Below are 111851 nucleotides of genomic sequence, written 5' to 3'. Positions count from 1 at the left end.
CATTTCTTTCGTTACGGTCTGTTTCAGTGGGGTCCGGGTTGATGGGATCCGCCGGTCCAATTTGTCCCACAATGAACACCACTTCAAATTCAAACTAGTCAAGTTTGATTTTTTTTTTTTTATATTTCAAAAAATTTAGTGAATTGAGTTTTACAACGTATTAAAATCAAAATATGTCTTTAAACTCAAATAATACTTACAAAAATATATATGGATAAAGTTCTTACATCAACAGAAAAAATTAAATTTTTTATAGTTATAAAATCATAAATTAAAACTTATAATGTATTGTTAATTGAAATTCTAAGTCAATGTATTTCTCTATTTATTCATTGTTTTAGAGAGAATATCAATGAAGAATTTGTAAAAAATTTAATATCTGACAATGATTTTTATTTTTATTTTTTGGCCGAAGACAATTATCTTTAATAATCAAAAGTATTGTTTTAACAAGTATTATTCGTTTAGGGTTCTTAATAAATATTAATTTCTTATAGAAGTCTTTTAGTGATTTTCTCCCTTGTTTTTAACGTGAATAATGGACACAAGGTTTTAAATGGAACGTAATAAAAAGCCAAAATTAATTATCCAGTAGTGCTCCTATTGAATGTCAGTATTAGTCAAAAATTCCAAGTGAAAACACTTCTTTCATGCAAAGTATGGTACTTAGCTAAATAAAACAATGTGGATAATAATTTAAAAAACTCACGAGAAAAGCCAGAATAGGCAAGCAATAACATCAACTAGTTTAGTAAATAATTTTTTTAATATAAAAAATATTTTTTGTTTTTTTTTAAGTTCATGACTTTATTTGTGATGGTGGGTTTATGCTGGCCAATGATTAAAAAACAATACCAAATCAGACAACCAGATAGTCACTAGTCAGGATGATAGCTCGATCAAGTCAAAAAAATTATTTAGAAAGTTGGGCACATGAGGCCACTTTGGATTGGCAATCAAATCGGCATCAAACTAGAAATTGAATCTGGTTTTTAAAAGCTGGATTGCTAAGAAAATACGCTTTTATTTTTTATCAATTTTTTTAAAAAACGATCAAATTTTTTAATCATTTAATATTATGTTGCATTATATGATTTGTTAAATCATAATAAATTTAAAAAATATTTAACTTTATTTTTAAGTCAGGTAATAATTTTATATTTATTTTTTATATTTAAATTATTATATATATTATTATATTTATAATTCAATTATTAATCTAACTTGATTGAATTATATAAATTGTAAGCTACTGAGCTCTCAATTTAATATTCAATTTAATTTTAAAAACATTGGTTGGTTCTGACGTTTTTGTATGTAATAAGTTTGACTTTTTTACCCAGAAACTAAGGGGAGTACTCTTTGGGAGTAACTAATCAATTTAATCCACGAATCAGTGAATAAGTGAGTACAATTTTATGAGCGAACAGTTAAATCTAATACGATGAATCCCCCCCCCCACACACACACACACAAAGAAAGAATCCAAGTAAGCACTAGATCAATCCAGTGTTCGTCAACCGAAAAAATTATTTATCAATGTAATATAATTATAAATATTTAGAGGCAATTTGAATCTATTTCAGTTTGTCAATGAACAACTTTTTTAAGAGGTTAATATTATATAATAAAGGCATATACTACACTGTCTTAATTAATATAGAGGAGAGTATTTACGTCTAGTTGGTCAAAAATATACGACGACAAATATGTGATGCATTTAATGGTTCTTATTATTATTTTTTAATATTCACACTCAATTGGACACTTTATTGTCGCGCACCGTATCATAATATATGACATTTTTTAAAAATATTGTTTAATCTAAAATATGAAGTATTTAACAACTTTTATAATTATTTTTTAAGGTAATATATAATTTAGACCTTCAACTATAGGTTTAGGGACAACTTAAATCCTAAACTTTAAAAAAGTGTATTTTAAACCCTAAATGATTAAAATTTGAACAATTTTGCCCCTGTCATTAATTTTCAACAAACTTTCGTGAAACTCATTTTTTGAATTAATATGCAATTCAGACTCTAAACAATAGGTCTAAGGATGATTTAAACCTATAGGTCTAAGAGTGATTTGAATTCTAAACTTTTAAAAGGTACATTATAAACCCTAAATAATTAAAATTGAGGCAAATTTGCTTCTACCATTAACTTTCAACAAACTTTTATAAGGGTGAAATTAATTTAAAAATTAACGATGTGGGCAAAATTGTCTCAACTTTAATTGTTTAAGATTTATAATATACCTTTTAAAAGTTTAGAATTCAAATTACCTCTGGACCTATAGTTCAGGATTCAAATTGCATATTGATCTTTTTATATTTTGAAAAATGCACTTTGACTAATAATAATTCAACAATAACATAAAAAGGTGTATTGTACATATTATATCAATTTTTAAAAAGAATTTGAAGGAGTGTGTAAGTTTTTTGATTTAAATTGATCAATGAAAGCGAAAATTTATAAAATAGGTCTAAATACTTTTATGATAAATAAAGAAATGGAAAAAAAAGTGTATGAAGAGAAATATATTTTTTCCCTAACAAAAAATGATAATGTTTTTTTCACCGATATTGTCATGAAGTTCAATCACACTGAGGAACAAATGCGTAAAAATATGAAAGTGCGTTTATAGCGAAAGATTATGTTATGCTCCTATTGCTACCACTGATAGCCTATCAAAAATTCAAAACCCCACCTAGCAAGAACAAAAATAGTCAATTCGACATTGCCTCATTTATAACCATCATAATCTCCACAAAAGATTACTTTACTCATTATTACAATTTATAGCTTTCTTTTATGTAGTTTCATCATCATTATTTACCTTTTTTATTCCTTCTTCTCATGTCCTAAGAAATTTGTAATATTATTATGAGTTAATATACAATTTAAACTCTAAACTATAGCTTTGAGGGTCAAATCCTAAACTTTTATAAAAGTACATTCTAAACCCTGAATAATTAAATTTGGGATAATTTTCTTCCTATCGTTAACTTTCAACAAACGTCCATTAAATTAAGGTTTAAAGTACAATTTTCTTTAAATGATTTTGATGAATATTTGTCAAAAGTTAACGGTAGAGATGAAATTATCCCGACTTTAATTGTTTAGAGTTCAAATTGCCCCTGGACCTATATTTCAGGGTCTAAATTGCATATTAACCCTTATTTTTTCAACTATACTCTTACTTCATTTGTAACTTTTTAAAAAATGATGCACTAAAATTTTAATTTTCATTATCCAAGTACTTATACAAGACATTTAATTAGGGTAAAATTAAAAATATATAAATTTTTTTGAGTAATTAAAGTTTCAAGTGACTTTTTTTAAAAGTCATAAATTGATTACCAATGCCCTGTATTTTAATCTGGATGAGTATTAATTTCATTGAAGGGTAAAGTTGAAGACCACACATTTATTTACAGTTTAAGAATACAGTCTCTCACTCCTTAACAATCATAAAGTACATAATATTTTTTATGAATATTAGAATATTATGTGAATGTACATTATTTTAAATTTTTTAATATCTTTTGGTTATTATAACATTTTTCAATTACTACTATCTTGTCTATTTTATTTACTTTAATTAATATATTTGGGCCTGTAGAAGGCATCTCAGTTGTATTCTATATACTAAAATAAGAAATTTTTCTATTCTCTTATTCTTTCAGTATAGTTTTTTTCCTTCTCTCCTCCTTTCAATCTCTATGGTTATAACACGTTATTAGTACAATGGCTTTATTCTTGGCATAATCAGGTGAGTGTCCTTGTAATTATTGGATTAGAGATTAATGCTCATATCAATGAACATCTGTAATAGAGATGAAGGCACGATCTATTGAATATTGAGCAAATCTCTACCATCCATGCACTTTTGTTATTTATATTATTTATTGAATTTATTTTTTATTTAATTATTTTCTTCCTTCCTCAATTAATCAAATAATTACATATTGTGCATCACATCCAGAAGTATGAGGTACAAATTAATTTTGAAATAGTGGATCGAAAAGTTATTCATATATGATAGAAAGTGAATCTTAAAGTTATTCACATAGAAAATACTAGGTGGATTTCGAAGATATCCACATACAATATAAAGTATATGCGAAAGATTACTATATAGAATATAAAGTAAATCCTAAAATTATTTACTTATTATTTACTAATTTTATTCAAATAAAATATAAAGTAGATCCTGAAGATATCTATAGAACTTAAAAGTGAATTTTGAAGTTATATACCCACGTGATATAATGTAGATCCTGAAGATATCTATATTCAATTATGCATTTATCTTATATGCATTCAATTTCTTATTTTAATTTATTGTTTATATATATAATTTGTTTAGCTATCTACATGTATAATTTTTAGAAAAATGGATTGTTAAGTTATCCATCCATAATATAAAATGAATCATGAAGTTATATATATAAAATATAAAGTGGATTATAAAGTTATTTACATAAAAAAAATAAAGTGGATCTTGAAAATATCTATAAAATTTAAAATGGACTCCGAAGACACACAGGCACTCTCTCTAACTAACTAACTAACTATTTTGTTTTATTTGGTTCTTTTAGTACTCTTGCAATAAGAATTATTAATAGCCATATTATTTTGATTATGTCCTGCAACCATATCACTTTAAATTTATACTATTTTATAAATGAACAATTCATGGTCACGATAAATTATATGACTAAAAATTATATTTAATTTTGTTATTATATGGCTAGAAGCCATATTTAATTTTGTTATCATATAATCAAAAGTCACATTCAACTTTATTATTAAATGATCAGAAGTCATTTGTAATTTTGTTAATAGATTGCCAGAAGTTATATGTGATTTTATGATTAAATGGCCAGAAGCTACGTTTGTTTTATTTGTGATTATATTACCATAAGCAATAGATGATTTTGTTATCATATAGCCAAAAGTAATCTCAATTTTTATTATGACTATTATGTAAAAGGATAATCTTATAGTTCTAGTGAATTATATAAACCTTGTGAAATTTTAATGGAAATTTTGATTATTGATTCAATTGTTTTAACTACCATAGCCGAAAGCTAATAGTTCACAAAAAAATTGTCAAGTTTAAGAGATTATTTTTATAATCCTAAAGATTATAGTCAATGGAGAGTTTGTGTTAAAAAAAATGACCTATGGCCATGTAAACATATTGTCTATCATTCATTAAACTGAAGAAAAATGTCAAAGAATGATTATACTGGTTTAAAAAAATTTATTCACAAAGTATTATAATCAAATATTCAAAAATCATCATATTTTATATTGAAGCAAGTTTTGATTTGTAAAAACTCATAAGAATGAATAAGTTATTTTTCTCCTTTTATGCATATGCATATTTCAAATTTTAAAACATATTTGATATTAAAATTGTTTTTTTCATGGTAGAGGAAGATATATTTGATAACTCCTACATATACATATATGTTGAAGATATTATATATATGATGCATTTTGATTAATGATAAAGTTTCATATGAAACTATCTATACATGTGTTAATAGTTGATATATATATATATATATATATCATATTTATGATTGAAATAAAAGAACTTGTGAGAGGTATGCAAGTCATATAAGATGTAAAGCAATGAAAATTATGAACATATGGAAGTTATTATATGTGAATAATTTTTATATATTACTTTGTTGAGTGAGTTCCTTTTAAAAATTCTCTGAGATCAACCTTGGAGGAAACTTTGATGAAAATAATATTTTCTTAAAAGGATTTTCTAGGTATAGATACATATATTTTTCAAAGATTTTATAGTTAACTTATTGACTTCTAATTAGTGGTAATGTATGATAATCTTTATATCTAATTATTGTGAAATTTAGATCTGACTAGATGAATTATGATCAATATATAAGGAATAAAATTTTTGATATCATCTTAATTCTTGAAAATATCAATATTATAATGTTGATTGATTGTAAAGGCTAAAAAGAAATAGTAAGAGTTTTAAGATATTTACAGAAAATTATGAATTTATAACTACTTGCATTTTGTTTCCTTGAGAACTTAATGCAAAAAAAGAAGAAGAAGATATAATTTTTTATCCCTGCACTTTACTTGTACTTTGTTATAAGTTCTTATACTTTTTTCAGTATTTTAAGTCTCTCCAAGATCCCTACTCTTAATTCATTTATAAACCTAAAAAATGAAAGTGTAAGGACCTAGAATATAAAAAAAATGCTAGGATCTATAGCAAAATACGAGCAAAAAACAAAAATAAAAAATTATGTTTTCCCAAAAAAAGTCTCTACATAATATAAAAGGATAAATAATCCTTCATTTCAAAATAAATAGTGTTATTATTTGTGTATATTGGGTTGTACAAAATTAATAGTGTTTTTTAAAGATTTCTCTTCTCATACCTATAAAGCAAAATTTATTAGTGATACGTTATTTACATGAGGTTCAAACAAGTTATTAAGTTCTAAAGATTTTTATCATATTTAGTGTCATGTTAAGATTGTAACAAGAAGTTTACAATAATTAATAAATATGTTTTAGTAAACTAAAAGTTTATTGTTACTTTAATTTATTATGCTAGAAATATACTACCATTATTTGGCAAGACCAATTAGCTCGTTCCAAATCAATATTGATGCAAGAATTATTGAGAAATTACAATGGCATTCATGGAAAAATTATAAGATTCTTCCTAAATAGCTAACACATTACATGTTTCAAGAATCCTCATGTGTTGCTTAAGGAAAATTATAATATTATCACTAGCAACAATTGGGATTGGATCCCAGATATTGATAAAATATATTGAGTTAAAATGGGCCCGTTTATATGTCATGTGAATTATGCAAATATTTAATGAGATTGATAGATGCATCTATAATATGGTTATGCATGTGTATCAATTCAAAATCAAGAGTTTGTGGAAGAGAAAGAACTATTATGTACACAATTTTTAATATAGCGATAAAAATAAATCACTTGAAAATGTTGGTGGTTTCATACCTCAGGCTCTCAATAATTATGAAAAGAAGAAGGGCCTACTCATTAGAATGGTTTATCAAAATTATTCATGCCTCCAATAAAATGATTAGATTAAAATTCATGACGACAATATTTTCTATTGAAATATACAAGTTTATAATTATAGCACTTAAATGCATAAGGCCAATAAAATATTGTGAATACCCCCACTATAATTTGGCTTTATGCTAAGAGCCAAAGATTGAGATCTTGTGTGAAATATACTTTCAAAAGAAAGTTGGAAATAATGCCAAAATCTTTTATAGTTTACTAGAATTTGATTAAGTTATGATGTATGGCACAATTTATAGATTCAATTTGCGTTACAAGTGTTCAGCTTGTGAACACACAATAAGGTTGGAAATAAAGTTGGATTTTTCTTCTTCTTGTTTGTCTCTAAATAAAACAAAATGATGTTTATATAAGAAACAAATGTATCTAAAAGGGTTATACTGCATGGTTTGTAATCCCAAAAAAAGAGGGAGATGATGAAAAGCTAAAAATGAAAATACATGAATGTGTTAAAGATATATTGTATAGATCCTCATATATGAATAAAAAGTTTATATAATGGTGCATTCTTGAAATAAAATAACTGTGAGATATGTAAATATAGATAGAAAGAATAAATTTTAAATTCATACTCTAACTAATAATGCTCTAAATGTATATATAAAAATGAATCACACCTGAAGCATGAAAGGCTAATCAGTTGCGATGAAAAAAAAATCTTGTAAAAAGAAAAAGGAGCGGATAAGTAAGATGATTATATTAAGAAGGCTTGCATTCTAGGAAAAACCAAGACATAATTGATTTTAAATTCCCATAAAAAGATAAAATACCTAATAATAATAAAGAGATATTTAAAAGTTATGTCAACATGAGAAATGATGGAATCAAAAAGATGGGAGTTGTTGACAACATTTTCAAGATAAAAAAAATTGAAATAAAGATCTTGATAGAATGTAAATAAAAAGTTGGTCATGTTTAGAGAATAGGATGAAACACAAGTAGAACTACATTCATTTGTTTATGATATGAAAGTTGTGAATTTATAGTTTAAACACTTGAAGTGTGATATTATACATGGGCATTTATGTAAAAAAAATATAAAATGTCACGTGCAAAGCTTGACTTTCAATATAAGAATATCTTACAAAGATTCAAAATATGCATTAATATATTGTATAGTGGGCAATATGATTTTTGATATGTTATGAGCCTGGCAATACAGAAATATGATATGCATCTACTAAATAGTAGCTTATTTATATGGCTCTCTGTACAGTGGTATTTACTTGAAAATCCCAAAATGATTTAAGATGACAAAAGCTTATAAAGATTCTTGAAAATTCTTCTCGATCATTATATTTATTCATATGATTATATACATATTGATTTGCATCATAATTAATTGATTGAGCATTATTGAATATCCTAGAGAGTTTATATAAACACTTAATTGTTGGAGAAAGATGTCCAAAATTAGGTAGTTAAATGGGAATCAAGATTATTTTTCTTCAAACGGATAATGAAATATGGTCTTGAAGCACCACATATAAATGCTTTCATATCACAATTTATAATATTGCACTAATTTGCAATAAAATTATGCACTTGATATGGTATGTTTGAGGAAATATTATGTGTGGTTGATTTACTAAACTTGTTTAGGATCAAAATTACTTGATTATGCATGTGTTATGCATGTCTAGTTTGAACTTTATATTAGTTGAATTTTGAGGGATTATTTATTTCTGAAAATACATATATATCAAGAGTGTTTTTCTACTTTTACAAGATATATCACAAGTAAAAAATGTGTTCATATCCAAAAGACATGTTTAAAGAAGTTGTTTCAAAAAATTCATACATAATCTACCAGCAAGAGCATATCAACTTGCATACAAAGGCATCAACAACAACAGTATTCAAGAAATTGACACATAAGTCAAGATACAATGACTTAAGAAGACTCAAGAACAATAAGTGATATCATCATTAGGGGAAGTAAAAGTTATGACGTACTCTTTTTTTCTTAACCAATGATTTGTCCCATTAGATTTTTCTAATAAAGTTTTTAATGAGGCATCTTTAATAAATATGATGACATTGTGTACTCTCTTTTCTTCACTAAATTTTTGTTTCATTGGGTTTTTATTAGTAAGATTTTAACGAGTATAATATCTGGACATCTAAGGGAGAGCGTTAAAAACATTAAGATATGATGTGGATATTCATTATATCAGATTCTTCAATATCTTTCGATTACTATAATATCTTTCAGTTATTATTATCTTGTATATTTTATTTACTTTAATTGATATATTTTTTCTTATAAATAGAAGGCATCTCAATTGTATTTTACACACTGAAATAAGAAAGCTATATATTATCTTATTCTCTTTGTATAGTTCTCTCCCTTCCCTCCTCTCAATTTCTATTTTTTATAACAATATTCAAATATTTTGTCCCATTTTATGGGTTAAAGTTTATTTTTAACCAACAAAAATTAAAGAATTGATACTGCCTTAAAGTTCTAGGAGACAATTGATTTAAAATAAAACAATGTTTTTCAAAACAAAAAAGAAAACAATGCATGAAGTTATAATCCATCCAGTGCTAAATACAAGTCACATTTTATAACAAGGGTTCTATAATCCTAAATAATAATCTAATCTTATTTATAGAGGAGAGAAAGAAAATTAATTTTAATTGTACTTATAGTGTATTGCACTATTTTTATAGTTATTTTTACTTTTCATCATCATTATATGTTAGGAGAAATTTTTAAAATAATTTTTTTTGTCTTTCTTAGAGGATATAGGTCAAAATTTATTAAATTTTAAAACAGAATTAATGATGTTTAATTTTTTTTTAAATTTTGATGAAATATATTGGTAGTAATTCATAAATAGAATTAGAAAAAAATATGAATCATTTCATAAGAGTTCAAGTAACATTAATTACTTTATTTCCTACCATTCTTTCTAATCTCCAATGAGAAGATAGATAATGTTTATTTTTTAAATTTATTGCATTTATTTATCACATCTAATATGGCAACTTCATTGTTTTTATTTTAAATCTATCATACTTTTGATGATTGATTTATAAATCGTACAGCGCTTAGGATTCGTTATAGTTTTTATTATCATGGGCGCATTACTTGCAAGTAACCTACTCATCATAAAAACATGAGGGAGTACTTGTTTTGAATTGAATGAAATATATTGAAAGTATGTTATTGGGGTCAAGAAAATGGATGGTTACATTTTGTATTTATAAAGGGAAAAAAATAGAATCAAATGCAAGCATATTATTGGGGTCAAGAAAATGGGCCAACATCGTCTAAACTTGTTTAAATGGAGGGATAAGGAGCGACGGAGCTACATTGTGGTAAGGATGCGCAAATACACTCTCTCATTTTTAAAAAAAATTACAAATATGATATGTAAATTTTGCAACCCTACATCCTCTATTGTTCATACTTTGTACCATTTGAACAAAAAAAAAAAAAATCCAAGCTCACAAACTTATTAAATATATAATATTTTAATGATTGAGATAAAATATGAAAAGCATATTTATACAAAAGATAATATTAACATGTTCCGTATAATTTTTTAAAATAAAAATGATGATCAATCCACTTATATTATTATAATTTTAGTTCAAGTGTAATTATTTTTTAATTTTTTAAATTATTATTTTTTAAAAACTTATTAATTTTTAAATTAAATTATATTGCACACCTTAACTGAGAATCTTGACTCCACCACTGAAGACAGGCTTGAAGGTTTAACATGTTAACACTTAATCAGGCTTAAACATGCCTACTTTAACGACTTCAAACATGAAATGGCTTGCGCTAGAGAACTGAAGGCCAGTGTGTGTGTTTAATAAAAAAAAACCAATATTTAATAAATGAGAATGGAGATAATTCGAATAGGAAGAAAATAGTGAAGTGTTGAAAACAATAAAAAAAACTCTAGCCTAAATAAATATAAAAATATTATTAACATTGAATATGATTTACTAATCATCGTGGTGATAATGTTAACATTTTGGTATTATTGTTTTGTTGATATTAAAAAAAAAACTTATTTAATTTATTTAACTTTATGTCAGAGGGAGTGGCTGGAGCAGAGGAAAGCAAAAAGGAGAAGAAGATAGGCGCCGCATGAATGGCCCATGCGGTGCTTATTAGGGTTATATGATGTTAAGTTAAAGATGTTTTTTTCTCCCTTGAAAACTTAATTTTAAAATGGTTCTTTAACGGGATGATCATGAAATTTTTACTCCCTCAAATTTATTTTAATTATTAATTTAATTTTTAAATTTAATTTTTATTAATTTAATTTTTCAAATTTGTTTTAATTATCAATTTAGTTATTATTATTTGAATAGCAGGTAAAACTATTGAAATATACTAATACTGATAATGAAATATTAATGATAGCCACGTACTAGTAGATTAATAAAAGGAGAGTATAATTTTTTGGATAAGGGAAAAAATCAATAAAAAAAACAAAATAACAAAATTGAGTTGAGAGTTAATTATGTTAGTAAAAATTGAATTGAATTGAGAGTTAATTTTTTATTATCTAACTATACATGCATGTTAAATCATCACTATACTTTATACATTACATTAATTTTAAAGTTAATTAGTATTTTAAAGCTTAATCTTATAAGAAAAAGTGTTTCAAAACTTAAAAAGACTATTGGTCTACCATGATACTTTAAGGAAAACTTTATATACTTAACTTTATATAGTTATTATGCTTGTTTAATTAAATTAAGATATATGGATCTTTTATAGACTTTTTACACTATAATAAATGATTTTTATTAATTTAGTTAATATATTAAGATCAATTTGTCATGATTTGATTGAATGTAAGTATATTAAGTATATAAGATTAAGTACATAAATCTCATCCAATTTAAGAAAACATAAAGAGTCAAATCAATAATGTAACATATTAAAGATTTAAACTTGATTAGATAAGCATAATTAAAGAGCAATTAAGTAAATTTGTATGGTGTGTGACTAGAAAGAACTAACAAGTGTATTTGATTGTGATTCCAACCTTAAATTCAAATTCAAAAATGAAGTCTGAAAAAGTAAGAAGAATAAGAGGAAGGGTTCTGTGCCACATGCTACAGCACATGTGAGCCATTTCACAAGCCTGGGTTTCTTTGTGGCGCATGGTAAAAACTTTTGCAAAAATAAACCTGCATCAGAGTTTGAAATCAAAAGGAAATGAAGGAGAAAACAAAGAGCACACCAATCCTTCTACTAGGGCTTGCTTCATTGGAGGTTTGGGAGTATATTGAAACTAGAAAATATCCAAAGTAAATGTATTAAGCTTCCTCTTCTCTTTCTCTTCTATTTTCTTGAAGAGTTTAAGAGGGGTTGCTATATGCAAAAGAAAAAAAAAACCTCCAAAATTACCAATATATATTTATATATATATATCAAACAAATTCAAGTTGATCTAATCCTAAATTATATAAATATCAACAAAGTTCATGGGGACAATGAGGATGGAGCCAATTATGATTTCCATACTAGCACAAACAGAGGCTTTTTATGAGGATTAGATCAAAGCTAACTATGAGGGCAGAGACACTATCCTTGAAAGAGAGCTTGGCACACAAGGTTGTCTAGATAAGTGTCACTAGACTTACAAAATGTGATAGCAGTGATCTCAGAACAAATTATGAGGATGCGAGCTTCTTTATGTTTTTTTGACAGTAGGTGTTGCAAGTGAGACCTACACCTTCCATGAGTTCCCTTATTTTGGTTTTGAACTTTAAGATGTGAATGAAAGGAAGGATGAAGAATGATATTTTGGAAAATTAAACAATGATATTTAGGTAAATTGAATTTTGTTCATATAATCCTCCTTAAGGATCTTGAGATTTTATTGAGATTAGATGCTTGTCTTGAGACCTACTTGTCATTCTCCCTATATAAAGATCAAACTTTTTTCACCTATCAATTGTAATCGTTCGAATCCATAAATTCAAGATAAATAATTAATCACAGCCCTTTATTGCATAAACACTCACCCATGTGCTCCGTTGAAGAAATGGGAGGAAAGGAGTCTCTTCATTTCTTTACTCTGCCTTTCTTTTCATTTCCCGATCACAACTACGATTAAAACAAATTCATTTAATGAAGTTAATTATATCAATGGTCTTAATTGAGAAGTGTAGAAAAAAAGAGAATAAGAACAATGGAGAGATCCTTCTCCCAAAAATAGGACATGTATCTACTCATTGATTTCTGAACTTTATACTTTTATTTCTCCCATGTATTCAATACTAAATTAACAACAATAAAAGTTGCGCTGTTCACATTTCCCCCATGTATCAATTAACAAGACTAACTATACTTAAATGCCGTACAGTTCATGAGGTCGAATTATGACTATAACTAAGCACATTTTTTGTCCACCGTTGTACTCGTATGAAACTAGAAAAAAAATTATAAACAATAATCTCAAAATATGGTAAATGATAGATAACTCGACATCGTGTTGATGGCCTATAAAAATGACCACTTTCAAAGTTCACATGTGGTGCTTATCGCGCTCACGGGGGCAAATTAATCTGACCCTTTCATTTTTTATTTAAAATGAATCGTACCATTCATTTCAAATAAGTTTTTAGGTATTTTTAAAATTATATTTATTAAAATAAAAATTATAAAATATTTAATATTAAATTTGAACTGTTTTTGTTGCTCATCATTCCTGGTGAGGTTTGGATCGTTGAAATTTAAAATTTTTTATTTTTATTTTATATTTATCAAAATAAAAATTTGTTAAAATTATAATAAATATGCATATCGCCAACCAAATTTAATTTACTATTAATTTTTATAAATGGACTATTCAAATTTACTTTTGACACTCTCTGTTTAACATTTAAATTTTTATAATTTTTTTATTTAGGAAAATATAATATTAAAAGTACGTAAAAATTAATTTAAAATGAACGGCTGGTATATTTTGAATCAAAATGAAAGGCTCGGATTAATTACCCCCTTAGGAACACGAGCGCTGTAGCCTGTAAGGACCGAATGGGTTCCCACCACTTTCCTCCCCAAATGCATCTACGCGGAGTTAACTGGAACCTCTGATTTTTGGAAGATAAAAAAAAAAGAAAAAGAAAAAAGTATGTATAGGTATAGGTAACAGGTCTCGTAAATAAACTTACTTATAAATCAGTTTTATAAAATTTAAAAATATAATTAAATATTTTAAAATTTAAGTATAATTTAAAATTAAGCTATGAATATAATAATATCCTTATTAAACATATATTATATTAATTAAATAATTAATTCATGATTATTTTATCAATATTTTACAATAATAATGTTAAGTTTTTCAATTTTATATGAAGTTATAATTATAAAAAAAATTAAAATTATAGTTATAAATTATTAATAAAATAATCATAAATTATATAATTGATGTAATGTATATATATTTAATAAGAGTATTATTTTTTTATTTTAAATTATGTTTAAATTTTATAAAATTTAGTTGTAGTTTTAAAATTTTATAAGATTTATTTATCAACAAAACTGTTTTATCAGATTTATGTGTAATTTAAAAAAATCTTGCCCGGCTTATTTAATTAATTGCCCAGTCGGTTACCTTTTCAGAAATAAAAAGAATCTCAATTGATCATTTCTGGTGTCAGTGCTCAGTACTCGATTAGTGTCTTATTACCTTCACTGTTTATATTTTCATGAATCAGGAACCCCCTGCTGGCATGTATTTTTCAAATAATTTTATAAAAAAAGATTGATGCACTTTTCTGATTCAAAGAATAAATACATTGTATTATATTTAACGATCCATTTTTTCTTGATCTATCACGTTATATTAGTTGAACACTTGGCACTAGATCAGATGAGAATGTATACAAAAAATGAAATTATTTTAGGAACTCTAAAATTCAAATTAAACTATTGTTTGTTTTTGAACTTAAAAATTCTTTTTCAGATTTTAAAACAGAAAATATATTTGGGCTCGCACAATAGGAGGAAACATAAATTAGGACGTAAACATTAAAACGTAGAGAGAGCTGTGATTTTCTGTAACAAATTACGATATATCTTAAATAGTGACATAAATAAAAACACATTAGTGTTTTGCCAGCAATAAAAAACATGATTTATTTCTATTTATTATTTTTAAAAAATTACATTGACGTATGCAAGCTAAGTGAAAAAGTCACAGTACATTGAATTGTTTGTAAATTATTATGATTATTGTGATTCATTCCCCACACTACTTTGTTTAATACGGAACAAAATACAAATGTGTGAGCAGATTAACGGATCTTTAAAGGTGTATGAACAGATAGATTAATATATATACTAGAGTTGAAGTTTGGCCTACATATAAAACACGCACATAGTTGACGATATTCCAGTAAGTTATACGCAATTCTAGATTCCTTTCTTCTGCATAAGCAAGCGAACCCATTTTTCATACTTTAATTTGATACTCCTTCTATTTAAAAATGTAAGACATTTTTTGAGAAGTTGGATGTTAAAAAATAAAAGATATTTTTAATCTTTTGAGATATAATCATTGCCTTTATTTTTAAAAGTGTTCCTATTAATAATGACTTTATATTAATCGTAGAGTATTTAATATGAATAAATATAAAAAGTTAAGGTAAGTTTGAAAGTAGGCAAGTGCTTTATTGAAGGTAAAATTTAATTAAAAATACCTTATATTATTGAACGGAGGGAGTATATATATTATATAAAGGATATCCATATAAAAATGCTTGTTTTTCAAAATTTTTTTGGGTAAGCTTTAATTATGTTTGTTTAATTTTTGAAAATAATTACAGTTAAAAAAATCAAATTATTGACTATTTTAATAAATTATTTTGGATAGCTTCTGGTTTCTAAAAATAATCTGATATGCTAGATAAGAATGAATGTTTTAAAAATGAGGATAGACAAAAATATAATAAAATTTTAAAATAATTAAATAATAAATTATTTTTGTAAAACAAAAATCAAAGAAGACATCATAAAATTTAAGAACAACTAATTAATAATTAGTTTTTATCATTGTAATTAAACATAAAATAATACATGCTTTTTGTAAAATCTCAATAAAATAAGTCTCTTTTTATAAAATCTTTAAACCATTTAAAAAGTAGTTATTTTTTAATCTGAAGCAAATGGCCCAATATTCTGACCGTTTCGTAACAAACGTCACAATTTTTTTTCAAATGCTTCATAAAAGCTGTCATTTTCAAATTTCAAAAGGGTATTTAATAGTAAATACATTATTTTATGTTTTACTACCATTTATTAATGCACCCATTAGCTAGTGATGATCAACTAGTAGTATTTTATTTACTAAAACAGCATCGGCAATTTAACAAAGTATTGTTATATTGATTTTATAATAATAATTTAGATTATTTGATGATTTTTTTTTTCTGTTTGAAAATTGTTTTTGTGACTTACTACAACCAAAAAAGAAAAAGAAAAAAATATATATATAAAACGCAACGGAAGGAGTACAAACATCTATCAATCTTTTGGCAAGTGCGTACGAAATGACACACCAAGTCCAAATCCAAAAAAACAAGTTGCGAGAACCTGAAACTTCCAGGAAATCAAGCTCCGGTAAAATTTACCACTTCAAATTAATTTCAACACACGGGTTAAAGACGATAAAGCCAATCTGTATGGAATGAAACGTAACATTCACCATAAACAGGAGGAGTATTTAAGAAATATCTACAATATATATAATGGCAGCTTATTTCTTCATACTCCATAAAACTTGTCCATTATCGATATTTTTTGAAAGTATAAAATCCACGACCTCTTATGAGTGAGGGATTTGTCTTATTGACGTTCAGATCAGAGGAAAGCAATTTATGGACTTACGCAGGCGAGAGGTCGCGACATGCATAGACACGTAGAGCTACGTCATTTGATAGCCCTTCGGCGCGATTGCAATTCTTGGCCTTACGCAATCAAACTGGGTCCCCTTTTTCTCCAGAAAAAAAGATATTAGTATAAATCATTATATATTGTCGACTTATATATATAATAGCAGTTCATAATTACTGTGATAGCTTTGCAGGGAATCGTGTATCCTTGGATGGGTCCCAGATGATTCTGCATGAGACGTGGCTTGTCTTTGCCTTTGCCATCCTAACTGCATCCTGTTACCGCATTCACACCTCTACATACGTCAATGCCTTTCCCTTTCAATTCCATGCTCTCATCACTTCCTTCCATTTCAATGCTTTTCTCCTCTAATTGCATTCCCTTTTTTTTTTTTCATTGTCTTTTATATAACATCATCAAATCCAGGTCATTCCGTCAACCAATTGAATCAATAAATTATTAAACAAGCGTATTGATTCATTTAATTAAATGATTTAATTTGATCATAATTCTAGTACAATTCTAATTATCAATCCTTAAATCAGTGTTTAATATAAAAATTGTGTTGGGGAAGTCATGTATGAGTTTGTTTAAATTAATATTGCTAAAAATAGAAAAGTGCATTAAATGGAACAATCCATATATCCATTGTTTTGAGATATATATGGTGCGTTCTGGTCCCTCTACATGCAGTGCTTTGTTAAATAAATTGGTCTGCCATATTGGTTAGTTGTTGTTCACCCAAAACCTCTCACTTCTTATTAGGTTGATTTACTAATTCAATTTCACACCCTAATATTTATATATTAGGTGCTGCTCTCATTTGAATGATACGAGACTTATTTATTTGACAAACAAAACTGCGGTATATGTTCGGGTTCAGTCATATACATACAAACACACACTGTGCATATATATATATATATATATATAATTCCCTAATGATGCACTCAAACCTCACAAGTGAATGCAAATTGGGTAAAACACACAAGTTTCTCACAAAATGCTTCGGTGATTCTCTGGACATAGCAAGCTGCAAGGTGGAAATGGAAATGATGAGACAAATAACTTTGCTTGTAGTAGTTAATTTATCGCCCCCCAAAAAAGCCCCCCATGTGACATCACACGTGCTCTTCCCAGACAAAAAGAATGTGCAAACTGCTCCTAACTAATTTATTCTATTATTCTATGCTCCTCCTCGCATTATTTTAAAACCCACCTCCCCACCCCCGACCCCTTTTAAGAAAAAAAAAAATAATGCTTTCATTTCAAATCCTTGCCATAAATATCTACACTCCACGTCGCCCATCTTGCTGGCACATAATCTCAACCAAATCTAGTAAAGTATCTCAATTTTCCCTCTTCTCCACGATTTGATCACATACACGCGGGCACACGCACGTCGGGAAGCGACTAGTTAAATAATAAAGGTTACGGACTTCTATTACGCGTGGCAGAATTATTGTAGGGATGGTGATGGGGAGGTGATTGAAATTGTTGGACGGTGATGATGGAGGGAGTGAGATTCGTGGGATGGGACGAAAGGCAGGAAATCATGAGTACCGGGGCTTGTGTGGAAAGCTAGCAAAGGGCTATGCCAATGAATGAGTGACTCGGTTAGTGATGCTTTTGACCATTGACCAGGAGGCACGTGCAACGCATCCTCTTTTCTTTCAAGTTGCAGCGACGATGATTTCGGCGACGCACGTGCGCTCCCTCCCCCCGACATGTTCTAGCATAATGATCCCTTCTGTGTTCTCTTCCCCATTATTATTATTTTATATTAATTCCTATATCTTCTGCTCCCTATTTTTTTTTACTCTCCTCAGTAAATCCTTAGGGTTAAATTATGTAATTATTTTTTATAATTTAAAATTTTTTCTTTTTCTGAGGAATTATTTTCTTAAAAATTAATTTTAATGGAATTTCTAAATATTTTCACATAATATTTTGTCAATAAAAATAGCAGGCTAACTGATGGTTAGTTGATATTACTGATATTAATTAAAAAATTTAGGAAAAATTATTGTTATTTTTCCCCAAATATTCTGACTTAAGTTCTAGGGGACTTGCTTGCACTTTGCAATTTAGCCTATATGCAATATAAAAAATCCTATGCTTCTAGTTTAATCCTATAACCTGTAATATAAAAGCATTTTATGATATTTAATAATATTCAGAACACGACAAAAGGAAAAAAAAATGAAATTGAGCACATTGAATGAAATAATGGTTAATTAAGTGGAAAATGAACGAGTTATGTTATAAGTACGTGTGAAGGGTCCCCACTCAGCACGTGACATTCGGAAACTATAATGTGAATCCAATGCTTTTTTACCGCCGCGAGTGAAAAAGGTCTGGTGGGTTAGGTATCCCATAGTTGAAAGTTGATTAAATTATTACCACCGTCATTAGCGTCGCTTCCGTGAAGAAATTATACCTAGTCAATTGAAAATTCCTGTTTGGTGCCCACAAATTCTCAATTGAATATCATATCCCCTTAAAAAAAAATAAAAAAGAATTCTTGGTGAGAATGTGTGCTCTTGCCTGGGTTTCTTCTGAAGCCCAAGCCCGGGCATGTGTAAGTGAAATTAGCATGCCATCTCTACCAAATTTAAAAACATCTCTACAAATTTTTTTTTTTGGGCCTGCGTTTGTTCATGGAGCTAAGCCTAAACCCAGCCCATTAGAATGTGAAATGGGGATTGGAACCTGGATAGCAAAGGAGCTTGCAGGATTGGGAATGAGTCGAATGTCCTTTAAAGAGTGAGCCCAACTTACCACAGAGCATCGCAATTTCTTAATTTCGGTGAACTTTAATCAGCAGGCTTTCATCCCGCATCGTACATAATCTGACCATGCACTAAAATATCATGTGTAAATGAAAAAAAAATATTTAAATAGCTTATAGTTTATCACGTTATAATACAAGCTTACTTATCAGATATTTGTGCAAGTCTTTCCATCTAACGGGATACGACATGTTTAACGTCATGTCCGCGAGTTATTGAATGGTTGAGAATCGATAACTGCAACGATGTACTAATTGTTATGGATTAAAAATGTACAAGAACAATGGTTTTATAAATAATTTCCTTTTGAAATGACAAGTTGAGTTATGCGAAAGCAGCTTTTGTAATTTTACAGGCTATATTACTAATTAATGCAGGTGTACTCAGTACCTATGAATCATCTTCCCTTTCTTCATCAGGTGCCATATCTTCTAAAGCTCCTATCTCTGGCTTCTTCTACATGCTCTCCTTCCAAACAGGAACAACGTGGTCGATCAAAGAGAAGAAAATTTAATAGACAGATCCAAGGGATATTTTCCGAAGGAATGTTATCAAAGAAAAACAATGCAGAGAGAACCAAGGATTCAAACTCCCAAACATTTTGCGCGGCAACAGCACCAGCCAACTTTTCTTGGAAGCGAATATTCAGATGGAGAGGATGGATCGGCAGATAAGTCTTCAGCTCGGGACCATACATAGACACCTCGTTCTTGTCGACTTCCGGGGACAGTGTTGTCCAGTATGAATGCCACCAAGAGAGTAACCACCATGTTCATAGACAAGAGAGCATTGACTGCAAAATCCACCTGAGACATTTTGGACCCCAGACATATGTCAAGCTCATCTTTATCACAAGAAAAAAACAGGCCATAGTTTTATGTGCAAGAAAATTTAGGGAATTTGTACATCAGTTTTGGGGGCCATAGATATTTGATATTGGCTTTAATCAGGAGGACACCAGCACAGATACCAGAGATATTTCCACCAATATTTGAAGCATGATTTGAATCCGACATGTTCACATGTTCTAGTCATTATCAAATAGGCTTACAAACTTTCTTTCGATCAAGTCTACCTAACTAAGAATCTCTCTGAACAAAAAGGTGACTTGCCTGTTTAAGGTCAGTGTTGAATGGACCACTTGATGCTGCAGAGTAAGGAATCAGATAACTTGGCAGTATTAGAGCGTTAGCAGGCTGGTATTGTTGAAAGTAAGCAGGAACAGATAGGCCAAGGAACAATGAAACCCCAACTATTGTTATGTTCCTGAAGCTACTTGATTGACCATACTGTAAAGTGGAGAGGCCCAATGCTGCAGTAAGGGCCCACATGAAGCACAGTACAGAGGCAGCCAAGGCCAGTGGAATGGAAGCAAGAAGAGCACCCACTTTTCCTACAAAGTACATGAAAGGAACATATAACACTTCATATTTACAAATCGGAAAACTTCAACTGTATATGAAAAATATCTACACTTCAAACAAGGCGTCAGGTGAAGTTAGCTATTGTAATGCTCGAAACAATCTTGAACAACATTAGAAGATCAGTTACTGATTGAGATCATAATATAACAATCATTGAGCCTTCACAACTTAGAATTTTAGAGATGAAATAGTCAACTATAAGGTATCAGTGCGCATGATCAAGGGGTCTGGAATTTTATCAATTTGAACCTTGCTGATCCCCCTTCCCCTTCATTTATTTTGATAATGAAGGGGCCATGTTTTGTGTGAAGAGGCAAGTTAAAGATAATTCAAGAGCTTACAATCAATATTTAAGGTTAAAATGGTCTTTTGAAGTTATAGACTAAAAATCCAGTTTAAATTCATGAAAGTTCCCAGAGATCCATCTTAATCAGTATGCAGCACGGAAGAGTAATGAAACCTATTAATATAGAGTTGATTAAGAATTTCAATATCAATTTAGGTCAGTCACCAAACTTTGAGGCCTTACCTAAAAATGAGAATAGGATCAATAAAGCTGCTCCAAGCTCCAGAACCTTCCGATTTGCCACCTTTGTTATATCAATTGTGTGCATGTTTTCTGTCAAAGTTGTTGACCCTGTACCTGAACCCCAAATGCCAGCCAATATGCTGCAGAAACCCTCCACTGCAATTCCTCGGCTCACAACTCCTGGAGTTGGAGCCCTGGAATTAACTCTCAAAGATGCAGTATGATAGGTTCCAACCTGGAATATGAACTCACCAATTCATTTCCAGTTCACATTTTGTCCTCGTTTCTTCATGTAGACATATTATTCAAATTTTAAAAAAGAAAGGGTTTTTGTAGCCTTGATTATGATAACTTCTTACAATATGCCCTTACACGCATTTCGAGAAAGTCTGTTATATTAAGAGGGTGATTGAATTTGCTCAATCCCATCATATAAATGAGAAAGTTCTCTCTAGAGATAAAGAAGAAAACAAGTTGAACATTTATAAAGGTGTAGCTACCTCATAATGATTTTTTTTTTTTAATTCCAAAGCAGATTATAAGTTGCACTTGGAAGGAATGATTTAATTAAAATACTTACTGAATCCACAGAGGCAACCAGTGACACTATGATCATGATTATGGAAGTCCTAAAATGGAAAATAGGGATACCCCACTGTAAAGGGTAAGGGAATCTGACCCATGCGGCAGTTGACAAGGCATTGGAAACATCAGTCCTGCAGTACTTCATTGTATAAGCATGCCTTCTACATGCATCACTCAGAATGTTAGAACTTGGTATATTAGGACTACATCCTTTGTAATTATATGCGCCCCCAGCTGTTAAAAATGATGCATATATCCAAATTATTGCAACACTAAGAGGAACCTGCAAATATTCAACGCATGTAAACATAACCCTGCAGGTCAACTAAATAATTTTCAAAAATATATTGTAATTTAGGATACTTACAGCATAAATTCGAAATAGGTGACGACCGAAGATAGATATTCCTCGAAGATACTACAAAGTAAAAAAAAAAAAAAAAAACACACACACACACACACACACAAAATAATAAGAGTTTCTGAATACTACTGAAGCAAATTCATAATAAATTAAAAACGGCCAGTTTACAAAAGACAATCTCTAACTAGTGGTGATCCATGGGCCGAGACAGGTTCTGTTCAGCTCAATTATAGTCTAATACCAGGTCAGGTTGGCTGGGCCATCTTTTTAAAAAAATTTTGATTAAAATTATAAAATGACTTCCAAAGTTTTCGTGTCTCGTAAGAATTACAATCTGCCCTGGAAAAAAAATCTTCATATAATCTTTATAAAAATAATTTAGAAAAATAACAGCAATGGATTGAATTGTGTCAAATTGGACAACATGACCAGCTGGCTGAGCATGCCTCTTTTCTTGGCCCAGTCCAACCTGGCCTGTCTGACCAACACTGTTCCACCAAGTTGAACGATCACCCTTACTGATGGGTCTGCCTAAAATGCTTGGGAAGGACTCACCAGAGTGAAGATTAGAACCAATGCTATCAGCGGAATGCTGATTTCCATGCAAGTACCAGCTTGAGGAAAGCCGTAGCTGAAGAATGCTAAACCTACAGCAGCAACAGTTGGGGCAACAACAATGGGGTTGATTATCCTACAAAAAATTGTTGTGAAATTTCAAGAAATTAGCACATTAGATTTCTTGAGCCACTTGGAAATTTATTTCAACAAAGGAATAAAAGTTCGATATATATATTATGGACTTCATCAAAATGTGTTCCTCATGGAATATGAGCTTTGCCCATTTTCTTTTCCTAATTTATTCAATTTTTCTTTTGGATGTGCAAACCATGTTTCTTGACTTTCAGAGTCATGTAAGAGACAACGAACACAGGAAGGGTAAATTGTATGACTAGGTAGCTTATTTCAAACTTAAAAAGCAGCTTCAGCACTGCCTTGCATTATGTTATTTTAGTGCCTTTTCTCATCCTGGACGCAGTAAATCTACTGGACAACATATATTTCGGTATGCTCTTCTGTTGTTGCTCATTTTTATTTGTGAATGATTTGACGCAAAGATTGGACATAGAAAAAGTGATAAATATTTACATGATTTAACAAAATTGATGCAGTGTAAATTTGGTAAAGCCAAAGCACATGCAACTTCTATTATCTGAATTTCAGTTCACTACGCCCTGGTAAATTTGAAGGAAAAAAGAAACGAAGATACCAAACTAGAGAAGCTTAGTGACTTAAACATGGAAGCCGACATATACTTCTTTCCCACGAGAGATTTATTGAGCTCTAATGAACACAGCAAAAATATCACTTAAAATTTGCAAAGCATCCTTACCTGAGCAAAAGAGACATTAAACCACTAAATCCCAGGATGCATTGGAATATTGAACCAACAATTATAGCTCCTTGGAGTTCCCTCATTATATGCCTAAATTTCTGTTGTTAGATCAAGCATTCATTAAAATGGAAAGAGTGAATAACTCAAAACCAGAAGGGGCGAAAAAGCAAGGGTTAAATGAGATTCGAAGACAATTTCTTGTATTCTGTTATCAAAAAACCAACAAAGCAGAACTCTATTGCAAAGAATCCACAAAAGATGCATAGATACAGATAGAATAAAGAAGGGCAATTTATTTGGTTGCTCCGAAGATATATAAGTTTGAGTATTGACCCCACCTAGTGGGATAAAGTTGGTTGTTTTTGTACTAAGATATCTAAGTTTGGGCATCAAGTATATACAAAGGAAATCTTTGAGTTCTAACAATTGCCTCTGAAGTAAGAATTAGCATTTTGCAGCCACAGAACTTACATGTTCAGTGAGATTTCGATATTCTTGAGCATTTATGATCACTAATGCTGGTGCCAGATATACAAATGAACTCCCTTGCACTAAAGGCAGTCGAGTACCAAAGTAGGAATGCAGTATTGTTGTGATGCCAGAAAGAAACAACATGGTAGAAATTACAGTAGCAGTATCCTTCTGTCACCATTGAGTTAAAAGAGAATGCATAAGAACACAGAGAACCATCAAGTTCCTTAGAGAACACTAAACATCAAACATTTTATAACACTGAATGCTTACATCTGTTCCCCCCATAGCTGGCACCATGATTAGTGGGAGAAATATAAGTGACCCTGCCAATGACAAATAGTGCTGCAAGCCGTAATAGATAAGGAGAACTACAAACAAAGATGCAAAATGTTAGTGAACAAGAGGGACTATATTTTAGCAAGTGAAAACAGCAGGACTCAGCTGATTAGTTTTGATAACTGTGAGACAATAATTAAAATAAACAAATATTTGTTCAAAAAAGGTTGCCTTCACAAGGCCCGTCTTTAAACAATATGAATGACCAGATATGTGTTTTCTTTCTTTTTGCCTTTTTTTTTCTTTCACCCTGAATTTTTTTTAGCCAAGCTGAAGGATTCTGAACAGTTGTCATTTGACACTACTTGAATGGGATATAGTGTAATGAGAACGCATGAAATTTAGCTTTTAAAAGGAAAAAAATTCTAAAGTGCAGACATTTCTCTGTATTCCTCCAATTAATTTTGGTACATCTTGAATTCAAAACGGTCCAAAGGAGTTCATCTTGTTACGAATGGAATTAAAAAGTCTATTTCACAAAAAGGATCATGCTGAAAAGGGCAGACACTTTCTTAAGTCTTTTGTTAAGGGTAAACAGTTTGCTTTATACTGTTAAGACTTTCTCTTCGGTAACATTTAAAGGAGCTAAGCGGAAAAGTTGAGTTACTATCTAGGGCTTGATTCATTTGGTGGCATTCACGATGTCATCCATGTGCACTCTTAAAGTAGATGCTATACATCATTCAATCACAATTCATTATCATATAAGTGAAACATGATTAACAGAGATATAATGGCTCATTATTCTAGTCATATAAGCATAGACACAAATATAAGGATCAAACTTTAGCATATAAATGAACAGACAGGATATGCATTTCAACATCCCAACAAAGGGGAAACAGCTATCCAAGTGTACAAAGATCGAGCAGGTTGCTGAAGATGTAGACTCATGCAGTTAAAAATTACAATAAAAATTGAAAGAAAAATGATAAGATAACAAGATCTTACATAGAACCTACATACTAGACCATACATAAGACATTAACTTCTACATATCCATTCAACTTTAATCAACTTCGGATAGAACTAATCCAAAATTAACATTCAACTTAATTGGTAATAACGGATAAGAACCAAGTGAAGTGAGACGGCATTCAATATTCGAAATGGATAATAACGGATGAGTTTTTAACAAACCAAAGCCCGGATTTTCTCTTAGCCCGCATTTCAAGCCCGCTGGTCGCTGCCGGCCTCCTCCTTCACCAGGTCCCTCCCCCTCCGGATACATGTTGACTTTAACATCTCCTTCAGCCATATCTTCCTCCTCCTTCTTCACCTCCGGTACTGGAGCAACAGTAGACGTTCCATGACCATTGCTCTCTCCATCCATAGGTCCATTCGCATTACCATTCCCTCTAAAAGCATATTTCTTCTGGTTTTCAATTCCCAAATTGAGAGCTCTCTCATTATCCTTTCTTGTTGTCGCTTCACGCGTAGACCCATTTTCTGGTTGGATCTCATTCCCACGATCTCGCCTCGTCCTTCCCAGAATTGGATCTATCTCTATCTTCGGAGAAGACCCTCCGTTTTTCTGCTCATGATTCCTCCCCAAATTCAACCCAACACCACCGAACTTTTCACTGACACTAGTACCTGCTTCCCCCGAGTAATCGGAGACAAATCCGGTCCTCTTCGCCCAAGAACGCAGCTCTTTCGGATTGTGGTCTTTTTTTGGCACAAAGGGCTCCACTCTCGCAGGAACAGGGTTATGTCCCTTGCCATTCCTTAGAGTCACGCGCTCGTCAAACTCTGAGCTCGATCCAGTTTCCATTCCTTACAATACAGTGGAAAGAAGAAAGATGAAATCGTACAAAAAGTAGGGAGCCAGAGGATTCACATTACAGTAAGTGCAGAACAAGAGAGAAGAAGCTGAGCTAAGCTACGCTGAAGTGGCAAATAATGCGAGGACAGGAAATTGAATAAAAGGTTTCGAGCATTGATTAACAGTGAGCGTAAGGAGGAAGAGTGGCACGGAAGTTTCACTTCCACTCGCGAGTTGCTATCAACTGGAGCTTTCAAGAGGTGACTGCAAAATTACCGTAACATCCCTCTCGGCCGTTGGTGAGGCTGTGCCAATCCCTGTTTCAGTTCAGTATTGTCATTTTTTTAGGAATCAAGCAACTCATTTTCGACTTATTGGATTTGATTTGTCTCGTTTTTCTTTTCCATTGCTTTATAGTGGGAAACCACCACTTTGCTTCTCTTTTCTTCACTATCAAGTTTCATCTTTTCCACGAAGAAGATTTCAAAATGACCCGAGCTGGGAGTTGCAGTGAAATTATGGAGATGCTTTGATGACGAAGAATTTGACATACATTGCGGGCTATTTCGGCTTTTTTTTAATTTCATAAAACATTTATAATGCAGGAACCTCTAACAAAAAAAATTCAGAATTCAGATCCTTCGAATTTATGTTAATTTTAGAAAAAATAATTATTAAATTTCGAAGGCGCGTTTGAACGGTAATTCTCCTCTTAAAGTCTTAATATTGTATTTATAGAGAGTGGGGGAGAGAGAGAGAGTGAGTGTGTATTTATTTCCTTTTTCTCCTCCTTTTTGGACAAAAAAGCGTGCCAGGGAGGCCATTTCTGAAAACTACATTAATAAAATCTTAAGAAAACTATAGTTGCTGTGTGGGAAAAATATTGGACTCGGTGAAAATATTTATTGGATTAATGACTGATCCATACACTACATGGAGTCTTTTCTATTTTTGACTGACCACTAAAAAATAATCACACTAGTGATAATAGAATAGTATGATATGATTTGTTATAAATTTTATATTAAACATAAAAATATTTAAATGTTCTATGTTTAATATAAATAACTCCACCGAATATGCTAAAAAGTTTTAAAAAAAAATTTAAGAAAACTATTCCATATATGCTCTTGCTTTTTAGATGCTTCTTTCTCATATTCTCTATGTTCAAAAATATAAAACATTTTTTAAAGAGTTTGATGTTTAAAAATGTGAGACATTTTTAGTTTTTAGAAGTGTAATCATTATTTTTTTTTAAAGTATTTCTATTGATGGTAACTTTATATTTATTATAAGACAGTTAATAGAGATAATTATAAAAAAAATAAGATTAGTTTGAAAGTAGGTAAAAACTTTATTGAGGTTAAGATTCAGTTAAAAATACATTATATTTTTAAATAGATGAAGTATATGATAAGGCATCTGTTTTTTGGTTCACAATAAAACTTTGAGTGAGTTGAGTTATAGAACTCACAAAATCAGGATATGCTTTTAAGTTTAGGTTTAAAGTGTGTTTATGGGTATACTTATAATAATAATAAGGCATTCTTGTTAGTTAGATAAGAATGATTATTCTGTAGACCCGGCGTTTAAGATAAGATTGTTCTCTGTAAAGTGATCTTCCATCAGAAAAGCCATCATTTTCTTCCAAGCATGTATTTATTTATTTATTCATTTTTACTTGCACAATTTCAAGCATCAACCAACAGGAGGGAAATTTAATTCAACCAACTTATTATTTATTGTATCATGCTATTTTTTTCCATATTAACCATTCGTGCTAGGAAGTAATTGTTCAATTGATCCTTTACAATAATTTTACGTGTCGGGCATCTTCTCACTCTCCGTGACCAGACAAGTGATTCATTATATTATTAATCTTTTGCCCAAATTTTCAAAGCTTGTTTAATTCACAGAATATAGAAAAGTGACAAGAAAGATTAGGAAGAGAAAGAATGAATGCACACACACAAGAGAAGAGTTAGATACTGCATCTTATATACTTAACATATTCTTATCAATTAAATTAAGATAAGTTGATTTGATTTGATTTTTTAATAATATTAATATTAATAATAAGTGTTTGTTATAGAATAAATAATCCATAATATGTTTACTTGTCTTGATTTAATTGAAAATAATTAACTCAAGTATATAAAGCTAAGGCCAGTTTAGATGAACAAATAATGACCCAATCCAAAATTTATCCCAAATTATATACATTGATTTTTATATAAAAAATACTTTGATTTATTTTTTTACATAAAATGATTTTATCAATATTACATAATAAAAATGAATGTCATTTATCATAATTTTCATATTCAAAATCAATTCTAAAAATATCATTTAAACATTTTTTATTTTATTAAAATTAATTTTTAAAATATCATTCAAACATCGTCTCATCTGTCAATCAATTTTTTTATAATAAATTTTATCAATCAAAATCCAAATACACCCTAAATATTTTTTTCTCACATGTGTGCGTGTGTTTATATATTTGAAGACTATGACCTGATTAGCGGATTGCATGAATATGTGGAGTGTAAAGTGGTATTGGCAATGAAAACATTTTTCCCCGTCGTGATTTAGTGCCAAAACCTGGCAAACGCCCCAAAAAAATGATGGAATTGATATATATTAATTTTAATGAGCAAATTTCCTTCACAACTGATTAAAAAACGATTGTGCTTTTCTCTCCTTCATGTCACCCCCCTCCTCTCTCTCTCTCTCTCTCTCTCTCTATCATAGTAATGCATTACTGATCTATTGATTAAATTAAACTTGTAACCAATGTACTCCTCTGATTTTTTTTATAAATTATTTTTACTAACTTTATCAATACTAATGCAAAAAAAAATATAAAGAATAAAAGTATGTAAAATTTTAAATATGTCCTCATTTAACAAATTCAAAAAGTAATATCATATTACTTTTTCTTTTTTATAAAGAGTAATTTTAAAAATATCTTTTAAATATTGCCTATCATGATTTATAAATGAGATCATATAAATTTTTTAAGATATGATTTATAAATGAGATTGGAGGAGTATAGAAAAAAAAAAAAAAAACGTGTATGTTGTAACCACTGTATGCGCCAACATGGCATCATCTATAGCATTTTTAATAACTTTTTACCATGGTTGCCTTTAATTTATCAATCAGAAAAAGTTTCAGCATTTACGTGATGGAATATGGATAAAATTCAATTAGTTTTATTTTAAATATTTAAGATTATTTTATTAGTCTTGTTTGAATAAGAATATTGAATCTCCATTACATTATTTAGGGTTTAATTAGATTTTATCATCAGTAACTTTCTCATGATTATTTTGAATTTTCTTTTTTTTTCAAAAAATAGGATACCTAGATATGTAAATTTAGATTATCCTTATTATCTTTTAGGATTATGTTAAGATTTGATTTATGATTATTTTTAATGTTTTTATGACTATATAAATAGTCTAAGCATTTTATTTAGGGAAAATGATAATAAAATCTCTTTGGAATATATAAATGACAATTTGGTATCTTGAAATGCTATAATTTTTTTGAAATTTTTAGGGACTTTTCTATCATTAATAAATTTATATAAATTGTCAAATTGCTCTTGTTAAAAATAAATAATTCATAACTTTCTTTCTTATATTCACAATTTTTATTTTTAAATTTACAACAATACAACAGTAAATTATAACTTCGCATGTTAAATTTATTATTTATTGTTGTATTATTATGAATATAAGAAGAAAAACTGTGAATCATTAATTTTCAACGAAGGCAATTTGATAATTTATATAAATTTATTAATGACAGAAAAGTTCATAAGGACCTTAGAAAAATTATGATATTTCGAGAGGTCAAATTATCATTTACATATTTTAAAAGAATTTTATTATCATTTTTACTTTTATTCAATTTAATTTTAAATAAATTGAGTTGAATATTAAATTTTCTCCTTTATATGAGTCTCTCATTTTATTCGAAACTAATTTGAATAAAACTAAAAAACCTTAAGACTGTTTATAGAATCCTATAAATATTAAAAACAGTAATAAATCAAATCTTAACCTAATCCTACAAGATAACAAGGATAATCTATATTTATATCTAAATATCCTATTTATTAAAAATAAAGAAAATATAAAATGATCATAAAAATATATTTATAAAAAAATCTAATTAAATCATAAATAATCTAATAAATATTCAGTATTCTTATTCAAATAATCCTGATAAAATTATCCTAAATATCCAGAATAAAACTAATTGAATCTCATAATATATTCCATCATTTCTCCCTTGTTTGAAGAATTCTCATCTAGAGAGTTAAACTAGAGAAATAAATTTGGGGTATAGCATGAAATTTCAATATAAATGATATATTAACTTAGAGCTTTTGGCACATGCAGAGCTTGTAGTGCATGGAGCTCACACACGAATGAGAATTTCATGTGCAGCTTTTGTATTGTGCGTGGAGATGGTGGCATGTGAAGGCAGTAAACAATGATAACTTTGTGGTTTAGGCAAATTCAAGGAGTTGAAAGGAATTGTGATGAAGGTGGTGGTGCAACGACCAGCATCTAGAACAGATTATGGCAAAGGGTTGTAAACAGATTATAACAATGATGTTGGAGGGTGGAGTTTCTTTATCCCTTGTTTGGTTTTGAAATTTCAATAAATCTCAAACATTGATTCTAATGTTAAATTAACGTAAAACAAAAAGGGAAAAAGAAAAAAGAAGAAAAAAGGAACAGAAAATTAGTAAAAAAAAAAATTAATATCCTATTTAATTCAAGAAAAGCGGAGGGAGAAAGGCATCCCCCAAATTAAAAGAAAAGTTTTTGGAGGAGAGAAAAATTTTTTTAAAAAAAATTCCTTCCCACCACCTTACCAAACAAGGGGAGGGAAGTCCCTCCCTTTGTTTGGATGGAACAAGGGGTTCCCTTATTTGGTAAGGTGGAGGAGAGGTATCTCCTCCAATTAAATATTACCTAAGAGAAATTTAAAGAAAGAAGATGATTCAATATTTAACTCAATTTATTTAAAATTAATTTAAATATAATTAAGAAATTTTAGGACTATTTATAGAGTCCTATAAATATTAAAAGTAATAATAAATGAAATTTAATCTAAATTTATATGTATAGATATCCTATTTATTGAAAATAAAGAAAATCTAAAATGATCAAGAGAAAGATATTGATAAAAAAATCTAATTAAACCCTAAATAATTTAATAAATATTCAATATTTTTATTTAAATAATCCAAATAAAATAACTCTAAATATTTAAAATAAAACTAATTAAATCTCATCCATATTCTATCATTATTACTGTGCTTTTTCAATTTTTTTTAAATCATGCTCTAATAGATGTCCATCTCAAACACGAGAGCATCACAATATCATTGAAATATAAATTGTCGGACATAATCTTTTCAGAGAAGTTGAAATTTGATGGTTTTGTTTTCAAATAAAAAAATAAAAAAAGAAAATCTTGTATAACAATTTTTTTTTTTGTAAAATGGTATTTGAAGTGAAAAAATTAAATGTAAAATTGTCCGAGTCAAACTCAGATGATTTTTTAAACCCCATTTCAAGAATAAGCATGACGTACTAATCTTCAAAACGAGGAAAAGATTTTTTAAAAAAAAATTCTTCTAAATGATATCTAAACAACGCTGATACCATTTGAAGGGTGATTGCCACCGCATTGATCTTATGATGATTATAAGACATAAACTGCAATGAATTAAAAATCTAAATTGCTTAGAAGAACAAAAATATAAACAAAGTCTAGTTTTTTTATTTCCTTTTCATCAGCATCTACATACACACATATTAACTTAAAAAATATAAAAATGCAAACACACTCTTATAAACTCTCGTTACAATATTGTAGTAATTTTTTTAACCGATAAAATAAGCATCGCTATTTGCTTCAACCAGCAAACCTAAATGGAGTAATTGTTGATGTTCATGACTCCATCATGCAACTAACCAATTAAAAATTGTCGGTTGTCGACTTTTCGGCTTTTGTTTTTTATTTATACTACTACTCCCTCTTTATACATGTTTTAGAAAAATAAAACATTTTCTTTAGCAAAAGAAAAAAAGAAAAATAAAACTTTTTTTTCCCCTAACAAACACATGATAGTGGTGTTATCTTTTTGGTTTATAGAGAGTGGCAATTTAACATAAACGTCTTCATCGTCGTTTTTTTTTTTTTTTGAAAAAGTCTTCATGGGTGATCATTGCTTCTCCATCCAGTTTGAAGCGAATTTTACGAATCGTATAAAATATAATGATAAAAAGTAATGACACGCACTAAGAGAGGCATCATCACTCTTCAATGAATATTGACAAATCGTCGTCATTTTGCCTACCTCTCCGTCCCGACAATCTAATTGATGAGTTTTAGTATAAAATATGAAAAAGGATACTAAAATTTCACTTATAATTTCTCTGAAATCCTCAAATACTTTGTTGACATTAACAATTTTATATTAAATAATTAAATTATTTTTTTAAAATAAAAATGGCCAATTCAAGTGAAAATTATAATTTTTATTTAATTTTTGTGATTCACAAAATAAAAATTTTAATTTTTTAAATAAAAATTGTAAATGATTATTTTCAGAACTTGAAATTTATTGAAAAAAATTCATGTGATAAATTATAATTTATTATTCAATTTTTATAATTTATAAAATAGAAATTGTGATTGTTGAAATAAAAATTGTGATTAATTATTTTTAAAACTTGAATTTTAATGATAAAAAAATTTCACATGAAAATTTTTATAATTATAAAAATTAAAATTATAATTATTTAAATAAAAATTGTGATTGAAATTAGTCATTTTCAAAACTAATTTATTAATCATAAAATAAATTTCATGTTAGAAGTTATATTTTCTTATTTAATTTTCGCAATTCATAAAACAAAAATTATGATTATTTAAACAAAAATTATAATTAAGAAAATAAAACCAAACATGTTATTTTTATTTTAAATAAGGGATAATTTAATCATTTAACTTGAAATTCCAAAGATTTCATAAGAATCATTGTATTTTAAAAAACCTGATTGTTATTTATATATTTTGGTAAAATTTTATTATCATTTTTCCTGTAAAAAAGCCCAACTAAATTATTAGCCCTACCACTAATCTTTCAAAAACTCTTACCTCACCCTCAAACCATCCTGAGAATGAAAGAAATGTAATCAAATTATCATGTTCAGGCCAAAAAAAAAAAAGGTCATGTTCTAAAATTAATGAAAATGAAAGAAGTGTAATAAAAGTAAAAGAATTGGGGAAAAAATAGAAAATAATCTTGATCCAATGATCCTGGAGTTTCTTTATTTATTTATTTTTTGTTGGATATTGGAGTTAAATCTAAATTAAAAAGTCCATTCACCTCTAATAAAATACCATGGAAGTTGTTCATACCCTTCTCAGTATTTGATTTGATTTCCTAATTACCTGCTCCAAAAGCTAATTTCACCATATTAAAGCAAACCATACTAACGGAAGAATCCAAAAGGTATTTCACCTCTCAGTTAACCGGGGAAAATACTAAAATATTGGCAATACCATCGTCAAAAGCATCGCCTTGCAAATGCATAAATCACAACAGGGCATGTCATTTGGCAATACCATAGACAAACATAAAGTGAAGCATGTATGGGATAGAATGAAATGTTTCTGCTCATTTCACGTGAGATCCAAGCTGGTCTGCCAACTAAGTTATCCAGTAACCATCTCATATAAAAAATTTAAACCCATTATTCTCAAAAATACTTGCAACACTTCATCCAGTACCATGAAATTATTCAAAAGGCAGCAAACTGTTGGTTCTTGTTCACATGTTGCATACATACTGGATAGGATAAACTCATCCCTGACAGAAATCTTCTAAGAATATTCATGATACCAGACCAAGCATTTATAATAAGGTGCCAGCTGATCTAACATTTGCCTACCCCCCCCCCCCAAAATGTATACCCCACAAATATGGCAATGAACAACAAACAGTAACATTTTTTTTTTCACGTATCCAGGACAACAACAATCAGATTGATACCAGGTGAATTTGAACTAAAACTTATATTATAATTGGTGAGTACCGATTCTACTTAGAATACCGAAATTGTGGATTCAAGATTATGCTTAATTGCAAATCCACTGGAGGGGTACATAAATATAATTTGGCATTTCGCTTAAAAGGGAATACAGATTAAGGATACTTGCTGAGGCATAACTTGCTGGCATGCTAGCCGCAATAATTACGAACCATGAGACAATTTCCTGGAGTGAGTACTTTCGTCACTGTAAAATTCAGGATAAGAACAGATATATGGTGACGTTGCAAGTGGAAGTGGGAGATGTTGGATTGTGTAGAAGTCCCTCCTTGATGGATATACAAAGAGACCCAATCTCATAAAGCAATTTATTTAAAATAAATTAATTTAAATAAAATATAAAATTGTTATTATTATCCTGAGACTTTTAGATAACAACAAACTCCTAGTTCTCTAGAAATAATAGTCCAAAATCCCATAGGACAACACCTGAATAGGTTTCTTAGCAATCACAAACATGGAGATCTTTTATGGCTCCGCCCATTATCCTGGCAGCAAACTACAGCAATTAATCCAAAAAAATCATTCCGGGGTCACAGTTGCACCTGTTCCAGGCTCGTTTATGCCTTGCATATCACTGTTCCCTGCTACTACCAGATATAACCGCGTATTTTATTATGAAATTTGTTAAAAAGCCATTACTATGGTCTCGTATCAAAGAACACTAAACTTGAAGAAAAATATAACATGCACTAGATCCATCACAAATTGCAATTCTCTCTGTAGATGATCAAAATCTTTTGGCATGCACCCACTCAATGGGAGGGAGAAAAGAGATCCCAAAGGATAGGACGATAATTCACCTCAATCTGGTAAAAGGAATAGCAACGGAATTGAAAATGTCACAAATTATTGGAGCATCAGACACCATGTTCTCCCTTCTGTAAGGGAATTGCAGAACTAAAAAAGCAGCTTGACAAATATATTAGATAAAACTTCCTTGCTTCCTATTTTCTTTCATGTGTCAGTTCTCCCTCCTTACCTTTAGTAGAGAGCAGCAATACAACGTCGACAAAACAAGTTGCATGTTCGGCATATGCACGCTCCAGCACTGGGGGTTTCTTTCCTTCTTTGTTCTTTTTTTGGGATACTGACAACTAAGGGTAGACAAATCCATACGTTTGGCAGGACCTAGAAGACCCTATGGTAGCTTAATGAAGAGAGTTAGAAACTGCATGAAAGGATCAGAAATGTTACATAGTTGCCAATTAAACTTATTTATACGTACTGGAATGAATTAATAATAACACATTAGTCGTCCAAACGAAAGTACTACCGTTGAAGCTCCTCCCGTTGAGGAATTGAAAAACCAGCGTCGTTGGCAACAAAGCCAAAAGGACCATTAAAATCTGCACTGCATTTTCAACAATCACAGAATTGAGAAGTCATTTCACATGGAAATGAATTTTGAAAGTTATTCAAACCTTCTTCAGCTCCTTTCACTAGTCGAGTTACAAACTTCAAAATTCAATCTACCAAAATAATAGCAATATCAACGTAATTGAACCCAAAAAAATGAGAAGCACTTCACTACAATTTCAATTTTATCAGCATCTGTCAATGAACTTCGGAATCAACCTTCACGTAAAACACGACCCCGGGATAATGAATTTCAAAGGATGAAAAAGGAACAACGAAATTTGAAGATCTATGAGATTGATAGAAGTAACCTTAATTATCATAAACAACACCACAACCAGCATTTACATTGCAATAGACAAAAGCAGGAAGAGAGAACATGAAAATGGGAAATCATAGTATAGGCATGATTGACAAGCGAAATTCTTCTATGTTCGCGATGAAGAAGACAAGAGGCGTGCCACCTGCCCCTGTGTCTCCCGGAACCGGCGTTTGAGGTAGTCCTCGAGGATCTCCATGACGGAGACTAATCGCTTCATTTCCTCGAGGCGGCAGCTGAGCTCGGCCTCACGAGCTCTGGCACGCGCAAGACGCGCCTCCGTCTCCGCAAGCCGATTCCGGAGGTTTTCAACGACGGAGAAGTTGCGGGCGGGCAACCTGCCGGTGGTAGGGGTGTTGGTGTTGTCTCTAGATAAGGATCGCTGGTGGCCGTAACACATGCTGACGGACCTTGGCGATCGATCGATCGATCAGATCGGAGGCACCTTCGGAGGGAAGAAACGGAAAGACGATTGCTCCTTTCTCACACCATAAACGGCCTACCGATGAATCTGGACCGTTGACTCCCAGACAGACACAAGTCTAGTCACTTAAAACAAAACTACCACGAGTAGGTGTAAAAAATCCTCTTTGCTAAAAAAAAAAAAAGGTGTAAAAAATGCTCTCCACGAATAAATTGTATTTTTTAATCTTAAACCATGCGATTAATTTCTGAAACTCTATCCCATACTCGACTCACCTGACATCTATATATTCCTTAAATCATGCAATTGATTTACTATAAATTATATAGTTCAATAGTTATGATATAACTTGTCATTTTTTTAATAAGAAGAAGAATGGAATGAGTTATGCGATTGATTTATTACTTAAATTTCATGCATAAAATATAAAAAATGCATCAAGTAAAATATAAGTATAAAATTTTCTTTGCCAAAAATAGAAAAAGTAAAATATAAAGTTTTGGTGTTCCTCACATTCCAAGCAAAAATGTAGCCAATTAAAGTAAATTTGATTAGTGAATGTATATCCAGTTCGAAATTGGATCCCACAAGTCCAATTTCTAGGCCCAACATTGCAATGCCACCTTTTGCGTGCTGAATGCGAACAACACTATCCACCCAACAATCAGGCCTACTTCCGCTGTTCCTGTCAAGTTTCAACATTGGGTTTAGGCCTTGTTGTATTGATTTTGTTTTTTGGTTTAAAAGCACAGCCTAACTTCAATCACTTATTTTTCAGCCTATCTTCATTCATTACTCTATTCCATTCTAACTATGTCATGGGCACCACAAAATTTGTTCCATGGTACATGTTTTTTTTACTGTTTTTAAGAATTTTAAAACAGTATTTAATAACATTTTTTTATTTCATTTTTGAAGTAATTTACTACTTTTTTTACATTAATGGTTTTTTTAGTATTGAGAGATAAATATAATAAAATATATCATATTTTTATAAATTTATTGCTTATTGTATTTTTTTTAATCTATATATAATGATGTTGGCACAAAAAAAAAACAATCTATATATAATAATCTTAAAAAAAATAAGCATAATTTACTATTTTTCTATCGCCGTCAGCCCGTCACGGTCGACAAGGTTTTAGTGGACATTTTTGGCTTGGGCTGGGCAGATACGAGCGTTTTCTTGGCATTTCTCGCTTTGCGTTAGTGTTGACTGGGATTTCGGTTGATTCTTCCTGTTCCTTGACTTACCTTCTTCTGACAATTCGATAGTAATATATGACAGAGAGCGCGTGGAAAAACTGAACCAAAGCGAATGCTCGGCCAGTAAAATATTAGTCCCTGTTCGTCAATCCGGCAACACTGTCTCGATTTGGATTCTTCCAGGTTTCATTTGTATTTCCTATTTTTATTTTCACGGAAAGAGAGAAGAGGGAGAATGGTTTCTCAGACGATTGATTTGTTAAAGGAGGAACTCCCGGTGGATCAACAACCTCTTATTTTGTCTGGCGATATCAAAACAGGTCTCGTCCTCGTTGATGTTGTCAATGGCTTCTGCACCGTTGGAGCTGGGAATCTGGTAAGCTGACCTCCATAAACTGTTTTCGGTGCTCCTTGCGGTTTACTTTCATATGATTCACTCGATCGTTTTTTTTTTTAATCTAATTGCGTACTTGAATTTAGCTTGTTTCATGTTTGTTAATTGGACTGAGACACGAATTCATTATTTTGTCAATGACTGAAATGCTCTTTCCTATTTTGGCATTCTATAGGCCCCAAGGCAACCAAACAGACAAATTTCTAGGATGGTAGATGAATCAGTGAGGCTCTCAAGAGTATTCGCTGAAAAGAAATGGCCTATTTTTGCCTTTCTTGATACCCATCACCGGGATATTCCTGAGCCTCCTTATCCTCCTCACTGTATTGCCGGAACAGAGGAAGCAAAATTGGTTCCTGGTATTGTTCGTCACTCGGACTGATGATATATACATGTGAATTTCTCCTTTATCAATTTTATTTTCCCTCAATTGCAGAACTGCTGTGGTTGGAAAATGAACCAAATGCAACAGTCAGGTGCAAAGATTGCGTCGATGGATTCCTTGGTTCAATTGAGGAAGATGGCCGTAACGTTTTCATTGATTGGGTGAAAAATCATCAGATAAAACAAGTAAACATTTCCATCAACAATTAACATGGTTGTGAGTCTGTCTTGACTTGATTTCATTTCAATTCCAAGATTGTTGGCCTGATTTGTTGTTTTGCATTGTTTGTCCTTCACAGATTTTGGTCGTTGGGATATGTACGGATATATGTGTACTGGATTTTGCCTGTTCAGCTCTGTCTGCTAGAAATCGGCGTCTTCTTTCTCCTCTGGACGATGTGATTGTCTATTCCCATGCTTGTGCTACATATGATATTCCAGTTCATATGGCCAGAATTAACAACGATGTGATAGCTCATCCGCAGGTCGTTGAGTTGAAGTTTGGTTGTGATAAATTACATAGTTATCATAAATACAACTTTGACTGAAACAATGCCTTGATTACTTTGAGCCTCTAAACACACAATTATGCTCTGCCCTTCTGATGCTGGTTATTTAAATTTACCATTTAGGACTTAGCGACTTCAATGTTGCTTAGTTGAGTTATCTGAAATAAAAACTGGTGCTGGACCGGAGTAAGAAGTATAAATGGGTTACCAAGAAGAAGCACAGGATATAGACTATTTAAATGGCTGGAGGTCTTGAATATACTATTCTAGATTTCTAGCTTAGAAAATCCCCCTGCAATGAACTAGTTCCATTTTTTCCCCTGACCCTTCCTCTCCTATGAAGGAACAGCCCGGTAGATTAAGCTCTATGCGCGGGGTTCAGAGAGGATCAGACCCACTTTGGGCCTGTAAATTTCACCTTATATTATTTACAAGTTAATGCTGCCATCGATGTTTTTTTATGGGCCCCTTGTTTGTATGATATTTTAACCTGTCTATTCTTAATTTTTTTTTCCTTTTTGACAGGAGCTGCTGCATCATATTGGCCTTTACATGGCCAGGGGAAGGGGAGCCAAGATAGTATCAGATGTATCGTTCAAGTGAGCTTAAGGAGAATTAATCTCATCACATCGAATGGTCTTTCGTGGGCATACTTAAGGCTTCAAAATTGTGGCTGTTTCTTGTTGTCGAGTACTATTAGGGGCGCTTGTCAAGTTAATCAGACTTTTATCTGTCCACTTTTATTGTCCTAATGCTAAGTTTCAACTGCCAGCTGCTATAATGCTTCACATGGTATTGCCCTATTTTTTTTTTTATCTCACATATATATTTTACACGGATTGGAATTATAGTTGTCTGCAAAGTTTTTCTCGTAGCTTTAGAAAAGTCTCATTTTTCTTCTTCCTCGGAAAAAATTAACCACTTTAAAATCATGAAATGATTTGTTATTTTATAAAAAATTGAAATGATAGCAAAACTTCAGGAAGATTTCTCATCCCTGTCAACTTTTTTATCTTCCTTGCCTCTTGTTTGTTTGCCCCAACTTTTTGTTTATGCTCAAGGCAAGGTTATGATCACCTATGCATGTCAGAAGGAACCAGGTCCAACAAACCGGATATGCACTTATATAAAATGAGGGATGATCCGTCAGATTTTGCCTTTAAACGCCTCTAACTTTTCAGTTAAAAAAAAAAAATGCCTCTAACTTGCCAATGCTCTTGCAGCCTTCAAACTCCAGGACATTTTCATGCTGTGTGTTAACTGTTAAGTAGGAGCTGAGTCTTGATTCAGCTTTAGTGTCATAACATATCGTTCACGGGCAGTTTGCTTTTCAGGAGACAACATTTGAAAACAATGAATCATCGATACATGTGAAAATAAAATGATCAAAATACAAAGTAAAATCCCGACACCCATATTTTAGTGCGTGTAACTGCAAGCTCAAACCAATGTATAGCTGGCAAGTAAGGTTTAGCGGGGCACTCTAACTCACATTCGCTGCCTAACGAAACATTTAAAAAAAATTACGAGCGAGGAAAAGACAACGAAAAGAGAAAAAGAAACAATCAGGGCTAGTTTACATGGGGGTCTTTGGTCTTGAACGATACTTCCTATGCATTCCAAGGGCCATGAAGGAAAAGATTGATGGTTTTTGTTTCTTCGGATTATCACCAAAGATGAATGACCTTAGAGGAACCCGGGTCCGAGAATTCAGACTTCTCAAATGGGAAGCTTGGGGTCCATTTGTGGTCGAGAGCCCAAACTGTTCATTCAATTTCGCAAGCACCTTCTCAACTTCAAGTTGGAGAGTCGTTACATGGTCTCGACCTGCTTGAAGCTCATCTGCAACCCTGTTGTTTTCTTGTTTCATGTTCAAAATCTCACCTTGGAACTTGGCCGCTTGAAAGCTCGTAAACTTGAATTCGTCATCTTCAGCACTGGCTTTCAGTGCCACTGTTATCTCTTCTTGGATGTCACACAAGGATGAGAACCTGTATTTCAGTTCCTCCTTCAGTAATGCGCTTTTTCCCAACCAGACTGTTAGTTCCGTCCGGATTTCTTCAAGGTGTTTGTAAATTGGTCGTGCATCTGATTTTAGAGAATATTTTGCGTTAGTACTGCCCTCTGAAGCCTTCAATATTTCGCCAAGTTTTGATGCTTCGGTTGCTAGATCTTTGATGGTGGTATCGAATTTCTGTATCTCGGTGAAAATAGTGCTAAATTTTAACCAGAATTCTAAGTTCTCCTCTAGAAGTTTATCAATGCTCATCCGGAACTTCTCTTCTATGGCTGAGGTACCGTCAGATGCCTCAATTTTTAAGATTTCATCAATGTTTTCTGCTGGCATTGGTAAATTTAGCTTCATCAATTCCTCATTTCCTTTCAAGCTTTTCTGCAGGAGATCCAGTTTCTGACGCAGATATCTAATTTCTTCATCTTTTGAAGCAATAGCACGCTTTAGTTCCTGCAACTGCAAGGATGTATCAAAGTCACTGTCTTGATTTTTCTTCCCCAGCTCAGTGAGCTTCTTTTTCACATCTTTGAAATTCCGAAGAGTATTTGTATATTCTGCTAGTAAAACTCTCTCTTTATCCTGTAGTCCATCCATAAATAGTTTCTGCCAGTTTGGTTCATCTTCTTGTGCTGTTGCCTGTTCCTGGGCTTCAAATTTGAGAGAATTATGTGTATCCAATGACTCTGGTTTAGCATCAATCTCTTGCTGTTTTTTTAAGCTGTCAGGAGAGCTTTCTGCTATTGTTCCAGCACTAGTGCTCAGAGTATCTCTAGCTTTTTCATCACCGTTGTCAAGATTAACAGTTCCCTCCTGCTCTTTCAGCTCGCTTGGCAATCTGTTTTCCTCTTGATGCACCTCTTCTGTTATATTTGTTATTGTAACCTTAAGCCCCTGATCTGACTTTGCATCAATCTCCTGCTGGTTTACAAAGCTGTCTGAAGAACTTTCTGCCATCTTTTCAGTATCATCGCTCAGAGTATCTCTAGCTTTTTCTTCACCATTGTTGAGATTAACATTTCCATCCTGCTCTTTCATCTCACTTGGCATTTTGTTTACCACTGGATGTGCCTCGTCCATTATATGTGTAATTGTAACCTTAAGCTCCTTATCTGATTTGACATCACCATTGAATGAACCAGCTGCCATAAGCCTGTTTTCTGTCTTCACACCATCCTCTATAGAACCATTGAGTGACTTCACTTCATCTTCTTCTAAATCGGTGACTTCATGCTTCTTATCCAAATTTACATCTTGCAATAAGACATTGTCTTGATTCAGTGCATCTTCTCCTTTAACCTCATGCGTTGGTTCGGCATCACCTAATGATTTCCTTTCTCTCTCAGAACAATCTGTGTCCTCTGCATCATTTGATTGAAAATTTTGGACTTTCTCTGAGAGATGATCAAGATTACAATGTGCTTCAGTAAAATGGGTTTGGAGATTCATATGCTGGCTTTCGACAATTTGGTTTAGATCATGTACTCCATGCATCTTTTCTTCCATTTTTCTCAGCTGGTTGTTCAAGTTATTTTTGTCATCGATTAAATTTGCCTTGTCATTTTCCAAAGCTTGAATCTGTGATTGAAGTTCATCAGCTTCTGTTCTTAATCTCGTCACCAGAGCAGTCTGGGATGAAACTGCAGTTTCTAAGCTTACTACTTTATTCACAAGCTCATCGATCTTCTGTGCCATTTCTGTCACACTGAGAGATGAATGGGACCCAGCCTCGAAGTGTTCTTTTATCTTCCCTTGTAAAATCCGCAGGTCCTGTCTCTGCTGTGTCATTCTCCCTTCGTCATCCAAGCCTTTTGTTTCTTCTACTTCTTTTTCATCTCTTTTGGTCCTTGGCTCTGTCTGATTAATCGGACTATATTGAAAGTCATCCTTGAGTGACTCGAACTTCTTCTTGATTTCCTGTATTTTTTTGGACTCTATCCTGGTTTCATTAATTGCTTTTTCCTGCTTCTCTTGCAGCTGTGACAATGTCTCTTGGCATGATTTAAGAGCTGCTTCTGCCATCAAACGACGAGCTTCATTGTCATCAATAACAGTAACTTCACCAAGCTCATCTTGTAAACTGAAAACTCTCTCTTGTAACTCATTGATCTGCTCCTCAGTTTCCCAGTACGTTGCAATGGCATTATCATAAGAGCTCTTTACAAACTCTTTCACAGTTTGCAGTCCCAGAATCTGTTTCTGAAGCTTGTCAACCTCTTCAAGTGCCTCCTTTTTGCTCAGTCCAGATTTAGGAGCTCTGGCATTAGCTTCTGCAGTGGATGTCTTCTTGGAATACAACTTCTTCGGTGCTGCTACATTTGCACTTTTAAAATCTTTAACCGGAGGCTTTGGGATGCTTGGTGGTTTGAAACCTTCTGGTAGTTTTCTGGGGACCCTTGGTGACATTGGTGATGCTTCATCATCATCATCCTCCATGAAGGTGACTTGATCTGGGCAGACAGAAGCAATGGTGGTGTTTGCATTTTGCAACTCAGTTGATATGTGATCATATCGTTCAGCTAAAGCTCGGTAAGCTCGATATGATTCTTCCACAAAGTATATCAGTTCTGGCCTCTTTTTGTAATACATTTCTGCTCTCCTTGCAAAGGAATCCCCATCTTCTTCTATAAGTTTCAGAACATTCTGCACTTTTTCCTCCATATCTGCATGTTTATCGAACTCTTGTCAGTTTCCTCAAGCTATTTGTGTCACTTCTAGATTGGAATGAAGGCCATTGGTGAAGTGGGTGTGAATTGTGATTTTCTAATTAAGACGCCATCTCTATTCTAAATTGCATTAAAAAACCATTACATTACACCAAGCTTATGTTAAATATCTCAGAAAATTCACTAGCTGACTGTACAAGAAGCTAATGAAAAATCACCCAAGCAGGTATTTCGTACAAAAGTATCTTGACACTAACACACCCATTCTTTTAATGATTTTTTTGTTAACTTGTTACTCTGGCTGGCTACAAGAAGTATATCTCAGGATTTCTCAAATATCTCTTAAAAAATCCTCTAGCATTGCAAGAAACCTCTCTATCAACTTTAAGGAAGTGAAAACTTCTTATATCAATACCAAGCAGAAGTGAAAGTTTTTGTGCCCAGTTATGTTACATGTGAAGCAAAAATAGGTGAAAGTTTCATTAAATAAATAGTCCATTACTCCATTTAGAGCTTATTCAATGTTCAAATAGTTAGCCATGCATTTCTTAAATGAATTTAGACAGAAGGTCAATACTCTTGGTTATTGCAATAGAGAATGCTTTATGGATCAAACAAACCAGAAAAGATAGATGTCAGAAAGTTGAAGGCGTCCTTTTTCTTTCAGAGAAAGAAACACAGAAAAATCCTGACCTTGAAGGTTTTGCTCCAGCCATTTTGATTGCTTTGTTCTGATGTGGCTGGCCCACCACCATGAATATGCATTGTTTGCTGCTCTATGCAACATATTGGTTTCTCCTTCTTCTTCTTCCTCCTCCCCTTATATTTGCTGCAACAGGGATCTTGTTGAGCGAAGCAAGAACAAGGAAGCTCTGTTCCTGTTAATCTGCCTAATTAAAGAAGACGACGTGGATTCCATGACATGACTGAAAGATTGGAAAGAGATTAAATCAAACAGAGAAGAGACAGAGAGAGGGAGAGGGAGAGAGAGAGAACGTGCAAGTAAGAAACTTGGTGCAAATTATGAGGATGATGGAGGGGAGCAAATCTCGGCCGAATTTATTGTGCGAACCTTCCTTTCTGAAAAAAGCGTTGCAGCCAAAACAACAACAAAAAAGCTTCGCGTATATTGTTATTGTATTACACATATAAGCCTTTTCTGTTCATACATTGTTTGTTATCCCAATGGTGGGAATGGTTGAGTTGTCAAGTCCTATTATATCATTATATATCAACCTCTCATGCAAACCAAAAATTGACTGCATCGTTATGAGTTTGCGAATATGTCTAATGCAAAAGAAAAAGTGATGTGATGAGTGTTGAATTACAAATTTCGCACGCAAAATAAACATGATGACCCACGTGCCAGCGACAGCAAACTCCTTCCAGATCAACCGGCAAAGCAGAAAGCACCTTTCCCTTCTGTTGCTTTTACAAACCGACCCTGCAGGCCGTGGCCGCGGCCACGCTTTATCTAATATTCTAGTCTTTCAAAAAATATAATTAAGTATATACTTAAATCTTACTCATTAATTGATCATAATATCATACATCAATTTCATTTTAGGCTCCCACACCACCATACCTTTATTGTTTTCGTTTTATTCTAAAATTCCAATGAACCTTCTTTGCTCCTCCTCCTTCCTTTTCATTAAAATCCAGTTTAATTTTACGTATCTCAAAGGTTTAGCCATCTCTTATTTCTAAAAGATTATGAGTTTATACCTGTTCATGATTTAGCATGCAATGTTTAGTTGGAGGGTCAAATAATATCGATTTCTTCCTCCTATTTTTTTTTAACTAAAACATGTGCATTATATTTAGATGCTAACCATTACTATAGGTTGAGAAATTTTGTTATCGATAACCGTCTGGTTAACAAGTCTCTGTGTGTGTGTGTGTGTGTGTAAAATTTGTGACAACATTACCAGTTGATTATTAGTTCAAGTTGTACGTGACACTTTATACACAATATCAAATGTTTTGATGTTAAAAAGAAGTAAATGCGCCAATTTCTCCAGTTGATATTGTAATAGTTTTTTATACTTGATAGGCAACATTGCTCTAATAAATAGTTTAAGATAATTAGTGCTCTTGTAAAATAGTTTTAAAAAGTAAATGTCATTTAACCTTAGAAATATTGACCTGTTAGATAACATGTTTCAGTACTTTAAAAAAAAAAAAAAGCCAAAAAAAATAGTGTGACAATATGTTTTCTGATATCCATTTTTAAAAAAATAAAAAATTCAAAATAAAAACTAAAAAAATCAAAACATCTTTCTTGATATTTTGTTACTTTGATATTTACAAAACTAAAGAAAACACATGAAATATCATGTTTTTTATAAATGATAATTATGTTAATAAAATAAATAATTTTTTCACCATTTATTTCACCACTTAAGATATGTTTTTCAGAATAATGATTCAAACATATTTTTTTCACCTTTTATTTTTCAAAACTTGTTTTAAAAAACTACCTTACAGAATTGTTTTAAAAATATAAAAACAAAAAACGGAATCAAGCATTGTTTGCCAAGGGACCACCTTCTCTAGATCGACATTTATTAACGATATTAGATTATTGGAATTGGAAATGAATTATTTTTAATTTATCTTTTTATGTTTATCTAAAATTTTTAGTAATTTGAAATTAACTAAATCCCATAATCCAGCTAGTGGACAGTCACTTTGGACTTTAATACCACAATTGCATATTCCCAGGTGCCGACATTTCATAGAATGTAATATTCCCAGTATCATATTCTCCCAGTTTGAACCAACGAGGCTTTTTTCCAAATGTTGTGTTTGTATTGTTAGAAATAATTTTCTAATAAAAAGTTGAATTGAAAATTTTTATATTATGGTTCTTTTTTTCACTCCATAATACAAAACAACCCACAGAGTTGGTTTCATCGGAAAAATCCAGCTTGCACCAGCCAGGGAGTGACACCTGGCGAAAACCATATACGCTAAATTCCGAAAAACCCCCCACACTGCCACATATAATTGATATTTACTCAAGCATATTGAATTTTGTTTTTTTTATTTGAGGAAACCATCATTGATACTAGTAATTATTAATTTGTGTTATTAAAAACACACAGAAGTACTTGCATGCTAATTCAATATAATTTTAAGATTTAAAATATTTCTTTACAAAACATGCGAAACTTGGTATTTTTTTACCCTCTAAGACTATGATGGCTGATTAAGAAAAGACCACCGTAATAAATAGGGTCAAAACATGCCTCGAACAATAAGGTGTGCGGTTGGCGTATTAATTAGTGGTTGACGGACATTTTCAAAGCTCTTTATTGTAAAATCCTAATAAATCAAACGTCCAAAGAATAAGATTAGATTACTCTAATAATAAGAAGCTTCCAAACCAACATAACTTCATCGTACTGTCTTTAAAGTCAAAGTTTATATGCCTATAACCTAACCATCATCCCATCGTCGTTGCTTTATATGGACTTCTTTTATATTTTTCAAAAAATACGACGCGCATAAGAACAAGAAAGCAAGACAAACAGAAAAAGGTGGGAAGCGAAACTTAAGGATTCACATAAGATGCTAAACATATTTGAGAAATTTGGAATTTAAATACTTGTAAAAAAATTAATTTACCACATGTGCTTCAAAAAATTTTATTGATTATTATTAAAAAAAATATCACCCATTCTTTGTGGGCTGGGCTCAGCTTGACATTCTTTTTGTTGTCCTGAACTCGAATCCACACTTGTTCTTTTAAAAAACAGTGTTCACCCAATCCCAATTCATTTGCAGGCGGTTTTTGCTGTTATCGCATCAAATTTCCCTTCTTCCTTTTTTTCGCATTCCCTTAGTAGTTAATATTTGAGACTAATAAATAAATATATTTACTTTCACTCGCATCTTAAAAGTAATAATTTTTCGATGATCAAGGTTAAACATTTTAGAAAAACTAAAAGATACTTTTTCAAAGCAATCTCTTTCAAACTTCACGATTTTTATCTCTGCAAACTACTCAACCAAATAAATGCTTAATTATTATTAGAATATTTAAGTGTGTGTGAACTTAAATTAATATAAAAAAATCTACATTAAATAAAATTAAGTTGGATTTAATTCAATTAAACTTAATAAATAATATATGATAAAATAGAAAGACTCATGAATTTGATTTTCGAGATTTTAAGTTAAAACATACATATTTTCATTGCTCTTGTCATTTCTAATATTAGGTTTTGTCCAGGACTTAAAAGCCTGCAACTGTGCATATATTTATGGTCTTATTTTATTACTAGAAAGGAATGTAATACTCACTTTATTTTAAATTATAAGACACTTTTGAAGTAAATTTGCTGTATCAAATTATAAGACACTTTGAGAAGTTTAATATTTTATTAAGTAAATTTATTCTAATATTACTCTTTCTCTCTCTATTTAATACTAATTAAATATAAGTTTAAAGTTATTAAATGAAGGATAATTTTAAAAGTTTATATTTTTATTTTAAAAAAATAAAGTTAAGTTTAATTAATAAAATTTATTAGTATATAAGAATTTATTTAAAAGTATCTTGTAATTTACACTAGAGGAAATATAATGGATTAAAAAAATCAAATAAAAATAAATTAAATTACCTTTTTCCCTCATAATAAATATAATAAAAATTTTTAATATATATTAAAAATGTGAAAATTATTGTACTCTTCAAAAACCTCATGATTCATAATTTCCAACTGCACAAACTAATTACCCCCTTTTCTTATTAACGTAGTTTACATATTTCTTTTGATAATATTAATTTTATCTTTATTTTTTCTTTCAATCAATTTCATTCATAATTCTCAGCACTTTTTAGTAACCAAAAGGACCTAGGTCTTGAAATGAGAATGAACCTCAATGAATGAGGGACTTGTGTGTGACTTTTCATGACAAGGGGTAAGAGGGAAGGCGTCAATTTCTTATCGAATTGAGGAATAAATTCGTTGGTGAGTGGCTTCTTCGGTTGATGATCGTGAAGATGCCGTCTCAGAAAGCGAGAGAACCAAACCCACATGAAGAAGAGGCCGAGATAAGGAGTCACAGTAATCTAATGGCTCTTGGCTCGCATTTCACTCTCGATCTGGCAAAGTGCAAACAATACCCACCAACCTTTACGTGATCTGCTTACCAACCGGCATCGATGTGGTCCTTCCTGCTTCACCCCACATGCCCAACCTTTCCTCATTTGTGGTGCAGACTTCAACTTGACAATCCCCTGCAATCATTACATTGCCTGTATACTGCGTGTTCAGATCCAAAGTAAAGGAAAGACCAGTGCAGATGGATTCTGCAGAATAATGGAACCAAACAGTTCCATAGTCTTCTAATTACAGTAGACACACACACACACACACACACACACACACACACACACACACACACACACAGAATGATTTGAGCTTCATTAGGGCTGAAAAATGGGCGGTCATTTTACACGAGAGACTGAAACACTACTAAAAGCATGTAGATTAGGCCTATTTATCTCCCTCATTTTGCTTCCATTTACTCTATTTACATATTCACAATAAAATATGGTATCTACAATGACAGCTAACATGCCCCAGCAGCAAAATGGCCACAGGTTTGAATCTTCTCAAAACATGCTAAATCCTAGGAAGGAGAGGCAATAGTTCTCATCAATGTTCATTACTTGTGGTAGTTCTTGTCAGAAAGGTCCACTTGTCATTAGTACTAAGCTTCAAAATTTTCAAGAGAAGCCAGCCAATGTTCCAGATAGTTCTTGCCTGCATTATTCAAATCCACATTCAAAACCATATCTTAAAAAGACAGATGGATCATTACAAGCCAAAATTTGCATACTTCGTGAATAACTGATAGATGTGTCCAACATAATCATGGAGCAAAACGCATCAGCCTCGTTTATTGCAGGAAGAGGTTTCAAAAAAAGGGCCATCAGTTTCCATTTTTCACAAGTTTTCTTTTTGAAAAGTCCAAGCCTTTATATGGATCATGCTCATGCACGATCAGTGGCGTGATAAATTGTTCACGCTGTGTTATATTACAATACAAGTTCAAGCAGCCGGGAAACAAGTGCTCATTCTTCAACACAGACTTGACAGTCCTAAAAGTTTAGGTTGACATCACTTCCCATGGTCAAATAACTCAAGCATCCAATTCAAGCCACGAATCCAAAAAGAAGCAATTATTTGACTCTGCTTGAATGATGTGGAATTGAGGAATCAGAATAATTGAGTTATTGCAATGGATTACCTTTCTCTATCGTGTATAAGCATCTTCGTAAAATATAAAAATAGATAGGTAATGAAGTTTTTTTATCGCCACATCTAAAACAGTTAAAGGGAAAAGAATCTTTTATCTTGTGCAATAGTTTTGATAAAAAAAAAACAACCCATTTACTATGGCTGCTTCAAGCTACTAACCAAGCAAGAAAGACCTATTTCGTTTTTCTCACTATGGAAAGCAAAAAGTCCCAGATCCAACAATTATCTTGGTAATCACAACAGAATTGTTCATCAGAATCATACAAAAGCATGGTCAAACCAACTTACAGATCCACAAAAATAATAAAATCATAAAAATTTTAAAGAAGAAAGAAAAACCACCAGAACAAAACAAAAGCTGTTTTAGCTTCGAAAGAAAAAACAAACAGTTAATCACAAGAAATGAGACTTCAAATTACTGTTTCCAAGAAGCAAGCTTGGCTCTTACCAGAAGAGAATTCATCTGGGAAATTCTTGATCGCACTCAAAAGCTCGTTTTTTGAACTCTCCACCTCCTTGCAGCCAGGTCTATAGCAGGGAACCAACACCGCAAAACTATTATCCGACTCATCATCGCTCTGAAACTCCGAGCCGTGAGGCTCCAGCCAACCGATAGACCAGTCCGAGTCATCAGATTCTGATCCCGACAAACACACGCCACCGTCAGATGGCACCAATACGACGTCGTACTCCCTGTCGACCCTCCTCTGCTCCCTGCTCTGCCATTTTCGTTTAACCTTCCTGTGAGATGCTGTGATCTTCGTTCCCTTCACCGAAGGAAATTTCACAGTCTCTCGTTCCTTAAGAGAGAAACCCCAATCAGAAGATGAATTCAGAGTAGAACTATTGGACACAGGCTCTTTCTCCTTGCTACCCCATAGCCAACAGGAGAAACGGGTTAAAGAGACGGCCATGGTTCGATTCCGAGCTGAAAGGTTCCGATGAGTAAGCTCTTTCGGAGGCCAAAGATTGCAAAAGGATTATGAGGGGAATGCAAGACGCAAATTAGGAGGCGGAATTGGGAATCGTTACTGGAAGAGCATCCATGATCAATTGAAACAGAGGCTTATAAAATTGAAGGTCAAATCTTCAAAAAATCTCAAGCACGAATGACTGGATGCAGCAGATTTGACAACGTTTCCTCAGATATGAAAGAATTCAATGATTTCTTCAACCAAAACCAAGTCAGTTATCTAAACTAAGCCTAGATTCAGTGGTTTACTTACCTTTTTTTCCCCCAAAACCTAATGATTTTCAACCAAACAGAATTCAATCATCCGCCAATACAATCTAACCTAACTGCAAATATATATATATATATATTTGGTGAACTCAAATGACTAAAATTTGTTTTCATACAAGAGATTCCTTGACATGGTAACCATTCTCATTACCAGAAAGCTAAAAAATATTTTCTTTATACACTTCCTTCAAAGAATAACAGCCATGGGCTCAAAAATTAAATTAATGACCTCAAAAATATGATCAGGATCAAAACCCAGCGTTAAAAGAAGACTTCGGATAAAAACCATCAACGCCCAGGCTTAAATGATCAGAGACCTGAAGTATTCTTTCATGTCACTGAAATCTCCAAACTTCCCTCCCAAAAACCTGAACTTTTCTGTTCTCTCAAATAGATATGATATAACGGAGGATTAAAAGGGCAAAAAAATAAGCAACTAGACAAGCAGAGCTTCTTTCTGGCAAAACCAAAAACCGGTGACAACGTAATGACTAAATTGAGGAAATCGAAACCCTAACCATCTACCCTCATCATCTGCATCACGCCCCTCAAGTTATCAACCCTCCTCACCAAAGAAAATCCTGTCAAGCTGACACTACCTTCCTCCAGCATTTAAAGACAGGCAGAGGCTTTTTTCCCATACTCTTCATCGAACGGTTGAGATGGCACTGGTAACTTCGGCCTGGGGGATAAAGTGGTTCTTACTGTGCACCCTCAAACATATTATAACAATAATTATCAAGCATTTTGATCCAACAATATTGAACGTTCGATTGGGGATGACGACATCCGAATTAGCTGACGTGGCAGCATACAACCCAATCATACCGTGCACGTGAAGTTTGTCTTGTGGGCACGTGTACAGTAGGGTAGCCTGTGGAATTTGAGGATAAGAAGCGATGTTCAAACAAATCCCATTATTAATTAATAAAAAATTACATTAATTATTGATTAAGGGACAAATGGAATGATTGAATGGATTAATTAAAGGTAATTGATGGCTAAGGCAAATTTTATCTCCACTAAACTTCTTGTTGAAGTCGGGCACTTGTTAGCGGTGCCAATAACATGGGATATTTCGGATTTTCTGTTTAAAATAAGCTAACTGTGTTTTACAGATTTCATAAGGAAAAAAAAAAATCCTAAAATTCATGTTATTTTGTTTATTATGTAACTTGTAACCCATAAGTAAATCATTTCAATGAAAGAAAACGTAACTAACTCATGAAGGGAGTATGCGAGAATTATGATATGAATGAGTTAAAATTCGTGATAGAGTACTGTAGAATAATTCACTGCAACTAAATTGGATCATATATAAAAATTGAGATTCAAGACATTAACCACTTATTTAAGTAACAATAACCTATCTCATGCATGCCAATTTGGGAATTTTAATTAGTAAACTATGACAATCTTCATTTAAGGGGAAATGGGGGGAAAAAGAAGAAGAAAAGAGCGAGTAGTCAATTGCTATATTACTTACTAAATTTGATAGATTTCACAAGTTGCCAGAAGGGGATGTATATGTAGTCAATTATTACTTACCTGGAAATCCTATTTGTTGAAAATTGAATGGATGGAAATAAAGACTTGATTCCTTTTCTGATTTGCATGAGGATAAGCTGGAATCCGCAAATTGCCACTCTCCCTCTAAATATCCAACTTTGACATTTTTTCTATCTCATTAGTTAATCCCCTGAAATTGACTTTTTTGGCTTAATACTCAATCAAATTACATCACTGTCTTTTTTTTTTTTGACATATCATATGGATTTCAATGAGCACAAGCATTGCAAAAATTTTAGTAAATGAGGTGTACTAATTATAGCCTATAGATAATATAACTTGCTATTACATTTACATTTCTAAAAATGATCCCTACATTCACTTGAGAAAATGAAACAATAATAGTGAAGGTGGGGTCATAAAAATGCCGACAATTTTTTCCTTATGGAAAATTTTGCCGTCTCTCCTTAATAAATACCATAATTATTATTTTTTTCCATTTACTCTTCATGAATTGCAAATTTAACATCTTTATAAATTAACTCTTTTTAATTCAAGCTTTTCTTTATTTCCATCAGTTTTTGGGGAGGAAGTCTTGTACATTGTTATTACTAGATTTTTTTTTTAACTGCGGTTATGGAGAGATTCATGCTCTTGTGATCATCAACAGTGTTTTAAAGTGTGTTTGGGTTTCAATTGAAAAAAATAAATTACTAGAACGGGACGATGTTTGAATAAATTTTTAAAATTTGATTTTAATAAATTGAAGATGCTTAGATGATTTCTTAAGAATTAATTTTAAATGTGTAAATAAGTAATACAAAGAAAAGGAGCAAAATAGAGTTTTGTAAATAGAAAAAATTTCAGCTTTTTCTAAAAGAAAATTTCACAAGCCAAATAGAGTTTAGCAGGATGTTTGGATAATTTTTTACAAAATCATAATCTTGGTCTCAAAATCAATTCCAAACAAGCCCATAAAAATTGGACCTGATGATAAATTAAAAAGGTCAGCGAGTTGTGATTTTTATAGCTCAACCGATAATTGAATAGATGATAAAATAATTAAATAAAAATATTATTTACATACATATATGTATATTAAAAATATGTCAAAATACTCCAACCATTTGGAGTCTCAAGTTTTCTCTAGTCTTCAAAACCTCCCAGGCTAAAGTAGGCTAACCTAAGTTGACAATCAAGACAGGTTAAATGGTCTAACCATGCCCTTTTTTAATTCAAACTGTTGTGATTATCAATGTGCATAACTTGTAAATATTTTGTGTACCACGCATATTTATCTATTGCATGGAAAATATAATATATTTTAATAATTATATAATTTATTATGTTAAAAAGTATAAAATAAACAATAACCATTCTAATATAATAAATAAGCATTGAAACCGGAATTCAAAATTTGCATAAATATGTTATATCCTCTCAATTGCAAGATATTTTTAATTAAATTATAACTTTCAATAAATTAGTAAATTATTTTTAAATTAATATAATTTTTTTATACTTTTCTTTATCTAATATGATATTTTAGTCAAGGATTGAGTAATTTATTCGTTGAGAATGTTTTAAAAAACTCATTAATTACGTGTTAAAAATTGAAAGTATCTTATATTTTTAACATCTGAACAAAAGAAAATAACTTGGATTTTTTTAAGAAAGGGCGCAAATCATTGATTTACCCCTTGACTGGGTATCTTCTAAATGCTGCTTTGTATAATATCGTCAGCGTGGAAGCCAATAACATAACGATTCACATCATAGTTTATAATAGCATAAGTATTTAAAAATATTACCAAAAAAAGAATAAATATTTAAAAAAGGGTAGATTCATGTACATTTAAATGATTAAAAATCACAACCAGTTAAATTGAAGAGGTATTTAAAAAAATTATCACAAATTACTATCGACATATTAATTAGAAATAATTAATTTAATTTTTTAAATTCGTGTGATTTGGGTTAAAAAACCTCTTACATTTGAAATCAAGGATAATATAAATAAATAAAACACATGGCTCCAACCAAGTCATATTTACAAAATGTTTGTTTTATACTCCATGTCCTATTTTCTATATTTGTGAACGTGCAGTGAGCTCCATGAATTTTTACGTGATTTTTAGAAATGCACCAAAAAAAAAAAAAAAGCCAAGACGTAACCTTGATCATCATTGCGTTCTCTCTCTCTCTCTCTCTCTCTCTCTCTCTCTCTCTCTCTCTCTCTCTCTCTCTCTCTCTCTCTCTCTCTCTCTCTGTGTGTGTGTGGAGGGAGGGGGTGGTGGGGAGCAACTTTACCTATCCACACAAATTAACAAAGCAATTGATGTGTTTTTGAGATTGTTGTCATTTCAATTGGGCTATTTATATTGTTGATTTCTATTTTTGAATCCCGAGGCTCTGATTAATTTTGGGTGGTGTTCTTTTTTTAAATAAAAATTCAGGTAGTGTTTAGATTGATAAATTTAAATTTAAATTTTAAATTAAAAATATGATATTTTAAATTTGAAATTTAAAATTCATTTATTTAAAATCTCTTATTTAAAAAGTTTAAACAGTTTCAAATGAGAAGAGAAATGAGTTAAAATTTAAAAGAACAATAAAAAATTAAAAATAGTAAATTAATTTATATTTTTCAATTGATCAGAAAAGATAATAGAAGATGAAAAAAAGATATGAGAATTTTAAAGGCATTATAATAACAATACGAAGATAATAAGATATTTAAAATGATAAAAATTTTATATGACTATAATGTTAAAGGAATTTAAAATGTAAAAAAGGGCATTTGATTCAATATAAATTTCTACAACTCCTGACACCCGTTAGAATATTACCAGCCACTCATTTTGAATTCCACGGAGATTAAGGTGAAGTTAGGACCCACAGGGAGGATTATATGGTCATCATTGCATACAAACGACGAATCACATCTATAATATATAATTAGGTGATATCAATACAACTTCAAAGCCTCTGTTAAATGAAAGTAAAATTTTAGGCGTTTGTCTGATGACAGAAAGTAAAATTTCTCTCTCTCCCCCACACACACGCGCACACACGCGAGCATGATTGCAAGTTTTGTTTTGTTTTTTTGTTTGCCATGCATGCAACTTGCGAATCGTGAGGTTGGATAAATTAAAATATCTTTTTCATTTTAAATTATAAAATATTTTTTTAAAAAAATTAATGTCTAAAATATAAAACACTATAATAAAAATAAAATTTTATTAATGATATTTTTTTAAAATTATTTTTTTCATATATTTTTTTTACTATTTTTTTATCAGTGAACTATTAAATGAATATTTTTTTAAATTTTAAATTTTTATTTTAAAAAAATAAAATTATAAAATATATTTAATAAATTTTATTGATACGTAAAATTTTATTTAAAAATATTTTATAATTTTAGATGATGAGAGTATTTTTAAAACTGAAGACATTTATTATTCCTTAAACACTGCCGTGGTATTACTAGCACCGCTTACATCAACCTTGCTTGTCTTTTACCCACTGAATTGAACATTTGAACTTCATATTTATCTCTTTTGTCATGAGATGTGCCTGACACAAGGACGAGGCTTATATAATTAACTTTATATATTTAATGTATTTTTATTTAATTAAATTAAGATATGTAAATTTTAATATATTAATAATATTAATAATAAAAATTTGTTATGGATAAAAATGTCTCAATTTAATTGAAAACAAGTACTTTAAATATATAAGATTAAATATATAAATTTTTCTCTTTATACAAATCAGTAGCTTATAATGTGCAATAATGTACGTCCCAATTCGATTTTAATTATAAACTAATAATACTTTATGTAGTGCTTCATCTCGAAGGAAGTTCCTATCGGAGCCTCTTATTACAAGTTTAATCAATTCTAATTTTTTTTTTTGAAATGATGATTGTTCCCTTTTTATGTTAATATAATGTTCATTGCTTTTTATTTGCCACTTTAATTTTAAAGCATCCTATGCGTTGATTTTTGATGTATTCATTACATTTGTATGTAAAGCCTTTACCTTAAACAAAAAGACAAACATAACCATCACTAAATCTTAAAAACAAATCATATGGTGCACACTATAACGTGCATTTGTGGGGTCAGTGAGTTTTTTTTTAATTATTATTATTATTATCCCTGGCTATACATAAGAGGCAGTAAAGTAAATCTTTTAAATCACGGAGGATAAAAATAAAATAAAATAAAAATAAAACACATATTCAAATCTAAGTGCCAGCTCTTTCATCACTTAATTATCTGAATTAAAGATAAAAAAAATTATCCCTTGGTCCCTTTATCTTTGGTGGGGTCTGAGTCTTTGAGGTTTTGAGCCCCGTTGTGTAGTTCACTTCATTATAAGAGTATATCCTCGTTAGCTTTTTTATTTATATAGGACTACTTAATTGTTTGGAAAACAAAAGCGCCTACGTTAATTAATTCCAACTTTAATGATGCATTCCCCAACGTCAATCACTTTGATCGGTTCTTGTCGCAGGAGACTTTTTTTTTTTCAGTATGAACCGAAACATGTAAATATTCATTATCTTTTTTGTGTCGTCGTCTAAAGATAAATAAATAAATATGCTTACTATTTATTTTTATTCAAAATCATAAAAAATAATTTTTAAATATTAAAAAAATATTTTTAAATATTAACATATTAAGTTTAAATTTTAAAAAATAATAATAATTGATGTAAAAAATAATCATCTAAAACTAATAATTGTAGGGTTCAAAGGACTAAAAAATATTTTATAAAATTAAAATACCTAACTAAAATTTTATATAAAGTTAGAAAAATAAAAATACACTTTATCCTTTCAATGTTATCGAGTTCAATTAATCCCGGTGTAATTTTTGTATGCATAATTTGAACCCACTATAATAAACTTGTCTAAAGTGAACACTAGATTCAATTATCTTATTTAAATATTATATATATATTATCGCTTTATAATTAATATTTTGATTATAAAACCTAACTCATGATTGCTTTAAATTAAAGTCAAACTTTTAGCTAAAACTTTAAAAATCAATTGAAGTTAGTGGATTTTTTAAAATAGAAAGAAGTATCATTATGAATCTATATCTATATAAATTTAGAATGTCTGATAAACAGTAAATGAACAGTTATTTTTTAGGACTGTCCCCAATTTTTTCTCTTTTTATCTAGTATCAACAAAACACCGTCGGATGGTATTGTCGTTCTACAATATCATTCAACTTTTTCTTTTTTTCTTTTTTTTTTTAAATTATTATCGTTGGCATCCAACTTTTTTATTTTTTTAAATTCATTATGAATTTAACTTTTTTTTTTCAGATGAGTATGGTACATACGAAACTTATGCTTGAAAATTGAAAGAATATTTTATCTATTTTTATCTCAATTATTGATGCCTCTCTTCTATTTTTTAAAATCTATATGAATATTTTTTAACATGGATAGTTATAAATACAAGTTCTTCCTTTATTTTTAAGATTTTATTTTCATCCACCTAACTATTAAATCACGTATGTTAGACTAAAATACTCCTATTTAAATATAATTGTTGTCCAAAAATTATTTAAATTATCAAAAATTAATTTGTTATTACTTAAATGTATTTATTTTGTAACTTTTTTTAAAAAATAAATATATAAATCGGTCAAAAAAATATTCAAAGATGCAGTGTGAAGACTCAATAAAGAAAAAGATAAAATAAAATATTTTTTAATAATTTAGGATAGTTAAACTAACCTAAATAAATTCGAAAGTTAAAAGTGTTAAGAGTCATATTTAACTATAAAATTTTATATATTCAGATATTTTAAACTTGGTATGAATTGAAATTTTAAAATTAATAGAAGGAATGTAATATTTTAATAAACTTGATTTTTAAAAAATTTAAGTAATGTGGTTTCAAAAAAAGTGGTCTGTAGAACCCACCATTAAAAAAATATGAGTAGAGACTACATTTATAAATTTTAAAAATTTAAATAAGTTGTAAAAAAAATAAGATCTTTATATTTTGAAAGATAATGTAGGATTTTATACTAAAAATTGATGGTGGATACAAATTTTTAGTAAAATAATAGGTGTTAGATATACAAAAAAATTTTATATACTCCCTCTATTAAAAAAATGTAATACATTTTTTGAAGGGGTTGGATAATAAAAAATGCAAGTCTTTTAAAATATAATTATTACTTTTTTTTTCAAAAACTAAAATATTCTCGTGCATCCACAGGGCATAAATTTAGTTTTATAATTAACATTTTGGTTATAAAACCTAACTCATGATTGCTTTAAAGTAAACTCAAAATTTTAGCCAAAACTTTAAAAATCAATTGAAGTTAGCGGGTTTTTTTTTGAACAGAAAGAAGTATTTTTATGAGCCAGAAACCTAAAGTCAGTACAAACAAATAATTAAAAGGAACTAACAGGGAAAAAAACAAACAGAACAAGAAGACAACATAATTACAGAAATTAAAAACCACAAAAAATCAGCCCACACCAATTCTACCAAATGAACAAGCAACATAATTATAAGGCTTGGAACCAAAAGCATCAACCGCACCCTTGGCAAGAATATAGTAGCGAGAGAATGAATTAAATTATATCTCCATAACCAGCCCTTTGCTAATTAACCAATAATTTTGTTTGTCTTGTAGCTGAGAGAGAGAGAGAGAGAGAGAGAGAGAGAGAGAGAGACGAAAGAATTTGATTAGCTGGGAGAACCGCGTCATGTTTAGTAGAAAAAATGACAAGTGGGGGTGATTCATAGTCCATACGTTAGACCTACTCAAATTGATCAATCACTAAAACCTATTTCAATTTTTTATTAATTAGAAAGCCGCATCCACCCTCAATTTGATTGCTTCTTTGTCACGACCAAACTGATTTATATATTCTGATCCTTATTGTTATATGGCCTTTGTGCATGGAACCTAGCGAGGCAATCATGAATCAAGGCTGGAATCTCCATGTATATAAATGTCTAACGTCACTGAGCAAGACATATTTTGTGAACGGTGCATATATCTATTATAAGATTGGATGGTTTTAGTTTAATTTGTAGAAAGTGATATTAGAGAACAATGTCAAGTCTCACACCCAAATTTAAAAAGATTATTGAAAAAGATGAGAGGTATATAATATTTGTTATGAATCTAATTAACCAAAAAAAAATTGAGCTTTTGGTTAATGGATATCTAGAAATACAATGACTTTCAACAAAGCCAGATCAAACCCTACCAATGATTGGCCTTCAATATTGCATGGCACCCTAGAAAATTACAATTATAATATTAGCATTAACTGGAATTGTATTATGATTAATCATGATTCCTCTTTATTGTCTTATCTTCCTTGGAATGAAGGCAATATAGCTGAGTACAGTGAATTACTGTGTGCTTCATTTCGGCGAAGAGGTTTTAACATCGTTTCGTCCAGCAATCAAGTTAGTGACAAATATCTTGGTGGTGTGTTTTAAGACTGCCTTAACGAATCAAAATTAAGGAAATTATTCCACCAGTCTATATATGCATTTTGAATTTTGAATGGATGTGTGTGTGTGTGTGTAGATTACCATGAATTATCTGAGTTAATTTTATTTGAAGTAATATATTATGTGCTTGTAGTATCATACACTAAATTCAAACAACCTTTGAATCTGGGGGAAAAAAAATACATACATTGTCGTCTTATCCATAAAAAGAACTTGCTAGCTGGAGAACACAAAACGACAGTTAAATGCCACTAGTCCATTACCACCATTCAAAGTCGACAGCAAAATGGTGGTGATTGATGATCTCACAGTCACAGACCGAATTAAAAGTCTGATATACATTTAATTTTTCCGATAGAAAAGTAGATACAAAAATGTATTGAATATAACTTAATAACACATCAGATGTGATATTTATTTCCCATTTTATTGAAGTAATATCATTTTGGTCCTTTAAAATTTGATTTCATTCAGAGTTTGATGTCTATCATAAATGATAAAAGGATCTCTTCTATTTTGTTTTTTTTTAATTATAAGAGGAAAAAATGCGGATCGGACAGAGATTGGAGATGGAGAAGGATAGAAGGAGTGTGTGGTGTCCAAGGCTCAGACAGTTCAGGCAAAATAAATAAATAAAAATAAATCAATTTCTCATACAGTTTCATGCATGTCAACATGTCAATTTGCAAGGCACGACAAAAAATGCGTATCCAGGCAGAGAGTAGATAAAAACAAGGGAAATTTTTCAATAAAATAAAAATACATTTTTTTTAATCGTGAACAACTGTATGTATTTTTTTTATTAAAGACAATTATGTTTAAGATAAGGTGGATATTAAAAGCATGCCTCTCTTTCAATGAGAATTTGAACTTTAATTCATTATATTATAGGGATCAATTCCTTCTATTAAACTAATCCTGGTTGATAAATAAAATTACTTATTGTAGCTTTATTTAAAATGAATTAGAAGCTGTGATATTTAAATCATTATAATAATAGTATAAACTTTATATAACACATTCTTTTTTTCGATGAAAATATAAAACATTCTTGTGTATGCTAAAAACCAATGTCACTATCCAATTAAATTTTGTTATCAACGATTAATACTGATTTTGAAAAGAATTTGGAATTATAAAATGTAAATTCGCAATATTATCTACATAATTACTAATATAGATAATTGATATCAATATCATAAAATATAAAATTCATAGAAAATATGTACTTATGAGTCATAAAATACTTGGGCTATATGATATTAATATAGGCGTGCCACCTAATTTTGTACTTAAGAACTTGTTCAAGAGAAATATTTAGGTGGACTAAGTGCACCACGTTATTTATAGTATGTTCAATAAAAACATGACATTTAGATGTCATTAAATATAAATTAATTATGATATTAAAATGTTCTATTATAAAAATAAAATTAATTTAAAAAATATCATACAAGATTTTATTTAAATTACTTGAAACATTTTAATTGAATAGATTACAAATAACATGGTACATCCAGTCTACCTAAATATTTTTCCTTGTTCAATGGTGTAATTTGAGTTGTTGGACAATAAAAATAAACGATGTAAATTTTTTTTTTTGGCAATTTAGGGCTATATTTGTGGGGAAGGCCTGGTAGTTACTACTTTCCCCTTTCTCCTTAATTAAAGAAAAAACATAATTTTTTATTTCTATAATTTTATCAAATTTTATTTTTAATTCATATAATTTTTTTAATATTTTCAGTCTTTATAGAGATTAAAAATATTAAAAAAAATAAAAAATATGAATTGAAAAAAAAATATATCACCTAATCTTTTGGTAAGGACAAAAGTTATGTCTGTATTTCGAAATATTGCAAACTAGGACATTATTTTGATTCTCTTATTTATTTTATTAATGTTGTCGAACAGAAGGCTTAATAGTTACTACTTTCTTTCTTTTTCTTCTTTATTTTCAATTAAATAGCTGGCATGAATTTCCCTAATTCCCTGACTCCTACATCCCAAAAATTGCCACTCATCATAAAAATAGGGAATATCTCTCTTAATATGATTTTTTTTTCATTTGGTAGCATAATAATTGTAATTTACCCAGACTTTTTATTTTTATCAACGAGTCTTCCCAACTTGTGGGCTTCGCATTTCCTACGCCGACAGGGCTTGAGCAGAGCTTTCATGGCCCAACTGTTACACTGAGTGGGCCTTGTTATGGAATTGAATCAGCCCAACCCAAAGAAATCACGTTTTAGTATTCCACTATTTTTTTCCCCACTTCATCGTTCGATTACGTAAGGTCCGTTTGGTTTTGTTATTTTCAACATCTGGAAGGTATTTTTTTACTTTTCAAAAGTCAGTTATTTTTAGATTTTCAATCTTTTTTAAAATTTTTACTTAAAAAGTCTTTTTTGGATATTGTTGAATGTGCTTTGGGTCAACTTAAAATAATAAAACTTTTAAAAAGTGGATTTAAAAAATAGGATATTGTTTGACCATACTATTTCAAATTTAATCTCTTATTCCTTCATTCAAAAAATAATTAATTTATTAAAAATAAAAATATCATTTCACTAATAATAATTAAATATCAAGTTTTTAGCATTATAAATTAAATAATTAATCATGTTAATTTTTAGCATTAATGTATAATACAAATTACAAATCTTTATCACATTTTTTAAAATTACAAATTAAAAAGGTAAAAATGACTAGAGATCAAATTTTTAATATTATAGATCAAATGTTATGTTTTTTAAAATTTTTATCACATTTTTTAAATATTTTAAATATATTACATTTGTAAAATAAAAATTATAAATTATTATAAATTAATATCCTTTTTAATAATTGTACATTCAAAAATACATTTTACCATCATATTTCAAACAACTTTTAGTATATAAAAATGACTTAAAAAAATATATCCAAACACAAATTTTATTACAATAATTGACTTTCACTAAATTAATTTTTATCAAGTGAACTTTCATCAAATGGATTTTTGGCAAACTGAAAACCAAACACACATAACTCTTTGTAGTGTTTTTTTTTTTTTGTTATGCTTTCCTTATTGGGAGAATCACATATAAGAATCTCAGAAGATAATTATTTATAAATAAATATTAATACAAAATGTATTGTTATTAAAATGAAAAATTATACTTGTTTTTCTTGAATATGACTTATTATTAATCCTTATCTAGAAATAATTTTCTTCTCAAGTTCTCATGATTCTCTCTTCCTTATTTTATCTATGGCTTGAATCAATCTCGCTGATCCTTTCATAACATAAAAAAATATTTATTGTGACATGATTCATATTTTATTTTAGAGATAATAAAGCTTTTAATCCATCACATTTACTTTCATTATTGATTTAGTCTTTTAAGTTTAATTTTGCATCAATTTGAAATCTTATGTTTTTTAAAATTATTATATGAGTCTTTCAAGTTTTAAAATACAAATTAACTCTCAAAATAATCTAATATATAAAAGATATTAATAACTTGACATGTATATATAGTTAAATGAGAACAACTTAACCCTCAAATTAGTTTTTTTTTTTATAAATCTCATTCCTCACATTGTGTGTTTTTTTAAAAAGTTAGTTTATTTTTTCTATTTAAAAATTATATTTTTTTTATTAATCTACATAGCTATCATCAATATTTTATTATTTAAGTTATAAATTTTAACAATGTAACCTAAACAATAAGGACCAAATTGATAATCAAAGTAAATTTAAAAGATTAAATTGATAAACATTAAACTTAATAAAATAAATCAATAATTGAGGCAAACTTGAGAAACTAAAAATTATATCATCTTTTTAATTTTATTATATACTGAAGTTGAATATTTTTACTGGAAAAAATAAGATGTAAATCAAAGAAACTCTTTTAATTGCACATTACAAAAAATAATGATTTAAAACAAAGTTAGACAATTTGAATATGAGAAGTTTCTCTATTGTTCAAACCTTTTGTTTTCGTTTCACTCTCTATTTTGATTATTGATATCAGTTTTTGTCAGTTAGATAGTATGATTTTACTATACAGTAATTACTACCGAATATAAGTATTTCATTATATTATTTTCCTAATTATGGAAGATTCATTGACATTCCTAGTCTTTAGGAATTTCCTCCATTGTAAAACCGTTAATTCTCCTTATAGAAGCTGGTCAACTACTTTGAACCTTAAAGGGCTATCTTTTTCCATATTTTTTGAATCAAATGAAGCAAAATGTGTGTACGTTTCTAACGTCCCTATAATATTGGCATGTTTTCCTCAAGATAACAACATATACAGTGTGTTCAATAACGTGATTTAATTTTATTTTTTGAAAAAGTCATTACCTGGTGTTGCAATAACAACAAATGATGTATCTGGAAGACAATTCTGAAAGTTGATCATTTAATTTTGTTCAACTATTGATTTTAAGTTATCATCTTTTCAGACGACCACCTGAGTTAGCTTGAAAACTCAGGTGGCCTCTTAGTACTGGCATATATATATACACATATACTTCTTTTTTGCATGTTATATGCAACCAAAGGTTTATACATATACTTCTTTTTTGCATGTTATATGCAACCAAAGGTTTCATTTCGAAGATCATTTGGAAGATCTATCATGACCACCAAAGTTTATGTATCCGAGGTTGAAAAGCTTAAAGCAGAATTAAGAGAAAAAACAGAGTCTTTTAAGGATCTTAAAAAATCCCATGATGCTCAAGTGGATGAGATTAATGAGGCAAAGCTCATGCATGAAGACCTCAGGAGGGATTTGGAGAACAAGGAATCTATGATCAAACACATTAGTTCTGCAAATGATAAACTACGAGAGACTTATGAAGAGAGGCTGAGAACATTAGAAGATGAGAAAAGATCATTGGTTTCAGCATTAGAAGAGGCAAAGGAGGCGGCTTGTTTATCCATTCATAGAAAAAAGAGTTTGGAAGCCGAGAAAAGTTTAAGAGCAGCAAATGAAGATGAGAAGTTCAAGAAATTGCTGGTGCAAGAGAACAGAATGAAGGAAGAACAAGTAACATGGAAGAAAGAACAGCTTGAGAATCTGGAAGAAGCACATGTGGAGCAACAAGCGGAGATTAGTCCAAATGAAGATCCAGAGTTAGAAACTTACACATTGCTTGATGATATCTCTTCCCTACAAATGAAGCTGCATTTTCAAACAAAAACTTTAGAGCGATTGGAACATGAGTTCCGCATGTCTAAACAAGCCCTTACCCATGAGGAAAGCATCAAAAAGCAACTGGAAAATCAACTTTCAGAAAGTCTTGATTCTTCAATCATTGAGTTGAAGTTGGAGAATGAGGAGCTATCAGTGACGCTTCTAGTATTACAGCAGGCGATTTCTGAGGCTCAAGCCATGGACAAGGATGATAGTAATAATGAAGAGATCGAGCTTGAAATGTATAAGGAAAAACTCGAGGAAGCTTGTGATGCTCTGGATAAAGCAGTCATTGAATTGGATGAGCTGATTTATGAAGGGAATGAATTGGAATGTGAAGTGGAGACATGGAAGTTAGCTTGTGAACGATTAAAGAATGATTTGGAAGAGAGCCACGCAAAACGTAAGGAACTTGAAGCTTCACTTCTTGCACAGGTAGTTTTCGGAGAAAGCCTCAAGCAAGAGAGGAGAATAGATGTGCAAAAAGTAAAGGAAGCTGAGAGTGAGAAAGTGAAAATTCTGGAGATCATAAAAGAGAAGGACAAGATTCTAAAGGTACTGCAGAAGGAGATAAAATGGCTAGAACAAGAAGCATTCAGACGAGAATTTGAAAGTGCAGTGATGGTAAAAGGCCTTACAGAGAGAACAAACAACCATGTGAAAGACAAGCTCATGTAGCTAATGAATGAGAGGAAGATGAGAATGGATGAAATTATGCAGCAAATGGCATCACTTAAAGAGCATTTCTCCAGCTCCTTGACAACTTTTTCTTCAGTGCATGAAGATGATGAAGATGAAGTTCTTGATAGTGAAGTAGAGGCCAATCTTCAGAAATTGAAGAACGAAAACAAAAGATTGACTAAGAAAGCTCAGAGATTGTCATCAGAAAGGGAGAATTTGCTGGATTACTTTCTAGGGTTGGGTGATAAGATCTGTGAATTCTCTGCTGTGGATACTAAGCTACTGGATATGGTGGGAAGCATGGTGGAATCTTTTGAGAGCAAGGACAATGGTGATGATGAGTCCCTGGTGAATGAGAGAATGATTGAGCATCCTACTACTAAGGTTAAGAACCTTGAGGCCATTTTGATTTGAGGAACTCAACAATTAGTTTGAAGCATGATTAATTTTTCTTTAGATTACATGATATTCAATTGTACACTACGCTTATACATAAGGGATCAAGCTGTCATTTCATTTGCTTTGCGACATTTGACATCATTATTCAGTTCATTCAAAGCATTATCATCTTTGTTCTGTGGGTTGCTATATTGAAAGGAGGTGATCCATATATGTAACAAATTGAGTCATCATGCCAACTTCATTATGATAAAGGAACTGAGATATTTTTACAATACTACATTATTATGAGAATCTTAAACGAGTATTTTAAAGATAATGTAAATATAGTATTTGTAACAAAAGAATCATTAAAAAATTAAGGGCTAAAGTATATTTCTAATCTTGTAACGTTATATAAGGTGTCAATTTAGTCCTTTAATTTTGTAAAATATCTTTTTAGTTCTTTAACCTTAATATCTTTTGTAATATCTATCTTATCTAGTCATAATTAGTTAACAATTCAAGGTAATCCAGAGTTTAACCCAAGGAAGATTACCAATTTTGTAATTTAAAGAAATAAGATCCCAAGTTTTTATGGTTTGTAATAAATCAAAATAATTTATTATACCTTTAATTAGAGTAAAAATATTATTTTGAAAGCATGAGATACATTAGAAAAGTGAAAATATTCGAAAACAGTTGAAAAATGTCACAAGCTGAAAAACAGAGCAGTGTGTTGTGGCTTGTGCATAATGTGTTGCTGCTCCTCACTCTCTATGCGACGCGCCACAGTGTGTTGCACGCATTTAATAGCAAATGGGGGCAACTTTTGGCTTGCTCTATTTCTTCATCCAATGTTCAAATGAGATGATTTAAGTATCTACAGAAAGTTCTTTTCATAAACAAACTAATGACACTGCTTTTGCTTCCAAATTAAGTCACATAATAGGGCTGGACACTCAAATATATTTTCACAACTTTCACAACCAAAAGGGTGTTTAAAACCCCATACTTGTACCAAAAGATTTACCTAACACCTAGAACATACTTATAGGACCTAAAACTTCCTGTACAACACACCACACGCACATAATTCCAATCATATCAAAATTTTACTCCTCAACCTCTTAATACTTAAAACATAAGAGGGACGTTTTAGCATTGTATTTCATAATAAATCATCAATATCATGATTAAAGCAACCTTACTACACTTGCACTAGTATTTTACAAAATAATTGAAGGTAAAAGGCTTTACAGCAGGAACCTTAGATTAGTAAACCTTTTGAAGTTTTTCCCTTTCCATACTGGAGCTAGAACCTGTAAAATGTTGAAATAGAGGGGTGAGTCTAGCCACTTAATAAACGAAGTACGCTTACCCTATGTAATTGTATATCAATTGAACAAACACACATAAAAGGGGTTGATTTTCTCAAAATATTCATATTATCACGTGCAATATAAGCTACCATTTTCCTAATTTAACTCATTCTCATAAATTTTCATCTCAAATCATATGGTACCTTGCCATAAGACATATAAATATGTGACAATGAACCAAATTATTATCACAACTTGCCACAAATTTTAAACAATCATGTGACACATTAAATAAACACATATGCATGATTAAACCATCCTTACACCCTCCTAATTTTCTTCGACTGAAACCTTAGGCTATAATATCAAACAAGGCTCCGTCTGTGTAATTGAACTATCTAAGCTCACCAATTATAAGTTATGAACTGGCCAAAAATCACAAGACTCACTTTCGGACCATGATTTCTCCCATTCTCGAATCTCTGAGGTATTGTATATTCTAAACTATTCTCCTCAATAAACTAGTGGAGATAGTTAAGTTCTAGTTCTTCGACAAATAATGAGAGTCATTTAATAAATTATGGGACAAAGTTATACCCTCGTTCACTGAAAAGCAGTTAAAAATACCATATGAATTTTTAACAACTCCTCTTCCTAAGCGAATTCCCACCAATTGATCATTTCATGTACGATACTCGCTCACTTCACAATTTCATTTCTTCATTATTATCATATTTGGCTTACGATAATACACTACCCATACGAGCATCTATAATGTTTTCATAATTGTTCTTCACTTTACTAGATCATCAATTTCTTCATCAATAGAACAATAATCACATCACATACATCACATTTCGCATCCCAAGATATATACATATTCATAGTTTTGAAAATCATTTTGACTTCAATTTCACATTTTAAGTCAAAATAAAACATTATGCGTATTGACAATTCAAACAATTATCAAAGCTAATGAGACTTTTTCACATTCAAAAGTCAAATAACACATGTCAATATGCACATTTCACAATTAACATTCAATTAACACACAATTACTCAAAGTATGGTTCCTCGAGTTATCTTAAATTTTTAAGGAGTCAAAAGTTACCCTGCAATAATTAGTTTTCAAGCTTGATTTCCAAGCTAACTATAGTGCCCCAATACTTAAATCTACAATTAATAAATTCTAAACTCATCAACATTATCAAAAATATGTTTCAACTTTCACATTTTTCACTTCTAAAATTTCCAACATCCTATTTCTCACTTTTAAGCTTACTTATTAAGTTTATTAACTCTCTTTAGCTCTTAATAACTCCATTAAACTCCCATGTTGTCATTTATAGCTTCCCAACCAATTTTAACTACCCTAATAAATGGCATTTTTGGTCATTAATGAACCTACAACTACCAAGACATGCAAGCTCATTATTATTAAATTTAAATACATCAAACAACTTTGATTAACTCTATTTAAGCCAATGGATTGAGACCCATAATCTATATGGATCAAAAATCATCTCCCATTATCAAATTCTAACAAAAAACTTCAAGAAAATAGAAGAAAAAGGGAAATTAGGGCTTAGGGAACTTACCTCAAGTGATTACTATCTCCAAAATGCTCTAAATACCTTTCAAATGTGAACCTTAGTAGAGTTTTGCATCTTGCTCTTTGTTCTCTCCTTTTTTCTCATTCTAATTTTCAGTTTGTTCACTAGTTTCTTATTTGTGGCGTGTGGCACGAAGAGATTCTCTGTCCCTTTGCCATCTATACACTATAGTGATCGTATTGTATACCGCAGTATGTGACACAGAGACTATTCATTCATGTTTTTTTCCTTCTTTTGATACTCGGGTGGCCTAACTTTACTTCAAACCCATAATTAGAGCCAAAAATACAACCAAATTTATTTATTAAACTTCTCTGACCACACACCACAACAAATCACTTAGTCACCATAATTAAACTTGACTAATTCCTTAATAATTTAAGGATTAAAATTTGGGATGTTATATCATTAGTTTCACATAATTTTTTTTATATCAATCATTGTTATTTTTTAAAAAATAAAATTAATATGTTAATATTTGATAATATTTTATCAATATTTGAAAGTTCAATGTAAAAATTTGTTAAAAAAAATTATGATTAAAAGATTAAAGAGACACTTTATAAATTTAAGAAATTATAATAAAACATTATGTAAAATTAAAGAATTAAATATATATTTTAATTAATAAAAAGTATTTAAGTTCTTGAGTCCTTTTGGAGCTTTTAAAAGGAATAATACAAATGCTAAAATATTTGCCGTTTATCGGAAGGTAGAATATGCTTCGGATCAAATATTCATTCAATTTGAAAACGTTTACCTTTTTGTATTTTTATTTTGTACAGATAACACCAAAGTGTTGTTTATGGCCAAAATTAAAAATTTAAAAAGAAGAAAATGATCAGAAGCGCACATCTGGCCAGAAAATTGTGATCTTTGATGGCTGTGTGAAGAAGACGAAAGGCAAGGAGTACACGTGGAGAACATAACTGGGGCTGAAAGTGAAAGCATAGAATTTCTTGCGCGCGTGTCTAGGCCACGACGCAATCGGCCCCATAATAATTTCATGCGCCAAAAATTCCTGTCACTTCGGATTCGCGATTACTGTGAAGTTCTTCTGAGCCAGCTTCTTCGTCTTTATCAGGTAAGTGGTAATCCAATTCGCCACAAATTTCGAATCTTGAAATTTATATAATTCTAAATTCTGATAACAACCCATTTTATCACATTCATGACAATTTTCAACAGGGTAGATAGTTTGATAGCATCCCTGCAAGTGCCTATTTTTCGTGAATGATGATCTCGATGAATTAGATTCTGTTTTATTGGGAATAAATTCCTGACCGAATTGAAATTTGTCGGTGCGATGAGTGATGATAAGCAAAGTTGGTGCTAAAACAATGACAAGAAAATTCCAGCGTTGAATATCTTGAATCGTGAGTAATAACATGATGGTTTTAGCCGTTGCGTGCAATTATAGTTAGAAACCAACCTTCCAACGTAGTTTTGAGGACGTCCTTGTACCATAACTTTCTAGACTTTTAGTCTTCCCCAATGCATCTGCCCGATGATGTGATGCTTTCTTTCCAAAACCGTTTTTTGTCATCCATGGGAGTTGGTTAAATGAAGTTTTTCTTTTATGAGGAATCATGGTCAAATTGTCTTCCCCTGCCCCCAAAACAACCATTCTAATCCTCACATAAAGTTGGTTTCACTTCAGGTTTCTAACTTCGAAGATTGACGAGTTTTATTTTCGCTGCTTCAGCTGCATTGAGTTGGAGTGAAGTCTACTGTGCTTCTGATTTATTTTTCTGTCTTCTTCAGCTGCCAGCGAAACCTTCTTTGATAATCATTTTGATCTAGGGATGGCTCTTCCCGGTTCTCTGCAGCTGTCCCATGATTTCGGACATTGCAAGAACCTGGGCTGCTATAACCAACATACAGTACCGGTACTAATATTATCTCCTTTTTTCTTTTTTAATAATTTTTGTTCATGGTTTATTACACTTGCCTTCAGTGCTTACTTTAATTTTACTTCATAATTTGCAGAGGATAATGTATAGAACCAAGTTACATTTATCAAGTGCAGCTCCCTTGTATCATGTTTCGGTATGCTCATGTTTCTAGTGTTATTACATTGTCATTTCTTTTGTAAAGGCCCTTCTAGAACTTGCATGCCTGTTTCTTCTCATGCATGTTTTGAAAAGGCTCTTCTAGAACTTGCATGCCCGTTCCTTCTAGTGTTATTATATTCTCATTTCTTTCATTGCAGTTTCTGAAGCAGGATTGCTGGAGAACTCAACTCTTTTGCAATATAAATAGCCCAGTACATTCCTTATTTTCCAAATCCCATGCTTTTAAGTGTCATTCTTTTCTAGGACAAGGCCCACGAAGTGAGCTACCTATTTTTAAGGGGGCAGCCACAGCACTGGCAAGGTAATTCTGTGATTTCACAGTTATCAATTGCAGAGGTTTAAGTGTTTTATCATTCTTGTTGGCATGAACCATTTACTCTCTGTCCTTATCACATTTGTATTTTGTAGCTATGGTGTTCGAATATATTATGCATTCTCTTTTACTATATTTTTGCTCGATGGTTTAAACTGTCTTCCTGGAAATATTAATGCCTGTAAGCTATATCATAAAGGAGACGGTTGGTTTATCCACAATTGAAAATAGATTTCTATATGCTTTAAGGGAATTTCTTCATGCTGTTATGCTTACACAACCTCTTTTATTTAAAAGATAGAAATGCGTCAGGAAATAATGAGCTGTTTTTCCTTTCTTTGCTCTGTGTCCTTGTTAAGGAGAATTTATTAGGACAAAAAAAAGTTGTGTGTCAATATCTTGATTTCTTTGTCTTGCTTTTTAGTAATTTTGCCAATTTGCACATACTTCCTATTTTCCATCAGCATGATGGTTCCCTAACGTATATTTGCTGCCAGCAATATTGATACTAGTTGATAAATTAGAATATTATGCAATGTATTCCAGTGGTGTATTTTTGAGTGCACGATTTTATCCTTAGTCAAAATATTCATTTCTGTACAGCATCTGTGTCGCTTCAATTTAATTAGATGTTCCTGGAGCTCCCAAGAGGCATCGTTTAGCTTCTAGAGTTATTAAATCATTATTTACTCTCTTCCTTGTTGACCTGTTAGTGCATCTTTGTTGTCAAAAGGCTTCACCAAGATGGTTGGTTAAGAAAATTCATTTTCACCTTTTTAGGGCTACATTTTTTAATATTACTATTGTCTTTGTGGTAATGTTTTTTCATATTATTTTAATGCAGGTCTTATAATCTATTACAATGTAGTCCTGTCACAGTAAAGTTGATTCCAGCCATTGGCACGATCATTTTTGCATTGTGGGGTGTGGCCCCATTAATTTACCACACAAGAAAACGGCTTCTTCAGGTAAGTTGTAGTAAATAGTACTTTCATTTCTGTATTACTGTGTCCATGAGAATTGTATGACATGGTTTTCCTCACATCATCTATTACCTAATAATATAATATTGGACTCTTTTTCTTGCAGAGGAGCGACAGTAGTTGGAAGAAAAGTAGCACACATTATGTAGTAACTTCTTACATTCAGCCATTACTGTTATGGACGGGAGCTATACTTATTTGCAGGTTTAACTGTCATGGCATAATAACTATATCAAACTTTTCCTGCGATATATTTTTTCCAATGTACCTAACTACCTATTCTCCACTCACTCAATTACCATGCTAATTGCAGAGCCTTAGACCCATTAAATTTGCCTTCAGAAGCAGCTCAGGTTGTCAAGGAACGGCTTTTGAGTTTTGTACGGTCATTGTCAACTGTACTTGCCTTTGCCTATTGTTTATCATGGTTTGTCTATTTTCTTGTCTTCAGCATGACCTATTGAAACTGTTGAATGGTTTGGTGATTTGAATTAATGTTGCAACTAGTCATTTCTGGTTAAAATGATTTGCACTGAAGCTCTTCAAGCCTTTCTTTTTCTTCTTGGAGAGATATTGTCTTGCTTTCTATTGTTATGACATATTGTGATGCTTTACTTGTTTACCATTATGCTTTTTTGTTGCTGCTGTGTTGCTAACTTGGGCTGTCCAATCTGATATCTATTTGTAATATGTGTTGCTGCCACAGAACTTATTTTATAGTTTTAAAATAAAGGACTTATTCTATAATAATCTTCTGCAGTGTGATTCAACAAGCACAGAAATTCTTCATGGAGAGTGCAGCTAATGCCTGTGAGACAAGAAATGTATGTATCTATGCTTTATGAAAAAGAAGCTGGCTTTATAATCCAGAAACTTAAATCAGTATATTATCAATTCCATTTTACAATCCGTCTTGGATGCAATGATCATTGATATTGTTTGTTAAAACATGATTTCCCGATCGTTGAGTTGTGTGATATTTTTGAATGTTGGTATTCAGCTTTTAGATTGACCATTTACCTTTATTTTACTCTCATATAATTAGCAATCCACTAGATTTATTTTTAGAACAAAAACATACAACTTGGAGCACTTGAATCTATTAGGGTAACTTTCCTTTTGCTATGTTCAGGGGTAAAAATAATTTAGCATGGCTGTGTGTTTTGGAGATGATTTACCGTACATGGAAAACTAATGACTTGGTAACTTTGTTGCTGATAAGAACCATGTGTATACACGGTATTAGCTATTAGGATTTAATATTTTTCAGTTTTGATTCTTTGAGATTATATATTTTAATGATGTATTCCTAGATTCTAGAATGAGATTGTTTAGTTAGGATGAGATATGGTATCTCTAGACTGAAGCTTCTCTATTTAATGTGTTTGATCTATCATTAATAAAACAACAGAACTAGTCGAGTGCATGATAGCTCAATGGAATTCATGATCACTATTCACTTACCTACAAAATGTGATCTGCTGTAGAAAATATTTGTAAAAACCTGGAGTTTGGGACATGTATCTTATAGAAGCATACAACAACAACAACAACAACAAGCCTTTATCTCACTAGGTGGGGTCGGCTACATGGATTGCAAGATGCCATTGTGCTCTATCATTTATCAAGCTTTTAGGAATATTATTAATTAAGAGATCACGTTCAATAACTTCCAAAAGTGTTCTCTTAGGCCTTCCTCTACCTCTCTTAATCGGACTCAAAGTTATATGTTCCACTCTTCTCACTGGTACCTCCCTTGTTCTTCTTTGTACATGCCCAAACCATCTCAACCGATTTTCTACCATTTTTTCCTCAATAGGTGCCACCCTCACTTTTTTCGCGTACGTGCTCATTTCGAATTTTATCTTTACGTGTATGTCCGCACATCCATCGTAACATTCTCATCTCTACTACTTTAACTTTATGCTCTTGCTATCCCGTTAGAGCCCAGCATTCACTACTATATAACATTGCCGGTCTGATAGCAGTACGATAAAACTTTCCTTTAAGTTTATTAGGCACCTTACGGTCGCAAATAACTCCTTTAGCTTTCCTCCAATTAAACCACCCAGCTTGAATTCTATGTGAAATATCTCCACTGATTTCGCCATCATTTTGAATAATGGCTTCCAAATATCTAAACTTTTTCACTTGAGGTATAATTTGGTCTCCCAATTTCACTTCCAAATTATTGTCGAATAGTCCTTTACCAAATTTACAATATAAATATTCCGTCTTACTTCTACTCAGACGAAAACCTTTCGACTCCAATGTCCTCCTCCATAACTCAAGTTTGCAATTAACCTCTTCTCTTGTCTCTGCTATAAGAACTATATCATCCGCGAAGAGCATACATTTTGAAATTTCCCCTTGAATATGTTCTGTCAAAACATTTAAGATCAAGTTGAACAAATAAGGACTCAGAGATGATCCCTGATGTAGTCCGATCTTTATAGGAAAATCTTTTGTTTGACCACTAGGCGTTCTTATACTAGTTTTTACCCCCTCGTATATATCTTGTATGGCTTTAATATAAGCAATCCTTACTCCCTTTTTTTCTAACGCTTTCCAAAGCACTTCTCTTGGTATACGTTCATGAGCTTTTTCCAAATCAATAAAAACCATATGTAGATCTTTATCTTTACAACGATACTTTTCCATTAATCCCCTTAGTAGATAAATTGCCTCTGTAGTTTATCTACCTGGCATAAAACCAAACTGATTCTCAGAAATACTTGTCTCCAATCTCAACCTGTGCTCAATTACTTTCTCCCACAATTTCATTGTGTGGCTCATGAGTTTAATCCCTCTATAGTTAGTACAATTCTAAATATCTCCTTTATTTTTATAAATAGGAATTAATGTACTTCTCCTCCACTCATTAAGCATTTTCTTGGACCGTAAAATCACAATAAATAACTTAGTTAACCATCTCACCCCTTCTTCACCTAAACATTTCCACGCTTCGATAGATATACAATCAGGTCCGTTGGCTCTACCATTTGCCATTTTCTTAAGAGCTTCCTTTACCTCCTTATCACGTATTATTCGATAGAATGACAAATTTTGTTCTCCTTCACCAGTTACTAAATCCTCCAAGTTACTAGATGAACCCTCTCCATCATTGAAAAGTTTAGAAAAGTAAGTCTCCCATCTATTTTTAATTTCATCATCTGTAACTAAAGTTCTTCCCTCTTCATCCTTAATACACCTTACCTGTTCTAGATCTCTTGATTTTCTTTCCCTACTCTTGGCAATCTTATAAATATTTCGCTCTCCTTCCTTCGTTTTAAGGCTCTTATAAAATTCTTCAAAAGCTTTAGAACGAGCTTCACCCACAGCTCTCTTAGCTTCCTTCTTAGCCATACGGTATTTCTCCCAATTTTCCTCATTGTTACACAAATGTATGGCTTTAAAACAGTTTTTCTTATACTTGATTTTGTCCTGTACACTATTATTCCACCACCAAGACTCCTTATCTCTCGGACCAAAACCTTTTGATTCTCCCAAAGCCACTTTTGCAACCTCCCATATCTTATAGAAGCATAACTAGCATTATTCAATTTTAAAAACACAATGATGATTTATGCTTGTCTGCCTTGTCAGATGGGATTCCAATTTGCAGGCAAAGCTGTTTATTCTGCAGTATGGATTGCTGCCTTCTCTTTGTTCATGGAGTTGCTGGGCTTTTCTACTCAGAGGTGGGTTACTGCAGGAGGTCTCGGGACTGTTTTGCTGACTCTTGCTGGTCGTGAGGTGTGGGATTTATTGTTGTCTCATTTCTGCCTTGTTCATAGTTGTGATGTTATCATGAAGCAAAGTTTGATAATAAATTCATCTGTCTAGATATTTACAAACTTCCTTTCAAGTGCAATAATTCATGCAACTCGGCCTTTTGTGGTGAATGAATGGATTCAAACTAAGGTCGAAGGATATGAAGTTTCTGGTACTGTGGAGGTATGTGTTAGGTGGTCAAATCGCACCTTTTATATTCTGTATACAAGGCAAACATGCCGGGACCAACGTTGCAATTGCATCGTATATGGTGCTTCTGAGGCCGCTTAATTTGTTGCACATCTTCAGTGATGTTTGTTCTTTCATGCAGCATGTTGGCTGGTGGTCACCGACAATTGTACGTGGTGAAAATCGTGAAGCTGTTTACATTCCAAATCACAAGTTCACAATGAACGTTGTGCGAAACCTCAGTCAGAAAACACATTGGCGCTTCAAGACCCACCTGGCTATTAGCCATATGGATGTTAATAAGATAAATGTGAGCGGCACTTTCATCACTTATTTAGCTTTTGTTACCATCAAGTTCTTTATGATGATTCTTCAGTGACGTGGTAAAGTACTTATGCAGAACATTGTTGCTGACATGAGAAAAGTCTTGGCCAAAAGTCCTCAAGTTGAGCAGCAGAAGCTGCACAGGAGAGTGTTTCTGGACAATATAGATCCTGAAAACCAGGCTCTTTTGGTCAGTATGAACTATGAAGCGCTTACAATATCTTACATATAAATTCTGTGCCTTGGTTGTCAAAGATCCTAAATAAATAAAATTTTGTTATTTTGCATGAACCAGATAGTGAAACAAACCTCTTTGTCCAAATTGTTTTATTGGATTGATGTAACTTCCAGAAAAACAAAATCAATTGTATTTTAATTTGTTTTGAAAAATGAGTGCTTTCTTGAAATTTTATTTAATGCTGCTACCTCTGGATTTCATTGGTAATCAATTGGTTTAAAAGAATGACCTGAGAATACTGACGTGTTGCTCAGAAGCTTTTGGTTTTTTTATTGGATGTTTTGCTTCATGTAGTGATTAATATAACTTTAGTTAGATGTTATGTTATATATTTCATGATAAAAAGATTTTGATTTTTCCTCATAATTGTAATCCAAAGAGAGCCTTTGAATCACTTGTATTTGGTGTGAAAGATATAATTTCCTTCTCTCAGTCAGAAGAGAGAGACAAAAAAAAGCAAAAGTCATCTCGTGTTTGAGAGACCAGGTGCTCTCCTATCAATGAGAATTCCCCTGAACTTCCCCTTGGCGTTATCTCTCCGGGCATCATTTTGTTTGATCTTTTGCCATCTCTTGCACAGATATTGGTGTCCTGTTTTGTCAAGACCTCACACCACGAAGAATTTTTGTGTGTTAAGGTAAGATCAATTATTTCTCCCAACCATATTAAAAACTGCCATCGTGTGGCAATCGCATGTATATAGCATGTCATGTTCATGCTGTCCTCTTAGATTTAGTGTTAATTACAATTTAATCTGTTATTATTTGTTTCTTTTTTAATTTACGTTGGTATGGCCTTTAGTTTCAATTTGTAAATAGATTAGTCTATCCATTCGGTCCCTTGTTATAAGGCAGTATAGTAGAACCAAATAAATGGGATTTTTTTTTAAGGGTGATTAAAGAATTGGGAAGATTAGTTGCACAATATTTGTATAGCTCTTTCCATGTGCTGTGAATAAAAGCATCATCAGGGCATTTTAATCTACCCTTACAATTAAAACAATAGCTCTTTCCAAGTTTGAAATGTCCAAGCAAATAGAATTGAAGAGAAACTCTTGAATATTAGGCTAAAATATCCCCCATTAATCTAAATATATATATTTGTTAAACTGAAATACTCTCTTACACACTTTTTATGGAGGGTGTTCAAGTGAACAAATTTTTAAAATCATACTGAAGTGTATATTTCAAAATATATTAGGCTAAAGTATCCTTTACTAATTTCTGCTCATTTTTCTTCTTTGCTGTAACTCATCAGTTTATAATTTCGGAGAAACTTGCTTCTGGGATAATAGGCCTATCCATCAAACAGTTTTGTGAAGATATATTTTTTATTAAGAAATATATTTTTTAGAACTGCAGATAAATATTTTATTAAAGTGTTCCCGGGACTATAGCATGTCATCTTTATTCAAATAATGTTCCTTTGCACTTGGGCTGATTTTCAATTTGCCTTTGAAACGTTAGGAAGCTTTACTATTGGATCTTCTTAGGGTTATTGGCCATCACCGTGCCCGACTTGCAACACCAGTTCGTACACTGCAGAAAATTTACAGTGATGCTGACTTGGAGAACATACCTTATGTGGGATCTGTATTTGGTGGTACTGGAACAGTATCAAACCGTCCAATAATTATAGAACCACCTTACAAAATCAAAGCAGATGATACGGCAAAAGGCCGATCAGCACGCCCATCCAACGAAGGAGATAACAAGACAGCTGCGCAAACCAAGGTTGGACCAACGGCGCCAGATTCTAAGGTCAGAGAAGCTCATTCTGACTCCAAGGTAGACGTTGAAGCTGTGATATCTAATTCTGATGCAACCGGAAACTCGAAGGTTGCCTTCACATCCAAACCTGATCCCCAAGTGGGTGAAAATGAGCCAATTAAAATGGAGCCTGATAGCTTCTTAAAGGAAAACCTGGAGGCGCCACATATGTCTGCATCCAACTCCAAAGCAACTGGAGCTGCAGTAAATAACATGACCGAGAGGAATCCTGATGTCATACCATCAAAGAATTCTGTCAAAGGAGGTGGACGTCCTAAGAGCATGCCAACAAAACAGCAAGATGAAATGAAATCAACTGGCCAGTCTCATACATCTAGGCCTGCCCTTGAAGAGAATATAGTACTTGGGGTAGCATTGGAGGGATCAAAGAGAACCCTTCCGATTGAGGAGGGAATGAATTCATCTACTGCACGAGAGGTAAAAGAAATGGCTGCCCAGGGTGGAAATAGATCCCTGGCAGCTGAGAATGGGAAAGATAAGTGAGATTTTATTTGCTTCAGGTGAAAGACCTGGTATAATGATGAAACCAATTTACAGTTTCTAGGCTCATAGTTTTTGGTTCTGTTCGCAACTTTGATTCAAAACCCCACTGGAAGCTGTATATATTCACCTACTATGTATATAAAGGGACCAAGCTACAGTCACGTGATTCATTTACCTTCGCTTCTACTAGCAAGGTATGAATTTAATGATATAATTCTCCTGATACTTGAATGTGTTGGCATCATTTGGTTATTGATTTCCTGTTAATTCAGCACGCAGCAACAACAAACATGAGGATATATTTACTGTAAATTCTCTCTAATTTTTTTAATTTTATGTCCCTGTATTTTTACAATAAGTTGATCTGCTGAATTTTTTTAAAACTGAATGTTTTAAAATTGACCTTCATGTCCAAATACTTGGTGTTTCCACTTCACGATGCTTGCTTGTTACATTGGTCTTGACTCTTGATGTCGCCATTCACGTTAGAAAGCTTATTACGGAGTTTATTGGAATCATGACACCCACCAAATATCTCACGAGTCATCATGACTCCCACGCCGAAGAATTATATCATCTGGACTAGATTATCCTCCACCTTCTTCAACCCCACACGCTCTTCCTTCAAGCTCTCTTATCTCAATCCTACCCCCTTTTTCCGCGTTGCTCCCCTCCGATAGCCCGCATGCCAAAGAGGTTTAGGGTAATCAGCATTCCTATCCATTCCATTCCAATGCCTTAGATTCTAACCACCACACGGGTCCTCACTCCTCCACCTTCATCAACCCCCGCACACCCCTCTTTCAAGCTATCTATCCCAATTCCACCCCACTTTTCTGTTGTCGCTTCCCTCTGATCACCCACATACCAAACAAGTTCAGGGTAATCATTATTCCTATCCAATTGAATCCATTACCTTTGTTACAACCAAACCGGTCCTAAATACCAATCAATGTTACTCGTGGTAAGTACATGAATGAGATCCAAAATACAAACTACAAGCCCCATTTATCAACATATAGAAAACCATATGATAATGAGTGGAAATGCATTTATTCACCAGTCACAAATGTCAAATAATCAAGACACTCGACTATAAATATAAAATACATAGACTACATCCGTGGAAAATTAAATATACTATGCTTGGCACATGCAATCAGGAGCAGGATAAGTATATATGGACTGTTTTGGCCTTCTCAACCTGAGTTCACCTCGTCTATTTTGGTGCCCTTCAACCACTGCTTGCTGGAACTCTGACCAATCAATGCTCTTATTCAGGAAGAGTTGGCCCATTAATGCCATGTTTGGCCTTATAGTCTTCAAGTTCAAGTAAGTTCGGTGTCCAACCTGTCAAACATTACAGCATTAATATCAATATCAGCTTATTCCACAAGCAACCCATCAACATCAATGTCAATAATATACACATGTATAAAATCTATAGAAATGTGTACTATTTATATACTATGAAGTGCATCTAATCTCAAACTTCATATCCATTGGACCCCCATATAATAATAGTAATTTATGGGAGTTTCAGGGATGTTAGTGCCCCGTGTGTTGGAACAACCACACCATGCTATAATTGATTAGAAATTGATTATATTAAATTACAGGAAAATTACATTTTCTGCTATTAAAGGCTAGTTATAAAACTGATACTAAGACCAAAGGCAATAACTGCCTCATATCAAAATTAAGATAGAAATACTGATATAGGGCCCTCGGCATGCAGTTAATTTTAAGAGATTTTACGTTCCCATTAGTGGGGTATTATGTTACATTTTAAAGCTTATGTATCAAGGGGCACATGGGGAGAAGGGGTTAAAATGTGATTTCTCCTAAAAGTCACAAGCTTTATAACATAAATTTTATTCATGTATTCAGAAGCCCAAGATGCATGTGTCAAAGGAAGTGTAAAAATGACAGTTAAGTACATTATTGCGATGGGTTCTTTACTGTCACTTGTTTCCAGTGAGTCTTAAAGTTTTGCACGGGGTCAAAGACAATTAAATATGAATATGAACCTTCCGAATATATTGGATCCAAGATTAACTTGTGGACAAGGAGTTTCAATCGTCCATAACTACACCAGGCTAGAACTGTGAGAAGCAATATTGCAGCGCCATAGATTCAAGTTCTTAGGTAGAAAATGCATTGAAGAAAAGTCATCTTATGTAAAAAGCATCTAGCACTACTCACCATTGCATTATGCATATTTCCAGGGGAAGCAGAGATGAAGATGTTACTATGCATGCCAACATAGTAATCAACAGCTGCTAATAGAGAAGCTTTTCCTTTTATCAGTGATCGCTCATCTGCTGAAGCAAGGCTCCTTTTGCTTTCCATCAGAGGAAATAATTCTCTCAAAGTTGAAATTCGTGCTTCTCCGCCATATACCTTGGAAGAGACAGTAAATGTGCTTTAAAACTCGGTAAACATGAACATTCCACTTTCTAATTTTTAGCAAGGGGTGAGGAGGAATTCAAATCAGGGACTAAATTAAGGGGGGCCAGCACTGTGTTACAAAAATTCTTTTGAAATCAAAATTAGTTTGTTTTTTATTTGTAAAAAATGTTTAAACTAATTTTAGCCTCCCACTATCATGTAGTTTTGCATCCCCCTCCCCCCAATAGATTTGCTTCTAGATCCACCCCCGACTCAAATGGTTGAGTCTTGATAGCATAAAACAAAAGCAACATTACAAACCTTGTGAGAGGCAAGATACAAACGGGTGCTGTTATCAAATCCCAAAGCTGCCAGCAGCAACCCAATCTCTTCTGGAGTCATTGGGCAACGGCCCCGGCTCCTCAACTCCTCGTCAGTGAATTGGGAATTAAGAACCCTTCCTTGCCAGATCCGCTGTCGATACTTTGCAAGAGCCAATTTCTCAATTTTACCCCCACCAAAATCACAGGCTGAATGGGCTGCCATATCCTGTGATACACCAAAGGGTTTTACAAACCTAGGCTCCAAATTTACAACTAAAACATGAAACAGTGAAGAAAGTAACAGCATGAATCCCAAAGTTCCAAGGTTGTGAATGGAGAAGGAATAAAGCAATTCCTCGACCCTGGTCTTTGGTGTAGCTTCCTTACTAACACTGTACATTTAATGGTAGACTGCAGATATTTCTCAACCACAACTATTAACAATTTGATAATCACATCTTTTTGACGTCTTTCAGCTGCACTTTAATGCCACAAAAAAATGGAAGGGGGAATTTTGACTTATCCAGTATCAGAAGATCTATATGGTGCCAAATGGTGCCCCCAGCCCCAAACAAAAAAAGAAAATCCCTCCTTCCTCCCTGACCCCCCTCTCACGCACACATTCGCAATTAGAAGGACCATCAGATACTGTGGGCATGCAAAATAACAATTCCTCCCGCATGCCCTCCATTAATTGTACATTTAAGTGAGAGTATCTAGGTTTTAGTCAACAACTCATATTGGGTAAATTACTCTTCCCTCATCTGACACTGTTTAGATTAGCAGCATCCCCTCTATCATAAAAATATATACAAAAACCTCATTTGTAGCCAAAACATTACTGAAATACCCTAAAGGATAACATTCATTTCCTTTATTAAAACATAACCTCTTAGAAAATGCACTTTTAAAACTACTTTTAGTATTAATTAAAGAAAATATAACTTGAGTCCCTAAACTTTCTTTTAATTATTGATTTAATCTCTAAACTTTGACTTAGAATAATTCAATCCTTACAGTTTATTGAATGAAAGAGTTAGAGGGTTTGAGTTGTTCCAAGCAAAGAAATGAGAGGGATTGAGTTTTTTCGAGTCAAGAAACTATAGGGACTGAATTATTCCAAATAAAGTTTAGGGATTGAACTCATAATTGAGACAAAGTTCAAGGACCAAAAGTTATATTTTTCCTATTAATTATCATGTTAAAAACCATCAATCTAAGTTATTCTAAATTGGAAAAACATGGTTATTTTGTATTGATAGAACACATATTTAATACTTGTTATATAGTACATATAATGAATATAAAGATATTTTGGTCAAAATAGGTGTGATTATAGCTTGTCTTTCCGTCGCATAAGAGGTAACCATATTGCATCATTAGTTTAGGGGAAGAGATTTTATATTTTATGTAACTTGCGCGTCTCTCATGAAAAGAAAAGGTAATTTGCCTCATCTTGATCATTGCAATGTTGCTGCTTTTATCAAGAATGCAAACCATCTCTATGCTTCGAAAATTCCTTTACTTCCTGTAACATTTTCCATTTTCCTGATTGACTAACTAATTATTGAATTAAAAGTACGGGGCAGATGCAACCTAAACAAACAGAAAATTTGCTAAAATTTGCAGCGCCAAAATAAAAGAAGCAAGAGAAGCATTGCAACTCCATTTATAATATATGGATCAGAGCAATACCTTATCAAAGCGAAGGTGTAAAACAACAAACTTTCTTGCACTCCCGCTGTTACTAGCTTCAGTGCTCTCTTGAAGGTAGGTTCTGCCCATTTCTCCAGCAGAATATTGAGGGTAGCGAAGGCGGCTTATGAGAGCATCTCCAAGTGTTCTGATGTGAGGAACAAAGACTAATGCTTGAAAGTTGACTTTGCAGCGTAGCCGCTGAATATCCATTGGTAGATTGTCATAAGTGAGGCGGTGTGAAAATGGAGCAATTGCAGCAATGCCATAACTGCAATGAAACCAGGAATCAGGGTCCATAGTTCTAAGTGATGACAAAGTGATTACATCATCTCATTGTGCAATATACACATTAAATTCAGTCATGTCATTATAAGATATCACACTATACTCAAAAGCAGCAAGGATTGTCATCATATTCTGATAATACAACCATGAAGACATTCTTTCCAATATCCTTGTATACTTGGAATCTGCAACTAATAACAATAACAAATAAAGGGTGCATTGACAATGCTTGGACTCACTATGTCAGAAATATTTGATGATTGCTTGGGTCCTTGGCAAGGAAAGAGCCAATCTCTAAATTTTAATAGCCATAATATAAGCAGTATGCGGCTTGCTTTACACATTAATGAGGCCCTCACTGCCAGCGGCAGTAATGCTAAAGGTCTCAGCCCATTAATTTAAGCAATGATTCATAAAAGAGCTCTGCTGCATCAGAAAATGCCTTCAAAATGAATGTAAACCTCTTAAAAATATATTTTTCAATTTGGAATCCCATACTGTTTTCAAATATTAATTTGAAACACCATGAAAAGTGGTTATAGTTACTTTACAATGCAGGATTCTGCCATGTGCTTAAAAAGAACAGCTTAGAAGTAATAGTCAACAGAGCAGTCAGTATGCTCCACACACACTTCTAAGCTTGACGATTCTACATAGCAAATGCTCAATGATGATAACCATGCACAAAACATTCATCTTTAACATGAAAAAAAGACTAAGCCTAAAACACTTCATATCCACATATATAGTAACAGCCAAACAGGCGTGAGTAACCACAAACCTTTGTAGGACAGGCAAAACATTGTCCAGATACCATTGGGCTGTTGCATGGACAGGAGCAGCCTTGATTCTCGTTTCGCGTATAGCAGCAGCATAATACTCCCTTGTGCTCCAGGAAAATTCTTCAGGAAGCTCTTTAACTATAGAAATATCATCCTTCAATACATCAATGAAGTGATCCACATCAAATATATCCATGAAGGAGCTGCAGATAAAAATATGCAACCTCAGAATATTCAAATCACTAACAATCCATGATATATATTTAATAAAACAAATATGGATTGCTGACCCCTGCAAGTACCTTGAATCACGCCAAACAGGATTTACTTCAAGGTATGGGATTACAAGAGTTGCATTCAGTATCTTTGCAACGGCAACTGCATCACATATCTAAACCCGAAAACAAACGCAGCATAAAATATACATCTTTGGAGTAGAGATATAGAAGATTTAGGGCTTTCAATACCTACCCCCATCCTTTGCTGGTTCAACCCTCCATCAAGAAATACCTGGATAAATCCCTCAGACTTCTCTGGTAATGCTGCTCACATTTAAATGTTCAGCCACAGAAAGATAAGGAACCATCTTAAGTACCAAAACAATCAGTGATCTCAAAGAAACAACTTAACCTGAAGTAAAAAGTATTAACGTCACTCACATGGAACATTGCTAGGTTTAACGCAAGTTTTCCATCCTTGACTTTCTAGAGGACTCCAAAGATTAGAAAGTTGTGGCGCTGACTAGACAAGAAAATTAAGAAGAAATTAAATAAAAATATATAAAATGAACAGATATTGATAAGTAGAAATCAGTGAATAATTTGAAATTGTTTATACTGCACAATCAGCTCTTACAGTTTCACGTTGTACCGCACTCCTGAGAAGACGTGAATGCCTAGGTTTTATAGCACCCAATTCCTATATAAAGCAAGTTGCGATTCTAAATTACTGGAGGCCAAAATCAATGGCATGTGCAGTCAATAGAAAACAAAGCATGACAAGTCTCTGAGGACCGGCTCACCTCTGATATGATGATCATTTTAGTAGCATGGCTGTATATAAAGCGAAGAATTACTTTAAAAGGTAAAGATATTTAAAATATAATCTTCCCCATAGTCTAATGACATGTTAGGTTTGGGGAGCACTGTGAAATATAATATCTTGGAATAAACTAGAATAAGTTTTCCTTAGTGACGTGATGTCATATTTTCATACAAAAGTCTTATGATCTTGAATGGTACCAAATGCTTATTTTGTATTTAGCAGATTAAATATTCCACGTTCAATAAGGATAAAGTTGGTCTGTGAATTTCAGAATAATAAAAAGCTTAGCTACTTTTGTTGTCCCCCTTTTTTTTTGGGGGGCTGCTATAAATAGGTGGTGGTTAAACTACTTTTCGAAATAAGGATTACAACAGTTTCGTTCATTGCTGCAGATTTACAGCGTCATCATCTAGAACGGTCTAATGGCCTGACAATATGAAACAATCAAAACAGACAAATGCATAGGACAGAAAGCATATCCAGATTTTCGGTTTAATAGTAAAAGGAAAATCTGCTTGTGTTGAGGGACGGAAAGATTTCTAGGCAAAAACAAATGAAACTTTCTTTTAGTTGAAACAACATTTTTTATGAATATTTTATCAATACAATTTTGCTCAGAATTTCGACATCCAACAATCCTCACCGGAAGCCATAACAACTCATCTCCACAATTCATGATCTAGCAAAAGTTCACTATACCAGTTTAACCAGGATTAAAACAATCTGAGCATTTTTAATCCTTTAATCAGTAGAGAAAGACTTCAAGTCGCCGCTACCAAGCCGATGTCGTGTTCATCCTATGAACGAACGAACAATTTTTCTTTCATTTCCTTTCATTTTCACTTGAATGACTACTAAAAAGAAACCAAAGCCATCAAATTTCTCAAGTATCTCTACTATTACCCACATGAAAAGGTGATTGAAAATCAAATTTCAATTCCCATACTAAACATTTTTGCGCAGCTCAGACTATAACAACCACTGAACGAGAAACGCATAAAATATCAGTCCATAGAATCCAACAGTTTCTATGAACACCAAGCGTTCAGTTGCAAAAACAAATACTTGGGGTTAAAAAAGAAGCAACTGGAGAGGCCGCCCAACAGAATATTTCATATGTCACTAAAACTACAACTAGATAAAAATAACTAAAATTCTGGAGCAGAAAAATAAGCTAGGAAGGAGAGGAAACTGAACGTACCTGGTTTAAGGAAGGCGAAGCACATGCCAAAGAAAAGAACAAAGTAAGAAGGAATGCAGAGAAAGGCAGTTGTAGACAGAGGCTAGCCTGTGACGCCAGTCTGTGAGGCTGATATTGTTTCTGGTGCTTGAGCTCCATGATCGTCCAGAAATGGACCTTGGATCTGGAAAGTGACAAGTTCCCCCGCTAGAGACAATCAATGCAGGGATAAGAGGGAAGAAGAAAGAACAAGGCCAAAGCCAGACTCGTTATGCGAACAACGAATACTTTCTGATTTCTCTGTGGGCTGTGTGAGATGCGTACGGTAGAGAGAGTAAAGGCAAGTTCACATGGACACCTGGCTACCTTCACCGAAGTGAATTAATAATGAGGGTTGCGTCTTTTTCAAAAAAGATGGTTTTTTTACGTCAACAAAGTGAGAATCACGGGGCGCGAAAGGGGACACAAGGTGATCTAAAGGTCAGAGACTCTCACAAGTGTTGATGCCTGTGGCTGTGATAGACGTGTAGAGAATTATTAGACCGTTGAAGGTGGGTGCTGGCGCCGTTGTTGGTGTAGTAATTTTTGCTAGCGCTTTTTAATCAAGCTTTTCTGTGACCACCGACAGTACAGTCCTCAGTCTCTCTCTATGGATGAGGATGAAAGTTGAGGCCTTCACAAAACTAAACATTTAAGGGGAAATATACATTATTTCCAATTAAACATTTTAAAAATTATATTGTGTCTTACAAATGCTCCTCTGTGGAACCTCTGGTATATATATATATATATATATATATGAATAAAAGGTGATAACATTATCAAAGAAGATCACATAAGGTTTCTACCATCCAGCATACATCTTTTCCTTTCATAATCTGACATGAACAAAGTACTTGCTATAATCACCGATATGATATTTTTTTTTCAACTTTATCATTGTTTTCTTACTAAAATATTGAATTATTTTATTTTTAAAAGCATGTTTATTTAATATAAACAAAGTTGAAAACCACTTGGGTCATTAAGATTTAAAATCTTCCTTGATTCTAATAAAATATATTAGAATTAACTTATAAACAGGTCTGGAGTGAGTATATAAGAATAAATTATCATTTTATTCTTTAAAATTAGTAATAATTTTTTACATTAAAAAATTTTACTATTATGATTTTTTTTAATGAAAACGTAATTAGGACTCAGGAGGACTTAGTGATAATTTTAGAGAATGCATGTGATGATTTTATGAAACGCCAGTAATGACTCACGACAGGTTAGTGTTGTCGTATTTATTCCTAATAAATTTTCAATTCAATGGAAAGAATCCAAATCCTAAAACTTGTAATGAAATGGGACTTTCTCGATAAGCCTTACAAGGAATCTTCCATAAGAAGAAGCAAATAAGTGAAGACGCCTTGTTCTTACTAACGTCTTCATCTCTGAGAGATAAATAAGCATTTGCCAGTTTTTATTTTTTCCAATTCGGTTGGTGTATTGGCTTGGTTGAGTTTGTAATCAATGATATATATACTAAAATAGAAGACATTTGTCGGTGACAACAATGGTCGAAGTTCAACTACATGTACCTAAATTATAAGATAAGCATAAAATCTCAGATTATTATTGATTGCTTAGAAAAGATTAATAATAATAAAGAGTCAGCGTGATCCCTACTCGTGCATATATAATAAACTATCGTAATTATTAAGATATAAACGTACATCTCAGTTAAATCAGATCCCATCGATGTTAATGTCCAGAATTGACGACGTAATCTTTACGAGGTTCCAAGTCCGTAGATCCCGATTCACGTGGATTACTTTGCAGAAAAGAGTTTATAAATTGGGTTTATCATAGAAAATTTTTATAAAAAAAATGTTAAATGGATAATCTGAGGGAGTGAAGATATTTATTAAAATCCAGAAAAGTTTGAAAAAAAAATGAGGTTTCAATTATCTTAATCATGTGTTGAGAACTGAGAAGCAATTCAATTCCTACATTCACGAAAATGAATACATGTGTGATACATTCAATGTCAGAAATCTTTCACTCCTAATCGGCTGGTTGTTTGGTTTGACCTGAAAAGTGAAATACGAATAACTGTGAGGGAGATGCAGAACTATTGAGTTGGGACCAGCCATGAGCAGACATTAAGTCTTGAGTTGCTATGTTCCTATTTTTAACTTTATGCAATTTAATTGCTAACGATAAATGCCATGCGATATTTAACTCTGTTCATTGGGCAAATATTTGGAGCTATTTCCTCTCACATAATTGAATAAACAATTACTTCTTTCTATAACACTTTTAAACGAAGTCATGCATATTAATAAAATTTATTAAATATATTTTATTATTTTATTTTTTAAAAAATAAAAATATAAACTTCAATAAATGTTCTTAGTTTAATACTTTAAAGAATAAAATTGAAAAGATAATATTAAAAAAAATCATTAATAAAATTTTATTTTTATAAAAATATCTTATATTTTATGACATTGAGAGTGTGATATAATTCCAAATGAAAGAAAGTACTAATGCTGTCATTTTAGAACATTTTCTAACCTCATACTTTCTGTTGCAATGTCGCATGCGCAAATATTTCCCAGTCTATCATCCCATGATATGAAAAGAGAATCATTGTTTTCCCAATTTTGTGACAGTAATAAATTAGTCATCTTAAAAACCAAAGTATAATTTCTTCTTCTCATGACAATAAGAAGAAATAATTATCAATCAAAAAAATATATTTTAAGCCGACTAATTAATGATTTTTACTTAATTCATTCGAACGCATTTTCACACATATTACGCTGAGTTTGAATAGCAAGAAAGACAGGGGAACAGCAATAAGAAGTTGTGAGGAGTTAATAAAATATACAGGACAGTAACAAAGATTCATAGGCTTTTATTTTTTGGTAAATTAACAAAGATTCATAGTTGATGTAACATTAACTGGATAACAACACTTAAATGGCAAGGTGTGATGAATCCGACTTATTTTGGTGTCTAATCAGACAAGCTATATCATGTTGTCTTTGTCTAAAACCAGCATGGGGAGGGTCATTAACAGGACACACCACTGAGGACACTTGATGAAACATTGGTTGATGGGTCTATTTGTTGCAGGCTGTTTCCAGAGCCCTTTTCTTCTTTTGCCTCTTTTTTCTTTTCTTTTTCTTTTGTATTTTTCTCTCCCTTTTTTTTTTTAATATTTTTGGTACTTGCTTTTCGTAAGATGGGAATATCTCTTTCTTCATATAGCATCCACTGCCCCAACATGTAATAGGAAAAACTTGTACTGAGACCTGAATTTTAAGAATGGGATGTTACCCAGTTTTAAAATATAACTTTAAGTAGAACTGTTCTAATTTTTGTACTAACAAAATCAATTTATTATGCTTTATGATTTTTTATAAGAAGATTGTAATTTTACTTATTTTGATAATAATTTTATAAACACTTAATTCAAAAATTTAGATGAAAGTCATTTAAAATTAATATTGAAAAATGATTTTAATATTTAAGATTTAACTTGAAAATTTAAAACCCTTGTTTGTTTATATGTAATGTTTTCCCCTATGCAATGTAAGGAATCCTGAATAACAACCTTAAACATTTAGAAAGGACTGAGAATTGACATTGTATCTGGTTTGATATTGTGGATTAAAACTTGTTAGGATCCAACGAATTAGTTTTAAAAATTTTTAAAAAAAATTAAATCATTTTTAAACTATATTTTATGCATATCTATAAGCATTGAAATGGAAAAGCTAGTGGGAAAATGTGCAAGAAACATGTGTGTGTGTGTTTTCTAAAATTATAAATTTTAAAATAATTATTGTTTGTGGTGCTTTTTGGCACACCAACGTGCCAAAGGAGTGTGTATTAAACGGTGCGATATTCTTTTTTTCCAAATCGAACGATGAGTTCACATGGTTGTTTATCATAATTTTCAAAAATGCTAATGTTTACAAATAGAGAAACATGAAAGAACTGCATGGTAAGAGCTAGCATTGTATTAATATTAACATAGAAGAAATCACAAAAAAATATAAGATGGAACACTAAAAGAAAAATGTTGAAGCTAGCAGTGATACTATTGTTGGAGGGGTGTTGTCGCTGTACTGCTCTGTGAAGGCTTATTGCTCTCTACTAGATGCGCATTGATAGAAGGGAATTGCATCTAATACTATAGAAGGAAGTGTTTATGTTTGAATGTTGGTTGTTATGTTGAGTTAACCAAAGTTAGATCAGAGACGAATCATGACAAGTCTTGCTTACCCTTTTAAAGTCAAAAGGTGGCAATTTTCTCATGAGTTTGTGTTCCATTTTTTTAAGGCCATTTGCTATACTTTTACCACATTATATTTGTTTAGAGGGAAGGGGTGGGAGATGGAGGAATCCCTCCCAATCTTCCCAGTATAAAGGGGAGGGTTTGGAAATTTTTCCTCCCCTACCTTACAATATAATATTGTCAAATAAAAGGAGGGGAGCCCCTCTTCTCCCCTTATCCCATATAAATAAGAGGAGAAAAATTTTAATATCTTTCAACTAAATAGAAGATAAATTTCTTATACTTTCACATTTTTTAAAGTGACGCATTAGTGACTAACATTATATTTGGTTTGGTGGGAGTAGAAGGAAAAGATTTTAATGGGAGGGATGAGAGAGGCGGGAGGAGAAGAGGAAAGGGAGATGAGGTTGGGAAAGAAATCCCTTCAAATCCTCTTAATTTGGAGAGGTCCCCTCCTCTCCACTATAATATTATCAAACAAAGAGAAGGGAGGGGCTCCCATTCCCTTGTTTCATTCCATCCAAATAAAGGGAAACATTTTCTCTTTTAGAAGTATTTGTTATACTTGAGTTAGAAATAAGATGTTAGCTTAATCAATTTAACTTATTCCCTCCTCTAAGCTTAAGATTGGCTTGGGCCAAAAATTATATTATAGCCCAAAAAATTACATACAATTTTCCTTTTATTTTAAAGAAATAAAAAATTATGAATTTTTTTATATTATATTTTTGAAGACCAATTATAACATTTTTGCTAGATTGAAGAGATGACAACCTCTCATGTTCTCGCCTTTCCATTTTGTATACTCACCAATAAAATGATATATAAAAGGAAAAATATTTAAATTGATCTTATAAATTTAATTTTCTAAAGTAATATTTTCATAAAATATTACCCTGAACATTATTTTTGACATATAAAATTTAAAATATATTAAATGAATTATGACCATTGGATTACATGTTGCTCAAAGACTCTTAAATCACTAGCTTGTTTGGTTCAATGAACAATCTTCAATATTTCGTTGAATAACCAATCAAGCATGGTGCAATATTATAAAAGCATTCTATTTTTTAATTTTTGACTTTGCAATTCTCAAAATTCAAATTAATTTCAGACAATATCAAGTATGAAAAATAATTATACTCCTTTTGGTCCAAAATATAAGTATTTTTACCTAGTTAATCTTGATTTAGAATATAAAATAGCCTAATATATGTAAAAATCTCTCATTTTTTCTTGTATTTATTAACTTAGATTATTGTATAAATTTATCTTTCACTCATTATGAAATACATTACTAATTGGAACTAAGGGAAAAATACAATATATATTTTGATAAAAATAAAAACTTTATTGACATATAAATTTTTTCTAGAAACAGTTTATATTTTTGGAGGAGAGAGTAGTTTGGATCAATTTCATATCCAACTCAAGAATTATCTTGGTTGGGTTTTAAAACTATCACAGACCTGATCTAGTAAAGTTAATAAATTAATTCTATAAATTTAATTTTCTATCTTGAACGTTATTCTTAACATGTAAAATTTAAAATATATTAAATGAATTATAACCCGTTGGATTGCAGCTTGGCCGAGAACTCTTAAACCACCCAAATCCAATCTTTTTAGGCCCCAAAAAGCCCAATATTGTGGGCAATGACAATTGTCCTGCCATGACCTAAGGCCTAACAAGTATTCAATACCCTTTGTCTTGAACACAATGGCCCAAAAATGCCCAATTTTTGTGTTTAAAGAAATTGTCTTTCTTTGGTTATAAAAGAGGGCTAAGCCCAATTACAATAGAAAATTAAAGGTTAATATTTAATTTTATTCTTGTATTTATTTTTTAAAAGTATTGAGCATCTTATATTTTTAAATAATTTTTTTGTGAAATATTTTTTCAAAGTCCAAAGAAGCCCTTTTATTATGAGGCCGTTTACTTTGCCATTTTATGCTGACAGGACATGTGCGCGGGGTTAACGTATAGTAACAGGTAAGATTTTAGTTATATCCTTTAGTGTTGATTTATTCTTAAACTTTTTATCTAAAAGTACTAGGCATCCTAAATTTTTTTTAGGAGTACTAGGCACCTTAAAGTTTTATTTAACTAAATTTAATAAATATTGCCAAAATATTAAATATTTTCATATTTAATAATTTAAATATTAATATTTATAAATATTTATTCAAATTTTATAAATTACTTTTTAAATATTAACAACTCAAATTAGCATTTTATAAATTAATAGGTGACTTCTTTTTTTTTAATATTGATATTTGATCTTCTATTCAAGCTAGTATCCAAATTATTATGCCTTTTGTGCGTATCAAAACTTACTTATATTTTTAATATTGATCAAGTTTCTTAAATTTTTTGATCATTTTCTATAATTTTTTCAAACAACTAACGATTTTCCTTTACCATATTTTACTATTTAAATTTAATACTTTCTGTATGTTGGAGTGTTAAAAGTAAAATTAGAAACATGACAAAATCAAGACCAGCAATATGCTAACAAAAATATTTATTTAAAAAATATTACTTATTTCATTAATGTGCTATAAAAAAAGTTACTTAGTGAAAGAAAAATAAGGAGATAAGAAGCAAAAATTTCTTCATTAATTTAGAGATTCATTCCCTTTGTTTTTCATACAAAATATTAAAAATATTAAAATATTAAATTGGATAGTGTAATGTTTTAAATAATAATATTTAAATTATTAAATATTAAAATACTCAATATTAAAATAATACTTATTAAATTATATTTAACAATACTTTAAAGTACCTAACTCTTTTAGAAAAAGATTTTGAAGTGTTTAGCATTCTTAGGAAAAGAATTCAAGGATAAATAAACATTAAAAGATATGGTCAAATTTTTATATATCACTATATATAAGCCCTACACATATCACGTTAGCTGAAAATGAAAAAAATTCACAATTCAATAATAAAAAAGATATTTTTATTTTTTAAAAAATAATTTAAAAATAAAATTGCTTTGCTTAAAGGGATAAGGCGCCAGCGCTTCTAAAAAATACTACAGGAGTAAATTTGAATTTTAACTTCGAAAATTAAACATATAGAGGGGATTGAAATCCTATGTCTTCTTTCAACACCAAGTCCCTCAAAATGGGGGAGTCGAATAAAAGAAGGAGGAGGCTGAGACCTCCTTTTTCGCCGGTAAGTCTGCCACCATATTTTGCTCTCTGGGAATGAAGTTCACTAGCACATTCCAGTTGTATCGAAGTAGACTCTGGGCTTCTAAGAAGATCAAACTTCCATTGAATTGATTCCCATGTTGTCCATTAAGAAGATCCACTAAGATCTTTGAATCAGATTCGATGATTACCTTTCTAAAGCCCATATCCCATGCTGGCCGAAGCCTTCTTAACACTCAATCCAAACTCCTTCATGGTCTCCGAGGACTCCTCCACAGCCAGCTTTGCCCGTATTCGTTGAAACAGCACCATCGGTGCTAAATTTGACCCAACCCCGTGGAGGGGGCTTCCATTTCGGAGGAATGGAGACTCAATTTATTTCTTTGAAGATACTTGGCTGTACCCTGATAAGAAGATTAAAAATATGGTGTTGAGACCCCTATCCGAGGAGGAAATGAATTCAAAAGTTGCAGAGTAGACGCACTTCGGTGCTTGGGATTTCGTCAAATTATCCTTCATTGTATCAGCTATCAAGTGAATTAATCCTCCCAAGCATGAATACTGGGCCATGCATACTTCCCCAGATCCACATCCAAGCCCATCCTCACCAAAGTGCTAAAAAAAAAAAAAACATCAAAAGTCATAATTCGTTATGGGAGCATGGACATGCTGGTAAGCAGGTGAATCGTTGAGCATCAGGTGGGGCGTTGGCCGTTGAGAATCAGGTGGGCAATTAATTGTAACGTGACATCTATTGAGAACTGAACGAAGATTTTTACATGGACCATACAACACGTTATTCATACTTTTTTTAATAAAAACATTTTATATTATACTAACTTAATCAATATTTTTAATGACTTTAATTTTTAAATAAGTTTTATTTTTCATTTCTTATCTTTTCCCTCACTCTCATCATTAATTAATTGGCGACCACTTAACTATTTCCTGCACTTTCTTCAGAAAAATAGTTTCTGTTTTCCCCACCCTTCTCTTTCCCTTCTGCTCATCACTTTCTTCAATGGCAGCTTTTCTCTTGCTCGTAAGGCGCCTCTACTTCGCTCTATACAACTGGATCCTTTTCATTGGATGGTACTAGCCCATTATTTCTCTTCGCCAAATAATTCATTTTACATTTACTACATATAGTGCTTAGACCTTTTAAAAATGGAAGTCCAATCTTATATGTATGTTTCTGTGTCAATCACTGCTGCATGAATATAGATGAAACAATTTGATTTCTCTTTCTCCTTGGCCTCATTTCTGTTGGAGGAAATGCTCAAATCTCTGTATTAGTGACTAGGTTTCAAGTTCTGTATCTCGTTTTGAAGGCATTGAAGGAATCAGGTCATGAACATGTATACAGTGTGGCCGAAAAGCCTATGCTTTTTTCTCAAACAGCTGCTGTATTAGAGGTAACTGTACCCAAAAAAAACCAGATTCTTCTTTATTATGGACACACACTTCTGTTGGTTTCCTTAGAAAAATCAATATTTCCTTAGCCTGTGGAATTATATTAACCCTTCCTTCTCTTTTTCGTTGGTACGGCTTTGAATTGCACAATGTGATAGATATTTCATGGCTTAGCAGGTGAGTGATCCCTTGCTCATCACTCATTACCTTCATCTGGAAAAAAGAACGATGCTGATTTGAGTAAAGATTCAGTGTTTATGACTTTGTTCTTTTTTCATTTGAGAAGGGTTGGTGAGGTCTCCAGTAGCAGCAACGTTACCACAGATAGCTTCAAGACTGTACTTAATGTGGGGCATATTATGGAGCTTCCCTGAGGTTGGAAAAAATTAAACTTTTTGATGCTTTGTTTGTTGAAAGTTGAAGCATATATTATATCCTTGGCATAGGAAAATTTCACATGACTGTTCATATATGACAGACTCGGACTCACGTACTTGTTAGCTCCCTGCTAATTAGCTTTTCTATTACCGAGGCAAGTACATCAAGAATGCTTTTTTGTTGTTGTTGTTGTTGTTGTTGTTGTTGTAAAGTTTATACTTTTTTCCATTTCTGTAGTTTATTCGTTTTGATGAGATCGCAAGACTTGTTATTCAAATAGCAAGTGTCTGCTTCTTGTTTTATTTACCATACACATCGAACATTATCCAAGATGTCAAAAAAAAAAAAAGTGTGTATATATATATATATATAAGTCTTGCACGAAACGAGTCAACTTACGTACGTTACGATTGTAAGAATCTACAAGTTTGAATTTGCTACATCTTCCCCTGGAATAGATAAGTTTCTTCAAGTTAACTACTCCCTATGATTGAAAAGATAAGAGGACTACACATCTTAACAGGCCGTTCGTTATGCTTTCTATGGCATGAAAGAGACTTTTGGCTTTGTACCTTCATGGCTTTTATGGCTAAGGTATGAAGTTTGAATTTGGCAGTAGGTTAATCACTATGTTGCTGTACCATTGAATATAAAGTTTGCCTTGCAGGTATAACACCTTCTTTGTGATGTTTCTAACAGGCATCATCAGTGAAGTAGGTCTAATATACAGTGCCTTGCCTTTTATTAAGGTAATCAATTTGAAGAGCCGATTTTTTATCATGTGGGAGACAGAAAATTCTGTCTTTTTTATTGCTGGTTTATAATCTTTGGTAACCTCTCGGGTTTTATACGGATATGGATTTCCTGAAATACTTAAGATATGAATTCAGAGAGGAATAGGGAAAGACTGTCTTATTTTTATTTTTATTTTTATTATTTTAATCATTATTGTTACAGTTTTTTTGCCAACATGTTATTGTCAAGCAGGAAACAGGGAAGTACAGCACAAGGATGCCAAACAAATGGAACTTGTCATTTGATTACTCGTACGTTGCCATTGGAGTATTGGGAATCTATGTTCCAGGCATGAAGTTGGCATCCTTATGATGATGATAAATAAATAAAGTTACACTTGCTAATCTTTGTGACTGACTTCAAGAACATGACACAATTATTTTATGCAGGCGTTCCACATCTGTTCAGACATATGCTTGCTCAGAGGAAGAAGGCACTCTCAAAATCCAAAAGGGAGTAGTGGGGATTTGTATTTTATTACGATGAGTTATTGAACAAATAATGTCATGGATTATCATTAGACCTGCTAATAAGTATTTTCTTACACATTATTTAATCACGGTATCAGTATAAAATATAAAATTTATGATAAGTTTCATCATTTTTATAAATAATTACTTCAATTTTAAACTTTGTGCATTGGGAAACCTTATTTCTATTTATTTTATTTTGTACTTTGATATTTGATGCAAACGACATTATGATGTCATAATTTAAATTAACATTTTTAGTATGCTGTTTCATTTTCACTCAGGTGTTTTTCATACTTCAGTGGGTAAACTGACAACCATAAGGCTGCAGTGATACTTGAATATAAATCCCATGCAGGTGCAAAGTTAAGACTAATTTATATTTCAAAATCACAACAACACTATACTCTTAATTTACAATAAACCAAAGCCTCTAGCATCCCGGGGATGCATTCTAGTTTTACTTCACAGTCATGTCCAGAAATTTGAACAACAATTCAACTGGACATGGCTGTGAAACCAGCTGAACTGGTTAGGCTGGTTAGCAATTAAGTTGGGATTAAGTTGAACATTGTTTTTCATTTTATTAATTAAAAAAATTGAAGTTACATGCTCCTTCCATTCAAAATATAAAGTATTTTTTAAGGAGTTAAATGCTCAAAAATGTAAAATATTTTTAATATTTCAAGATATAATTATTGTTTTTTTTTTAAAGTGTCCCTATTAATAATGACTTTATATTTATTGTAGAGTGTTTAATTGAAGTAAATATAAAAAGATAATGCTAGTTTAAAAGTAGGTAACTATTTTATTAAAAGATGAGATTTAATTAAATATACATTATATTTTTTAACGAAGAGAGTAGTTCAAAACTTTATATCTTAATGATTATATTTGACTATTTTGATCATATAAGTTTTAACACGTCTTTACAGAATCTCTATAGGGGGAGCGGGGAAAACTACGCTCAGAGGAGCAAATCAAGGAATGCAAAAAATAAAAGCTGAAATCTAAATGCGATTGTTCGGTCCTAGTGACCTGCCAATGTTCGGATAACTTTCTTTCTTTTCTTTTTTCTTTTAGGGGTGGGGTTGATCATACTTGCATATTTTCAGAGTAATCTTCAAAAACTTGTTAAGAAAGAAACTTTCTACTTTATTGTCACGATTAAAGAGTTAAGCATAAGTATCATGTCAATAAGAGGTTAAGAACAAACCAAAGGCATCAACAGGAGAATTCTCTGTTCTTTGGACAAGGAAGAAGGCACACGAAATATAAGGACAAAATCAATCACAGCCTCTGCGGGTTCGGGAGAAGAAAAATAAACAAGCACAATATCAATCGCTTGGCGCAATGGTACTGATACAGAATTTTACCATTGAAATACCAAAAATTCATTCTTCAGCAGCACTCGCAGCACTCAGATCAACAGACAGGTCCAACTCCTGAGATTAGGAATCAATAAAATAACGAATTAGTTTAAACACTTTAGCATTGACAGCACCCTCATCCATAGCTTAAACCAAGACAGAAAGGAGACCCTGATGGCCCAAAACCTTGAAATAAGAAGTCTGATGCATCAAAGGTTATGCTAGGGTTTCAAATCTCAAGCCATTTCTTTGCAAACTCAAACATGATCAATTAGTATCCTCATTCATGTCAATTAGATGACAAAATACAAGATCAGGCACCAATATTCTCCTAAGAATGACTATAGACTTGACAGAGACTACTTCAATGCCTTTAGGTTTGATAGGACTTCAGAATAAACAAAACTTTATACGTGACAAAAAGGCCAGAAAACGCAACAATACTTCCATTTAATTAGCAAAACACATACACATACGTGCAAAAATACAAAATATCAATTCATTTCCATCTAACACAAAAAGACTTGCATATTTATTATCCATTATTTATTTTATCATAAATTATTATTATTATTAATATTATTATTGGATGAAAGTATATTAAGTATATAAAGGTAAGTATATAAGTCTTGCCCTTATTCAATTCCAAAAGCACCTCTTTACCTATTTTCCTAATTACACTACCCTTTAATTCCCAGGTGATCCACCAATTATTTTAAATACAGAAGTAGGCATAGCTTTTGAGAGATCAATTTTTTATATTTAAAATTTATTTTTATGTCTGAATTTTTAAATTTGTTGGATTTTCTATATATGCCCAAGCAAGCTAACCCATAAAAAATGGGAGTTGGCTTCCCTCCTTTTGCATCTCCACTAAGAAGATGCATAATTTGGATTATCTAAATTTAATTTTTTATTTTATATTTTTTTAAATAAAAATTGTATAAATTAAAAAAATTAATAAATCTATTCACTAGTTTAGACAATGTAGATTTAATATGAATGATCATATATCTAGATAGCTATTTATAAAAATTTTAATATTAAATGTGAACCATTCTTATTAAATTTGAACTGTCTAGACTCGTGGATAAATTTATTAAAAAAAGTTTACAATTTTTATAATTTTTTTATTTTGAAAAATGTAAAATAAAAAATATTAAATTTAGACAATTTAGATGGTCCAAATTATTTACCTCCTCGGCGGAGGTGCAAAGGAGGGAAGCCCACTCTTAAAAAATGATATTATGCCCTCATTTTCACTCCTTTTTTGATTCTCCACTCTACATTTCGATTAGGTAAACTCTAATGCTGTACCAACTTAAAATATTTACCTAAAAATAATATCCTCCTAGCCTCTATCGATGCAAGTGTAGTAGAAAACAAATAATTTTATCTTCAGTTCTGTATATTGAGATGTTAAAGCATAACATATGAGAAAATAATTAAGATGACTGATCTCATCTGCAGTTCATAGGAGATGTTACACTAAAGTTTCTTAAGGCAAGATGTCTGCATATCCTGGTTTCTTCTTGCTCCGTTAAAATGCTAGAGAACTTCAGCACACAAACGTGAACTTAATTCTGCAGTTCTTAGATAGCTAAACTCATAGACGTATGTTCGGCAGCCATATGTTCACATGGTAAGACAGAGAAATTATTACCTTTCCAGTTATCTTGCTGTACATGGCAATCACATCTCTCACCGTGGTCTCAAAATGGGTCGTTGCGTCGTAGCTCTGTAAATTAAATTTTAGTATATGACCAATTTAAAATTATTATTGCAATAAAAAAGCCACGCTTGCAGATAAAACTCTTCTCATAAGGAAAACTTACATAAAGGAGTACGGCAGAGATGAAAATAAAAGCAAAGTTAACAATGTCATGACATTTATCCATTTAGGACTAGATGAATATCGAGTACTGAACCTATGCTCTTATGTATCGAACTTTGGCAGATAGAGCAAAAGGCCCCAGTTAAACAAGTTTATCGGAGATAGATATGAAAATTCCCATTAAATTACACTTACTGCGGATATGAAGCAGTTGTCTTCAGCGCTTTGATTCGCTGGTTCATATCTATCGTAAGTGTCAAAAAAGATTTCATCTGTGGGTCCAAGGAGATCTATGCCGGGCTTCAATTCCACTTCAGGATTGTCGGTCTCTGCTTCTGTGGTAACAAAAGCGATGTATTTTCCTTTTGGAGCTACATTGTGAGAGTAAGAGCAGCAGAAAAGATACCTGAAGCAATCATTAACCCAAAATAATATGACGTCCCCTTGAGCTGACTATTTGCAAGTCATGCAGGTCAAAGCCCCCGGCCCTTTTAAAAAAATATTGCTATCTTATTTTTGATATTTTTCTACTTGGTCTTGCATTTGTATTGTCTCTATAACATTTCTTTATTTTAACAGCCACTAATTTGATAAATTATCTTCTTATGAATCTTATTACTATTAGTATCAAATCATGAAATCATAATATAGGACTTTATTTAGACTTATGCCCCATACGTTCAATATTGTGATGTTGAAGAAAAACTTACTCCCTCTAAACCATAATATAAGATATCTTTTAGAAACTTTACTTGATTCAAAATATAAGACATTTGATAACTTTTGTATTTGTTTTTTTTCAACTATATCCCTACTTCATTTATTACTCTTTTTGAAAAAAAAAAATCATGTGTTGAAATTTTAATTATTATTATCAAAGCTCTTATATAAGATATTTAATGAGGGTATAAATGAAAAAATGTAGACATTTTTAAAAATTTAAGGCTTCAACTAACATTATTCGTAAATCGTGAATTAGTTAACTATGACTTATATTGTGGTCCTGAGAGAGTGTAACACTGTTCTCAACATCAAAAAATACTTTTTATCATAGCCTACCATTTTGAAGTATGAGCACAAAAATACTGTGCAATATAACTTAAAATATCAGCTCCTCGGAAAAAATTTCTCCCTCAGCCTCTAATTCAGATGACACCTACTAAGTAATTCAGGTGCTTTTGCAAGTAAAGGCTTTCACCCAAACATACAGCATTTTCAAAACCAAATATGAGAAATTCAAAGCCAAAAAAAAAAAAAAGATAAAAAGGCGTCTATTGTCTTTGAAATTGTTGCTCATTACTTGCTATGCCTGGGTTTCAAGTAACTAACTAACAGATATATTCAAAATGTGCTTAATTCACCATTCAAAAGACTTTGGTAAACATACATATCAGATTTACGGTCAAGCTGTTTTTGAGGCAGGATAACTTGGACTGACGAAGAGTCATTAGTATTTGGGACCGGATGGCTCATAATGCATATAGCACGAGCCACTTTCCCGACCTTCTTCACCTATTGATAAACAGAAAGTTTCAGTAATAAAATAAAATAAATAAAAAAAGGAAAGGGAAAAAAAACTCAAAATGATCATCACATAATATGGTCGTTAGAAGTTGCATACCTTGTCAGGTAAGTATGAAGGATCACATACAACTTTCTTGCATTTAGCTGTTTCTCCTTCAGAGGTCACACCTACAACCTTTCCGTTTTCATCAAACTCAACCTGTCATTAGTAACCATCAAGCATCCTGCATCAGGCTCTGACTATATATGGCCAGGAGGACCCTATAAGGAATTCATATATTTTACGTACTTAGAGTCGCAAGCACGTAAATACCTTGCATTCTGTTTTGTTAAGCATGTAGGTACCACCATAAACAGCACTCAAACGGGCAAATCCCTGTCGATAATTATAATTGTCAAAGTAACAAAGAAATTCCAAAGGAATGCTCTTTACCTGATGTAGGCTGTATTACAGACCTGAGGAAGCTCTCCTAGACCATAAAGTGGATATATATATGGGGATCCACCCTGAAACCTTGCTAAAGACTCTGCATATAGCTTTTGCAAAGCCATAATTAAAATAAGTTAGACTTTCATAATTATTACTGTGCACAAGCACATGTATGATAGGAGACGACAAATCTCTTTCCAGATAAAAGCTCTCCGAGAAAACAAAATCCAATTCTTGTCACGCGCCAGACCAACATAGACTAGATGGGGTGAAAAATTCTTGCATAAAAGGAAAGTCAAAGATAAAGACTAGATTGATATCGTGCATATAAAATCTGAAACAAAATTAAAGGCTTTCCGGAATGCTTCGCAACTTCTTCCACTCCCATGATTTCACAACAAAAACATAGTACTTGTTGGCACCTATCTCTGACTGGTATTGTCTACCCACCCCCCCCCCAAAAAAAAAAAAAAACAAAGAAAGAAAGAAAGAAAGCCACATAAGAAAGTGCTCCAGTACAATAACCTCTGACATCAGCCAAGCTATAAGTATCATCTGGTGTAACATTGAATTTTCTAGAAGCAGGATGCATAGGATCTACTACTCTGGTGTAAGTGTAACGTTGCTTCTTTTAGCCTCTGATTCAACTTCAAGGATAATGTAATCCTAAGTAATATTTAACAGACAGACGACGCCAAAATTATTGTGGCATATTTTACTGTTAGAAGCACAAATTGACTAGCAGCTACAGGAAGATGCTGGGCAAAGGAAACAGCAGGAAGTAGGAAATGACCTCCCGAGCACGAGCACCGCTACATGGTATGGTATACGTACAAAGTGGAAGTCAATTCATCGGATCCCTATTAATTCCATAAATATATATATATATATATATATTTTTAACCTATTTAAACTAATAAGAGAGTGCCCTTACTAACTAACCAATTGAATCTCTTTCCAACTGATTATAAATCCCCACGTAACATGCATACGCACTGAAATCAAAAAATCAAATTCATTAAAAGAACCAAGTACCTTCATTCTCTTCACAAAGTCCATTGCAGGCTGGTTCAAGTAAGCATCATCCAAGTAGAGCGCCAAAGCATGGCCAATGAAGTCAATTGTGTTGTCATCTAGCCCGTATTTCCTAATTAGAAGTAAATATTGAGTTATTTTGCATCGTGCATAATCATTATGATAGAACGCAAGCAGGCATGTGATCCGTTATAGTGAATAATCAAACCAAAAGATTCTTTAATGTCACTCCTCACACAAAATTGTCGGCAACTGCCTAAAATTTTATGATTAGAAAATAAATGAATTATACAAATATTTTTTTGAATTTTGTTAAAAAATTTTATTAACCTCTTTATTTTTAAAATACACATTAGCCTTCTCTGAAAAAAAGAATCAACGCTTTAGTTTAACCTCTCAACATATTACTTTGTGGAAGATATCTTAGTAAGAAAATTAAACAAAAAGATATTTTGAAAATAGACTAGAGATTCGTAAAATTAAAAAGAAAACATAAAAGAATGTTTCTATAATTTACTCTTACAAAATTATGCAGAACTCTACTGTAACAAGAAGTCTCACTTTTCAGCTTCAATTGCAATCTAATGTGCAAGAAAAAGTGCTGAAATCAATCACACACAGACACACGCACTCGAAAATAAATGGCAGTGACATAGTACGTAATGAGTTCTTTTGCTGTAACTATGTTAAGGTCCAGTCCTTCTTTAGATTTCGGATCATTTTCATCAAAGTCTTGTACATAAATGAAAAACTTCCTAGCACGCCGCTTCTCAAACAATCCCATAAGGGGAGATTTTAAAGCCTCCACATCATTTGCTGGTACTTTATGAATCTGAAGAATGCAATCCAAGTCATCAGTTTACATTTTATTCAGAAAATAAATGACAAGACTTTGAGAAAAATTTAGCTAACATCAGAATCCCGTACCTTTTTTTTATTGTACACATAACTGCCATCCACAGCCTTGAAATTCAGATATTTTGTAACGTTGGTATGGATGAGAACACGAACCAAAGCTCCATTGGCCATCATGAACTGTTGAAGCATGATTAGAATAGTAATGGTAAGCACTAAGTAGTGTAGGACAGTCTCTAGCATTAGATTGGTAATGCTCTTTTTCCAATCTAAACTAATTCTTACCTTCAATAAAATTTGGCCAAAATTAAATGTCAATCAAAATTGTATCAGCAGGTCAAATTATGGACTACTAACTTTTAACCAACACCAATGGTTTAGCAGTTGGTTTTTTATTAGAATATGAAAAGCCAAGAAAATCAAATGCAAAATAGCAGAGGATCACAGTTTCAGTCTTACCTGTATGTCCTCTGGGCTAGTACTTCAACATTCCATGTACCGATTCAAGCTTCATACGAATTTCTCTTGATAAGTTAGGGTTTGTTTGATTGCTGTTTTCAAAAAATTATTTTTTGTTTAAAAAAAACATTAAAAAAGCTCAATTTGGATAATTGTTTTTAAAATTGTTTTTATTTTTGTTTTTAAATAAAAAAATGGAAACATATTAAAAGTGTTTTCATTTTATTTTTCTTATTTTCAAAATACATTATATTTGATTATTAAAAAATATACATTTGCTTATTCTATCACTTATAATTATCACTAGCAGTTAATTTTTTAAATTCTTAAACTGTTTTTAAATTAACATATTTAAATATATTTTTATTTTATTTTGTTTTAAAATACAATTATGAAAACTGTATTACAAATTATTTTTTAAAAACAAAAAATGGGCTCAAAAATCAAACAGGCACTTCCCAAATATCAAAGCGAAACAACAGATTATGCACGCAAGCAAAAGCCAAGAGAGAGTCCATATCAGATAGTACTCGTTCTGCACACCTTTGGGATCATATCGACATTGTAGTCTTTGCTTGAGCCTAAGTGCTCTGGAGGACTGCCATCGCCCCTGAATCGCTTCCAAAGCTACGCAAAAAGGAAATTCATGGCAGTAATCACTAATCATGTAAATGCTAAAAAGTGAAACCAGTTCAGACAAACACTAAACGGTTACCTGGCTGAGATTAAGCGATGTTGATTCTCCTCCATAATAGTCATTTCTATCCATATGCAGCACCTGATACAAGTCGAGACAGTGAAACTCAGTACCAAACCAGTTCATGCTCTTAAGTCCCAGGTAGTTGTGGCGAAAACTACACCGATTGATCATTTAAAAGCCCCAAGATGATAGAAAATTACAAAAGCACCTCTTACAATCTATCATCATTTTGTTCCGTTCTTTTGTAATCCAGATGTCATGTTATTAAGAATTAAATATTCAGGGGGAAAACATTGGAAAAAACTTCGAGCGCAGATCAAATTGAAGGAACGAGAGGTGCACATTTGTTCATAAAGAAAAAGGGGGGAAAAAACTTGTTGAGTAATTCGGAAGAGTACTTTGAGTCCATCAACAGAGAGGAGGCCACTGAGGATGCATTCTTTGAGTCCGGTTCCGATCACTATAACATCATATTCTTCATCCATGGCGGTGGAAGAGATCGCAGATAAAGAAGAGACGGGAGAGAGAAAGTGCGAAAAAGGGAGTGAGAAATGGAAGAGAAACGAAGAGTCAGGCCTTTCATATTGGGAGCAAGAGAGAGGGCGCGGAGGTACCGTGTGTCGTGCCAGCGTTCCGCGAGATTCGATTTTGCCGGTAACCACGTGTTGTTAACGACCCTCCGTGCGTGCGAAGGTCCACATTATTATTTTGTTCTATAGAAATTAAGGGTGTTCAAAACTGATTCAAACCGAAAGGACCAATCCAAACCAATCTAAACCAACAAAAATCGATCAAAATTGAATAACAATCAGGTCCGCTTCGGTTTTTATATTATAAAAACCGATTGGTTCGGTTCAAGTTCGGTTTTGAGTACAAGAAACCGAACCAAACTTAATTAAAAAAATTCTATTTATTTATTTGTAAAATATATAACCATTTATCTACAAGAAGCATTTTGTTTTGAATTTTTTCTAGTAATAAATAAATATTTTTAAAATACTTGAATGAAAATGCATAATATTAAGTGATTATAATAATCATACTATGATCATCATTTAATTATTTACAACTTAAAAGCCTCAGCATTCAATTTATCTACAAAAAACATTTTGTTTTGAATTTTGTATAATAAGTTTTTCATTATTTATTAAAATATAGATACATAGATAAACATTTTCAAAGGATTTTAATGAAAATACATAATATTAAATAATTTTAATCTTAAAAACTTATATCAATTTTTATGATTAATTATTGTTATCACATTGAAATTTTATTATATTTTTATATCTCTATTTATGAAAAAAAGGAGTCAAAAAGAATTAAATTTAATTTTAGTACATAGCACCATTATGAAGATGGAGAAAAGGAAAAAAAAATTAAACAAGTGCATTAAAACTTGATCAAGACCTTAACCAAACCGAATTAAATCGAAAATAAAACCGAACTAAACCGAACTTCAAAAAACCGATCAGGTCTCAATTATCAGTAAACCGAATGGTTCGGTTCGGTTTATTTTTGCCCAAAACTAAACCAAACCGAACCTATGAACACCTCTAATAGAAATGTATTCAAAAATTATACGAGGGTGTTGGCCGAAAAAATAAAGAATAAAAGCTATACGAGGGTAATTTTGTGATTTTTGTCACGCGTATTGGGGGGTTTAGATTTGTTGGGCTACTATTACCGTTGGCTTAAAATATATATATATCTTTTTTAATTAATTACATTAGGAGGATTTTAACTTTGAATTTTTACATCCATCCATTAAAAAAACTTTGAACACTTAAACTCTATCATTACCCACTTGAACCTAGCCCTAAGTGGGCTCACTGTCTGCGATTCAAATAAAAACTTTGAACACTTAAACTCTATCATTACCCACTACTCTTGCCCGTCTTTTTTTCTTCCCCCTTCTCGAGCGATCATTTCCATTCTTAATTATCTGAGTCAAGTTAGATATAGTATTTTTCTGCCACTCTAGCTTGTTATTCCTCTCCTCCCCCAATCCCAGGTGGTTGCTCCCCATTTCTCACACCATCAAATGATCCAAAAACAAATGTTGTCCTTTCAAACTCATCAAATCAAATAAAATTTTACGTTCCTTTTACTTAAAAATATAAAGTATTTTTTAACAAATTGAATGTTAAAAAATATAAAGTATTTTTAAAGTTTTGAAATATAATTATTTTTTTTAAAATACTCCTATTAATAATGACTATTATAAATTATTTAATAAATGTAAATATAAAAAAATATGATTAATTTAAAAATAAGTATATACTTTATTAAAGAATAAAATTTAATTAAAAATATTTTATATTTCTAAATGAGGGGAAGAAGTTATCATCGGGCATATAATTTCAAATTAACCATCCCTTTTTATCGGCCAGTCAATAACTTCTCTCCATAGTTCACCACATACTGTAATTTCGTTCCACCTTGATTCAAACATTGAAGTTATCAACCTATCCCAGTTGACCATCATATCTAGCTTCGTATTCCACAGGAACATCGTAGAGAATATGCCAAAGAGTAGGCATTAGGTTGTTACATTATTAGTTCATAATAGATTTGGTGAATCTGGTTATGAAATTATGATTGTGTTTCATTTTATTATTGCATACGTATTAGGCATATTGTATTGAGTTCAATGGAATAATGAATAAATGATAAATCATTATGATAGAGGGGTAATTGCCCCCATTAATAATGTAGAAGAAATTACTAAGATAATCTTAAATAATTTTACTTGTCGCGTTAAAAAATTTCAATTGCCCTCTTACCTGAAAAAATATTCACTTATTCCTTTATAAAAGTTTACTTATTTCATTATTTTAAATTTTACATGTGTATTTTATAAACTTAAATAGCAATAGTTTTAAAATGAAAAAGCAAAAATTTTAAAAAAAATTTCCTATGAAAAATTTTATCAAAAAAATTACCTACCATATAAAAGATGTATATCAGTTTTATTTAATGAAAACTAAACACTATTCTAATAAATATAGAAAATATTTACATGAAGAGGATATTTTATTTTATTATAATGTTTTGTTTTATGCATTTTTTATTATTTAATTTTATTAACTTACACGATTAATAAAATTTAATATATATTTAAAATTATTTATTTTATAAAAATATCAATATTTATTTTCAGTATAAATTATGATTAATTTTTCTGGCCCTGTTGGTTGACACTTGACAGCCGTAGATGCATGCAAATTACAAAAACAGAACTAGTTAATCCCAGCCTCCTGGGGCTAATTCCACGTACTCTTTTGCTTAACCATTGTACATCAATTAATCTAGTTTAATTTATAACTAGTTACAAAAGATGGTCCTAATACCAGACATTTCATCAAATCCATACCTTTGACTCATCATATTGCAGGGTTAGCAGAGAAAATCTTAGGATAGCACAACCAGGGAATGGAACTACTTTCTCCTCTTTTCTAGATGATGTATATGCATACCCCAACAGATACCTAGCTCTGGGTCGTTGCATTTAAATTTAAACCATGGATTCGTTTCTCTACACAGAAGTTCCAACCCTGGAAATTTCCTTCAGCCAGAATATGGTAGCCTGCAAGTTCAAAAATCGACAATCAATTCAATTAAAATCAAAAGATGGTTATCGGATCTCACATCAAAGATTAAACCATGCATTCATATGCCTGACTACTAAACTTTCCCCCAAAATGAAGAATAATTTAATTTAATGGTTAAGTACTTGAACGAACTCACCCCAATCTAAGGGACGTGTCTGAGTTGGCAACATCATAGTCTCGAGGATGCCCAGTGTAGCAGCAAATGTTACCGACAGACTCCGATGACTGACCTTCTTCCGCACCACTTTCCTCACTCGGCATTTCTGTCGCCTTCAGTCCCGACACATATACAAAAAGAGTATTGATTAGTAATCACAGAAAACTGATGACAGGCATCCAAACAGAGCAAAGAGATATTCCTACTTGACGTCTTAAACGCTCGTTCTCTTCCATTAATTGCAATCCCTGGTGGTTCAGTAAGATTTTAGTTGACAGGAAAAAGTGTGGCCAAAAAAACGCGTAAAAAAAAATCCCAAGTTCAAGTCTCTAACCTTTCTCTGGAGATCATTGATCTCATCCATCATCATCTGGGCCTGAAATCAAACATTAAGACTTTAACTAGAGGAATTAACGAAGCAAGCATGAAGTAGCTAATGATTCTACAAAATAGTATTGCTCGGAAACAGACCTTCGTTTCAATTACACGGCTCAACCCAGCTTCGAGAGACGTCTCAAGCTGCTGTAATTCTTCAATATTCAAACCTTGAAGATCCTCTCCTCTCATCCGCCTGTATGTAATTTTTTTTTTTAATAAAAGATATTATTTACGTATTTTGTTTCAACAATCATGATGATACATGACAAACAAATCTTTCACCGAATAATTGAGGGAATAACACCTTAGTTGACGGCTCTTATTGGTAATTTCCTTGCTCAAACTCGAGTAGTTGCTGTCCTGAACCAGCTACAGTATAAAAGCAAATTATGCAGCTTCTTCAAATTAATCTGATTTTTCCATGACAAATTCAGATTCACTATTCACGTAAGAAAGGATTCACAGACCTGCAGCTCAAGTGAGGGTTGGTCCAGCTTCGAGAGGTTTTTTGAGTGCAAATGATGCCTTTCTAGTATTTCCTTCAGGCTTTAGGAAGCAAATTAAAGCATCAAGAGATTAGGAAAAAGAATCAGAAACACAAAATTAACCCTTTCAAAGAGTACCGAAAAAATTGGCGGGCAACAAGATAAGTTGCCATATGGAATTTTCTGAGCCCACAATTCATAGATGAAACTGACTTGTGTATGTTAGAGGACTCCTTATAGAGCAAAAGATCATGGAAGATAGGTTTTGTCAACAACAATGATCACAAACCTTGTAAAATGTCAATCGAATCATATTTTAGAGGCAAGTACTATGGCACAGGTTCGTTCTCCACCGCGCCAGTTTTGTCACAGATGAACAATGCTGAATCCTAGTTATTTAATGATGTTTGCGCATTCACATTCAGATTTAACAAAAACACTTATTATATTGGAATTTAGAAATTATTACCATAATCATTTCTCTATTGAAAAACTCTGTCGTTTGTGTTTAGGATATAAATTAAAAAATTCTCACTTAAAATCTAAGATTGTATATATTTAAAATAGAAATGTTAACCTCTTCCCTTTAATCAAAAAGTAAAGGGAAAACAAAACGTTAACCACCTCCACCAATAAAATAGTTAAGTTACCGGACAAGATTTATATATAACACCAAGTACACAGTAACTCAATAATCATCAATATATAATTATATATCAATTAATATATACATATATAATTAAAACATTCACTTCGCCGTGAATATGGCTGGCTAATACATATAGG

General features: G+C 31.8%; 11 protein-coding genes and 1 long non-coding RNA gene across 22 annotated transcripts in view; 5 read left to right on the top strand and 7 right to left on the bottom strand.

Annotated features, from left to right (window-relative positions):
* Positions 1-20082: 20082 nt before the first annotated feature.
* LOC129311546 (nucleobase-ascorbate transporter 11) lies at positions 20083-27063 on the bottom strand. 2 transcript variants are annotated; one of them, XM_054953885.1, is made up of 10 exons: positions 26057-27063; positions 24851-24948; positions 24578-24748; positions 24104-24204; positions 23269-23404; positions 22717-22767; positions 22444-22632; positions 21765-21999; positions 20924-21204; positions 20083-20617 (listed from the first exon to the last, which is right to left on the bottom strand). In XM_054953885.1, exons 1-10 carry the CDS (start codon positions 26688-26690, stop codon positions 20396-20398), a joined length of 2118 nt encoding a protein of 705 aa, XP_054809860.1. In that variant the 5' UTR covers positions 26691-27063; the 3' UTR covers positions 20083-20395. The 2 variants fall into 2 exon arrangements, with proteins under 2 accessions (XP_054809860.1, XP_054809859.1); XM_054953884.1 differs by having other exon boundaries at positions 22345-22632; positions 26057-27061.
* Positions 27064-36470: 9407 nt separating this feature from the next.
* LOC129310356 (protein SKIP34) lies at positions 36471-37046 on the bottom strand. Its single transcript, XM_054952177.1, has one exon. It carries the CDS (start codon positions 36907-36909, stop codon positions 36619-36621), a length of 291 nt encoding a protein of 96 aa, XP_054808152.1. The 5' UTR covers positions 36910-37046; the 3' UTR covers positions 36471-36618.
* Positions 37047-38115: 1069 nt separating this feature from the next.
* On the top strand, positions 38116-40282 carry LOC129310354 (nicotinamidase 1-like). Of its 2 annotated transcripts, XM_054952176.1 has the most exons (6): positions 38118-38322; positions 38405-38515; positions 38709-38892; positions 38970-39103; positions 39217-39402; positions 39952-40214. In XM_054952176.1, the coding sequence occupies exons 3-6, from the start codon at positions 38742-38744 to the stop codon at positions 40027-40029; spliced, it is 549 nt and encodes a 182-aa protein (XP_054808151.1). In that variant the 5' UTR covers positions 38118-38322; positions 38405-38515; positions 38709-38741; the 3' UTR covers positions 40030-40214. The 2 variants fall into 2 exon arrangements, with proteins under 2 accessions (XP_054808150.1, XP_054808151.1); XM_054952175.1 differs by having other exon boundaries at positions 38116-38515; positions 39952-40282.
* A 487-nt stretch (positions 40283-40769) lies between these two features.
* Positions 40770-44946, bottom strand: LOC129310353 (protein NETWORKED 2D). The gene is made up of 2 exons (XM_054952174.1): positions 44797-44946; positions 40770-44100 (listed from the first exon to the last, which is right to left on the bottom strand). The coding sequence occupies exons 1-2, from the start codon at positions 44888-44890 to the stop codon at positions 41003-41005; spliced, it is 3192 nt and encodes a 1063-aa protein (XP_054808149.1). The 5' UTR covers positions 44891-44946; the 3' UTR covers positions 40770-41002.
* On the top strand, positions 41581-45289 carry LOC129310357 (uncharacterized). Of its 3 annotated transcripts, none has more exons than XR_008593097.1 (4): positions 41581-41720; positions 41825-41945; positions 43415-43966; positions 44942-45289. It is a non-coding gene; the product is annotated as an uncharacterized LOC129310357 (long non-coding RNA). The 3 variants fall into 3 exon arrangements; XR_008593096.1 differs by having other exon boundaries at positions 41592-41720; positions 41814-41945; XR_008593098.1 differs by lacking the exon at positions 41825-41945 and having other exon boundaries at positions 41586-41720.
* A 4228-nt stretch (positions 45290-49517) lies between these two features.
* Positions 49518-52217, bottom strand: LOC129311549 (uncharacterized). Its single transcript, XM_054953888.1, has 2 exons — positions 50827-52217; positions 49518-49880 (listed from the first exon to the last, which is right to left on the bottom strand). Exons 1-2 carry the CDS (start codon positions 51290-51292, stop codon positions 49828-49830), a joined length of 519 nt encoding a protein of 172 aa, XP_054809863.1. The 5' UTR covers positions 51293-52217; the 3' UTR covers positions 49518-49827.
* A 13066-nt stretch (positions 52218-65283) lies between these two features.
* Positions 65284-66519, top strand: LOC129310873 (uncharacterized). The gene has a single exon (XM_054952776.1). It carries the CDS (start codon positions 65284-65286, stop codon positions 66517-66519), a length of 1236 nt encoding a protein of 411 aa, XP_054808751.1.
* A 4239-nt stretch (positions 66520-70758) lies between these two features.
* Positions 70759-80229, top strand: LOC129311373 (mechanosensitive ion channel protein 2, chloroplastic-like). Of its 6 annotated transcripts, none has more exons than XM_054953656.1 (14): positions 70759-70919; positions 71600-71724; positions 71825-71884; positions 72048-72211; positions 73068-73191; positions 73313-73410; positions 73520-73633; positions 73967-74030; positions 76813-76962; positions 77053-77163; positions 77312-77479; positions 77570-77683; positions 78312-78368; positions 79198-80229. In XM_054953656.1, the coding sequence occupies exons 2-14, from the start codon at positions 71641-71643 to the stop codon at positions 80002-80004; spliced, it is 2115 nt and encodes a 704-aa protein (XP_054809631.1). In that variant the 5' UTR covers positions 70759-70919; positions 71600-71640; the 3' UTR covers positions 80005-80229. The 6 variants fall into 6 exon arrangements, with proteins under 6 accessions (XP_054809631.1, XP_054809627.1, XP_054809629.1 ...); XM_054953652.1 differs by having other exon boundaries at positions 70763-70919; positions 71496-71724; XM_054953654.1 differs by lacking the exon at positions 70759-70919 and adding an exon at positions 70993-71211.
* An 804-nt stretch (positions 80230-81033) lies between these two features.
* LOC129311374 (O-fucosyltransferase 39) lies at positions 81034-88064 on the bottom strand. 2 transcript variants are annotated; one of them, XM_054953659.1, is made up of 11 exons: positions 87729-87839; positions 86505-86535; positions 86339-86401; positions 86143-86224; positions 85955-86025; positions 85786-85874; positions 85483-85686; positions 84414-84684; positions 82717-82944; positions 82210-82407; positions 81034-81354 (listed from the first exon to the last, which is right to left on the bottom strand). In XM_054953659.1, the coding sequence occupies exons 2-11, from the start codon at positions 86520-86522 to the stop codon at positions 81145-81147; spliced, it is 1434 nt and encodes a 477-aa protein (XP_054809634.1). In that variant the 5' UTR covers positions 86523-86535; positions 87729-87839; the 3' UTR covers positions 81034-81144. The 2 variants fall into 2 exon arrangements, with proteins under 2 accessions (XP_054809634.1, XP_054809633.1); XM_054953658.1 differs by lacking the exon at positions 86505-86535 and having other exon boundaries at positions 87729-88064.
* An 8051-nt stretch (positions 88065-96115) lies between these two features.
* On the top strand, positions 96116-98585 carry LOC129312020 (very-long-chain (3R)-3-hydroxyacyl-CoA dehydratase PASTICCINO 2B-like). The gene is made up of 9 exons (XM_054954563.1): positions 96116-96260; positions 96472-96583; positions 96740-96758; positions 96868-96956; positions 97060-97113; positions 97483-97553; positions 97627-97708; positions 97947-98043; positions 98144-98585. Exons 1-9 carry the CDS (start codon positions 96190-96192, stop codon positions 98212-98214), a joined length of 666 nt encoding a protein of 221 aa, XP_054810538.1. The 5' UTR covers positions 96116-96189; the 3' UTR covers positions 98215-98585.
* Positions 98586-99355: 770 nt separating this feature from the next.
* LOC129310928 (guanosine nucleotide diphosphate dissociation inhibitor At5g09550-like) lies at positions 99356-106996 on the bottom strand. Its single transcript, XM_054952821.1, has 13 exons — positions 106830-106996; positions 106447-106509; positions 106275-106358; positions 105345-105452; positions 105077-105249; positions 104418-104529; positions 103409-103489; positions 103266-103328; positions 103050-103151; positions 102816-102940; positions 101624-101834; positions 101258-101332; positions 99356-99669 (listed from the first exon to the last, which is right to left on the bottom strand). Exons 1-13 carry the CDS (start codon positions 106914-106916, stop codon positions 99619-99621), a joined length of 1335 nt encoding a protein of 444 aa, XP_054808796.1. The 5' UTR covers positions 106917-106996; the 3' UTR covers positions 99356-99618.
* A 2681-nt stretch (positions 106997-109677) lies between these two features.
* Positions 109678-111851, bottom strand: part of LOC129312094 (MADS-box protein SVP-like) — a 3948-nt gene continuing 1774 nt past the window's right edge. Inside the window, exons 3-9 of the mRNA XM_054954673.1 lie at positions 111048-111126; positions 110885-110949; positions 110674-110773; positions 110537-110578; positions 110409-110450; positions 110182-110315; positions 109678-110020 (exon numbers count right to left, since the gene is read on the bottom strand). Coding sequence (XP_054810648.1) covers positions 110002-110020; positions 110182-110315; positions 110409-110450; positions 110537-110578; positions 110674-110773; positions 110885-110949; positions 111048-111126 — 481 coding nt within the window. The 3' untranslated portion in view covers positions 109678-110001. The remainder of the gene's footprint in view (positions 110021-110181; positions 110316-110408; positions 110451-110536; positions 110579-110673; positions 110774-110884; positions 110950-111047; positions 111127-111851) is intronic.

The sequence above is a fragment of the Prosopis cineraria genome, unplaced genomic scaffold (assembly GCF_029017545.1).
Source record: "Prosopis cineraria cultivar Desert tree isolate PC_DT_omini unplaced genomic scaffold, ASM2901754v1 PC5, whole genome shotgun sequence".
Lineage (NCBI taxonomy): Eukaryota > Viridiplantae > Streptophyta > Magnoliopsida > Fabales > Fabaceae > Prosopis > Prosopis cineraria.
The sequence above is the reverse complement of the archived record's forward strand: the minus strand, read 5'-3'. Positions and strand labels throughout refer to the sequence as shown.

Coding starts and splice junctions, on each gene's coding strand:
- LOC129311546 (XM_054953884.1), bottom strand. CDS start 26,690: ATGGAAACTGGATCGAGCTCAGAGTTTGACGAGCGCGTGACTCTAAGG. Junction 21,205..21,764: donor GATCCTATTCTCATTTTTAG/GTAAGGCCTCAA, acceptor TGTACTTTGTAG/GAAAAGTGGGTGCTCTTCTT. Junction 20,618..20,923: donor TCAACACTGACCTTAAACAG/GCAAGTCACCTT, acceptor AAAATGTCTCAG/GTGGATTTTGCAGTCAATGC.
- LOC129310356 (XM_054952177.1), bottom strand. CDS start 36,909: ATGTGTTACGGCCACCAGCGATCCTTATCTAGAGACAACACCAACACC.
- LOC129310354 (XM_054952175.1), top strand. CDS start 38,375: ATGGTTTCTCAGACGATTGATTTGTTAAAGGAGGAACTCCCGGTGGAT. Junction 38,893..38,969: donor GGAAGCAAAATTGGTTCCTG/GTATTGTTCGTC, acceptor CCTCAATTGCAG/AACTGCTGTGGTTGGAAAAT. Junction 39,403..39,951: donor ATGTGATAGCTCATCCGCAG/GTCGTTGAGTTG, acceptor CCTTTTTGACAG/GAGCTGCTGCATCATATTGG.
- LOC129310353 (XM_054952174.1), bottom strand. CDS start 44,890: ATGTTGCATAGAGCAGCAAACAATGCATATTCATGGTGGTGGGCCAGC. Junction 44,101..44,796: donor GCTGGAGCAAAACCTTCAAG/GTCAGGATTTTT, acceptor ATAAACATGCAG/ATATGGAGGAAAAAGTGCAG.
- LOC129311549 (XM_054953888.1), bottom strand. CDS start 51,292: ATGGCCGTCTCTTTAACCCGTTTCTCCTGTTGGCTATGGGGTAGCAAG. Junction 49,881..50,826: donor CCCAGATGAATTCTCTTCTG/GTAAGAGCCAAG, acceptor TGAATAATGCAG/GCAAGAACTATCTGGAACAT.
- LOC129310873 (XM_054952776.1), top strand. CDS start 65,284: ATGACCACCAAAGTTTATGTATCCGAGGTTGAAAAGCTTAAAGCAGAA.
- LOC129311373 (XM_054953656.1), top strand. CDS start 71,641: ATGGCTCTTCCCGGTTCTCTGCAGCTGTCCCATGATTTCGGACATTGC. Junction 71,885..72,047: donor CTCCCTTGTATCATGTTTCG/GTATGCTCATGT, acceptor CTTTCATTGCAG/TTTCTGAAGCAGGATTGCTG. Junction 78,369..79,197: donor AAGAATTTTTGTGTGTTAAG/GTAAGATCAATT, acceptor TTGAAACGTTAG/GAAGCTTTACTATTGGATCT.
- LOC129311374 (XM_054953658.1), bottom strand. CDS start 87,866: ATGGAGCTCAAGCACCAGAAACAATATCAGCCTCACAGACTGGCGTCA. Junction 85,687..85,785: donor CCTGTTTGGCGTGATTCAAG/GTACTTGCAGGG, acceptor TTTTATCTGCAG/CTCCTTCATGGATATATTTG. Junction 81,355..82,209: donor GAAATATGCATAATGCAATG/GTGAGTAGTGCT, acceptor AATGTTTGACAG/GTTGGACACCGAACTTACTT.
- LOC129312020 (XM_054954563.1), top strand. CDS start 96,190: ATGGCAGCTTTTCTCTTGCTCGTAAGGCGCCTCTACTTCGCTCTATAC. Junction 96,261..96,471: donor TGGATCCTTTTCATTGGATG/GTACTAGCCCAT, acceptor ATTAGTGACTAG/GTTTCAAGTTCTGTATCTCG. Junction 97,554..97,626: donor TCATGGCTTTTATGGCTAAG/GTATGAAGTTTG, acceptor TTTGCCTTGCAG/GTATAACACCTTCTTTGTGA.
- LOC129310928 (XM_054952821.1), bottom strand. CDS start 106,916: ATGGATGAAGAATATGATGTTATAGTGATCGGAACCGGACTCAAAGAA. Junction 105,453..106,274: donor ATGTCGATATGATCCCAAAG/GTGTGCAGAACG, acceptor ATGCTTCAACAG/TTCATGATGGCCAATGGAGC. Junction 101,835..102,815: donor CTTGACCGTAAATCTGATAT/GTATGTTTACCA, acceptor TGATTGCTTCAG/GTATCTTTTCTGCTGCTCTT.